This window comes from Glycine soja, chromosome 3 (genome assembly GCF_004193775.1).
Source record: "Glycine soja cultivar W05 chromosome 3, ASM419377v2, whole genome shotgun sequence".
NCBI lineage: Eukaryota > Viridiplantae > Streptophyta > Magnoliopsida > Fabales > Fabaceae > Glycine > Glycine soja.
This window is the reverse complement of record NC_041004.1, coordinates 34,847,714-34,961,333: the sequence shown is the minus strand read 5'-3', so window position 1 is coordinate 34,961,333 and position 113,620 is coordinate 34,847,714. Positions and strand designations below refer to the sequence as shown.

General features: G+C 34.4%; 6 protein-coding genes and 3 pseudogenes across 13 annotated transcripts; 6 read left to right on the top strand and 3 right to left on the bottom strand.

Annotated features, from left to right (window-relative positions):
• Positions 1-8,563: 8,563 nt before the first annotated feature.
• LOC114406570 (probable aquaporin SIP2-1) lies at positions 8,564-11,571 on the bottom strand. The gene is made up of 3 exons (XM_028369315.1): positions 11,177-11,571; positions 9,291-9,551; positions 8,564-8,969 (listed from the first exon to the last, which is right to left on the bottom strand). The coding sequence occupies exons 1-3, from the start codon at positions 11,459-11,461 to the stop codon at positions 8,823-8,825; spliced, it is 693 nt and encodes a 230-aa protein (XP_028225116.1). The 5' UTR covers positions 11,462-11,571; the 3' UTR covers positions 8,564-8,822.
• A 3,884-nt stretch (positions 11,572-15,455) lies between these two features.
• Positions 15,456-16,820, top strand: LOC114405207. The gene is made up of 3 exons (XM_028367836.1): positions 15,456-15,668; positions 15,749-15,859; positions 16,605-16,820. The coding sequence occupies exons 1-3, from the start codon at positions 15,456-15,458 to the stop codon at positions 16,818-16,820; spliced, it is 540 nt and encodes a 179-aa protein (XP_028223637.1).
• Positions 16,821-33,043: 16,223 nt separating this feature from the next.
• On the top strand, positions 33,044-36,232 carry LOC114405206 (annotated as a pseudogene).
• A 683-nt stretch (positions 36,233-36,915) lies between these two features.
• On the top strand, positions 36,916-49,120 carry LOC114406569 (probable vacuolar amino acid transporter YPQ1). 6 transcript variants are annotated; one of them, XM_028369313.1, is made up of 14 exons: positions 36,916-36,977; positions 37,705-37,954; positions 38,763-38,805; positions 39,407-39,433; positions 39,550-39,639; positions 40,527-40,684; positions 41,152-41,308; positions 41,395-41,517; positions 41,867-41,989; positions 42,377-42,397; positions 42,617-42,675; positions 42,809-42,899; positions 43,309-43,412; positions 48,782-49,120. In XM_028369313.1, exons 2-13 carry the CDS (start codon positions 37,725-37,727, stop codon positions 43,357-43,359), a joined length of 1,173 nt encoding a protein of 390 aa, XP_028225114.1. In that variant the 5' UTR covers positions 36,916-36,977; positions 37,705-37,724; the 3' UTR covers positions 43,360-43,412; positions 48,782-49,120. The 6 variants fall into 6 exon arrangements, with proteins under 6 accessions (XP_028225114.1, XP_028225110.1, XP_028225115.1 ...); XM_028369309.1 differs by having other exon boundaries at positions 48,729-49,120; XM_028369314.1 differs by having other exon boundaries at positions 41,876-41,989; positions 48,729-49,116.
• LOC114405205 lies at positions 43,748-45,117 on the top strand. The gene is made up of 2 exons (XM_028367835.1): positions 43,748-44,918; positions 45,098-45,117. Exons 1-2 carry the CDS (start codon positions 43,748-43,750, stop codon positions 45,115-45,117), a joined length of 1,191 nt encoding a protein of 396 aa, XP_028223636.1.
• Positions 49,121-50,076: 956 nt separating the features above from the next.
• On the bottom strand, positions 50,077-69,048 carry LOC114406568 (annotated as a pseudogene).
• A 5,082-nt stretch (positions 69,049-74,130) lies between these two features.
• On the top strand, positions 74,131-76,259 carry LOC114406567 (protein PHYTOCHROME KINASE SUBSTRATE 4-like). Its single transcript, XM_028369308.1, has one exon. The coding sequence runs from the start codon at positions 74,531-74,533 to the stop codon at positions 76,070-76,072; it is 1,542 nt and encodes a 513-aa protein (XP_028225109.1). The 5' UTR covers positions 74,131-74,530; the 3' UTR covers positions 76,073-76,259.
• A 23,058-nt stretch (positions 76,260-99,317) lies between these two features.
• On the bottom strand, positions 99,318-105,533 carry LOC114405204 (annotated as a pseudogene).
• Positions 105,534-106,868: 1,335 nt separating this feature from the next.
• LOC114406566 (UBP1-associated protein 2A-like) lies at positions 106,869-109,902 on the top strand. Of its 3 annotated transcripts, none has more exons than XM_028369306.1 (2): positions 106,869-108,405; positions 109,528-109,902. In XM_028369306.1, exon 1 carries the CDS (start codon positions 106,931-106,933, stop codon positions 108,398-108,400), a length of 1,470 nt encoding a protein of 489 aa, XP_028225107.1. In that variant the 5' UTR covers positions 106,869-106,930; the 3' UTR covers positions 108,401-108,405; positions 109,528-109,902. The 3 variants fall into 3 exon arrangements, with proteins under 3 accessions (XP_028225107.1, XP_028225108.1, XP_028225106.1); XM_028369307.1 differs by lacking the exon at positions 109,528-109,902 and adding an exon at positions 108,755-109,307 and having other exon boundaries at positions 106,869-108,400; XM_028369305.1 differs by having other exon boundaries at positions 106,870-108,400.
• Positions 109,903-113,620: the final 3,718 nt, after the last annotated feature.

Sequence of the window (113,620 nt, the reverse complement as noted above, 5' to 3'; positions counted from 1 at the left end):
GAAATAATCTAAGTCCCATATCGACTAAAAGTAATCCCACATTAGAATATATAAGTGAGGGACAACCCTCACCCCTTGAGCTAGCTTTTGGGCCTCTCACATTATATACACTCTAACATGGTATCAAAGTTAGACTTTGTTCCTCGGACCTTGTAGACCCATATGAAACGACCTTCCCCTAAGAGGGACTCCTGCCTGAAGTTTTTGCTTGCAACTGCATGTTAGGATATGGGACGTGGTTATGCCTTTTTTTTATGGAAGGATATTGTAGAAATGTATGATAGAAATGATGGGAGTAGGAAGAGGATGAGTTTTCAGAAAATTGACACGTTAAATTGAATTGTGCTTATTAGTTTCTTTTCTTGTATTTCATGGCTTGCTACAACTTATGCCTTTATATAGGTTACATAGGTGATTTCTACATACTTCTATACTACTTAGTCCTAGAGTCTTCTAGACTCATCTATCATCTACCACCCATCTCTATAATGTTCTAGGTGCTTCTATGACTTTAGATAATAAGTTATTTTTCTACATCCATCAAGAAGTTTCTACACACTACAACATCTCCATAGGTGTAGAACTCTCCAGATAATGGACCACCAATTATACATCTACACTTTTCTAGATTAATCTTCAACACTCCCCCTTAATCTAAAAAAGTCTTGAACTCCAAGCATGTCTCTGAATTTGATAAACTTCTCTGTTGCAATTGGCTTGGTGAAGATGTCTCCTAATTGTTCTTCAGTCTTGCAGAACTCCATTTTGATTTCTCCATATTCCATGAGCTCTCTGATGAAGTGGTATCTAATCTCAATGTGCTTTGTACAACTGTGGAATATTGGATTCTTAGTCATTGCAATAGCTGACATATGATCACAATGAATAATTGTTGGAGTCTTAGAGTCTTGTTGTACGTCTTTCAGAATTTTTCTGAGCCATGTCGCTTCACACGCAGCGCTTGTTGCAGCCATGTATTCTGCTTCTGCTGATGATAGAGCAATTTTCGTTTGCTTCTTTGACGCCCATGATATTGCTTTGTTGCCTAGAAAAAACACATATCCACTTGTGCTTTTTCTATCATCTGTGCTTCCTGCCCAGTCACTATCTGTATAACCTGCCAAGTTAAAGTCTCTATCTGCCTCGTACAAAATGCCAAAATTCTTTGTGCCTTTGACATATCTTAGGATTCTCTTGGCTGCTGCAAAGTGGGCTTTGCTTGGGTTACTCATGAATCTAGACACGATGTCAACTGCATGTACGATTTTTGGCCTTGAGTTGGTTAAGTAGATTAGCGAACCGACTAGGCTTCTATAAACTGTTGCATCAACTTTGTTTTGCCCATCATCCTTTGAAAGCTTCTCGTTCATCGCCATAGGTGTGGCAAGTGGTTTGCAATCTTGCATGTTGAACTTCTTCAGTAAGTCATCCGCATATTTTTCTTGCGAGATAAATATTTGTCCAGGTCTTTGCTTGACTTGCACGCCGAGAAAATATCTCATGAGTCCAAGATCGGTCATTTCATACTCTTGCATCATAGCCTTTTTGAATTCTTCCATCATCTGTGAATTGTTGCCGGTGTAGATTAAATCATCTACGTATAGGCACAAAATCAAGAAATGATTACCTTGCATCTTCGCATATAGTGACGGCTCACTTGGACTTTTGAGGAATCTATGCTTGACGAGGTATTTGCCTATTTTGTTGTTCCATGCTCGGGGAGCTTGTTTGAGACCATAAAGCGCCTTTTTCAAGCGATATACTTTGTCTTCTTCTCCTTGAACTTTGTATCCTTGTGGTTGCTCCATGTAGACTTCTTCTTCAATCTCTTCATTCAAGAAAGTTGATTTTACATCTAGCTGGTAGACTTGTAGCTTCAACTGTGCAGCTAAGGCTAGTACAATTCTGATTGTTTCCATGCGCACAACGGGAGCAAATGTCTCATTGAAATCAACTCCTGGCAGTTGTGAATAGCCTTTAGTGACAAGTCGTGTTTTGTGTTTCTGGATTGTTCCATCCTCATTATATTTAATTTTGTAAACCCATTTCAGGCCAATGATCTCCTTGTCTTCTGGTTTTTGCATGAGCTCCCAGTATGATTTTTCTCTATCATTTTGATTTCCTCGTCCATGGCTTTTCTCCAAACTTCTTCTTTCGATGCTTCCTCAAACTTTTGAGGTTCACAAGCAAAAAATTCAACATTTGCGTACTTTGGATTCGGTTTGTGTGGCCTTCCTGATCTTCGAAGTTGTTGTTATGAGACTTCTTCTACTTCTTCTTGCTGGTGTTGTTGGTCATGCTGTGTTGGTGATGGTGGCAGTGTGCACGAGCTTGGATTGGTTACTTCTTGCGTCTTATTGACTTCAGTACTCCATTGCCAGCTTGCTCCTTCATCAAAGATGACATCTCTTGAAATGATCAGCTGCTTTGAATCTGGTTTGAATAATCGGTAACCTTTAGATTGGTCACTATAGCCGACAAAGATGCACTTTTCTCCTTTTTCATCGAGCTTTTCTCGGTTCTCCTTTGGAATGTGCGAATAAGCAACACATCCAAAAACTTTAAAATGATCAACTGTTGGTTTTCTATTGAACCATGCTTCATATGGCATCATATTTAAGACTGCTTTAGTTGAAGAACGGTTGAGGATGTATGTTGTTGTGCTAACAGCTTCCGCCCATAGATTCTTTGGTAGGTTCTTGTGTTGTAGCATCAATCGAGCCATTTCCACAATGGTTTTGTTTTTCCTTTCAGCGACACCATTTTGTTGTGGAGTGTGACAAACAGTCAGCTCCTTCTTGATGCCATGATCATTGCAAAAATTGATGAATATGTGCCCATTGAATTCTCCCCCGCGATCTGTTCTTAAGATTTTGAGGGAATGTCCACTTTGCTTTTTTACTAGGGCCTTGAACTCCTTGAAGCAAGAGAATGCATCAGATTTTTGTTGGATGAAGTACACTCACATCATTCGAGTGTAGTCATCAACGAAGAGGAGAAAATATCTTCTTCCACCAAAGCTGGGGGTACTTGATGGTCCCCAAATATCAGCATGCACCAATTAAAGTGGAGCTTTAGCTCTCCAAGATGTTTTTGGAAATGGTAACCTATGCATCTTGCCATAAATGCAACCTTCACAAACTTTAAGGTTAGATGAAATAAAAGGAAGCCCAAGCACCATATTTTTTTGTTTTAATAATTTGAGGCCATTAAAGTTTAGATGACTATACCTCAAGTGCCACAGTATGGACTCATCCATATTCTCACATTTCAATGCATTGTTTTGCCCAAATGGCATAAATGGAGGAAATACTTTATTAGGAGCCACTTTGATAGAAATAATTTGGCCCTTTCTTTTATCAATGATATTACATTTATCATCATCAAAGATGACTTTATAATTTTTATGAATAAGTTGACCAACACTAAGAAGATTTTGAGTAAGACCTGGCACATAAAAAACATCATGGATATATTTTTTGCTACCATTTTGAGTTTTAACAGCAATGGTGCCTTTTCCTTCAACTGTTTGAACATTTCCATCACCAAGTGTAACTTTGGATTTTATTGTCTCATCAGTTTCACAAAGCAAATTTTGTTTTTTGTCATGTGGTTTGAACAACCACTATCAACATATCATACATCCCTTGATTCTTGAGAAGATAAAGTGGAATACAAAGTATGATCAAGGGATTCTTTATTTTCTAGAAAATTTGCTTCTTCTTTTTGTCCGTAAAAACAATCTTTTTTGTAGTGTAGGTGCCTTTTACACTTTTTGCATTTGTACCGACAATCATTTGTATCATGATTATTTTTCTTGCATAATTTGCAATAGGAGCTTGAAGCATTATTACCCCATTGCTTTCTGCTCCTTTTACCATGATTAGTAAATGCTCCTCCTCTTTTTTGAGGAAATTTACCATGGTTATTTTTCTTATCTCCATCATTTTTAGAGATATTAATTTTAGATTGGAATGCTTGCTCTAGTGGCTGCTCAAATCTTTTCATTCTAGCTTCATGAGCTTCTAAAGAGCCCATTAATTCTACTAGAGTGAATTTAGATAAATCTTTTGATTCTTCTATGGTAGCCACAATATGATCATATTTTACAGGAAAATTTCTTAATATTTTTAGTATTATTTTCTTGTCTTCAATCGTGTCCCCGTAACTTCTAATTTGATTGAAGATATTAGAGACACGAAAGAAGAAAGATTGTATAGATTCATCTTCCCGCATTATTAATGTATCAAAATCCTTCCACAAAGATTGAAGTTTAATAGAAATTACCTTGTTTGTGCCTTTAAATTCATTTTTCAAAGTCTCTCACGCCTCCTTTGCATTTTTTGCTTGCATGATTCTTGGAAAGATCTCTCTACTAACTCCTTGTTGGATGAATAGCAGAGCCTTAGCATCATGTTGCTTGTTTTGCTTGTACTCCTTTTGCTTTGTTGTTGTCCACGTAGCCAATTCTTCTTGGCTTTCTAGGACTGGATAGTCATTCTCTATAACATCCCACAAGTCTTGTGAGATGAATAGAGTTTGCATTTGGATGCTCCAATAATCATACGCTTCCCCATTAAATATGAAAACTAAGGTTTGGTTATAGTTGAAGGCTGGAGGGCTAGGTGATGTAGCAAAGGCCATAGGATCAACACTGCTCTGATGCCACTGTTAGGATATAGGACGTAGTTATGCCTTTTTTTATGGAAGGATATGGTAGAAATGTATGATAGAAATGATGGGAGTAAGAAGATGATGAGTTTTCAGAAAATTGACACCTTAACTTGAATTGTGCTTATTAACTTCTTTTCTTGCATTACATGGCTTGCTACAACTTATGCTTTTATATAGGTTACATATGTGATTTCTACACACTTCTATACTACTTAGTCCTAGAGTCTTCTAGACTCATCTATCATCTACCATACATCTCTATAATGTTCTAGGTGCTTCTATGACTTTAGATAATAAGTTATTTTTCTACATCCATGAAGAAGTTTTTACACACTACAACATCTCCATAAGTGTAGAACTCTCTAGATAATGGACCACCAATTATACATCTACATTTTTCTAGATTAATCTTCAACACTGCAAGCTCACGGAAAGTAAAAGTTTGGACACCATTACTTAGTAACTGTAGCTCGTCTGCTCCTGCTATCCAATGCAAATCACTATTATATTTAACCAATGGGTGAGTGTGTGTGAGTGAGAAGCTGAATAACTGAATTGAATAATAACAACTAAGGATAGGAAATAACTAACTACCAGATGTAGAAGGCAATCTGGAAATATTAAAGGGGTCAGTGGGATTAAAATCATGATCATGGATTTCCTCATCCTCCCTCGAATCCAAACATGAAAAATAACCCATTCCAATTCCTTCCTTAATCACACGCAGATGAATCAATCAAAACCTGATCTTCCACTCTTAAAACTAAATGGGTTCTAATGTTTTCTATTTTTGAAGACTTGGATATTGGACCAAAAAGTTAGTTAGAGTGGTATTGGACTTAAACAAATTCTCGTGTTTCTTAAAAATAAAGAACTCTAATTTTATGGGTAAAAAAAATATGATTAAAAGATGTGAATTTTATCGGTCAAATTTTTTGACAGAAATTAATTGTCAATAAAATTGATTTATATTTCATACCAATAACAACATTAAAAGAAAAAAAAACTTGGATATTGGTGGAATCTGATTCTCAAACTTTGACGCGGGAACATCACGCTGCCATTCTTCTAATTTTCACCGTTAGATTATGGAAGGTAATTGGATTCTCTAACTTTGACGGGGAATTTATAGTGCGGCTCTTCTAATTTGGGCCGTTGGATTATTGATGGGTGGAAACTAGGATACTCAGTGAAAATTTATGTTTCATGACCACTGTTTTGTTTTTTCCCATAAAAGAGAGTAAGGTTATTTTACTGATCAGTTCCGTTTGAATTCTTTAGCAAATCAAATCTGAAAAAAAAGCGGTTTAAATTGATTTGGATGGTTCTATTTATACCAGTACTATTCCTCACATAACTGTATTACATCCAATCCAAAGAAATGTCAATTGTTAAAACCATAATAACTCTATTAGACCTATAGAAAATTCATATTATGCAAGACAGATATAACTTTCAACTTTCAGAGTCCATATACTTCTACTGATGGAAATATTGAAGTATTAGGTTATATAAGTAGTATAACTTAAAATATTGACTACTAAAAAAAATTACACGACATGATAATTATATTCATGTATCTTTCTTCAAATAGTTATTAAAAATAATCTCTAATTAAATATATTTTCAAAAATAATTATGTGACAAAAAATATATAACATGATTGGTACAGTAAAGTTTTAAATAAAAAATATACATTTAGTTTGAATTAAACTAAATTAGTTTTCAAAATCAAATACAAAATTTGATCAATCTAATTATAATTATTTTTATTTTTATTTTTGATTTGTACGGTTTTCAGTTTATTTAGATGCACCACCAACTAACAAAGAAACAAAGAGAAAATCAAGAACTAAATACAAAATTATATAGCCTAAGTCCATGGCCATTACTAGTATTCATGATTTAGGTATTTACATAACTATCTGTAATTAGGGGTAGAAATGAGACAAGCCAAGTTTTACTAGGCTTGAACTCGGCTTGAGTTGAATACGTAAGGTTTGAGCTTAACTCATTACCTGTCATAGGCTTTTTTTTAAGGCTCGGCTCGGTTTACATAAAAGTCTGGCTTGACCCACGAGCTTATTTAAAAGCTTGCTTAAAGACGTCCTTGATTAATTAATTATTTTAAAACCTAGTGAAATATTAACTAAAAAAAGAAACTTATAAAATTTTGTATAAGTAATGTACAAATCCAAAAATAATTGATAAATAAAATCATATTGAATTCAAGTCGTTAAAGCACAAAGTATATCAAAAGAAAATAAAAAGAGCATAATATTAAAAAATGTATGGATTAGAGATGGTTTACACTAATATAACCAAACAAAAATTATTATTAGATAAATTAACAATTTTTAATCCAATTTTTGAATATATAACTATATTAAATATTTTCTTAAAAAAATATATCTACAATAATTTCATCTTAGTCTACTCAAGCCATATCTTATATACTATTGATCGAGGTCGTACCCGAATCAAATAAACATTAAAAATGCAGTATCTAGGAAGTGGTCCTAGGTCGTCTCCCAACGAACAATGGTCAACCAAACGTTCATAACAGATAGTAATAAAACAGTAACGAATTGGGGGTTGTTTGTTTTTATAAATTAAACAGCAAGTAAATTTGAATTAGAAAATAACAGAATTAAAACATGTTTCCCCTTAATTCACAAGTAAGTCTCTTATCCTAGGTTACGAGAATTTATCCTTAGTCAGTTCAACCACTTAATCCAACCCTAAATTAAATTACTAAGCAAAAATTAACATAAGGTTGTTATTATGTGATTAAACAACACATACACCAATTAATCATGAACGAAACTGATCATTAAGCATGAATGTAAATTAAGCGCAGAGACAATTAATCAAGCATTAAGCATGCATGGATTAATAGCAACAAATACAAAGTAATTGGTGAAGTGGAAAAACTGATATGTATTCAATAGTAATAACAAAACATCAAAGAGAGTTGTGCTTGATCCTAGAATTATTTTCCTCTCCGAAAAAAAACTCCCTAGACTAAAACCTTGGTGTTGTTATATAGGTCCTCAACCCCAAAGCTCACAAATCTATTTTAAGTCCAAACCCATAAACAAAATAAAATAAAATTTGGACGAGATAAGATAAAATTGGATGAAATAAAATTTAAATGGAATAAAATCTGGATAAAATAAAATCTAGATATAATAAAACCTGGATAAGAAGATTTGATAGAATAAAATTATTATTATTATTATTATTATTGTTGTTGTTGTTGTTGTTGTTGTTAGTTAAACAAGTCGGCTTGTCAAGCTTAACAAGCTTTTTTTATAGTTTGAGCTTGGCCTTTTTATCTAAAAAGATTTTTTAAAAAGCTTGAACTTGGCCTTTATAGTAAACAAGCCGAGCCGAGCCTTACATAGGCCGAGCCAAAGACCCTCGACAAGCAGTTCGACTCATTTCCACCCCTATCTGTAATCATACCTACTAAATAATTAGATTATAAGTGAATATTATAATTATAATCATAACTAATTTTTAAAAAATGGATACAATTTGATATAACTAGTTATTGTTTTTAAAATATGAATATATAATTAATTATGAATAAACTAGTTATATAACAACTATATAACAAGTTGCATCTAAAACCAATTAAATAGTTATGAATGAATACAAATAAGTTATTTGAAATACTCATTTCTATAAAATTAGTTATAGTTTTATAACTATAATTATTTTTAAATAAAAATGAGTTATTTAAAATACTCATTACCATAAAATTGGTTATAGTTGTATACCTACTTTTATATAACTAGTTATAGATATTTTTTTTAAATTATTTTTTAGCATCCCTAATGGTCATGCTGTTTCTAGCTAAGGAGTCAACCGGAGAGTACAATGCTTGAGTCATGCATGACCAATCCATGGCCGCGTGCAAGGAATGGAATTATACAATTGGTAGTGTATGATGTATTACACAAAACCCAAAAGTTGATAGCACAATACACAAACCAATGATTATATGTACAAGTTCTTGGCTTGCCAATTGCCATACATTCATCCCACCAACTAGTTTATCTGTACAAATAATATTTGAAAGCAAGATGGAAATCATACACTTAGCACAAATAAATAAAGCTCCTTCAATCCGATTTACTTTTTCAGGCTTTTTTATGTTCTTTTCCAGGCTGCACTAGAAATTTGGATGTCCACACTGCAAAAATAGTTGCTTCTATGGGAGCAAGCCAATACACAAGAAAGTGCTCCTTTGTTATGTGATCCCCTCGAGCATAAGCCCATCCCATTACCTGAACAAGTCAAACAAGGTTTCTTAGCAATAAAACAACGAAGGTTTCTTCTATAAGGAGAGATCAACTTACACCAAGAGTAACTCTAAAATAACTCTTTTAAAGTTACTTCTCATCCTCACCATTCATTTACTTGAAATCTAATGGTTCTAATAAGTCATTAATCTTATCTGTTAGATTCCAAGAAAATGAATGATGAAGATGAGGAATAATTCTAAATGAGTTACTCTTGATGTAAGTTGATTCCTCCTCTTCTTCTATTATATGGTTCACATAACCAAAGTTTCTTTGATCTATGGTTTCTTCTATAGCAATACTTACAGATGCAGGGTTCATGCAACCACCAGTCAGATCAGAGCCAAGTATGTGAAGTGTTAACTTGGAGAGGCTGGAGATCCAAGTCTTCATGAAGAAATTTTCACGAATTTTCGTGGCGAGTCCAAGTGAAATGGTTACAATTGCAAATGTTAGTAATCCTTCTGTCAGCGAACCCTGATGAATGTCAACGTTCAGGCGTGGTCCCACTCCTACTTCAGGAATGGTATCAATAAGAAGTTTAACTCCAACAATCGATCCAACCACCTGGAGAGATTGAAAACCATGCATATTTTGAATGATAATCTTTGATTCATGTTGAGTTTTGAAGCATTCACGCATACAGTTGAGATGTGTAATAAGCAAGAAGCAACTACAGGAAACAGTTATGTAATGAGGTTACTTTCTAGTTTTTTACTTTTTAGCATAGCCAACAATTATTACATAGTTGTTATAGGTAAGAGAACACTCAAGCCTCCTTATTAAACTTCATCTTCAATGTTTGCAAATGAGCATATATACAATACTGCAAACTCTATTTGCAAGTGTGTGAAAGCATGTGATGTGAGCCTTTGTGTGTGATCATGTGCAAGATAGAGGAGGAATCTACAAAGTATCTAAGCACATAGGCCTTTAAAGTTTAAACAGATATCCAGTGGATGTCTATAGCAATATTTAATTGACTTCATAAAATTAAGGATCAATTGACTGGAAGGAACTCTGAAAAGGTCATCTAGCTTACTTTACCAAATTGGAATTTACTTATATAAACAATGAATCTCGAATTTGAATTTTTACCTAAATCAAACATAAACGCATCAATCACAAAGAAGTGATTTGGTGAATAACTATAGGCTATGAAAACAATTTTATGATGTATCAAGGTCAGTAGATTGAAGAAGATAGATGTGTTAGTGTCTTCCCTTAGAGGTTAGGTACTTATCAGTAACTTTCTAGTCCTCCTAGCCCGTGCTTTGTGATATTAAGACAAGTAAAATCAAACATAAGAAAAGCACGTATAGAACCGTCAAAATGGCCCAGCCCAGCCCTGGCCCGGAGGGCCAAAAAGCCCACTGTGCTGCACGTATTTCAAATCTTCAGTGAAAATTCCGAACATCCAAAAAGGAATAACATTACTTCAAATTTTTACTATCTAAGTATCAAAGAGTTGAATGCCTATAAAAATAGTTAAGCCATCTTCTGCATATGAAGAATTTGAAGAAATAATTAAGATCTGAAATGCTCCCCACCCAAAATGAGATTATTTTAAGTTAAATAATTGTCAGTGCCAGAAAATCGGGCACAATAGCACAAAGACACAGGTAGATAATGGAATCTTGTAGGGTGGAAACAAGCTCATTCAATCCCAAAAACCAAGTCAAAGATAACAATTCTAATAAAAAAAAGAAGGACCATTTAACTCAACCCACAACACATTCGATACAGAGAATTCATCAACCAACAATTTTTAATAAAAAAAAATCTACTAGCATTTAATTCAACTAAACTTCTGAACCTTTTAATCAGTCTGATAAGAAGAAAAAGGAACACAATTAACCAGCAACAGCATGAAATTCAACCAGTCAAATATAAGTCTTCACCACACAAAGGTTCAAAAAGGGAAAAAAAAAAAAAAAAAAAAAAGCAAGACCCACAATTCTGCTTTCACAAAAAAAAAAGTTCAAATTTCAAACCCAAGCAACTAAAAGAACCATGGTAGGGAAAAAAAAGAAGAAAGGAACCTAATTGAAAGGGTATTTATCGGTAACAGAAGAAAAATCGGGGGGATATTAGGTGAATTGGATGGTTACGCGAGAAAATAAGAGAGACTCTGCTGACAAAAACTAACATTCTAACAAATTATAAAAAAAATTAAGAAAAAAAGCCAAAACCTGAGCGGGGATTCTGGCGCCAACGCAGTAGAGGAAGGTGTTAAAATCCCCGGTGATAGCATCGGCCAGAACGGTGAGGGGGTTGTAGGCGGCGCCACGTGTAACCTTGACGAGGAAGGCGAAGAAGAACATGTTGGCGACGGAGAAGGTGGTTTTGATAACCTCACCGAGGGGTCCATGAGCGAAGCCGAGGTGTTTGAAGACGAGGATCCGAAGAAGAACACCGGACCATACCCACATGAAAGACAGAACGAAGTCTGAAACCAGAAGCCTGGCTCGTCCCATCTTCTTCAACGACAATGGAGTATGTATGTATGTGTCTCTGTCTCCTGCATGCCCGTGTTTATTTCTCTTTAAGGCGAGATGCTCCTGTGGACAAAGGAACCTGATTCCCAAATAGTAAATTGAAACTTGACCACTTGTGTTTTTAGCACTTTTTAATTTTAAAAATCTGATTTTTTTTTTTAATGAGAATCTTGGATTTATCTTTCTTTTCTCTCTCTTAGGTTTAACTTTTATATTTTGTTATATGATTTGTAGTACAAGTATCATTTCTTTTTGTTAAAATATGTATATCAAAAACAAAATTAAGAAAATTAAGTGGCTAAAAATAGAAATAATTATGTTTTTGAATTGGACTTGGACCTGCTTTCTCTTTAAGAAAACTTGTGGAACCTAGTAAAATTCAAACCACAATGTGACTTAATACATGTTTGGATCATAGTTTGTAAAAATGTCTCAATGGTTGTTTTTTCCAAACTGAGTTCTTAAGTTAAATTTTAGCTTCAAGCATATTTTTGGAGAAAAATCAAACATAATATCAAATTTATTTTTCTCCCCCAAACTAAGTTTAGAGCTCTCCCACTGGTAAACCAAACATAGCCTTATTCGCAACTCAACTAAATACACATCTCGACATGACATTATGTCTAGACAAACATTAACTACCAACATCGAACTTCTTCCGAAGACGCCAAGTTTGGTCGTTGGAGCCTTGAACTAACTTAGTCACTTTCTTGGTATTGGTGTCCAAAGAATGGTTAAATTCTTAACCTGGTAGTACTCAATAGTCAATCCATTATTGACATGAATATTTTGGATCATTGTCTCATTTCAATGAAGAATACAATTGATTAGGGTATAAAATATTTTAGGACTTTGGATTGTTGGTTTATGAATAAGAAGTCTACTAATATTGGCCTTTAAGTGAAAAAGATGAAGCCCACATCTCATGATAACAGAGAACCTATTATTGCATATGTTTTTAAAAAAATTGTATAACAAACACGTCTTTGTTTTTATTGTGGGCACCCTTATCTTTACAAAAACAAATGAAAAGTGTAGGCTTTTAATCTTAATTTTCCCTTCTGCACGCTAGTCTTCACTCACACACATTACAGCTTGTGCTCCCCAATTCTCATGACATGAATCAGTGAAAATTTTTCCCATCATCCAGCAAATTTGCATGCCAAGATGTGGTAGACTTAGGAACACCAAAGAATAGAGTGAGCTTAGCTTTAAGCACAAAGCCCCTCAAAATTAATATTTTTATCTTCCCTTTAGAGTTTTCAAACTCAAGGTATATAGGCAACTTGAGTTTGTGTTTTAAATCATGCCCATGTTTTAGCCTTAGTAAGAGTAATGGGGATTGTGGTGGACGACATCACCAAATTTGTATGGGTTAGTCAAAGTTTGTCTCCATGCTTTCCTAGTGAGTGTTTCCCCTATCATTCTTAAGTTATTGTCTCATTTAGTTGTTGGTGTATGCTTTTACTCTTCCCATTTATATTTAATTTGACAAGTTATGAATATTGTGAAGAATTATGTTTTGTATTATGGGATGATAAGGAACTAAATGACTTATCTTAATTTAGGAGAATAATAAGGAAATCAAAAGATGTGAAATGAGTAATTAGGGATGTGATTTTAATGTGAAAAATGAGTTATAAATATAACCAAATTTGGCTTAGATGTCTGCATAAGAAATGTAGCCCTTGATGTTATCTAACAAATAGCTTTGTTTTCACCTAATTTGGACTTTTGTAACTCTATACATGAAACGATTAGTAAGCAAAGGTCAAACTATCAAGGTTCTGCAATTAATTCGTGTTCTTCCTAATTTTAGTCATTGTATATAAGGATGGCAAAAAAAGTATGCGTCCGTGGATATCCACATATAAAATTCGCAAACGAGTAGTGTAAATGGATATCTACTACCCATGGATACGAGTATTTCATCTACCTGTTAGTTAACAGGGTGAGAGCGAATATTGTAGCACTCGCACCCGTGGGTACCTGCTACTCGTAGAATTACCAAAATAACCTCATATATATATATATATATATATATATATATATATATATATATATATATATATATATATATATATATATTAAAGAATGGAAGTTGAAGTTGTTTTTATTATTGTTTAAACTTAAGAAATTGAATGAATGTTATGCAATGGACATGTTTTAAGAGTCTAATTCTTATGGAGTTGTTGAGCATTATATATTTTTCTTTGTTTTGCTAAAAAAAAGAACTTTTTTTTTGTTTTTATTTTATTTTTTAATATTCATGGATATCCATTAGTATTTGTAGGTTTACAAAGATTTGTGGATAATTGCACATGCGGGTACGCATAAGTTCACGTGACAAGCACATGTGAGTATTTTAGCACGTGGGGCAGGTAACAGTTAGGCACCACCTGTGCCCGCCCGTACTTGTTATGATTCCTAATTGTATATGATTGAACTAGCCTTTAAGGTAAACACTTGTAGATAGTGTCTCAACTTTAAAACAAGATAACAATCAACTTTATACGATTGATATAACTCTAAATATTGTGTCTATACCTCACATAGATCATAGACGCATAACATAAAGTGATAGAAGTAATAGTTAAATCTTAAAGGATGCTATGTCAATCATCATACAAAGTATATAGATATTGTAATTGATGTGTGACATAGGTTTAAGAGGTATTTTAGGTATGTGACGTGATTGAATGACATTGAATACATGTGTGTTGAAGCTATAATTTGAATGGTGATTTATAAGTGTTGTGGTGAAGCTATAATTCTATAACTTCATTTTAAGCATTCATTCTTTATTCTTTTGATTTTATTTTTTTTTGTCTAAAATTTTGTTTTTCCAATAAGTATATGAACTTTGCTAGCTTGTTTCTCTAGTGCTTTTATTTTTGTATACGCGGTAGAACTTCAGAAGAGGACCTTGTTCCACTTAATCTGGAGATTGAAGCCGTTTGTTGGAAAAACAATGCTTTGCGGAGAAACAAAAGCAACAAGAGATCCAAGCTAGGCAAGGAGAAAAAGGAGCCTCTTCCTCCCCACCATCTTCGACTCATTCACTTAGTTTGGAGGAACCAACAGTGTCCATTCCTCCTCCTATCTTTAAGGAGCCTCAAATGGCGGAAGAAAGACCACTTAGAGTGACACTTGAAGATTACTCGAGCTCTACAACACCACAATGCTTTACTAGTATTGTAAGGATGGAGGTACAAGTGGCCAATATTTCCTATCCATATTAACTCATCCAATTGATCCAAAACAACCTCTTTCATGGTCTGCATAATGAAGACTCTTATGCTCACTTGGCCACATACATAGAAATATGTAACACAGTCAAGATAGTCAAAGTTTCGAAGGATGCCATTTGACTCAACCTCTTCTCATTTTCCTTGTCCGATGAAGCAAAGAGATGGTTCCACTCCTTCAAGGGAAATAGTTTGAGAACATAAGATGAGGTGGTAGAAAAATTCCTCAAGAAATACTTTCCGAAATCCAAGACCACTAAGGGGAAGGCAAAGATTTCATCATTTCATTAATTTCCTTATGAATCTCTTAGTGAGGCCTTAGACCATTTCCTTGGTTTGCTTCGTAAGACTCTTACTCATGGATTAGTGAGCTAATTCAACTCAATATGTTCATTAATGGCTTACGAATTCATTCCAAGCAACTTCTTGATGCCTTTTCTATGGTAAAATCAAGTTGAAAACTCCTGATGAAGCCATGAAGCTTATTGAGAACATAGCAGCTAGTGACCATGCCATCCTCTGTGATAGAGCATATACTCCCGCAAAGAAGAGTTTTCTTGAACTCACCTCTCAAGATGCACTATTGGCTCAAAACAAGCTTCTTGCAAAGCAAATTGAATCCCTCACGGACACACTCAACAAGTTTCCATAACAATTGCATTCCCTTCAATCGGTTCAATCTTCTACTATACAAGTTGGAGGATGCACTTTGTGTGGTGGGGCTCATGAGGCAGGGTTATGCATGGTTTAAAAGGAAGCATCTAAGGAGGTCAATTAAATGGCAAACCAAAACTGTCGAGGTTATAATCAGGGAGGAAATCAAGGCTATCATCAAGGTGGAAATTTCTCTTAAAATCAAGGTCAAGGTTGGAGATTTCATTTGGGGAACAACTTTAACAAGGATCAAGGGGCCCCATCCAATCGACCTCCTAATCAAGGTCCTAATTTATATGAGAGAACTATAAAGCTTGAGGATACCTTGACACAATTTATGCAAGTCTCTATCTGAAACCACAAGATCACAGAGTCAGCAATCAAAAACCTTGAAGTGCAAGTAGGCCAACTTGAGGAGAATTCCAATGGGAATTTTGTGGCTAACACCGAGAAGAACCCCAAGGAGGAATATAAGGTTCTGCTTACATGAAGCAAAAGGAAGAAGGATCTTGTTGGTGAGGAGTTAGTGGACGGGGTAGTAAAAGATGTGAGTGATGAAGAGGGAGATATAGGAGAGAAAAAAGAGGTTGAGAATAAAGAGAAAAAAATGAGTGAGGATAATATAGAAAAAAATGGGAAAAATGGAGAAAAAGAAAAAAAAATGGTTGTAAGGAGGGAGATTATGAGGTCTTAGCTTCTAAAACCAATAGTCAAATGGTGAGAGAAGCAAGGAAGGGAGCACCATGTGTCCTTACCAAGAATGTTCCTTATCCTTTGGTGCCATCAAAGAAGGAGAAAGAGAGTCATTTTGTAAGGTTTCTCAATATCTTAAAGAAGTTAGAGATCACCATTCCTTTTGGTGAAGCTCTTCAACATATGTCAATGTACACCAAGTTCTGAAGAACCTCCTCACTAAGAAAGGCAAATACATCAACAATGATAGCATTGTGGTAGAAGGCAATTGTAGTACTGTGATTCAAAGAATTCTACCACAAAAATTCAAAGATCTTGGAAATGTGACCATTTTGTGCTCAATTAGGACAGGATCCACAGTGAAGACTTTCATTGATCTAGGGGCAAGTATCAAATTGATGTATCTTTCAATGTGTCAAAGAATTAGGAACTTGAAGGTAGTGCCAACTCAGATGACTCTTCAACTAGCAGATCGCTAAACCACTAGACCTTATGATGTTGTTGAAGATGCCCTTGTGAAAGTTCAGCAGTTCATATTCCCAGTAGATTTTGTTATCATGGGCATTGAAGAAGATTTGGATGTGCCTTTGATTTTGGGAAGACCATTTATGCTCATTGCTAAATGTGTTGTTGACATAGGAAATGGTAATCTTGAAATGAGTGTGGAGGACCAAAAGGTGACTTTCAATCTCTTTGAGGCAATGAAGCATCCTAGTGATAACAAAACTTGCTTTAGAGTGTAGGCTATTGAACATAAAGCAGACTATGTTGTGTAGCAATTAACCATGCATTCACCTCTTGAAAAAGACTTGTGAATTCCATTGAATGCCTCCCGAATGAAGAAGAGAAAGATCTCAGGGCTTGTTTGGAAGATCTAGATAAATTGAAGGAAATTCCTCCAGGGGAATATACTTTTGAGGAGCTGAAGAAGAATACTCTTGCAAAGAAACCTAAGGTAGAGTTAAAGGTTTTACCTCCTTACCTTAAGTATTTTTTTTGCAAGAGGATGATGCAAAATCAATCATCACTAGTAATGTTATATCTACAAATGAAGAAGCTCAATTGGTGGAGGCAATGAAGAAGCGGGGATTGAATGGCACATCTTCGATCTCAAAGGGATTAGTCCATCATATTGTATGCACAAGATCATGATGGAAGCTGACTATAGATCGGTGAGACAACCTCTAGGGAGACTTAACCCCACCAGGAAGGAGGAACTGCGGAAAGAAGTCCTTAAGTCGCTTGAAGTCAGACTAATTTATCATATCTCCGATAGTGTTTGGGTGAGTCTAGTCCAAGTAGTCCCAAAGAAGGGTGGCATGACGATGATCTGCAATGATAAAAATGATCTCATTCCTACAAGAATCATCACCGGCTGGAGAAAGTGCATAGATTACCGCAAAATCAATGATGCCACGAGGAAGGATCATTTTCCTTTATCATTCATGGACCATATGTTGGAGTGGCTAGTTGGACAAGACTTTTATTGTTTCTTGGATGGCTACTTGGGGTACAATCAGATAGCGGTGGATCCTAAATATCAAGAGAAGTTATGAGAATCCTGAAACTGGCCAAATACAGGCTAAAGGCCCAAGTGGAGAAGGACGAAGGCCCAAATGGAGAAGGACAAAGCCCCCGAGTGGAGAAGGATGAAGGCCCAAGTGGAGAAGGATGAAGGCCCAGAGGCAGAGACATTATCAAGACTATTAATTGTTGTTGAAGGCCCAGATTAATTTGAAGGCCCATAATAAATATGTTCTATTTTTATTAATAATTTTTATTTATTGTAATTTTGGCCCAAACTGTTTAGAAGACCTATGTCTATTTTTATCTTTTTGTTCAGATACACTATAAGTATTGGTTTTTTTTTTCAATAAAAGGACTTTTGGCATTTTCATAAAATTTGGTGAGAGCTTCTCTCTGGGTTCCTTGTTGAACCAATCTTAGACTTATCAAGGTAATCCTTGTGGCGTCTACCCTGACTTATCTTCCTTCACTAGAAATGGCGTCATCCAAATCTTCGTTGCCTGTATCAAGCGATCGACTCTTAGTCAAGATCACATAATCTGGTATCAAAGCTTCGACTTTTGATACAGGTTCTATCCTATCCTATTTTTTTTCTTTGTAATTTTTCCAGGTTCGTGTTTTGTTTTTGTTCTGTTATTTGCGTTCTTGTTTGCGTCTTGTTTCGTTTTTGTTTGGGTCTTGTTGCATTCTGGTTTTTTGTTCTTGTTCTATTATTTGCGTTTTTTTCTTGTTCTTGTTCTTGTCACGTTCTTGTTCTTGTTTCTTGTGTCTTTTAGACTTTGTGTCCAAAAAAAAAATCTGTTTGAACTTTTTTTGAGATTCTGTTACAAATTCTGTTTGGTGGCAATTTGGCTTACTGGAAGAATTTAGGGGTTGAGTGAACTATTGAATCTATGTGCCTATTTTCCTATTGAATAAATTGCCTAAATTATGCTAGAGAAATTTGAAAAGAAAGCATTATAAAAAAAAGTTGCAAAAATAAAATGGGTGTTTGATCTTTGAACACGAAATTGAGGCAGTTAGAGGCTTATTTTTTTGGCAGAGAATCGTGTACCAAATCCCCTTATATGGATTCTCCTTTGAATTCTGAGCGTTTTGATATATAGTGGGTCTCAAACGGACAACCGTAGCAAAAGTTATGAGCATTTGAAGTTTAGTGGTATTATCTTTTATCCTATCTGTTATCTTATTTGTTATCATATCTGTTATCCAAATTAAATCTAATTTGTTATCCAAATCCAATCTAATTTGTTATTTAAATCAAATCTAATATATTATCCAAATCAAATCTAATCTTTTATCCAAATCAAATCCAATCTGCTATCCAAATTAAGTCCAAGTTGTTATCCCAAATCAAATCTGTTACTCTGTGATAATTATATTGTCTTTCCTTTTATTTTATATTACCTTGTGTGTCTAATTTGGTCCATCCAGGAACTTAAGAGGGAACACGAGTGGTAAAAGGCAAGAGGGAATATATTACACAAAAGCTTATATTGAGAGCATCAAACACGAGTGAACTACCATCAAAGAGAGAAACATGTGAGTAGAGTGTGGTGAGGTCATGAATCTTTTTTTTAATTTACTGCAAAATTCTTTGTTCCTTAATCATGGCAGGAGCTGGTGACAATGGTGGTGTATATCATCAACTGGATGGATTTCAGCGCTTATTACTAGACGCGATGACTACACAAATGCAACGTTTGTTGAAACTTAACAATGAAGAGCTCTACAGGCGAATAGAAGGACTAAAGCACCAAATGAATCCAAATGCTGGGAGACCTTATGGTGGCAACAAAAGGGTCAATGATGGATCGAACCGAATAGAGGGGCAAGATAGAATTGAGGGAGTAAAACTCAATGTATCCTCTTTTAAAGGCAGGAGTGACCCAGACGCCTACCTTACCTGGGAGATGAAGATTCAGCATGCATTCTCCTACAATGATTATCCGGAAGAGCAGAAGGTGAAGCTAGCTGCAGCTACATTCTCAGACTATACCCTTGTTTGGTGGAAGAAAAATCAAAGAGAGATGAAGAGAGAAGAAGGGCGGGAGATAGATACATGGACTGAGATGAGAAGGGTTATGCGAAAGAGGTATGTTCCAACTAGCTACAGTAGAACCATGAGATAGAAACTCCAGAGTTTATCCCAGGGAAGTTTGATTGTTGAGGACAAGGAGATGGAGATGACACTAGTGAGGGCCAACATTGAAGAGGACACCAAAACAGTGCATGATGGCTTCACCAACAAGATTTCTTTCCAGCACCATGACCAGAAAATTATTCATAAACCTCTATCCCTCAGAGAAGTGTGTGATGACTAAATCAGAAGGAGAGAAAAGAGAGAATAAGAGAGAGACAATAGTGAGGCATCACAGAGGAATAGAAAAAGGAAGAGTGATACACAAGAGAGAGAGAGTGATAATTCTAATCAGTTAACTATTTATGTTTCTCCTAGTGTTCAACCCTTATTGCAGGAATTTAAAGATGTCTTTCCCAAGGTGATTCCTCATGGACTGCCACCTTCAAGAAGCATAGAACATCAAGTTGATCTCTTTCCAGAAGCTTCATTGTCTAACAGGCCAACTTACAACAGTAAGCCCCAAGAGAATCAGCATAAGGATGCACAGGCCAAAGTTGAGTATGTGAAAAGATTGTATGACCAAGTAAAGGTGAAAATTGCAAAGAAGAATGAAAGCTATACCAAGCAAGCCAACAAGAAAAGGAAGGAAGTGGTACTTGAACTCGGTGATGATCCTGGACATTTGAGGGTAAATGTTTTCCAAGAAGGAGGGAATGATGAGAATCCTGAAACTGGCCAAATACAGGCTAAAAGCCCAAGTGGAGAAGGACAAAGCCCTCAAGTGGAGAAGGATGAAGGCCCAAAGGCAGAGACATTATCAAGACTATTAATTGTTGCTGAAGGTCCAGATTAATTTGAAGGCCCATAATAAATATGTTCTATTTTTATTAATAATTTTTATTTATTGTAATTTTGGCCCAAACTATTTAGAAGGCCCATGTCTATTTTTATCTTTTTGTTCAGATACACTATAAGTATTGGTTTTTGTTTTCAATAAAAAGAATTTTGGCATTTTTATAAAATTTGGTGAGAGCTTCTCTCTAGGTTCCTTGTTGAACCAATCTCAGACTTATGAAGGTAATCCTTGTGGCGTCTACCCTAACTTATCTTCCTTCATTGGAAGTGGCGTCATCCAAATCTTCATTGCCTGTATCAAGCGATCGGCTCCTAGTCAGGATCACATCAAGAAGATTGCCTTCACATGCCCATTCAGTGTCTTTGCTTCTAGGAAGATGTCATTTGGGTTATGTAATGCCCCTACCACCTTTCAAAGATGCATGCTAGCCATTTTTGCTAATCTAGTGAAGAAGTGCATTGAGGTCTTCATGGATGATTTTTCAGTATTTGGCTCCTCCTTCAATCATGGCTTATCAAACCTTGAATTGGTGTTGACACGGTGTGTGGAAACCAATCTTGTGTTGAATTGGGAAAATGTCATATCATGGTCCAAGAAGGGATAGTCTTAAGCCATAAGATCTCCTCAAGATGGATTGAAGTGGATAAAGCCAAAGTTGATGCCATCGAGAACTTACCTCCTTCTATCAATGTGAAAGGTATCTGATGCTTTCTTGGACATGCTGGGTTCTATCGGAGTTTCGTCAAGGACTTTTCCAAGATAACCAAGCCATTGAGTAATTTGTTGAACAAGGACGTTGTGTTCAAGTTTGATGGGGAATGTTTGTTGGCTTTCTGCACTTTTAAAGAGAAGCTCATTTCTGCTCCTGTTATTGTTGCCCCAAATTGGAGTCAAGAGTTTGAACTTATGTGTGATGCTAGTGATTAAGTTGTTGGAGCAGTGCTAGGACAACAGAGAAATAAGGTATTCCTTTCCTTATATTATGCTAGCAAAGTCTTGAATGATGCACAATTAAATTATGCTACCATAGAAAAAGAATTACTAGTTATTGTCTATGCACTAGAAAAGTTTAGATCATACTTGATTGGCTCTAAGGTCACCATCTTTACAGCTCATGTTGCTATTAAATACCTCTTGACTAAGGCTGACTCTAGGCCAAGGTTGATTAGATGTGTGCTTCTACTCCAAGAGTTTGATATTGAGATCAAAGACAAGAAAAGTTGTGAAAATTTAGTAGTTGATCACCAGTCTAGATTGGTGAATGAAGAAGTCACTCTTAAAGAGAAAGAGATTCATGATGAATTTCCAGATGAATCCTTGTTGTTTATGATTGAGCGGCCTTGGTTTGTAGACATTGCTAATTTCAAAGCAGCTGGTATCATTCCCGATGACCTCAATTGGCACCAAAGGAATAAATTTCTTTGGGATGCTCATTACTATGTGTGGGATGACCCCCATCTATTTAAACTGGGAGTAGATAATTTGTTGAGAAGATGTGTCACCAAAGAGAAGTCTAGGAGTATCTTGTGGCATTACCGTAATTCACCTTGTGGAGGACATTACAATGGAGATCGGATTGCTATAGAAGTGTTGCAGTCCAGGTTCTTTTGGCCTTCTATCTTCAAGGATGCTCATGATCATGTGCAACATTGTGACCAGTGCCAAAGAATCGAAGGCATTTCCAGGAGGAATGAGATGCCCCTATAGAATATTATTGAGGTGGAGGTGTTTGATTGTTGAGGCATTGATTTTGTGGGCCATCTACCATCATCATACACTAATGAATACATTATGGTGGCTGTTGATTATGTCTTCAAATGGGTGGAGGCTGTTGCGACTCAAAAATATGACGTTAAAACAGTCATCAAGTTTCTCAAGAAGAACATCTTCTCCCGCTTTGGAGTTCCAAGAGTGCTCATCATATCACACTTTTGCAATGCACAACTGCAAAAGGTTTTTGGGCATTACATTGTCAGACACAAAGTAGCTTCTCCCTACCATCCCTAGACCAATGGCCAAGCTTACATGTTCAATAGGGAACTGAAGAAGATCTTTGAGAGGACAATTGTCTCTTCAAGAAAGGATTGAACTACAAAACTAGATGGCACCCTATGGGCTTATCAAATTTCCTTCAAGACCCCAATTGGTCTATCTCCTTTCCAAATTGTGTATGGAAAAGCTTGTCATCTTCCCATGGAAATGGAGCATAAGGCCTATTTGTGATACCCTCTACCTTGATATACATATTTATATAATAAAATGCATGGAAATGTGGAATTACATAAAATGATGTTATTCAATAAACATAAGGGAGTTCTCGTGGGTAAAAGGTTAGCATTCACGTTAATCACCAAATTAAAAACTTATCAATTAAGGGTATGAAAACATTTTCGGCTCAAAACAATGTCACTCAAGTTTACAAAAGAACTCAAGTTAAGTATCAAAATAAAATAAAATAAAATGGCATGTTTGGAACATCATGCAATTAAAACAAAAACCTATGTTCCAATGTCACATCCTATCAGAGCATTATATTTCGACGTCCTCTAGCACGGGGTTCCTTAAAGCAATCCACCTAGTCATTTGCTTCCATGAACACAAGGTTTGAGATCATCACAAGATCCAAACACAAACAACACATGGGGAATGAGTTATCACATTTCTAGACAGGTAGAGATAAACGAAGACACATATATATAGTAAAGTATAACAAGCTCAACTTAGCACAATTCATATCATTTTACCACTCATTGCGTAGCATCACTTGTCCCAAGGATTTAATCACTAAATCACATTCCACACCTTCACATTAATCATGTGTTCAAAACAACAAATCTCAAGTACAATGTAATATCTCACACTCACACAATTCATTACCCACCATCACATAGCAAGTCACAATGATCATTACACAAGCATTATGCAACAGATATACTAAGACTCAATCCTATATGCAATGTGGTACCATGTCAGTGAAAAGCCTCGTCGGTTGCCTAGGAGTACATGACAAGACAGACCACACACTAATAAGTCAAGTCACTCTCACTAGGTAAACTCATAGGGAGACCAGTCAAGATCACGCTGTTTTGCGAGAATGCTCCAACCATGTGGGATTGGCACAAGCTTAAAAGAGCACTCAAACCAGGTGTATTTACCACCAAGGCCTAGACTCTGAAGAGCCCGTCAAGGCCTCTCCCTCCTGATTCAGGTCTAACTTAGAAAACATTTTAACACGTTCAAAGTGATTAAACTCGTCAGGTTCCCACAGTGGATCCCATCATAATACTCATTATGCATTAACTCATCAGCCTTAAAGAGTCTTACAACATGTGTGATTGTACGGTTCATAGCTCACAACTCAATGTGCACAACATCTCAATACATGTGTGATCTCACAATTTAACACATACTCAACTTATGACATACACACAATCTCAATCACAAAGTTATAATCCTAAAGTAACATGTTATCACACCTCATGAATCATATACACATCACACAATATTAATATATACATGGCACAAACACAGACTTTACCTGTGAACTATGCAATACACATAACTACTCAATCGTTTTCAAAATCATTTTAATTTGTTGCGCCTCAAAGTGATTGAACTTGTCGGGTTCCCACAGTGAATCCTATTACAATACTCGTCGCGCAAAAACTCGTTGTCTTTAAAAGGTCTTATAGTTGTGTGATTGTACAGTTCATAGCTCACAACTTAATGTCATCACTTTACACTTCACAATAACATGTATAATCACATTGAGGAATGTCTCATCACACCTTCTTGCTAACACATTATCATATAGCATAAAACATGTGATCACATCATGGGAAACAAAACCCATCAATCAATTTCAAGAAAACATGCAAGAATTCCCAAATTTCTAAGTTTCTAACATTCAAAGTCAAACACTCAATTAAACCATCCAATTCGCATCAAGACATTAATTGGCTCATCAAACATAACAATTTCGTGATTATAATCATAAAGGTAGAGTTACAACACAGTAAACATCTCAAAATAAACCCCAATTTGATCTTCTAAGGATCCATACACATGTTCACTTTAATCCCAATTGCGATAAACTCATCCTTTACCTCTAAGCGGAATCACGTGTGTAGTTCGGAAGTGGTAGTGGTGTCTCTAGTGGTTCTTTAAGATTCCTCAAGTTTTTCCTCTGGTTGCTCTATTAGGGTTTTTAAGCGTTAGAAAAAAGGAGAAGAGATTGGAGCATCAATTTCACTATCTCCGTGCGAGTGGAATTTCTCTCTCTACAGACATTATTTTGCAAATCCCAACAATGTGAATGTGCAAAATTGAGTTTCAAATATGGTATCCAACGGTTAACGAGTCTAGACTCGTAATTTTACTGAGACAAGTTTGGGTGTATGTGAGAAAAAGAGAGGGTTTTAGGAGAGGAAGAAGGAGAACGAATTTGAGAGGAAGAAGTGAGAGCGAATTTGAGAGGAAGAGAAAGTGTAAAAACATATTGTAAATGTGAAAACTGACCTAATATGTCTTTATTTATAGCTAGGATACTTTGAGCATATTATTTACTCTATTTTTATTTATTTTATAAAAAGGAACTTTATTTTACTATTTCATTAAATAAATAACCAATTAAAACATCATTTTATTTTCTAAAACATCATTTTATTCTATTTATTTTCTAATACTATGAAAACCTTATTTTAATTAACAAAAACCCTTTTTTCTCATTCATTTAATTTCTAAAAACTCTATTAATTTTTAAATAAAACTCTTTTATTTATTTTACAAAAAATAAGGTGTTACACTATTGGGCTATCAAGTTCCGGAATTTTGATGAGTCCTTGTTTGGGGAGAAGAGAAAGTTGCAACTGCTAGAATTGGAAGAGATGAAGCTTAATGATTGCGAGTCATCTGTGTTTTACAAGCAGAAGATGAAAACTTATCATGATAGGAAACTTGTGAAGAAGAATTTCTAGCCAGGCCGGCAAGTCCTATTGTTCAATTCTAGACTCAAATTGTTTTTGGGAAAACTTAAGTCTAAGTGCTCTAGTCTATTCACAATCAAAGAGGTTAATGACTATGGGGCAGTTGAGCCGATGGACCCCTCTTTCAATGAACTAGAGTGGAGTTGGATTGTCAACTGTCAGAGGTTAAAGGTGTACAATGGAGGAGACACTGAGCGACTAACCACCATCATTTGCCTCCAAGACCCGTGACGTTAAAGAAGCACTTACAGGGAGACAACCCAAGATCTCTACCACTTTCTCTCCTATCTTTTAATTTGGCTTGAATGTGTGTTAGTTTTGAAATTTATGATCATTGTGTGTTGTTTTCTCTTTTTAGGTTGTGCGCTAAGCGCACAAGTGTGTGCTTAGCGCACCTACGTTGCTTCTGAGCATCAAGCCCTACTCGCTAAGCCTGTGTGGTGCACTTAGCTTAAAAATATCTATGATTTGAAATTTCCTTATTTAGTCTAAGCGTGCAACTACAGGCTAAGCGAGCCAAGCTCACTCACTAAGCCTACAGTTCTTGCTAAGTGGATGTTTCAGAACAAAAATTTTCTACAAATCTCGCTAAGCCAGACAAGCTCGCTAAGCCAAATAATATCTCTTGAGTTTCAATTTAGTTAATTGGGCTTAGCACACAAGTCTGGGCTCAACGCGCTTGAAGTCGTTAATGTCTGTAGGCTTAGCACCTAAAGTCGTTGCTTCTATCTAAAAAAATAATTTAATAGTATTGTTGCTTCTTTTTAAAACTACTCAGAACTTTTAGTTCACCTCCTCTTCTTCCATTTCGCTAAACCAAATCTCTTCTCCCACTCTACTGTGTCGTCCCATTCTTTGCACCAACCTTTTTGCTCTTCCTCTATTCTTCCTTCATCTTCTTACTCGTTGTTGTGTTTGTCGCGTTCCTCTCACTCAAGTACCCATGTTCACCTTTTAACTCTTTTATTTTCTTCATTTTTTTGTTATTATTATTCACTTCGTTTTAGTCTTGTCGGTTTTCACATTCTCTATCATATTTTCCTTGCTTCTTGATTGTAAGTGTGCATTGTGTGTGCATATTTGCCTTGCCCAGTGATTAACCTTGTATACATTTGGAAGAACTATTGGAACTAGGCTGGCACTTCTATGGCCTTTCTGGGGTCGCATCGAGCCCGTGCTTGAGCTGCTTTGGAAGCTCCTCGATCCCCCTGTCAGGACCATGCTCCTCCTCAGCCCACCTTCGTCACTTAGGAGTAGCTCATGCCTATGATGAACAGTCTTTATCAGGGGCAATACTGGATCATACAAAGCCTTCATCAACTCTCCATTCGGTAGTCGGTCATGACTTTAGAGGACTTCTTGGAGCAAAGCCAAGCTGGGAGTCATTTGTATCGAGCATGGGTGCTAAGTGTGCACTTGGAAGCTTAGCACGTGGTCACCTAAGACAGTTGTACTTTGCATGTGTGCTCAGTGCGCACATGCAAACTTAGCACACGATCATTTTCAAAAAGCATGACTACACAACATTTTGAAGATTATAAAAAGGTTGCATTATGCTTTTGGAGGGAGCTGGTCAGCAAGGGCACGAAATAGAGAAAAACACCCACTTTGGAGCTCTTCTTCTTCCATTTCCTTTGTTCCATTTTTTTTGTTCTTAAGCTTCTCATGACTATGAGAGGTTAAATTACCCATTATTAGGGGTTTGGATACCAACCACTCTTTGATGTAATGATCTTTACTATCCATTTAATGTTCTTTCAATATTATTGGTTCCTTTCTAAGTTTATTGTCTTGTTTATAGTTTGATCATCCATTCACATGTATGTTATAGGGTTTCAATCATTGGGAAATTTTTTTACCCTAAGAACTTGAAGAAGCTTCTAGGTAACCCATGTCTAGGAATAAAATGATATTATTTAGCCTTATTTATGCATCTTTATTCTTAACGCAAACTACTGGGTTTACCTCTTAAGAGATTATGAGTGAAATTATGTGGTTTAGGCTCTTTCACATGAGGAATCATGGTTAGAGTAGTTTAGTTGACGAAGATAATAGTTGGAATGACTTTAAATGGTGAAAAATCTTTAACACTGCATCAAGAGTTAGTTTGGTAGGTTAAGCATCCAACACATCTACAAAATCTGCACCAAACATCATTTTCCACCTCCAAGTGTTTGTTTTGTTGTCTCTTGCATTTTGCTATGCTTTCTTATCCCTTATTATGGTTGAAGTTTATATTTCTGCACTATTACTCTAAAAAATATTTAGTTTTAGTCATTCATTCATTTAATTCTTGGTATATACAAACTTTAAGCACAGTCAAAATCTTTGTGGATTCGACACTCGGTCTCACAATTTTAATATTACTTTAACAAATTGGTATGCTTGCCGAAGAGTTAACACACACCAGACACAACTTTTACCATTTGAATTTATTTTCATTTAATTAAAATAACTAGGAGTCATGATTCGTCTTCAAGACATAAATTCCTTTTGGTTTAACACTTTATATAATAAAGATGTATTTTAAATTTAAAATATGTTACAAATAAATTCTCAATGTATTTTGCATAAGAAATACTACTTAAATAATATTACACGTAAGAAATGTGTTATTGTGGAATATTTTAAGTAAAATAATTTTTTTGATTTTACTACATAGAAAGTAAAAAGATGATAATATAATATTAATTTTGATTAGGTAAAAATTAAAATTGATTAGTTTAAAAAGTATTTGATTATTCTTAGGCAAACATTATGTTCATTTAATTGTACATTGGGATTATATCAAATTTTGGGGTTAACTAATAAATGATAATTAAAAATACATTTATTATTTTTATTTTTATTTTATTTTATTTTAAACTTTTGTGAGTTTTAATACACTTAGAATTACTAAAATATCCCTTGTCATTTTTTGGGGGCAATTTTGGTTTGTTGTATACTACTTTATGAAATAAAGATGTATTTTAAATTTAAAATATGTTATGAATAAATTCTTAATGTATTTTGAAAAAGAAATATTGTGGAATATTTTTAGTAAAATAAATTATTTGAGATTTATTATGTAAATAGTAAAAAATAATAATATAATATAGATTTTGATAAGGTAAAAATTAAAATTGGTTATTTAAAAAAATATTTATTACTATTAGACAAAATTGGTGCATTATGTTCATTTAATTGTATATTGAGGTTACATATATTAATAATTTGGGTTACACCAATTCGGGGTTAACTAATAAATGATAATTATAAATTTATTAATCATTTTTATTTTAAATTTTGTGAGTTTTAATTACATTTAGAATTATTAAAATATCCCTTGTCTTTTTTTTGGGGGTGGGTGGGGGATTTTGACTTGTTGTATACTACTTTATATAATAAATATAAAGATAACAACAACATAATGCCAAAAACAACCAACATTGTTATATGTTTTGATTTCCTCTATCATTGTACAAAAATCTTGAAAAGCTTACATTTTTATGTGGTTAGGCTTAAAGGGTTGTAAAGAATTTACTGGCTTGCTTTGAACATAGTGGAAATGTGATATCGCATGGCCACAAAAATTGGCAAGGTTCTTTGTGGGTATCATTTGTTGGTGATTTTGTGAAGATATATGTATGTTTGAATTTCAAAGTTACCTATTTCTTTCTATAATGGTTTAATTACTTTGTGTGTTGGTGTATGTGCACATGATAGGATTTCATGTTTTTTTGGGGGTATAGTGCATCCTTATTTTCTCCTTTTTGTAAGAATCAAAGGTTTGACCTTTTTAATGATTGAGGTAGGAGTAGAACATCGTAGTATCATGTTTCTTTTTGTGATTGTTTATTTACTTAGTTGTTTATGTGACACCCTCTACCCTTACAATTATAACTAACTAATTAAATAAATCATACAAAATTTATTTAAAAGATTATAAACACATAATAACAAAAGAAGGAAAAAAACATGCAAAATTAATTAATAATTTTTCTTTTTAAACATATTTAATTTAAATCAATTCAAAAGGATAAAGGTTCACATCCACTTAGTGAAAACATAATAGAATTTTTTTTTAATAAAAGGTAAGATTATCCCGATTCAAAACAAGGTCGTCCACTCTAAATAAATAATAAAAAGAAACTAAAGTAGAAAAGTATAACGCAATTATATCATTCAGTAAATCATAACATGTGAAAATCATAATATGCGAAGTAAAATCCTATGCCCCAATGTCACACTTATCAGAGCATATCCCTATCACAGACTAAATCTCTCCATCTCTAGCATGTGACTCATCATATGAAGGCTCACCTGAAACAAAGTGGCAATCAGCCCAAACACAAACACAGACCGGGAGTGAGTTATCACATTCGTATATAATAAAACATTAGAGCATGTGAAACATATAATACTTAAAGCTGAATTTATATAAATAACATTATTACTGCACAAAATTGCACACATTATTCACACCCATTCAAGTTTACACACTCCATAAAATAACATCAACCACAATTGTTAACTCAATGAAATTCAAACACAAGTGTTATGCAACAATTATACTAAGACTCAAGCCTATATGCAATGTGGTACCATGTCAGTGAAAAACAACACTGTGGCGCTTAGGAGTACATGACAAAGCACACCACACAATGGGCTCGGTCACTCTCACTAAGTAACATCATAAGGTGACCAATCAGGGTTACTCTGTTTTGCGAGAATGCCCCAACCACATGGGATCAACATGACCTTAAAGGAGCACTCAAACCGAGTATTTTTACCCCCAAGGCCTAGACTCCGAAGAATCCGTTTGGGCCTCACCTTCCTGATTCAGGTCCAACCCCTAAAATATTTTTTTTTTGCACGCAGACACTATTTATGAGTTATATAATACCCATGACCTCACTCTTATATTTCAAACATATTTAACAAATTGCGCTATAGTTTAACCCTTCAGGATCCTAACTAGGAATCCTACAATTTCCTTTAACACTGCGCATAAAAGTTCTCTCAAGGTAAACACTGGTTCGATTACTGTATAACTCATAACTCACATGACAAGTAATATCACTACAAATATCAATCACACACTCATTCACAACCATATTTCATGTCTAGAGTTTAACATTTCACACTTTAACTAATTACAAAATATACTCAACAATTAAATAACAATGTATCATAATAATAATAACATACAATATTTAACTTCAAGGCTTATAAACAAATAACTATAAAATACACGTAAAATATATATATAAGTATATTATATTCAATATATATATATATATATATATATATGTATATATATATATATATATATATATGTATATATATATATAACATATAAAAAGTATTAAATATATATTAATATAAAATAATCACAATAATATCAAATATATCATTAAGTAAATACAAATTATATATAACAATAAAATATATACTCATATTGATTTCTATGAACAACATGTATACCTATATTCTAAATTTATTTCAACTAAGTTACCAACATCAAGAAAATGCCTAATTACAATGTGAATACAACTTTAGTTAATTTCTTTAAATGATTTTAGCCAATTCAATTATCCAACAATCCCTACAAATATGAATTTCATGACGAGAAATCACCCACGTGAAATAAAATATAAAGTTTGTAAAAAAAAAAAACAGTATCAATATATATGTACACGTATACACTGCGGTGTGAAAAAAAAAAGAACAAGATTGAAAGGCCAACATATCTGGTATAAACAAAATCACCACCACACAATTTTTATGCTAATTATAAAGAATTCTAATTCCTAAGGTACACACCTAACACAGGAACACATCAATTCTACAACAAACTCGCAACAGAACACCAATTGGTTCATCAAACACACTCAATCCGCGATTAAACATGAAAACATAATTAAATTCATAAACACCCCAAAATAACCCAAAAATTGATCCTCTAGGGATCCCTACACATGTTCATTCTAATCCCCAAGCGTGAGTAACTCATCCCTTACCTTGATGTAATCGCTTAAATGTTCTTTGTTAGCAATGGTGGCGTCTCTGGTGCTCTCCAGAGCTCCTCCTCTAGTTACTCTGTTAGGGTTCTTGTGCGTCAGAAAAGAAGAAAGGAACATAATGTGTTTTCTAAAAAGCTGTTCTAGGTTAACATTTGGCTTATATAGTGGGAATTTATGACTTAATAATTTATTTATTTTTTTACTTATTTATTTATTTATTAATTTATTAATTTCTTAATTACTTATTAAAAGTTACGAAAAGTTACGGCTGTTACAGTTTATATATCTACTTTTTATTTATAGTTCCTAGAATTCACTCCCTTTCTCTTGTGTTTTGTGATGGACAGATTTGACAAGATTGTTAGACATTGGATGATCCATCAATGGACAATCCAGACATCTCTTACGATTTTGATGAAAACAAAGATATAAATTTATGTTAACCACTTTGTTGCATATGAGTCGGCGTGTTTGATGACTAGAAGCAACACCAAGAGAAACCTATCCATTACTGGATAACTCACCTACTAAAAGCATGAAGTACTCGTCCAATCCATTCTAACAATGAATGGAATAAACACTTTATTTGAATTATCAATTTATTCCAGTTTATATGATTTTGTTTAAAAAGAACATATCTGTGAAAATTTCTTTTATTTCCATTTATTTGTATAACGATCATATTGAGTTATGAGTGACAAATATGGAAAGTCATGATCCTATCTGACATAAATGCGCAATATCTGCTTAATTCAGGAAACAAAGATCAATCAGTACAATGGTCATGACATTCAATTTTGAAGATACTCTTTGCAATTACAAGTGTCTCTTTACCTATAAATAAGACATCAAAAAGTTGAAGAAAATTGACAAATGTACATAGAAAGACAAGAATCATAAATCAAGAAACGAGAGAAAGAATAACTATTGAGAAACACACTAAATCTAAGAGAGTTCATCCTTTGTTGTATACAAAGTATTAGTGAGAGATAATAACCTTATTGTAAATCCACTCTCTGAGTGTTGTAAAGAATCTCTAATTCTATGTCAAACTTTTGTTTTCGAAAGTCAGGAATGACTTAGTGACAAAACAATATTTTGGTGTTCTTAGATTCAGGGGGAGTCTAAGGGTTGTGTCAGGAGGAGTGACCTTGAGAATACTTGTAAGCCAAAAGTGACAGGGAAGAATATTTGTTGTAATCAAGGTTGATTAGCGGAACCCTTTACTGGTTGGTAAAAGAGAACTGAACATAGTTCAGGTTGAGTGAACTAGTGTAAAACAATGTATTTTTACTGCTCTTCATTAGCTTATTAAAGTATTTCATTGTCCATTTTTGCCACACTTTGCACACAAAGTTTTTACTAAAAAAACAAGTTTTACATCTCACTAGATGGCAATCCACCTTTTGTCACTGGCCGAGGATTTTATAGACTTGTTTATTATAACATCTTCCATTTTGAAAAGGTTTTATATTTTGACTAACGCTATTCAACCCCCCCCCCCTCTAGTATGATTTGTTGTATTTCAAATATCATTAATACGAAAATTCCTTCAATTGTGGTTTATGAGGATGATAAGGTGTTGTTTAATGCTTGATGAAGTCTCCAACCTCACTTTCATGATACTTTTGTTTTTTTTTTTCATGTTTGAAGATGTGACTAAATTATAGATAAATGATATTAATATATTAAATAATGCTTCAAATGCCACACCAACAAGGGATGATAGCATAGAGAAGTTTTCTATCCAAAGCAAAAGTTTTCAATAGTTCTGTTTTGTTTTTGTAGTTTAAATGAAACTCATGGCTCTTCCTTGTTGTTTCCGAAGTCTTCTTGTTAATATTTCATTATGCTTTAGAGTATATACTTGTTGATAAGGTAAACCTATAAATGTGTAAAATAGTTCAATGGATGTTCCAAGTTGAAAGAAATTGAGCACTGTGATATGTTATTTGAATTTACTACCTTAAAAAGAAACTATTTTTAGTTTCTTATTGGGTTGCACATTCTTACACATGGCTCAAGTTCAAAGTTGAAAAAGGTTATTGATCAATTTATACCAATACTTGATTTTCTACTTATTATTGTATATATATGGATATTCCAAAATTTCATTAATCTCCCAATGTTAGTTTTCTATTGCTCTTATATTCTTGTTTTGTTTAATGCCTTGACAAAATTATTTTAAATAAGTAAAATTGAGCCTTCCAAACTAACAAAAATATTTGATTTAAAGGTGTATTATATCCTTTCATCTTTTATTTTCTGTTTGACAGGTCCTTGCCTTTAGGGACATAGCTCCAAGAGCTCCTACCCATATTCTAATCACTCCTAAAGTTAGGGATAGGTTAACTGCTCGGTCCAAGGTAGTTGTTAATGCCTTTTTTGTGTTTGTAGGCATATTATGTTGTCTCACATGTTCATTTGAAGATCATTTATATACATGTGCTCAATGTGCACAATAACACTATTTATTAATTATTACATAAAGTAAAAAATATTTTCAAAATTCATGTAAAAATAGCATATGGCATAGGAAAATTCACATTAGTGATAGATTTTCCTTCAGTATTAGCATACCGACAACAAGAAAAGCTTAATTTTTATGATGAAGAAGATTGTGCACCTTTTACCCTCATCTAGTAATACTGCTTTGAAGTTGTTATTTGAGGACTCTATGACTTGTTTTTTTGGGGGGAAATTACTTCACTGAATCCCTAAAAGTTTGTCCTTGCGTGCTAGCTAACACTGCTATTGTCTAGTATATTGTAGTTATGAAGTGGGATGTGTGATTTTGGATCCAAACTTAGCTATGTAGATATGCAGAGTTTAGGTGTGTTGCAGTTGTTTTACATTGCTTTGTAAACTATGTATATTATTGTTTTTTTAAATTATTTATGCTAATTGCTAATGCTAAATCTTTATTGAGACATAGTCTAGTGCTTTACTAACTACTATGATTTATTTTGCTAAGAAATTGGTTCTTGGTAATTATGTAAGGTTTGTATTCATAGAATCTCATTATAAAATCTGGTTTGTCTTGTATTTGAAGTTAGGTTCTTAACTTCTTATATGGATCATTGATACATATGTATTGTTTTTGAAGTCTAAATAGCTTTTAGTGGTGAATCTAGTATTCTAGTTTGACATTCTTTTCCTTGCTTTGCACAAAAGCCAAGCTGTCCTAGTCTTGCATTTATGAAATCCAAGTAATAGGCAGGTTATATACCTCTGAAATCATGATTTTTTTTGGGAAAAGGGTTATTGAGCACCTCTGTGTATGTTGTCTAGCTTGTCTTTATAATTACTTGTTTGTCATTGTTGTCCCAACATATTGTTAGCAAGATGTATTATATCATGAAAATACCATTGAGAATTATTACTTAGTAATACCTTGTTTTGTTTGTGGTAGGTATTTGATATCACTTACCTTTCTTGTACAAGGTTATCTTACTTGTTCTATATTATAATGGTATTACTATCACTATTTTTCTGAGCAATGGAAAAGTCTAATTAATTGCATTGCTTGATCCCTTCTGGTAAATCACATGTGACCTGTTGTTTGATGCAAAGTTAATATTTGTTAACAAATTGAGCTAAGTCAGACTCTATGATCAAGTGATCAAGTTCTTACTACAGTTGGTCCTTGACCAATGACCACCATTAATCATTGAAACAGATCTTGTCAGCTGATCTCCATTATTTGTTCTTGGATCTATTTGAATCATTTTATAATTTTTGTAACGTTACTATTTCCTCCTCAGTTGATATATTTGTTTGTTGATGAGTTAATAGACGCATTAGGACAACATTTAGATGTGATAAAACGGGACAAAATATAATGACACATTTTGAAAATATAATATAACAAAACATAGAGAGTTAAAAAAATGAAACATTTTAGTTATACTAAAACGGGTAGAACCAACGAGAACAAAACAGAAGCATTCCATTCTATTCTACAATCTTAATATATTTTTCTTGTGTGGTGTCTAATTTACATTTTCATGCCTATGGTTAAGCTTCTCTTGAGGAGAGCAAAAGGAAAACAAACTGTATGTGCATGTATTTGAGGATGACAGTCATTATGCACAATTATTCTTAAGAAACTTATTTTTATTTATTTTATTTAAATTGTCAAATCAAACTCAATGTTGAACCTTTCTATATGTCTTAGATCACCACCTATAAGTGTTTACCTTTTGTCTCAATCTATGAAACACCAATACCGACACAGACACCGGACACGACACAGACACAGACACGTGAACATCTGTAATGTCTAAAATATAAAACATAGTACGGGTATCGTGTCGGTGTCAGACACTGACACGGACGCGTGTCGGACACCGAACACGACAAAGAGCTGGAGTGTCTGTATTTCATAGGTCTCAATTATGTATTGTTTACACTTTCCAAGTTGAGGAGAGGCACTGTGAGATTCTAGGTTCTCTTCTATACACCGCTAAGCTGATTACAAAGCAAGAAGGTCTTGATGAAGGCTTTAGGATTGTAAAATTAATGATGGACCAGACGGGGGTAAGTATTCTTCTCCATTTCATTATAGGAACATTGATCAATCCGATTTTATTTAATTTATAGGTTATTGCATTTTTATTGAGGTGAGGATTGGTTTTGGGCAGACCAATCAGTTTACCACATTCACGTGCACCTCATTGGGGGACGACAGATGGCTTGAGCCCCCTTTTAAAAGGTCTCACAGTATGCCAGTGCCAACGTGCAGTAATGCTCTGCCTATGCAATCTATAAATAATGGTTTTAAACGACTAAGTAGTGTCTTCATGTTACAAAATTCATTATGAGTCTCCAATATTTCAAAATAAAATTCATTATCTAAATCTCATGCTGACTACTAATATTTTCTTAAAAAATGAGAATTTTAAAATACTTAAAAAAATTAGAATTATGATATTTGAATTGAAAAATAATTTTTTTACACTCAAATACTCGTTTAAATATTTGATATAAAATATAATATTAAGATAAATTTTATCTAAAAATAATTTAAAATTCAAATTTTATTTTTTATAATTTATTATATTTTTATAATCTTATATATTATATTTTATGAAATTTTAATTTTAATTTATTTTGGTATAAAATTTATATATTATATTTTGCACTTTAAATGAATACTTAGGTGTATAGTAATAATAAAAAACTATCTTTTTTTACTCTAAGAAATATGATTTTAATTGTTTTTCAAGTATTTCTTTTATATAATAAATTTTAAAATATAGGGAGACTCTAAATTAAAAAATAGGATGATGAATTTTGTAATTAAGTCTTTTATTTTTATATTTTTAGTTTTTTTTTCTTAAAAAATGATTGTGGTTAAAATGGCGAAGGTTTTCTTTCGTAAAAATGCATGAAACGTTGCGACTAGGAGAAGCAGCTCGAAATCTCGCTCCTCTCCTTTCTGGGTAATTCACTTTCCTTTGCATGTGTTGTGTTCTTCTGTTCACCACTCTATTCAACGAATCTTTCTCTCGTTCTATTTCTCTTTCTTTCGGTCACTTTCCCATACCCAAAAGTAACATGATTGGCCTTTGTTTTTTCCCATTAAAGAACGTGAATTGGATTCAGATGTAGTCACTCAGATGCTTCTTAGTACTATTATTATACAATTAAATTCCAACCTTTACATCAATAATTAGTACAATAACAATCACTGTACATTATAAAAAGTTAGTATAGTCTTTATTGTATGATGATGAAGCTTTAATTATGATTGAAGAATATAGTTTTGTCCTTATTTATATAACCCAACCCCATTTGATGTTGTTACATTGAATCCTGAGCTCTCTCTTTCGTGTGTTATTCTTCCCTTCTGAATATTCAATTTTTATTCTTTTATTTAAGGTTCGTCCTATCATAACCTAACACCAAAGCCACTCATCAAGTGAAAACATGTCCATGGAAATTGGAAAGATTTCATCTTTATGAACAAAACCCAATATTACTTTCTTATATTGTGTTTCTTCTTTTTAGTTATTATTGCTGTGGGGTAATATCTTATGTTATTACTAACAAACTAGGCTTCTTCTGCAACATTCTGAATCTCTTATATCATTTGGTAGTGGTAGAGTTTGTTTGTTGAGGTGAGAGACTCTGTGAGACTGTTACTTATTCTTTGTTACTTCATTTCAGGATTCAGTTCCTTTGATGCAATGGGAGTGTTTGAGAACTCCACACTCTCTCTGTGGTGTCATAGCAATCAGCACTGCTTGCAATTGGCCAAAGAACATATGGGAAGTGTGAGGGAGACAGCTTCGTTCTTGTTGGGTTTAATCAGTGTCATTGTTTGGGTTGTTGCTGAGATACCTCAAATACTCACAAACTATAGAACAAAGTCTGCTGAGGGTCTCTCTGTCACTTTCTTGATCACATGGATAATTGGGTAACTTGGTTTTTCATTGAAATTTCCTAAGGGCTGCTTGCATTTTTATTATCTAATTCAATCTAGTTGTGTTCTTGTTTGTTGTTTTTTTTTCTGCTGGTCTATTTGAATGTCTGGCATGCTTTGGTACTTAGTATAATTTATTCAAACTTGAGTAGAGTCTGTGATATCTGAGATCTCATTACTAAATGAGATATGTGCAACTAGCATATTCACTCAATGTTTGAACTCATTCTAGGAATATGGATGAAGGGAAGATTATGTTCTAAGAATCTGTTTGGTATCCCCTTAAAAGTGACGTGAGAATTTCAGGAAGAGTTTTTATATACAATTTTTTTATATAAAATCATATCTACTTTCATTTTTAAGGACCCTTACCTCTGACCCCAAGAAGTATCAATTAGGAAGGTGAGGTTGCAGGTTCTTGATTAGTTTGAGTGCTAGTTGATGTTCATTAGAAGAATCAAGAGGTTTAGTTGAAATGGAAAGGGAAGAAAACATCATTAAATATGGTGATTGTCATAACAACAAATTTAAATTTCTATTTATTTTGAGGAGTGATCCATAGCAGATTTTTAATAGTTCAAAGTAGAAAAATGAGTCTGCCTAGCCCGGATACACACACATGCATGTGATGAGACACGTGTATGCCCACACAAGTGAGATTCATGTGCATGTCTAACTTAGCATTAATCATTCAAGTATTCCTTTTTTTCACTGCATCCATATTTTTCTGATGGCATTATATATGATTGAAATTCTTGTTTATATATGTCAATTTTTTTATACAATTTATTTTATACTACAGAGATCTATTCAACCTCTCTGGATGCCTGCTGGAACCTGCAACTGTGAGTGTTCTCTTTTCTTGTGTCTTAAAAATTTATGTTTCTGGTCTTTTTGGAGCAATCTTTAAAGTTTGCCATTACATTCTCCCATTATCAACATTCATGACATTTTCATAAAAGAAATATATTATATAATATAAAAAGTCACACTACTGTTGAACAACAACCAAGGAAAAATGCAAGGGTTGGACAATGTATTATCCAATTAGCCCATTTTGTTTCCAAATAATTAGTTTGCAAAAGAGAACTATTTTCATTCTGCTCTCTCAAAAGGCTTTAGTTGGGAAAGTTCCTATGTTCTCTGAGAGTTATACTTTCAACAGTTCAGATTTGATATAAATTTTACTATATGATATTTTAAATTTAATCCAATGGTATGAATAGGTATGCTATTCACATGTAATGGTTTTAGAGGACAGTGCGTAGTGCTCTTAGTGTACATTAAATAATTTCTCCTTTTGTTGGGAGCATCATCAGCATTTGTTTTCTCATTTTCTAAATGATATTTGTGTTGAACTTGTTGTGAATCCAATGCCCATACATAATTGATGATCCTTAAATCAGTAAGGGTATACTAAGTGCGTTTTATTTCTTATTTATGCAGCTTCCTACTCAATTATACATGGCAATGGTGAGGACTCTAGCCGAAGATTGAGGGGTTTTAATACCTATGAAATCATTCTTTCATTTGACCTTCCCAGCCTCAGCTAGTGGATGTGACATTTTCCTTGGTGTATTAACATGCAGCTCTATACCATTATAACAATTGCACTTGGTGCACAAACCATTTACTATGGACACATATATCCTCAACTAAAATACAAGAGGCAGCTCAAGGTGTGAATCCCTAAACTTTATATCTGCTGATTATAGTTGCTTTTTCAAAATTGGAAAAAGTATATCTTCCCTCTTCATTCAATTAGAAATGAGTTCTTGAGGAATGTGAATATATGTAGAGAGCAAACTGAAGAATAATTATATAAATATTTTTTTTCGTGTGAAATAAAGCTAAACCTCAAATGATAGATGCTTGGAAAATACTGTTTCCAATGTGTTTGATGTATAGCCTAGATTCCCGTTTAAATGGGAATCAAAATGAAAGCTCAAGTTCAATATAAAACAATCTGTAGGAAGTTGGACTGAGAGAGATAGACTAACTAATAATGGACCTTAAATGAACAGAGTCAGCATTTGTATGTATATGTGGGGGTCAGAGTAGCATACTGTATGAGGAATAAGCTGTTGAGATTAATTTTATTAAATGTGTCTTGTCAGCCCCCTTACTGTATGCACTGATCATTTTACAGAAATTTTTGGTTTTACACCAACTCAACTATGTGAGCAGATTATAATCATTTGACTGTGTTTTATCCCCAAGAAGAAAGATTTAACTAGCTATTTTGTATGAAGTATCTTGGAAGTTATTTGCATACTGCTGATAATCCATTTCATTTAAATGATTAGATCATACACAAAGAAAAAAGTTTTGCCATGTTAATCTAATTCTATTAGAAAGATGGTTTATATACATGCCGAGAATTTTGCAGGCTTTTTTTCTTTGTCTTTTGGGACTATATGCAGTATGTTCATATTAGGTGGTAGAGAAAAGGATCAAAGTACTTTATATCATAATTGCAATTATTTTCTAAAAGTTAGTGAGAAACTCAGACAAGTTTAGATACTTATCATTTTGATTTGTAATCTAACCTTCCAAGCATGAACAGATTGAGACATTCACAAAAGTTGGACACGTGGAAAAAGCCAGTGATGCTGAACAGAGTATTCAAGTTGACGGTTCAAATAGAAGCACCGATCTGAGTTCTCCTATTCCTCTTCCAGCACGTCCTCAAAGAATTTCTACTGGAAGAGAATTATTCTACCAGTAATTAATCTTTCTTGTAAAAATCTGTTTAAAATGCAATCTTGTGCTCTAGTTTCTTTGTCAACCTTAATCTCCTGATGTGATCAGTTTAAAGAAATATATCTGATTCCCTTAAACTTGGGCTGTATATGATTGAAAAGCTCCAGACATTTCATCAAAGAGTTGTAAGTTTAACATTCAAATATCTGGTTCCAACATGTTATTAACTACTATGAGCTCTAAATTTCTTTTTGTTGAATGTTTTATTATTTTTCCTTTTGAAAACTTTCCTGAACAAAATGCTGAAGATTCACTAATATTTGTCTTCTTTCTCTTGGGCTTGCTGCATGTGCATGATTTCTTTCATGTTAATATTAGGAGAATAAGCACAATTTTAGTCGCAGAGAGTTCTAGTTGGCTTTTCTTTCTCAAGCAGAGAAAGTTCTAATTTGTAATCTAGTATACTCTTTCTACTTTGAATTCATTAGGTCAGCAAGATATTTGTCAAAGAGTAATACTCCAACAGCGGGATCCATCTTAGCACAGAAACCTCCTACTTTAGATTCTATACAAGAGAGCTTGCTTGGTTCAACCATTGCAACACAATCTGCACCAGCTTTAAAGATGAAGAATACTCTTTGTTTGGTAAGCATTCTTATTCTTCTAGTAGTCTTGTACATAACTTTGAGAGTGCCATCATTGAAATCTAAATGCATCTAATCTTTGTTCAGGTTTCAACATTAACTTTTCTTGGTGCTATCAATCTACTTCAACCACTAGATGAAAGAATTAATTCTATGGCCTCAAACCCAAGACAACAATTTGTGATTTATGTTGGACGAAAGCTTTTTCAGGTAATACAAGTCGCAAGTTTGTTAACTATTTGATCATCCCTGTTTGGATATCTACCTGATTGTTTATAATTTAGTTAGTGTATCCTATAGGAATAGGAATAACCTGAAAATCAAATAAAATTTAATGTGTTACTTTCATGATTTGAAACTTTTTGGTTATTGCTAGCCAATGTTAGGTGAATGCTGACATATTAGTTGCTTATGGGTGAGGGAGAGTAACAATATTTCTTAATGACTAAAGATTCAGTTTAAGTAGTGTTTAAGGTATTATTTGAAATTTTTATGTATGTTAAAAGGAAAAACAAAAGGATGAAATTTTCTTTTCCCCATTTGTCATCAACTCTTACAGCAATTGCAGGTTAGTGATGATCAGCTGCCAAAAACTGATGTTTCTGGAAGCATAGGGACCTTCTTTGGTTGGGCAATGACATTTATATATTTGGGTGGAAGACTGCCTCAAATTTGTTTAAATGTGAGTTATATAATTATATTTCTGTAGCTTAGGTTAGCATTCAACAGATAAAAATTGTGTTGCATGAGATAAGATTTTTTATGTTTTACTGGTAAGCGACAGTAGTCATTCATTCCATCACTTGTAAAGGCTGCTTATGGATGGTAAACTTTGAAAAGTAAGCCATAGAGAATAATGGATGAATACAGAATACTCCACATATGAATATAATAGACAGAGACAAGATAAAAATATTATTTTGGTATTTTCCATGAGAAAATGCTCTGTAATATATTTAGAAAATTCAAAATTATCTAATTTCTATTAGATCGTACACTTTAAGATGTTTTGTTTCATCTTGTTAAGCTGATTGTTTATATTGATACATAATTCTCATCAATTTTGCAGATCAGAAGAGGTCATGTTGAGGTTAGGGACTCTAACTATTAAATCTGTGATCCTTTATGCATTTTGTCTTGTTTATCATTTAGCAACTGTAAAATTTGGGATAGGAGTACTGAAGATAAGTCTCCTCCCTTCACCGTATAACTCTTATGAGAGCAGTAAACGAAATATGTTTCTAGTTGCATGAAGTAGTGTCAGTTATCTCACAGGATGGAGTTTATAGTTGGTTTTTACAATTTGTAGGGACTCAATCCTTTGATGTTCCTGTTTGCTGTAATTGGGAATGCCACTTATGTAGCGAGGTATCCTACCAGTTTATATTATCTTCTCTATTTTAAGTCTCAGCACCAAAGTGACTTTTGCCAACTGAAATTAGTGACGGTATGAAATTATCACAGTATATTCAATGAACGTTTAGTTTTCCTTTTGATGCAGTATACTTGTGATCAGCTTGGATTGGTCAAAAATCAGACCGAATTTGCCATGGCTAGTAGATGCTGGAGGGTGTGTCCTTCTTGATTTTTTTGTATCCTTTTTTATATATTTTTTTTCTCTACCAAATTATTCTTGTTAGAGAGAAATGGATTCTTGGTGGTGAAAGTTATATATGTAGGGTAACAAAGATAACCTTAGAATTTAGCTCATTAAAGTTATGTATATGGATTATCCAACACCTCTTATACCAGAATGTATATTTCCACCCTTTTCATTTGAATTATTAAGAATTCAGGTTATAGATACTAAGAAAACAACCTAAGCACACAAGAGTTAAGGACCAATTTAAAATAAGAAAAAAAAATTACTTATGCAATAGTATTTAATTTTAAAAGAATTTAAGGTAAAATGGAAGGCCATAAGTGTACATGAGATTCATATTGAGCCATGTACAGAGTTTGCAGGCAGAAAATTTTTGTCTACCTTAATATCTGTGATAGATTTTAATGCAGTTTATATATTTTCGCTGTTGGACCTCCCAAGCCCTGTAGAGCAATTACAAGCATCAATTGTTGCCTATTGAGGAAGAAACAAGGATATTCAGGTCTCTCTCTCACTCTCTGACTCTGTATGTGAGCAAGCATGTATGTGTTAGATATTAATTAGAAAAATAATAATAACAAGTTTTATGAGCCTTAAATTGTGGAAGATGAAAGTTGTAAGGTTGTAAGTTACAAAGTCTTGAATAAGCAATTATGTGAGCACTTAGTATTCTTGAATAAGCAAATTATGTGAGTGGTCACTCTATTTTAGTATAAATAGGGGATCATACTCTTGTATTTAGTGTGCCAAATGAAATAAAATCTTCTTTTTTCAACAAAGTGGTATCAGAGCTTGAGTTCTAGAGTGTTGAGAGAGAAACACTTTGTGAGTTGAGAGATGGCAAGCAATGGCTTGAGTATGTTTCAATTTCCTCGTCTTACCAAAGAGAATTATGATAATTGGTGTCGTCGCATGAAAGCCTTGTTAGGTTCTCAAGATGCATGGGAGATTGTAGAGAAAGGTTATACCCAACCTCAAAATGAGGCTATTTTGTCACCAAATGAGAAGGAGACTTTGTTGAAGTCGAAGAAGAAGGATCAACAAGCACTTACTTTCATTCATCAAGGTTTGGATGAAGCTATGTTCGAGTTGGTGTCAAATGCAACCACATCCAAAGAAGCATGGGAGATTTTGAAAACCTCCCTTGAAGGTGTTGATAAGGTAAAAAAGGTGCGCCTACAAACTCTACGTAGAGAGTTTGAATCATTGCATATGAAGGAATCCGAATCTATCTCAGATTTTGGCAATAAGGTGTTGGCTATTGTGAACCAAATGAAGCGTTATGGAGAAAATATGGAAGATGTTCGTGTGGTGGAAAAGATCCTTCGCTCCTTAATCACTAAATTTGATTATGTGGTTTGTGCTATTGAAGAGTCTAAGGATTTAGACTCAATGACCGTAGACCAATTGATAGGTTCTCTTCAAGCCTATGAAGAAAGGTTCAATAGAAGACATGATGAGCCATTGGAGCAAGTCCTCAAAGCCAAAGCTTCTTTGAAAGAAAATGGAGGAGAAAGTAGTCAAAAAACACGTGGACGTGGAAGAGGACGTGGTTGTGGACGTGGTCATGGCCAAGGAAGAGGAGGAAGAGGAGATCGTGATAATTTTGACAATAATGAATGGAGGAGCCATCAATCCACTAGAAGTCGTGGAAGAGGAAGAGGAAGAGGTAGAAATAATTATGAAAAAGCATATGAAAGGAGGTATGATAAATCTAATGTTGAATGTTTTAATTGTCATAAATATGGCCATTACTCTTGGGAGTGTAGAACAAATGTTGAAGAGAAGGTCAATCTTGTTGGTGATAAAGAAGATAAAGAAGTTGAAGAGTCAACACTACTACTATCACTTAATAATGGTGAGAAGGAAGACAAATGCTTATGGTATCTTGACAATGGAGCAAACAATCACATGTGTGGATGCAAAGAGAAATTTGTGGAACTTGATGAGAAGGTGAAAGGAAATGTTTCTTTTGGAGATTCTTCCAAGGTGCAAATCCAAGGAAAAGGTACCATTTTAATTTCTTTAAAAGATGGTGCTCACAAATTAATCATGGATGTTTACTATGTTCCTAAACTAAAAAGCAATATTTTGAGTTTGGGACAACTTGTTGAAAAGGGGTATGAAATCTATATGAAAGATTGTTGTTTATGGCTTCGAGATCAAAATTCTAATTTGATTGCCAAGGTGTTTATGTCAAGAAATAGAATGTTCACTTTGAACATTAAAACCAATGAAGCAAAATGTTTGAAGGCTAGCATAAAAGATGAATCATGGTGTTGGCATATGAGATTTGGGCACTTGAATTTTGGAGCACTAAAATCCTTAGGAGAGGAGAAGATGGTGAAAGGGATGCCTCAAATCAACCATCCTAATCAATTGTGTGAAGCATGTCTCCTTGGAAAGCATGCAAGAAGGAGTTTTCCAAAAGAAGCTAAGAGCAAAGGAGCCTCTCCAACTTGTTTACACCGATGTGTGTGGCCCAATCAATCCTCCTTCATGCGGTAACAATAAATATTTCTTGCTTTTTATTGATGATTATAGTAGAAAGACTTGGGTTTATTTTCTAAAGCAAAAATCTGAGGCATTTGTAGCTTTTAAAAATTTTAAAGCTCTTGTGGAAAAGGAGACTGGTTATGTAATCAAAGCTCTAAGATCCGATAGAGGTGGCGAATTCACATCAAAAGAATTTAATGAATTTTGTGAAAAATATGGGATTCGTCGCCCTCTAACGGTTCCTAGATCTCCACAACAAAATGGGGTAGCGGAGAGAAAAAATAGAACTATTCTTAATATGACTAGATGTATGTTGAAGGCTAAAAATATGTCAAAGGAATTTTGGGCCGAAGCTGTTGCATGTGCCGTTTATTTGTCCAATCGCTCCCCAACAAAGAATGTCAAAGATCAAACACCACAAGAAGCATGGAGTGGAGTGAAGCCAAGAGTTGATCACTTGAGAGTATTTGGGAGCATTGCATATGCTCATGTACCCGACCAAGGAAGATTCAAGCTTGATGATCGGAGTGAGAAACATGTGTTCATTGGCTATGATGCAAGCTCAAAAGGCTACAAATTGTACAATCCAAACAATGAAAAGACAATTGTGAGCCGAGATGTCGAGTTCTATGAAGAAGGCACATGGAATTGGGAGGAGAAAGAAGACACTTATGATTTTTTCCCGTACTTTGAAGAAATAGATGAAGAAGCCTTGACTCCAAATGATTCAACTCCAGCACTTTCACCAACTCCTTCAACCAATGAAGCCTCATCATCTTCCGAAGGGAGTTCAAGTGAAAGGCCAAGAAGAATGAGAAATATTCAAGAATTATATGATGAAACTGAAGTTATAAATGATTTGTTTTGTCTTTTTGTTGACAATGAACCCTTAAACTTTGATGAAGCAATGAAAGACAAAAGGTGGAGACAAGCCATGGAAGAAGAAATCAAAGCCATTGAGAAGAACAACACTTGGGAGTTATCAAGCCTTCCCAAAGGTCATGAAGCAATTGGAGTCAAATGGGTGTTCAAAATCAAGAAGAATGCAAAAGGAGAGGTTGAGAGACACAAAGCAAGACTTGTAGCTAAAGGTTATAAGCAACAATATGGAGTTGATTATGGTGAAGTGTTTGCACCGGTTGCCCGCATGGAAACCATTCGTCTTCTTATTTCCTTGGCAGCTCAAATGAAGTGGAGAATTTTTCAGCTTGATGTAAAATCGGCATTTCTAAATGGCTATCTTGAAGAAGATGTCTATGTTGAACAACCAATGAGTTTTGTCATCGAAGGTCAAGAAGGAAAAGTCTTGAAATTGAACAAGGCATTGTATGGTCTAAAGCAAGCACCGAGAGCATGGAATACTCGCATTGACAAGTACTTCCAAGACAATGGGTTTGTTCGTTGTCAAAATGAGTATGCTCTTTATGTTAAAACTTTTAATAATGGTGATGTCTTATTTATTTGTCTTTATGTGGATGACCTTATCTTTACCGGCAATAACCCAAATTTGTTTGAAGACTTCAAGGAGTCCATGTCTCGTGAATTTGATATGACAGATATGGGACTCATGTCATATTACTTAGGAATGGAAGTGAAGCAAACGGAGAATGGTATCTTTGTCTCACAAGAAAAGTACACAAAAGAAGTGTTGAAGAAATTTAATATGCTTGATTGCAATCCCGTGAACACACCTATGGAAGGTGGCTTGAAGTTATCAAAGTTTGATGAAGGAGAGAAGGTAGACTCCACGATCTTCAAGAGTTTTGTGGGGAGTTTAAGGTATCTAACCAATACAAGGCCCGATATTCTATATGCGGTGGGAGTTGTGTGTCGCTTTACGGAGGCTCCTACCTCTCATCTAAAAGCCGCAAAAAGAATTCTTCGTTATTTGAAAGGTACAATTGATTTTGGATTGTTTTATTCTCCCTCCAATAACTATAAGCTCGTGGGATTTTGTGATAGTGATTTTGCCGGAGATGTTGATGATAGAAAAAGTATTACCGGATTTGTATTTTTTATGGGTGATTGTGTATTTACATGGAGTTCTAAGAAGCAAGGCATTGTGACACTTTCTACTTGTGAAGCCGAGTATGTAGCTACAACTTCTTGCACATGTCATGCCATTTGGCTAAGAAGATTGTTGGAGGAACTTCAGTTGTTGCAAAAGGAAAGCACAAAGATCTATGTTGATAATAGATCTGCACAAGAGCTTGCCAAGAATCCGGTGTTCCATGAACGAAGTAAGCATATAGATACAAGGTATCATTTCATTAGAGAGTGCATTACAAAGAAAGAAGTACTCATGTGAAAACTCAAAACTCAAGATCAAGTTGCGGATATTTTTACCAAACCTCTCAAATTTGAAGATTTTCGAAGATTGCGAGCAAGACTTGGTGTGCAGAAGAATTTTCCAATTAAGGGAGGATGTTAGATATTAATTAGAAAAATAATAATAACAAGTTTTATGAGCCTTAAATTATGGAAGATGAAAGTTGTAAGGTTGTAAGTTACAAAGTCTTGAATAAGCAATTATGTGAGCATTTAGTATTCTTGAATAAGCAAATTATGTGAGTGGTCACTCTATTTTAGTATAAATAGGGGATCATACTCTTGTATTTTGTGTGCCAAATGAAATAAAATCTTCTTCTTCTTCCAACAGTATGTGTGGCATTTGGTATCTGTTTGTGCACACTGTGTATTTGTACTGGGTAGAGGCTGGCCGGCTGCCAAATAATGGTTCAAATAAACTAATGAAAAAGAGAAAGTGCTAATAGTTTTATATATTTAAGGTGGTCTTGTATTAATATTGTTAACTAGAAAAACAAGAAAGAAAAGACCCATCTAAATTGGAAAAACACGATAGAGCTTGAAACATGGAAGTTTTTTTTATGGTAGTTTACAACTGGATCAAAGTTGTATTCCTCTGGAACTTTGATTGTGAAGAAGAGTCATTGGAAATGTGCTGCATTATTTGGGAGTTAGGTATGTAAGGAAATAAGGTTATTTGTGTATTAGCAAGGAAATGACAAGTATAGGAGTTTCAGATATGAAAAAAGAAAAAGAAAAAATCAGGGATGAAGTCATAAATCAGAAAATTTTCTGTTTGTCTTCATCACATGCTGGACAGCATGAACATGCACAGTTTGGGCAAAGTGCCATCGATGGTTGATATTGATCAGAAGAGTGTATTGCTAGCTTTTCTCTTATACACACATTCAAGTCCATTTATGCCCATTGTGCAATCATGCTCACCTTAACAATGTTGTCAACCATGATTAAGTTTAATTTTAGTTGACCATAAATGTTTTGTGATTTTTTCCAGCTTCAAATCAGAGTTGGATTATTTCATGAAGAAGATATAAATGTTCATTGCAGTCTTGCAACCTCCACCAAGTTGACCTAGAAATGTGACCACGAAGCTGAATTGGTATAATCATTGGCCTGGTGACCAGAAAAGGAAAAGAAAGCGATTCTGTTTATTTGATAGGCCAACAATTTTGAATACCTTTTCTATTTGCTGTTAATTTTTATCCATGAGAATTTTGGCCAGACATTATTAGAACCATTTCATTTTTACTTGAGGTGCCCTTTATAAAGACATTTTACACACTAAGTTTCCTATCAATCTTCAATCAGAATTCAGAACTTGTGCATTTTGTTTACCTAAATCAATAGATATCCAACGGAAATGATGAAAAATGTTTTATTTATGAACTTTGCTCCTATATTCAAATGTTCTTTTACCAACATTTTGGTGAATGTGGAGCTTATCTTCATAGTTAGTATTCATGGTCATCAATTAGACATCCTCCGTATTCACCATTATGTTCTGCTCCGGTCTTCACTCAGTCTCAGGGTTAACTAAAGTTTCCGTCTAGGTGCAGTATCATAAAATGTTTTTGGTGATGTTGCCTAATTAAAATTAAAATTTTGTCCTAATAATTTGCAAAATGAAGTCAGCATTGAAGGTCAACACAGGATATTGAGGTGAAATTTGAATTTTAAATGGAAAATAACAATAAAGTTACTGATGAAAATACATCTAAATTTTTTCTTTTGCCTTAAAAACTATTAGATAGTATATTAGTGAGTCTTGAGATTTGCAGAAGGAAGATTTTTAAAAATTAGCCTATAGAAAAGTTTTTAAATATTTTCCTCTTAAAAATTTACCTTTTTAGAGATTTTGTAAAATTATTTTACCCAAATTGTCCTTTTAAAAAGAGGGAAAACTCATAATAAATTGAATAAAATATACTTAATATTTTGTTTATCGCATAAGTATTTTTAAACTAAAGTGAAAATTTGAAAATTAGCTAAGTCATGAGAGTATACTGTAATTAATATATATATACATTTTTTTTAGTTCTTACAAAGGTTGTCTAAACTGTTATAAAAAATAAAAATAAAAAAGGTTGTTTAAACCTAGCATATGAAGAGAGGTATGCTAAATTATAAGCAAAATAGGCAGAAATGATAAAAAAATGTTCTGATTATAATCAATTATAAAGATAATCCATATATACATATAATCAATTATAACATATATTTGATTATTAAAATAATTTAATTTTCGCAGTTGTTCCAGACACATCCAAACTCCTCTCCTCAGCCCGTTTCAAGATTACATAAATACACGAATACATATTTTGTGCAGTCTAGTATCTTCAGTAGTCTTGACAAAAGTCCTTTATGAAATCATTGCAAAACATTAGGTTTTGGCATATTGTGATTTGTGACTACTTTTAATTTATGAAATCATTGCAAAACATAAGGTTTTGACAAAAGTCCTTTATGAAATCATTGCAAAACATAAGGAAAGAACAAATATTGCATGTGGTTTGATCTAGACATAACATTGGTCTTGAAAAGATGTTCACTTTTATTCATAGGCTACAAGATGTTCCGTGGTAGCCTTAAGTGTTGGAAGCTTCACCCTTGGGGCTTTAGTGGCACCACCATTATTAGACCCTTGAGGGCAGAACACAATGTACACTGATGCATCACTACAAAGTTCTAGATCATACACACGCTGCCCTGAAGCATATTCTCTTAGAAGTTGGTAAGATCTCTCTGTTGGATCCATTGCAACACACATATCATCACTACCTGCTCAAATTTAAAGGAAAACAAAAATTGCATGTAATTACAAAACAAGTGATTGAATACAAATAATTAATATATTGAAGTTAAGGTTAAATTATTTTGATATTACCCAAATTTGATCCTTGATAGAAATAATTTTTTGTCGGACTTTACTTATCTTTAGGTCGAACTCTGAATTAGTCAAATCATTTTTCCCTCATGAACCGAAGTGCTAAGAAAAAAAAAACACACTAATTAATTGCATGTCATTTAAAGGTTAGAATAACTCACATGCCGCTAAATCTATCTGTGAGTTTGGTAGATAAAATCCAAAACAGCTGAGATGTCTTTCTCAAACTTTTGAAATGGCCCATTTGAGAATTCCATCTTTCTCAGTTTACATAGTCCTTCCCCCAACTGCATCATGGCTCCTCTATGGTTCTGTTCAGCCCATGAACAATTTTTTTAAGACAATAACTCATGATGAAACAAACCATATCTTAAATAAAAGGAACAATTATACTGACTTCCTTAAATGTGTGTGTAATTTATTCTAATGATAATTATAATTATATTGTACTTCATTTTTGTTATTTTTAAGGTTACTTTATGTATACAATAGTGATATTGAAGATCAAATCAAACTAAGTTATATATCATGCATACTACTCAGATTCCCTTATCATTGAACTGACTATAGTGGGTTAAGGTTATTTTATGTATATTTTTTTATTGACTAATATTAGTTGTTAATTTTTATTAGGGGAGGAATTCAAACTCTTTAAGTTTGCATCCATTGTTTGGCATTTTAGGGATCTTAATAAAATATCAGTAATCACCGGAAACACACTACGTTAGATTATCAAGAGGGGTTGTGAAAAATACATGGATCCATGATAAACAGCAGAATTGATGGGTCTGAGGAACTGATAATTTTTTGTTCTTCTTCAACCAAATCACCGTTTTTCTTTTAAGACCTTAGATTTCTCGTCAGATGGGGAGAAGAGAATACAAATTCTGATTTGGTGTATTGGGGACCACAACCTTGCTTTTGGTTTTAACCTGTTAGAGTTTCCATTATTTCCTAACGTAACGGGCCAAACTAGTTTCCGTTTATCAAACTCATATTAATTTCTGATGATAGTCCAATAGGCTCACCAAATTAGATCACTTTTATTGAGTCCATAAATGTAAATAACTAATATAAATGATAAATATAATATGTAGCCCACACTAATTAATTAATAAGGAATTATAAAATTCCTAACAATCTCTCATTTGAACTTCATATTAACCTTAATCATTTATATTGCAAAAGTCTTTAGGCGCGCAACCGTATATTATTTACTTTTAGAATTTCCTTAAACAATCTGGTTCATCTTATATAGTAACACAAAACCATTGTAGCATTTTTCCTCACAATTCAACATGATTGAGCCACAATGATCACCAATGTCACATATACTTGATGACATAGATCAAATATGGATAAGCGGCATGAAAATAACATGCAATATGATCTCATTCATGTTCATTTCCAACTAGTCCAAACTTTATTCTTTATAGAGATCAATCCAAACACAATATAAATATTACAAACAAAACAAGCTCAGAATGAAATGATAACCTTCAACTTTATTTTATAGAAAATCAATCTATACAAATATCTGAACAACATAAGGCATATATAGACTAAGGTACTATAAGGAATTACTCTCATATGAGCAGTGTGCTCATGAAAAACTTTAGGTACCAAACCTTTCGTAAATGGGTCAGCTAGCATATCATTAGTCCTTAAATGTTTTATGGAAATCTGTCTATTCTGAACTCTTTCTTTAACAACCAAAAACTTGATGTCAATAAACTTTGATTTGGTTGCACTCTTATTGTTGTTGGAGTAAAGAACTGTTGAGTTATTGTCACAATAAATCTTTAATGGTCTTTCAATGTCGTCAACCACACGCAAACCAGTGACAAAATTTCTCAGTCATATCCCATGGTTGGATGCCTCAGAACAAGCAATGAACTCCACGGCCATGGTCGAAGAAGCTATGAGAGTTTTTTTAGCAGACTTCTAAGAGATAGCTCCTCCAGCCAGCATAAATATGTATCCAGATGTGGAGTGTTTGCTATCTTGACATCCAGCAATATCAGAGTCTGAGTACCCAATGATCTCCAAATTCTCATACTTCTGATAAGTGAGCATGTATCATTTTGTTCTCTTTAGGTAACGCATCACACGTTTTGCTACTTTCTAATGTTGCATTCCAGGATTACTCAAATATCTACCCAGAACTTCTACTACAAATGCTATATCGGGACGAGTGCAAACTTGAGCGTACATTAGACTTCATACTGTTGATGCATAAGGAATCTTTTGCATCTCTATTCTTTCAAGGTCATTATTGGCGCATTGTTTGAGACTAAATTTGTCTCCTTTAGCTATCGGGGTATCTCCTGGTTTACTATCTTTCATGCTGAATCTATCTAGGACCTTATCAATATAACTCTCTTGTGACAACCTTAGGATACCTTGAGAGTGATCTCTTAGTATCTTTATTCCTAATACAAAAGAGGCTTCCCCAAGATCTTTCATCTCAAAATTTTTCGTCAGAAATTTCTTAGTCTCTTGTAAGAAGCTTATATCGTTGCTAGCAAGCAGTATATCATCGACATATAACACCAAGAATGAGTATTTACTCCCACTAAACTTGTGGTATACACAATCATCAACTGCATTTGCCTCAAAACCATATGAGGTAATGACTTGATGGAACTTGTAATACCATTGACGGGAACCTTGCTTCAAACCATAGATGGACTTATTTAGTTTGCAAACCATAGACTTTGAGTCACCTGATACAAAGTTTTCTGGTTGCATCATATAAATTGTTTCTTCAATGTCACCATTTAGAAACATAGTCTTAACATCCATTTGATGTAGCTCTAAATCATAATGAGCTACCAGTGTCATTATTGTTCTAAAAGAATCCTTTGAAGATATTGGAGAAAAGGTTTCTTTATAGTCAATGCCTTCCTTTTGGGTAAATCCTTAGGCGAGCCTTATATCTCTCAACATTGCCCTTTGAATCCCTTTTGATTTTAAATATCCATTTGTAACCAATAGGTTTCACACTTTTAGGCAATTCGACGAGATCCCAAACGTCATTGTCTTGTATAGATTTCATCTCATCTTTCATGGCATTGATCCAATTTTGAGAGTTAGAACTACGCATGACTTGTGATAACTGCTAAATAATTGTGAATTAATAGTAGAAAATTAGTCAAATTTTGGCTTTAAAATTATTATTTAGCAGTTATTTGTGATTAAAATCTAGAAAAGTAATTAAGTTGAATTTTTGGCTACACATATGAAAATTGAAGGTACAATAAGCAAAAAGACAGCAAAAAGTGAAGAAAAAGAAGAAAATCTGAAGCAGGCCCAGCTCAACATGCGCGCTTAGCGCGCGTCACGCGCTAAGTGTGCAAGGCAAGACAGGCGCTAAGCGAGGCGTTAAGCATGAAGATGTAGGATTCGTTACGCGCGCTAAGCGCGAGCCACGCACTAAGCGCGCGATCCAACAGAAACACACGCTAAGCCTGCAGCAGGCGCTAAGCGCACGATCTGAATGCACTAAGCGCGCGGTGTCGCGCTAAGCACGCCTTTGAAGGCCCAAAGTCCATTTCTGCACCTATAAATAGAGATCCAAGCCAAGGGAGAACGTACACCTCGCCTTAGAGCACTTCTCTCAGCATTCCAAGCCTGAGCTCTCCCCTTTCTCTCTATATTCTTTGCTTTTATTATTCATTCTTTCTTTCACCCCCAGTTATAAAGCCCTCAATGGTCATGAGCAGCTAATCCCCTAGCTAGAGCCTGGCAGGCCTAAAAAGCCAACGATGTATGGTGTACTTCAAGAGTTATCAATGCAAAGAGGATTCATTCCAGGTTTTATGTTCTAATTCTTTTCTTTTTATCTTGCAATTATGTCTTAAATTTCTTTTGGGTTTTATTCGCTCGGGAGAGGGTATTTCCTAATAAAGGTTTAAGAAGTAATGCATGCATCAGTTTTAGGGGTTATACGCTTGGGAAAGGGTAACACCTAATAGAACAAATTAAAAAAAAAGGATCGTCGAGCTAGCATTGCTAGGCATAGAATGATGGCCCAATGCCCCTGCATTTAGCAACATCTAGAATTTAACCTTAATGCATTTTAATTATTGAATCTTCACAAAGGCATTTGGGAGATAGGTAGTTAAAATAGGCTTGTCATCGTGAGGCATCTGGGGCAAGTAAAATTAATAGATGTGGGTAAAACTAATTCAACTGTGTTGGTAATGAACATCATAAATACATGCATCGTAGGCCAATTAGGTTTGTCCGGTCTTGGCATTTTCATTAATTGTCTTCCTAAATTATTTGATCTAGTAGTAACAATTTATTCTTGCGCCTATTCCTGTTTTTACTATTTACTTCGTACTTACAAATTGAAGAGTATTCAATAAAGTGCAATAAAATCCATGTGGAAACGATACTCGGACTTCCGAGAATTACTGCTTAGAGCGATTTGGTACACTTGCCAAACACCTCAATAAGTTTTTGGCGTCGTTGCCGGGGATTTTATTCTCGCACTTAATTGCCATACTATATCAGTTTGTAAGCCCAATTCTTCTTTTCTTGGCTCATTCTGTTAGTATTATTTACTTTACTCTTTCTTCTATCCTTTCTTTCTTCTCCCATAAATTGCACGGGTAGTGCCTTCTTGTTTTTATGCGAGGTAGAACTGCATCTGGAGACGTTGTTCCTATTAACTTAGAAATTGAAGCTACTTGCCGGCGTAACAACGCTGCAAGAAGAAGAAGGGAGCAAGACACAGAAGGAAGCAGTTACACCTCACCTCCTCTTTCTCCAAATCACACTCAGATGGACGGGGAACCGGCACGAAGAGTCACACTAGAAGACTTCTCTAATACCGCCACTCCTCAGTTCTTCACAAGTATTGCAAGACCGGAGGTCCAAGCAGCCAACATCTCCTACCCGCACTCTTTTATTTAGTTAATTCAAGGGAACCTCTTCCATGGTCTTCCAAATGAAAATCCAAATGTGCATCTAGCCTCATACATAGAGATATGCAACACCGTTAAAATCGCCGGAGTTCTAGAAGATGCGATACGTCTTAACCTCTTCTCCTTTTCCCTAGCAGGAGAGGCAAAAAGATGGTTGCACTCCTTTAAAGGCAACAACTTAAGAACATGGGAAGAAGTAGTGGAAAAATTCTTAAAGAAGTACTTCCCAGAGTCAAAGACCGTCGAAGGAAAGATGGAGATTTCTTCTTTCCATCAATTTCCGGATGAATCCCTTAGCGAAGCACTAGACCGTTTCCACAGATTGCTAAGGAAAACGCCGACACACGGATACAGCGAGCTAGTACAGCTAAATATATTCATCGATGGCTTGCGACCTCAATCGAAACAACTACTAGATGCATCCACAGGAAGGAAGATCAAGCTGAAGACTCCCGAAGAAGCAATGGAGCTCATCGAGAACATGGCGGCTAGCGATCAAGCAATCCTTTGCGATCACACTTATGTTCCCACAAAAAGAAGCCTCATGGAGCTCAGCACGCAAGACGCAACTTTGGCACAAAACAAGCTGTTGACAAGGTAGATAGAAGCCCACACCGAAACCCTCAGCAAGCTGCCTCAACAATTACAAGCGGTAAGTTCTTCTCACTCTTCTGTTTTGCAGGTAGATGGATGCCCCACATGTAGAGGGACCCATGAGCCTGGATAATTTGTAAGCCAACAAGACTCCTCTCAAGAAGTAAATTATATGGGCACACCAAATCGCCACGGATTCCAGGACTACAACCAGGGAAATTCATTCGGATTCCATCAAGGGGCAATGGGATTTAATCACGGGCCACTAGGATTCAATCAAGGAAGAAACTTCACGCAAGGCTTAGGGTGAAGGAATCAAGGAAATCAATATAAGGAGCAAAGGAACCATCCACCATACCAACACCCTAGCCAAGGTCCGAATCAGCAAGAGAAGCCAACCAACATAGAGGAATTGATGTTGCAATTCATCTAGGAGACAAGATCACATCAAAAGAGCACGGATGCAACCATTCAGAATCTGGAAGTTCAAATGGGCCAACTGGCGCATGACACAGACGAACGGCCCACTAGAACTTTCGGGGCTAACACGGAGAAAAACCCGAAAGAAGAATGCAAAGTAGTGCTGACTCAAGGGCAGAGAAGAGCGCATGAGGAGGGTAAGGTTGAAGGAGAAGACCGATCAGAAGAAGAGAAAACAGAGAAGACAAAAGAAGAAGAGAAGGTGGCATCACCACCTAAGACCAAGAGCCAGAGAGCAAGGGAAGCTAAGAAGGAAGAACCACTAGCCCTTCCACAGGATCTCCCATATCCTATGGCACCCACTAAGAAGAACAAGGAACGTTACTTCAGACGTTTCTTGGAAATATTCAAAGGGCTAGAAATCACCATGCCATTCGGGGAAGCCTTAGAGTAGATGCCCCTCTACTCCAAATTTATGAAGGACATCCTCACCAAGAAGGGGAAGTATATTGACAACGAGAATATTGTGGTAGGGGGCAACTGCAGTGCAATAATACAGAGGAAGCTACCCAAGAAGTTTAAGGACCCCGGAAGTGTCACCATCCCGTGCACCATTAGGAAGGAAGCGGTAAACAAAGCCCTCATTGATCTAGGAGCAAGTATCGATCTGATGCCCTTGTCAATGTGCAGAAGAATTGGGAATTTGAAGATAGATCCCACCAAGATGACGCTCCAGCTAGTCGACCGCTCGATCACAAGACCATACGGGGTGGTAAAAGATGTCCTGGTCAAGGTACGCCACTTCACCTTTCCAGTGGACTTTGTTATCATGGATATCGAAGAAGACACAGAGATTCCCCTTATCTTAGGTAGACCCTTCATACTGACTGCCAACTGTGTGGTGGATATGGGGAATGGGAACTTGGAGTTGAGTATTGACAATAAGAAGATCACCTTTGACCTTTTCAAGGCAATGAAGTACCCACAGGAGGGTTGGAAGTGCTTCAAAATGGAGGAAATTGATGAGGAAGATGTCAGTATTCTCGAGACACCACAGACTTCGCTGGAAAAAGAAATGGTAAATGCTTTAGACTGTCTAACCAGTGAAGAGGAAGAAGATCTGAAGGCTTACTTGGAAGACTTGGATCAACAAGACAGTATTCCTGAGGGAGAAGCCAATTTCGAGACGCTAGAGAAGGAAGTTCCGTTCAAGAAGAAGAAGAAGATAGAGTTGAAGATATTGTCCATTCATCTGAAGTATGTGTTCTTGGAGGAAGATAAGCCCGTAGTGATCAGTAATGCACTCACAATAGAAGAAGAGAACATGTTGGTAGGCGTCCTGAAGAAACACAAGGAAGCAATTGGATGGCACATATCGGATCTCAAAGGAATTAGCCCTGCCTACTACATGCACAGGATAATGATGGAAGAGGACTACGAGCCAGCCCGACAACCCCAGAGACGGTTGAATCCAACAATGAAGGAAGAGGTAAGAAAGGAGGTGCTCAAGCTTTTGGAGGCTGGGCTCATATACCTCATCTCTGACAGCGCTTGGGTAAGTCCAGTACAGGTGGTTCTTAAGAAAGGCGGAATGACAGTGGTACGAAATGAGAGGAATGACTTGATACCAACATGAATTGCCACTGGCTGGCGAATGTGTATCGACTATCGCAAGTTGAATGAAGCCACACGGAAGGACCATTTCCCCTTACCTTTCATGGATCAGATGTTGGAGAGGCTTGCATGGCAGGCATACTACTGTTTCTTGGATGGATATTCAGGATACAACCAGATCGCGGTAGACCCCAGGGATTAAGAGAAGACGGCCTTTACATGCCCATTTAGCATCTTTGCTTACAGAAGGATGCCATTCGGGTTATGTAACGCACCAGCCACATTTCAGAGGTGCATGCTGGCCATTTTTTCAGACATGGTGGAGAAGAGCATCGAGGTATTTATGGACGACTTCTCGATTTTTGGACCCTCATTTGACAGCTGCTTAAGGAACCTAGAGATGGTACTACAGAGGTGCGTAGAGACTAACTTGGTACTAAACTGGGAAAAGTGTCATTTCATGGTTCGAGAGGGCATAGTCTTGGGCCACAAGATCTCAGCTAAAGGGATTGAGGTTGATCGGGCAAAGATAGACGTCATTGAGAATTTGCCACCACCACTGAATGTTAAAGGCGTCAGAAGTTTCTTAGGGCATGCAGGTTTCTACAGGAGGTTCATCAAGGACTTTTCAAAGATTGCCAGGCCCTTAAGCAATCTGTTGAATAAGGACGTGGCTTTTAAGTTTGATGAAGAATGTTCAGCGGCATTTCAGACACTGAAGAATAAGCTCACCACTGCACCAGTAATGATTGCACCAGACTGGAGTAAAGATTTTGAACTAATGTGTGATGCCAATGATTATGCAGTAGGAGCAGTTCTAGGATAGAGGCACAACAAGGTATTCCACGCCATCTATTATGCTAGCAAGGTCCTTAATGAAGCACAACTAAACTATGAAACCACAGAAAAGGAGATGCTAGCCATTGTCTTTGCCTTGGAGAAGTTCAGGTCATACTTGATAGGGCCGAGGGTCACCATTTTCACAGATCATGCTGCCATCAAGCACCTGGTCGTTAAAACAGACTCAAAGCCGAGGTTGATTAGATGGGTCCTATTGATACAACAATTTGACATCATCATCAAGGACAAGAAAGGATCCGAGAATGTGGTAGCCGATCATATATCCCGATTAAAGAATGAAGAAGTCACCAAGGAAGAACCAAAGGTAAAAGGAGAATTTCCTGATGAGTTTCTTTTGCAGGTTACCACCAGACCTTGGTTTGCAGACATGGCTAACTACAAAGCCACGGGAGTCATTCTAGAGGAGTTTAATTGGAATCAGAGGAGGAAATTCTTGCACGATGCACACTTCTATGTGTGGGATGATCCTCATTTGTTCAGGGCAGGAGCTGATAATCTATTAAGGAGATGTGTCACAAAGGAGGAAGCACGGAGCATTCTTTGGCACTGCCACAATTCACCCTATGGTGGACACCACAGTGGGGACAGAACAGTAGCAAAAGTGCTACAATCAGGTTTTTTCTGGCCCTCTATTTTTAAAGATGCTTACAAGTTTGTGCATTGTTGTGATAAATGCCAGAGAACAGGGGGGATATCTCGAAGGAATGAGATGCCTTTGCAGAATATCATGGAAGTAGAGATTTTTTACTGTTGGGGCATAGACTTCATGGGGCCCCTTCCTTCTTCATACGGGAATGTCTGCATCTTAGTAGCTGTGGATTACGTCTCCAAATGGGTGGAAGCCATAGCCACGCCAAAAGACGACACCAAGGTAGTGATAAAATTTATGAAGAAGAACATATTTTCCCGTTTCGGAGTCCCACGAGCCTTGATTAGTGATGGGGGAATGCACTTTGCAACAATCAGTTGAAAAAAGTTCTGGAGCACTATAATGTAAGACATAAGGTGGCCACACCTTATCACCCTCAGACAAATGGCCAAGCAGAAATTTCTAACAGAGAGCTCAAGCGAATCCTGGAGAAGAAAGTTGCATCATCAAGAAAGGATTGGGCCTTGAAGCTCGATGATACTCTCTGGGCCTACAGGACAGCATTCAAGACTCTCATCGGCTTATCACCATTTCAGCTAGTGTATAGGAAGGCATGTCATTTACCAGTGGAGCTGGAGAACAAAGCATATTGGGCTCTCAAGTTGCTCAACTTTGATAACAACACATGCAGAGAAAAGAGGAAGCTACAGTTGCTAGAACTAGAAGAGATGAGACTAAACGCCTACGAGTCATCCAGAATCTACTAGAAAAAGATGAAGGTGTATCATGACAATAAGCTAAAAAGGAAAGAATTCCAGCCAGGGCAATAGTTATTACTCTTTAACTCAAGGCTAAGGCTATTCCCAGGTAAGCTAAAGTCCAAGTGGTCAGGGCCGTTCATAATCAAAGAAGTCAGACCTCAAGGAGCAGTAGAATTGGTGGACCCTAGAGAGGAGAACTTTGAGAAGAAATGGATCATCAATAGACAGCGCTTAAAGCTTTATAACGAAGGACAACTAGAGCGATTGACGACCATCATCTACTTGAATGACCCTTGAGAAGGCCTACTGTCTAGCTAAAGAAAATAAACTAAGCGCTGGGATGTAGAGCTCCGGAATAGATACCAGGACAACATTTAGCTCCGGAACATTCTTCCGGAGAGGAATGTAGAGCTCGCACCTGGGATGTTTAACGAGTTCCTCCAGGAGCTCCAGAGGCGCAGATGGGACCAGGTGTTGGCCTGATTACTAGAGAAGAGGATTGATGTTGCTCTGGTGAAGGAGTTTTACTCCAACCTATATGATCCAGAGGATCGCAGTCCGAAGTTTTGCAGGGTTCGAGGACAGGTGGTCAGATTTGATGTTGAGACGATTAATGATTTCCTTAACACCCCGGTCATCCTGGCAGATGGGGAAGAGTATCCAGCCTACTCCCAGTACCTCTGCACTCCTCCTGATCACGACGCCATCCTTTCCACCTTGTCCACACCAGGGGGGCATTTTGTGCTGAATGTTGATGGTGCCCCGTGGAAGCTGCTGCGGAAGGATCTGACAACATTCGCTCAGACATGGAGTGTCCTTTCGTATTTTAATCTTGCTCCTACTTCTCACACTTCTGACATTAATGTTGACAGGGCCCGACTCATATACGGCTTGGTGATGAAGATGGACTTGGACCTGGGCAGCCTTATTTCTCTCCAAATTGCCCAGTCCAACACTTCCAGGCTCGGGTTTCCAGCGTTGATCACGACGTTGTGTGACATTCAGGGGGTTGTCTCTGATACCCTAATTTTTGGGTCACTCAGTCTTGTGATCAACCTTGCTTATATTCGGAAGAACAGATGGAACCCCGCAGACTCCTCTATCACATTTCCAAGGGTTCGCCGTCCACGCACCAGAGCCCAGGGTCAGCATCAGAGGCTCCTTTTCCTCCCCAGCCCCCTTCTCAGCCTTCTTCCCAGGGACCGTGCCCTTCACTTGCATCCACCTTAGCACCCTTGGACATGCATGGTCAGATGTTGAGGTCCATTCACATGGGACAGCAACTCATTATGGAGAACATGCACAAGCTGTCCCTGCACCTGCAGATGGACCCACCGCTCATCACTCTAGAGGCTTATCGTCAGCAGGTCGCCTGGCCAGGAGACCAGCCCTCCACTGACAGGGGGGAAGAGCCTTCTAGAGCCGCTATTGAGGATCCTACAGTTGATGAAGATCTCATTGCTAACTTGGCTGGAGCTGATTGGGGCCCATGGGCAGACTTGGGCGGAGGCAGCACCTGATCTTATAATATGTTTTGATGTTTTTATGTTTTATGTCTTTATTTTTTCTTTTATGTTTTTATGTTTTATGTTTTTAATGTAGTTTTGTTTGGGAATTTAAAAAAGTAGTAGTAATAATATTAGTATTCAGTATGTGCATGATAACTTGAGCAGTCATAATTCTTTAGCTTGTTCTGAAAGGTCCAACACTTGAGATGTTACTGATCATTGAAGAAACACTGGTTCTGGAAGCACAAGTCAGGTCAAGAAATGGAACATGAATAGCACAAAGTGGAAAAGGTTAGCTTGATGAAACAAGGTCATAACTGGTACGCCAAATACTTACTTAGTCCCGGTGAGAGTGTGAACTTAATTGTGAGAGAAAATGCCTGTTATTAAGTTCCTAATTTTGCATCATTCTTAGAGTGTTAGATTAGTTACTTGAGGTGGATATGATCAAGGCCATGTTTGCTTTATTTACCTACTTAGCCAAAAAGCCAACCCAACATAATTTTACCCCTTGCACCCATGATTGAGCCAACAAATTATTTTGAATTAACCCTTGAGCCAATAAAATGATAATCCTGACCCTTTAGGATTTTAAGAGAGCAAAACAGGGTTATAAAGGTCTTAATTTAGGGGGATTTTAGGAATAAGTGGCCAAGACAATAGTACAGCACACAGTAAGACACCTTTTACAAACTGTAGGCCCAATTCCAAAAAAAAAAAAGAATTTTTAAATAATAAAGGGCAGAAACAAAAGAACAAAAGAGGTGTCAAAAGAAAAGTGTTGTGGAGAAATAAAAGGGCTAAGTAAAAGGCCTAGGCAGAATTGAAAATTTTGCTCTCTTATAATCCTAAGTTTGAATTTCTGAGAAAAACCATGATTTTTTTTTTATAGCCAAGCCCCGATACAAGCCAATAAAGTCCTTAGTGATCCACCAAAGGTAACTAAAGATAACTTTAACTGAGATGAAATGCAAAACTCTGAAGTCTTACTTGCAGGTTGTTATTAAATTGCAAACACTAAACCAGACACTTGTGAGCAGAAGGAAACACCGGCCTTGTAAGGAAAGTAAGGCAAGCCAAACTCGATTGAATTCCAGATGGCTAACTGATTCAACTCTTGTGTTTTTATGCTTTCATTTTGAGATGTTGACAAATGCGAAAGGGACCAGTCAAAGAATAGAGGAACTAAAGCCATTGATAGTGTTGGAACATTTAGAACTTGCTTAAGAATTTATTCGCTTTTATTTTTGGTTTGCTTGGGGATAAGCAAAGTTTAATTTGGGGAATTTTGATAACTGCTAAATAATTGCGAATTAATAGTAGAAAATTAGTCAAATTTTGGCTTAAAAATTATTATTTAGCAGTTATTTGTGATTAAAAGGTAGAAAAGTAATTAAGTTGAATTTTTGGCTGCAAATATGAAAACTAAAGGTACAATAAGCAAAAAGACAGCAAAAAGTGAAGAAAAAGAAGAAAATCTGAAGCAGGCTCAGCCCAACACGCGCTAAGCATGCAAGGCAGCACAGGCGCTAAGCGAGGCGTTAAGCACGAAGATGCGGGATCCATTACGCGCGCTAAGCGCGAGCCACGCGCTAACCGCGTGATCCAACAGAAGCACACGCTAAGCCTGCAGCAGGCGCTAAGCGCACGATCTGAATGCGCTAAGCGCGCGGTGTCGCGCTAAGCGCGCTTTTGAAGGCCCAAAGCCCATTTCTACACCTATAAATAGAGATCCAAGCCAAGGGAGAACGTACACCTCGCCTCAGAGCACTTCTCTTAGCATTCCAAGCTTGAGCTCTCCCCTTTCTCTTTATATTCTTTGCTTTTATTATTCATTCTTTCTTTTACCCCAGTTGTAAAGCCCTCAATGGCCATGAGCGACTAATCCCCTAGCTAGGGCCTGGCAGGCCTAAAAAGCCAACGATATATGGTGTACTTCAAGAGTTATCAATGCAAAGAGGATTCATTCCAGGTTTTATGTTCTAATTCTTTTCTTTTTATCTTGCAATTATGTCTTAAATTTCTTTTGGGTTTTATTCTCTCGGGAGAGGGTATTTCCTAATAAGGATTTAAGATGTAATGCATGCATCAGTTTTAAGGGTTATACGCTTAGGAAAGGGTAACACCTAATAGAACAAATTAAAAAAAAAAAGGATCTTCGGGCTAACATTGCTAGGCATAGAATGATGGCCCAATGCCCATGCATTTAGCAACATCTAGAATTTAACCTTAATTCATTTTAATTATTGAATCATCACAAAGGCATTTGGGAGATAGGTAGTTAAAATAGGCTTGTCATCGTGAGGCATCGGGGGCAAGTAAAATTAATAGATGTGGGTAGAACTAATTCAACTGTGTTGGTAATGAACATCATAAATACATGCATCGTAGGTCAATTAGGTTTGTCCGATCTTGGCATTTTCATCAATTGTCTTCCTAAATTATTTGATCTAGTAGTAACAATTTATTCTTGCGCTTATTCCTGTTTTTACTATTTACTTCATACTTACAAATTGAAGAGTATTCAATAAAGTGCAATAAAATCCTTGTGGAAACGATACTCGGACTTCCGAGAATTACTACTTAGAGCGATTTGGTACACTTGCCAAACACCTCAACAGCTTGATAGAAGTTAATCGGATCATCCTCTGTTAAACCAATGTCATCCTCATGTTCTTGGAGAAAGATAATATAATCATCAGGGATTTCACTTCTCCTCTCTCTATCAGATCTCCTTAATGACACTTCTTGAGGTTGTTGAGGTTGTTGTATAGGTATTTGAGGAAGAACCTCATCGTTGTCTTGTTCTTAAACAATGTCATCAACAATAGTTTGAACATTGTTTTCTATTACTGGAGTTGTTTCTTGAACAACAATAGGTATGAGGACTTGAGCACTGTCAATAACAAGTTCTTCCTCAAAGACAACTTTCCTTATGTTCTCTTCATTCCTAAACTCAACTTCCTATTTCAAATATTGATCTTAAAGTGGGATCATAAAACTTATATCCCTGAGAGCATTCAGCATAGCCAACAAAATAGCAGCTAATTGTTCTTGAATCCAGCTTTCTTTCATGTGGCCTATAAGGTCGTGCCTCAGCCGGACAACCCCAAATATGCAAATGCTTAATGCTTGGCTTTTTACCAGTCCAAAGTTCATAAGGGGTTTTATTAACTGCTTTACTTGGCACCCTATTAAGGATGTAAGTTGTGGTCTTTAAGGCTTCTCCCCAAAGTGACTCTGGCAAAGAAGAATGACTAATCATACTTCTCACCATATCCTTAAGAGTTCGGTTTCGTCGTTCTACAACACCATTCATGCTAGGTTTTCCTGGCATAGTGTATTGCAGAACAATTTCACACTCTTTGAGAAAAAATGCAACAGGTCCTGGACGTTGTTCTCCTGATCCATCATATCTACCATAATAGTCACCACCACGGTCAGATTTGACAGCCTTAATTTTCTTTCCAAGTTAAAGTTCAACTTTAGCCTTGAAACTCTTAAAAACGTCTAGGGATTGGGATTTCTCATGTATCAAATAAAGGTAACCGTATCTAGAGTAGTCATCTATGAACGAGATAAAGTAGTGTTGCTCATTCCAAGAAGGTGTTGGAAAAGGACCACAAATGTTCGTATGTACCAATTCTAAGATGTTTTAGCTCTTTCGGTACCTAATTTCCTTATGTTTGTTTGTTTTCCCTTTATGCATTCAACACAGACTTCAAAGTCTGATAAATCTAAAGGTTCAAGAATTTCATCCGACACAAGTCTCTGAATTCTCTGTTTAGAGATATGACCTAAACATTTGTGTCATAAAGTGACTGAATTCTCTTTTAATTTCCTTTTTGTACCGTGTAAATTAGTTTGTAGTATTTCATTATAGGAAGAATTAACATCCAACATATATAGATTATCAAATAAGGAACCGGAACCAATCAAATTCGAATTCTGGTAGATACTAACTTTATTATTTTCAAATGAACAAGAAAAACCAAATTTGTCCAAACTAGAAATAGAAATTAAATTCCGTCTAAAAGACGGTACAACAAAAGTCTCAAACAAATCCAAATAAAATCCAGTCTTTAACTGCAATCTAAAAGTTCCTATAGTCTCCACCGCAACCCTTTTGCCATCGCCAACAAATATGAATCTTTCATCATCACTTGGCAGTCGGCTCTACAGGCAACCCTTTCTTTACACGCCATGTGGCGTACTTGGGACACTCTTTCTTCATGTGTCCAGACTTCTTGTAGAAGTAGCAGGTAAATTCCTCATACTTGGGACACTCTTTCTTGTAGAAGTACTTGGGACACTCTTTCTTCATCTGTCTCTTGCAGCCTCTCTTCCTCTTGCACACAGTGAGATATAAGCTCATTAAGGGACCATTTGTCCTTCTGAGTGTTATAACTCATTTTGAATTGCCCAAAGTGTGCAGGAAGTGAGATCAAAACTAAATGCACGAGCAGGTCTTCACCAAGCTCTAACTTAAGTGCTTTCAGTTTAGATGCCAAGTTAGACATTTCCATTATGTACTCCCTTATATTACTTTTGCCCTTATACTTCATGGAGATGACTTTAGCTAAAAGGTTACTCCTCTCCGCCTTCTCATTTTTGGCAAAGTACTATTCAATTTCATCAATAAATTTCTTTGCATTTTCATTCTCAAAAATAAAGCCCTAAAATGCTTCTGGAATAAAGCGTTTTATAATCATAATGCACATTAGATTGGAACGATCTCATTTCTCAATTTTTACCTCATTGGAGGCTTTTAGAGTGGAAGTGGGTTGTTTCGTTCTCAGTGTCAAATCCAAATTCATATAACTGAGAACAATTTCTATGGCTTCCTTTTCGACCTTAAAATTTGTTCCATTCAGCATAGAAATATTGTTCACTTGAGCAGATACATTTGCAGCACTAGCAACAGAAACTGAATAATAATAAAAATAAAAAATAATCACATGCTCACAAATAAGCCAATAAGTTATAATATATATATATATATATATATATATATATATATAACAAGAAATGTGCAAAATAGTTCACATAACAAACCCATCACAACATACCTAGCACGACATTAATTCATAGTCTTTGGACAGAGAAATTGATTTGTAGTTGGTACTCTCAACGCAATGCTCAAATATTGACAATAAATTATGTCAAATCATAGTCTTTCTTTGGACCGACTATAATTCACATGAAAATACCTTATAATTGTCACACATTTATCATCACATACAAAATTATTTGGCCAAATTATGTCTTCCTTTAGGCTGAGCACAATTCGTATAAATAATTTTATACTAATATCTATGTAATTTTAATTAAATTAATTTACGCAATAGAGATTGCTTTGACAATATATTGTTTCAATCAACTCAATCAAAATTACCAGACATAAAAAAAGGAATAATTTTGAGGGTTTGTAATTTCTAAATTTACACTAAAATATAATGGGAATCACCAATTAATACACATAATTCACAAATAAAAACAAAGAAAACAAAAATAAAATGCAAAAGTCAAATTGCATTTAACGATACGCAACGGGATTTTCTTATGATGATATAATAAAGCCAAAGATTATGTATCACATGTATATCATGTCATGGCATGTATGGCATGGATTCATGGCATGCATAAGGAAACAAAACCAACAGCCATAAAAAACAAACACGTGAATGAGAAACAAAAATGGATGACTATTCTAGAGCGAGAAAAAAAAATAGTTTTTCTCATGAAATCTGAATGCAAAACATGAACGCGCATATGATAATTATTATATTGTGATCGAAAAGAAAAAAAAAATTCCAAACTTACAATCATAATTATAATTGCAAAGATAAAATCTCAAAATAAAATTAGGGTTCATGTAACAAAATAATACAGGTATAACACAAACCAAATAACTTTAATTCTTAATAATCTAACAATAATGGTGGCTCTGATACCACTTGTTTGACATTTTAGGGATCTTAAAAAAATACCAATAATCACCAGAAACATACTACATTAGATTATCAAGAGAGATTGTGAAAAATATTTGGATCCATGATAAGCAGCGGAATTGATGAGTCTAAGAAACTATTGGTTTTGTGTTCTTTCTCAACCAAATCACCGTTTTTCTTTTGGGACCTTAGATTTCTCGTCAGATGGAGAAAAAAGAATACAATTTCTGATTTAGTGTATTGGGGACCACAACCTTACTTTTGGCTTTAACCTGTTAGAATTTTTATTATTTTCTAACGTAACGGGGCAAACTGATTTCCGCTTATCAAACCCATATTAATTTCTGATGATAGTCCAATAGGTTCACCAAATTAGATTTGAGCCCATAAATATAAATAACTAATATAGATGATAAATATAATATGTAGCCCTCACTAATTAATTAATTAGAAAATATAAAATTCCTAACATCCATCTCCTTCTTCATTCAATAACTAATACAATCTTATAATGGAGGTATTTTTAATTTAGAGGTTATTTTATGTATGGTTGATATGTAAAAATAATGGAGGTATTTTTAGAAATGCCTAAATATGCAAAAATAATATATAAAATGAGAAAATTAGCAATAATCTCGATGAAATAAAATTGTAATTAAGCCTAAATGTATGAAAACCTGGTTGAAGAGGTGGTGGAAATCCAGTGCACATTGCAGTATTCCATGAATGAGTGTTCTGGTGGGCTCTTCAGCATTGAGCCAAAGTGCTTCAAGATAGTCATGGCATTTGTAGTACTCTCCTCCGTTGAAGAGAGCCACTGCTTCATCAAAGTTCTGGTTTTCACCTTTATTGTCATCGTCGTCATCTTCTTCTTCAATGAAATATCTGTAAGAAATAGCCAAGAGCTTGGAGTTGAAGCTTCTGTGGTCCCGGTGCTGCTTTGAATAATTATGAGTGGGTGGATTGAAAGATGATGGTGTGAGAGTGATGGGATTGTGAAAGGAATTATTAAGAAGATAATGTTGAGATGAGATATGGAAAAGGGTTCCGAGAGAAGAAGGAGGAAGAAGAGCCATAGATGATGATGATGAATGCATTGGAAAGGTTTTTCACTTTCTCAGGCTTAGCCATATTTGCTTTCAGTTTATTGTGTAGTGGTGGTGGAAGCTGTAGTGTCGTGGCAACTAAAAAAACTAAGAATTCTTGCACTCTTGAAGATTTATGTGTGCATATGTGGCACTCTACTTTCTATTTGCCTAGATTTTTTTTCTTTTGGACTGTTGGATAATTGTCATCATAATAGATGCTAAAATAACAATAAATATCATTCCACTATTATTTTTAGTTACACTTTTTACATATAAATCTTGGTCATTATTATTAACCCATTGTTATGTATGAAATAAAAGTCTAATGCTATGAGTGTATAAAAATAAGTGTAAACAGTGGCGGATCCAAAACAAATTCTCCGCAGGAAAAAAATTAATTTATAATATTTTCATAAAAAGAAAATATCATATATTTTTACAAAATAGATGTGATGAGAAAAAAATCAAAATATTTAATCTTTGTGTAAATGTTTATTAGAGGAGCTGGACTATTAATAATTTAAGGGATAAAATAATAAAATTAGTATCATTTTCTTTTATTTTCTTTTTCTTATATTTTTTACATTTATTTTAACAGAATAAAAATTATCTTATGTGTACAATACTTTTTTTTTTGTGAGGGCAATTTTTTATTATTGCACATACAAATAAAAAAATATATTATGGGAACAATCGTCCCAACAACCTACTAAAAGGATCCTCCAGTGAGTGTAAAGAAAAATGAATGACTCAAATAATCAAATGTACTCCATAAAATATAATACTACATTCAATCTTATATATAAGAAATAAAACACAACATTTTCTTGGTTTCAACCTTAAGAAGCTAGGACTAATTTATTGTTAAATTAATTTCCTTTTGACTCCTAATTAATTATGAGGTTTAATAATTATATACACTCAATAACCTAAAAAAAAGATATACGCTCATTATCGTATGAAAGTAGATGAATTTATTGAGCTATCAACAAAAAAAAAAATACACTCATCAATGATTAATTATTTTAAAGATCAATATTAGTTGTTAATTTCTTAGTTGGAAGGATTCAAACTTACAACATTTTCCTCCCCTCCTTCTCTCTTAATCACCATGGTCAGTGTTTTTATTTATATTTAGAAATAAAATAGATAAGAAAGAAATAAAAGAGGAAGAATACGAAGAATAAAAGTAAAAGAGTCAAGAGTCAAGCTTAATTAGTTGAACAAGTGAGTCATTATAAACATTCTAACATTATCTTCGATTCCTAAGTAAAAAAGAAATTCGAAACACGATACAGATTAAAAAAATAAAATCAAACATCATATAGTCCTGATAAAAAAAATAATCAAACTTGATTTTGGACTTAGGCTTCAAGTGAGTTTTTGGACTTTGCAGAAGGTTTGTGCGAAAATTGCTTCCTGTACCACCTCTTTTGCTTCTTACACCTCTAAAAAGATCCAAACAAATAACAATACCCCTCCACCTCCACCCAACCATGACACCCCACCTCCACTCAACCACCCAGTGGTGGTCCTGAGCACAGGCGACAACCTAGGGCCGCATTCTTAGAAGGACACCAATTTTCTGTATTTAATTTATATAAATATTAAAATTAAATAAAGTTTTATACTAATTTTAAAATTATATTAAAAATGAGATAATTACTAATGTTTTTAGGAAACAATTAATAGTAATCAATCAACTAATGAGTGATGTTCCTATTTCGCAACAAAAATATATTCACAATTTTGAAAAAACAAACCGACAATTTATGCACAATGATAAATGTGTAGAGGATAGTTTGATATGTTATTCCTTTCCACTTCTTTTAGCGTTAACTTAATTACATAAACTTTGCCTAGGACACCTAAATCCTCAAGGTCGACCCTAACACCACCACTACACACAAACACCACCATCCAACACCATTGACAACAACTCTAGTGTAAGGGAAGAAGGCATGCATGGGGTCAAGAACATGAGAGAGGTGTAAAACATGAAAGCATTTCAGATACTTGATTCCAGAATTATGTATAAAAAATTTAACCTTCCAGAAAAGTATTTTCGGAATTATGTTAGCATAATTCCATAAATGAATTTTCATAATTATGTTAACATAATTTCAAAAATACTTTTCTGAAATGTAATTTATTTTACATAATTCTAAAATCAAGTATCTAGAATGTTGTCACATTTTACACCTCTCTTGTCCTCAACTCCATGCACCCCTTTTTTCTTGTATCAGAGTGATCGACAGTGGTGCTAGCATGTAGTCGTGGTGTTAGGTGGTTGCCATGAGGTGGGGCATCATGATGTTGGGTGGTTAGATGGAGGTGTATTTTGGTCTCTTTGGGTCTTTTAGGAGTTGCATGAAGCAACAAAGGAGGTGCAGGAAGCAATTGCCTGTTTGAGCTTGTATGTGTGTAGTTTCCTACAGAAAAAGAATGAGTGTGTCGTTAGGAGTTGGCATTTTCCCATTTGGTCAAGGAATACTGCTATCAGTTCCACAACAAATGAGCTGGAGATAAAAAAAAAAAAAAAAAAAAAAAAAAAAAAAAAAAAAACTAAGAAAGGAACTTATTTTCTAATGAACCGAGCTTATTCTTGTCGGTTGAGTCAAAAAATGTCTGGCTTGACTCAACTCATCTCAGTTCCACTCCTTATATAAAATTCTAATTCATCATCTTATCACCCTTATAATGTGGAACATTGTAATATTGTATTCCACACTCACGGGTGGTTCACCATCATAAGCATCTACGATCTGTGTCAAGTTCATACAGCATGAATTTTGCATTCCACACTCACGTGTGGTTCACCATCATTATAAGCATCTACGATCTGTGTCAAACTCATACAGTATGAATTTTGTATTCCACACTCACGTGTGGTTCACCATCATAAGCATCGATCTACGACGTGTCAAAGTTCATACAGTATGACATTATTCTTACGCAAAATAGATCTCTGTTCAGAGTCTTTAGTTTTTACGCATAAAATATATAGCCCTTAACACTAATATCTTCTCACTAAACAGATATTTGTTTATAATCTTTTAGAATTTTTGTAAAAATCAAATTACTAATATCACCAGCTTGTAGGAGTTAATTGGGGAAAATAAATTATCATGTGAGACAAGAAAATGCAAATTTGAACATGGGAGAAATTATGATGTTCAGTTTCTTGTTGGGGGTTGACGAGGATCAATTAATGGAATACCATACTTATGACAACTAAAGAAATCGTTAACTGTAACATCAATGGGAAATTCTTACAGGTGTCAGGTATGTGTAGTCTGTCGAGACTAATTTTTTCCTAACCAACCATTAAGGACATGACACATTGTAGAAGAGTTCTGGCTTTTGCTCACCTAAATTTTTTGCATCCTCTTCACACCCTCCTCATCTTGTTTTATTTCTGTCTCTTTTTTTTCTATCACGTTACCTATTAATTAAAATTTATCCCTCCCCCTTTCCTGTTTCTGTATGAAATAATTATTCTCCATTATAAAAAGGCAGTTAGGGATGGAACAAAAGAGAAATCCACAAACATCGATACGATAAAATAATACTACTCCTGAGAGAGAATCTTATTCCCCCACATTATCCACCTATTATACAAAAACATATATGTAAAACGTCAGGCTTTGAAGCTTCAACATAAACAGGTTTTGAAAGGAGTCTCCTCAAGCTTCTATGTTATTTTCACACACATAATGTACATACTAAGATGTTCCTGAGAGAGAATCTTATTCCCCCAGCTAACAGGATTACCAAGAAGAAAGAAGAAACCAAAAAAGAAGATAAAAAACAGTAACATCACAAGAAATTAGTAGTGCACTGTATCATGTGCAAAAGACAGCATCCTTTTTCACTAAAGAGACAGTAACATCAATTTGTATTATTCAGCAATATCACCTGAGCTAAATTTTGTAAAAGAAAAGAGGTTGATGACAAGTTAAAGAATTTGTCGAGTAAAAAAATTATAATATATTATCTGATAGAAAGAATGTGACCAAAATCTTGTTCCTAAGGCAAAATGAGGGCCATCACCTGCTCAAGAGCCATGCATAAATTGTCTAAAGGCAGGCAACAAAGCAGTCCATGTTACCTAGAAGGTTAATGGTGACCCACCATGCACTGCTTTCAAAACCAATCCACCTCTGATAATGGATTGGGTAAACCCATAAAGACAGTTCTTTATTGTCTCCCAAGAGTGCAGACATACCTTCATCCCTAAATGTCAAATGCAATGGACCCTCACTCATTCACGTTACTACCTGGCTGATGTTTGATGTCAGATAGGACGTGCTTCTTTGCCTACTTTATTCAATCAGCACCACCAAACTTATCAGGCGGCCACATCAAGAGGAAAACTTAGAAAAAAAAAAGGAAAAGAACGGGAGAAACAGTCACAGATCTTGATTTGGGAAACAATCCATCAAGGAGAAAAGTGATTCAAGCAATTTTTATGTCTCTCAAATAGTAAACTTAATTGTCCTGGACTCTGGAGTCTTATGAGGCTCTTAAGAGCCATACAGCATGGACCTAACTATCTTCTGTCATTCCAAGATGAGTTATAGCAATAAAAGAGGTCAATAATTAATTCAAAGTGCTTAAAATGTCTGTATCATATATCACATAAAGTCCTAAAGCAACATTAATTATATTTTGACAATAGCTTACTGTATACATGTATAATAGGTCTACCTACCAACTGAATTTGAGATGTAGCATCCAGCTTGTTGCATTTGCACATATAAATAACTATCTGATATAATACAACTAAGAATCCAAGAAGCATTGTCAAGATCTAGTACATCTCTATTTTAATAAACTGTACCTGATAGAAATTTTACACGCATGGAGAATCATCAACCTATTAAATTGGAGAAATGTTAGTTATACTTCAACTCTGTACAACATTTCATACAAGAGTTTTGTATGTGATAAGATGCATGATGTAATGGAGAGAAGTAACTTAGTGAAAAATGTTTAAAAACAATGTGTTGCTTGAAACTATGATTAACATAATATAACTCCTAAAATTGTGTAGAAAAAGTAAATACGTTTCTTGTTGTACCCTTTTTTTTCATTTAACTGTGATCTGTGACAGCCCAAGCTACTGTTATCTTTAGCCTACAAATCGAAAGTCATAGAACTTTTTCTCAATGATTAACTCTGTAGACAGAGATAGCTACTAACAGATGGCCATGATGCATCCAAATGATGAAGTATCACACATAATTGGCCATTCCATCACTCTATCTACACAGATATCATAATCTAGTCAGGACATTCCGCTTTTAAAATTCAGACTTTTGTTGTTTACTCAAAATACACCGAGAAAGTGAATGAGTCAGATCATAGGTTGGGGGGAATTTGTTTCATTACAGAGGCAAGAAAAATTATAAAAAAAAAAAAAAAGGACCAGAAGGGCAAACGATGTTACTAGTTTTTACAGCCTCATAATTAATCAGTGTCAGGACAAGTGAGAACAGAGACCTTAACCTCAACACATATATATCAGCACAAGGAATTCCAAATGTAACAACAGCTCAGTTTTTTTCAGTTGCAAAAACATATATTTTAATGGAAAGAGAGATACTGACGAAGACGGTGAGAAATAGAGATGCTTCTTTCTCATCCTATCTCAGACCAGATAACAAGGCAACACCAATTACTACTGCTGCACCTATTGAAGATGCCACTACTGAGCTTAGCATATTCGATGCTCGCAAATACTTCAATGATGATGACAGCAGCAACAACAACAACAACAATGCTAACAATATTCAAAAGGTTAGCATCAGCAGAGTCTCTCCCATGGAGAGAATTCCAGAGAGGGGTGATGCCATCATCACAGAAGCAACCAGATACTCCTCTGCTTCATCCTCTGTGGACAGCTATGCCCAAATCAGAAACTACAGAGCCCAATCGTTCCACACGGCAACTCCAACGGCTTCCTCAGAAGCCAGCTGGAACAGCCAGACAGGGTTGCTATCTCACCCTCCAGGGGCAATCCCTGTCTCAATGCAAAACCCTCAAAACCCTAAAAACCTCCCAAACCCCAAATTCTCCAAATCAATTTGGCTCCTAAGGCGGAAATGTCCTTGCACGGGGAAAAAATCAGTTCGAGTCAAAGAATCAACACAAGAATCCAAATCTCAGATATCGCAACAAGAAAGAGATTACGAACATCACAACAACAACAACGTTCGTAATCACATCACACCGAATAATTGGATTCTGAATCAAACCCCAGCACCAATACCAGCATTAGCACCAGCAACCGCAACAATTGTCGCTGCAAAATCGCAACAATTTAATAATTCTAACTCTCACAGAGTTGTTAGCTCTGTGAGAGTACCGTTCACTGATGGATTCACTTTCCCTGTGCTACACCCTAACAATTCAATCTCGAAACTAAAACTCGCGAACGTTAACAGCGTCGTCGAGGAAGATCCGCCGCGTGAATCCCTGGAGGTTTTCCGTCCGCCGGACGAGCCGTCTCCGAATCCGTCGCCGAAGCAGCTCAACTTCCCGTTCCCGGCGAAGGCAAACGTCGTGGAAGACGACGCCGCGAGCGACGCGAGCTCCGATCTCTTCGAGATCGAGAGCTTCTCCACCGCGACGCAGTCGACCTACCCCGCCGCGTACCGCCGCAACAGCAGAGACTCGTTCGACGAAGCCTCCGCCACCGCCTCCGCTTCCGCCTCGACCTCCACCACCGCCACCGCCACCTCCACCGCGACAGGATTCTTCTACGGCAGAAGAAGCATGGACGAAGGTTCAACCACTCCAACGATAACCGAATGCTACGAGCCGAGCGAGGCGAGCATCGAGTGGAGCGTGACCACCGCGGAGGGACACGACGACGCCGTTTCCAACGGCGTCGTCGTCGAAGAAAAGTGGAAGCGGAAAGGTGGAAACGGTTTGTTGGTGAGCTGTCGGAGCCAGAAGGCGGTTAGCGTGGGGCCGCAACCGGTGAAATGTGGATCAGAGGGACAAAGAAATGCCACGTCATCGTTATCATCACATGTGAACGTGATTGGGAGTGTAAATAAGCCACCACTTGCTCATGCTAGGGGTCACCGCAACGCACCTCGCGTGTCGCTTGCTTTCGCGACATAGCCATTTGCGTTGCGCGCGCGCGCATTCATGCACCTTCTCTTCTTCTCTCCCAAACAAACAAGACCCCGAGAATAACGTCCGCGCGCGCTTTTTCCGTTTTGTTTGTTCCTTCCTCCGTTTTGAATTATTCTGTCGCCTTTTGTTTTCCTGTTCCATTTATATATATCCGTTGGGGTCACGTTCTTTTCTGGATAGAATGTCGTTGTTTATGAGATATGATGTTTTTTTTTTATGTTGCAAACAATTTTAATTTGAGAGTTATGCTTATAAAGTGTAAACAGCCATTCCTTGAACTACCATAGGTGATTTGTGATTGATCAGATGATTATCTAAGATCCTTGTATTATAAGTAGATAATTTTTTCTCTCTCGGCTAAAATATAATTTTCATTTCATTCCACTATTTTTTAAATCTATGATTTTTTTTCATTTTTTTAATTAATATATTTTATTTTTTATTTTCAAAATTTTATCATTTTAATCTTGTATTTTTCAATTGAGATATTTAATCTCTTATTTTTAAAATAACCATAATTTTAATTTTTATAATCAATTTCAAACGTTAATTTGTATAATTTGTAAGCTTAAAATGACACTTATTTATTTATTATTCATATGATAAATGCTTTTTTAAAATTATTTAATCAGTAACAAGTTTAATTTATTAAAAAATTGTTAAGTTAATTAATATCACATATTGCAAAAAAATTTGAAAAAGAATTTCCCTTCAAATGTTTTTTATTCTTCTCTTTGTTTTTTTAATTTCTAAGATAATTAATACCACAAATTGCTACAATGAAGGGCAATATTGGGTTAATGGTCAGGTAGTATTTGTTTTAGCATTCAAATATGTGGCATGCACCGATGAAAAAAGAAAACCTACATAGTGGAATTTGAGCTTAATTCCATAAATGTTCCGTACAATATCGTAGATTTTTTTTTTCTTCCCGTAAACGTATGCATGTATCTTGCGTATACAGTAATAATATGTAGAATTTGTGGGTCCTGTATTATTATCGGGTCTACATGCAAAATCACATGGAGTTATTGATTATTAATTGCATTTGGAAAATTCTAAACCTTCACGTGAAGATTGGGTGAGAGATGAGAAGAATTAAATATGATAAAAAAAAAAAATGAGTATGTGTGAGCATAATTATATGGTTTAATTGAAATTTTTGCCTGAAAGTTTGGTTTTGTTGCAATTTTATTTCCATTTATATTTTGCTTCAAAAAGTTGTCAATTTTGACATTCCTTCAATTGTTCGCTAAATCTTTTTACTGTTTTTCAAAATAATAATTATAACAGCCGAATCAAATTTCATTAATTCAAAGGCACATGAGGTACCAACAAACTACAACCACAACATCTCTTATAAACAAACCAGGTAACATGAGATGCAAATATGAAAAACAATCATAACATAACTATTCCCACGTAAACCCTCCGCAGCTTTGCATTAAAAGTATAAGAGAAACGTTAGCTATAAATCCTCTAACACAACAGAAAATTGCATAAAACAACAAAAGAAAAATTCTTATAAAGCCTATCCATGATGCGTGTATATGACACTAGCTAGCTAATCATCCAAAATTACCCTTGAAATTGTGTATCCAAAAAATGATGTAGCTAACATCCATGATCTAAGTGTGACTATCTCCATGACATAGTCTGAACTAATTTGTGCATTATTAAAAATGATATCATTATGATGGCACCATAAGGACCAAATAAACGTTAACCATGCCCCCACTGCAAAACCCTTGCTTTTCCCTTCCTTACAAACTCGTTGTGCTGCCAGAAGTGCATTTCCATATTATTTGGCAATAAAAATTGAAACCCAATCCATGCATATATAGCTGCGACTCCAAATGTTCCTAGCATTTCTCCTGATAGAAAATTGAATGGTAGACCCCAAGTTATTAGACATCAAACAAGAAAAAGAAGGGACAAAATTTAAAATGTAAATAAGATAAATAAATAACATGATATGATTAAAAAATTATAAATATTAATGAGATGTTTAGAGTGGAAAGAAGTGTATCAAATATCAATCATTACTATACAAGGCCACGAAGCAATGCATATATGCAAGTTTGTTTAACTATTTAAATAAAAAAAATATTTCATTTATATCGTTATTATTTGTTATTTTTCGTTCAAAAAAAGTTTGTTATTATTTTCACTTAAATTTGTGGACCACTAAATTAAATGGTACATATGTCTAGCATACGTAATAACGACATATAGAATTGAATATGTGGGTCCTATTAATATTGGATCTAATACAAAATCACATGGCATTGGTTAGTACATTTGGATTCTATATGTGTAGAATAATATCATGGAATGCAAAAAATTCAATATATATATAGAGCTGGCTAGGCAATTCATTTGCGAGTTGAAATTCAAAAGGCTATTTTATACTTGAATTCTATTTTATGTTACATTTACTTTTCATGAAAAATAAAATAAAAGAAAAAATATAATTCCTTTCTGTTTAAAAACTTACGAAAACAGATCTAAGAATAATTTTATCAATCTATATAATAAATATTTATTATTATTTTATTGACTTAATGATTGTTTGGTGTGCTTTCTGATCATAAGAATTAAGTAAAATGATTTTTCTTGATATATAGTAGGAGCCGTACGTATGGAGATAGATATTGACGTATCTCTCGTGATGAAAATTATTGGTGTTATTGACAAACTTTGAAAGTTTCATTATTAGTTATGAAAACTGAATATGAGTTATTTTGTAATATTTAAAATTATTTATTTATACAAAATTAAAAGGTGTAAGAAATCAAATTAAATCCAAGAATAAATTTTAATAATTATATGTATAGACTGACGTAAGGTATTTAATTAGAGTTTATTTATTGTCGTTAATATACTGTAGATATATACTTGCATAAGTTGCATTCTCTTAGGCCCTTAGATCATTAGTTGATTTACATAAATACAACTAACCATTCTCGATGGCATTATGAATGTAGGATACTGATGTAATCTTGTGTGGGGATAGGTATCTTCTTGTACCTTGTCCTATCACATTATTTTAATAAATATAGATTATTTGTAGATAAAAAAATATATTCAATAATTATATATATATATATATATATAATCAATGGTGGATCCACATTATAATGAGGGAGTGCAAATGCATTTCTCATTTTTTTTCAAAAGTATATATAAATATGTGGAGTGTAGATTTTTTCATCCTAATTTTGTGTATTAGACTCTCCAAGCTCCTATTTCTTTACCTCTTTCATAATATTAATTATTATTTTTTACTATTTTAAATAAATTGTCCCCTCTAATTTAGGATCCTAAATTTGCCACCGTATATAATATATCTTTATTAATATTTTTATTGATTTAGTGATTGTTTGGTATCCTTTCTGATCATAAGAATTAAGTAAAATGACTTTCCTTGATAGTAGGAGCTGTTCCTATGGAGATAAATATTGACATATCTATCGTGATGATAATTAATGGTGTAATTGATGAACTTTGAAATTTTCATTATAGGAGATGAAAAAGAATATGAATTAATTTGTAATATCTAAAATATTTATTTATATAAAATGTAAAGTATATATTATAATATAATGTGATAAATGTCAGAGTTGATAAATATATATTTTAGCTGAATTTATAATAAAAAATAATTTTAAAAAACTTTTGATACAGTGATATATTATTTATTAGAAATCATGAGACTGGTCTATTTGAGCAGTGAATATTTTATAGTTCCCTAACTTGATTCTTTCCCGAAATCAATTAATTAAAGTTGACGTGATTAGTTGGATTATATATCATAAAACTATAAAACACCATGGAAAAATGTTACGTATAACAACAAAATAATTATAGGTTCAATATATAAGAAGTTATACATTTCAGCTTTCGTTGTAGAAGAAGCTAACTAATTTTTCAGACACCATGCATCTTCGAAACAAATATAGAGAATGAATGAACGATCTTATCTGTATCTGTTTTTCGATCATTTTAGTTTCTAACAAGAATTTTATTACTTCTAAAGCAAAAATAGATGCAACACTTTATACCTTCTTTAGCACGTGTACTGTTATAGCTAAAATCAGTATCGAAATCAATCAGAACCAAATAATGTTATCATCTCACATGGCTTAACAGGGCATCCTTTAACTTTGCTATGTGCATGGGGCTCAGACTTTTTCAAACTAAAGAGCGATGCTCCTAATCACCAAGGCATACATGCATCTTACATCAAGTTAATGGATGAAACACTCTGTAAATACTTATTATTATTTTTTTCTTTTTTATCATATTATATCATTATTAAAAGTACGTGACATTGATAAATTAGTCATAAAAAGATAAAAAAAATTAAATTTAATTATTGAATACTTAAAAAATACAACAAATTAATATTAAAAATAATTTAATAACAGATTAATTATAAACTTTATTATTATGTGAAATCGACCTTAAAAAATATAATTTATTATTAAATATTATAATTTAATAATAAAATAATTTCATAAATTTTTCATACATTCAGAATTAAATTTATATTTTTATCCTTTAAAATTAATTTATCTTCGTATTACATTTTCAAGGGTTCGAGCCTTGGTGCAGCGGTAAAGTTGTGCCTTGGTGACCTGTTGGTCATGGGTTCAAGAATCAATTTTGCTACTTATCCTATAAATACAAATTAATATATGAGTAAGTGAGTGTGTGTGGAGCATGCATTATTTAAAAATTAAGGGTAGGAAACTGATTTGTGGCCACATTTACAGCTCGTGGATTTAGGACTAGACGTGAGGAGTGGATTATGTATCAGCATCATTACTTGAGCAAAATCTATCTCAGTGCACCATTTGTTGACATGTAATGGACATAATAATGCATGGGAACTATTCCACGAGTTCAAGCCACAGACAGAGAGGGACAAAGACTTTGGATTTGAAGTGAAAGGGACGTGAGAGACGTATTGACTAGTCGAACCAAATGGTGGTGGTGACAGACTCACCTCACCTGGGTCCATTCAGATCGTCACAAAAAGAAAACAGAATCATTTGAAGGGCATCCCTGAAAACTGTGACTTGTGAGGAACAGAGATACCAAGACTGCCTGCTAGAGGCTATTGGTAATTGTATTCATGTCTATCTTTTCAATTAGAACATTTCTAATAGTATGTGATTTTTTTAATACATTCTAATCATGTGGAGGCTCATAATGAGAACAAGTATTAATATCTTGATCTGAATTAATGTAACTTGATTCCTAACAACAGCTATTTAAAGAGGTGTCGGTTGACTTGAGGGCAAGTTTAACTCTTTTCTTTTCTATTCTTTTTTATGAATGTAAGGTTGAAAATCTTACATCAATTAATAATATAGTCAAAATAATATATATAAATAAGAGAAAATTTTTATCTTATTTATAAATTAATTTTATAAAATTAAATTAGATCCAAAATTGGTTATGTTGTTGAACATATTAATATTCAATAGAATAATACTAATAGTAGTATAATCAAATACTAGTATAAAAAAATTATACTTTACACTAATAATTAATATTAACCTAGTGTATTTTTCACATTCAGAAGAGTTTATTTATGTTTCTTCTTTACAAATATAATATTTTTTGAGCATTTCTAATAATATCAGATTTTATTCCTATTTTGACATTTCTAATTTTTGAAAATTTAGCCCTTATTAGTAAAGGATGAGAGAAACTTTCTACTTATAAATCGAGAATATTTTTGGGTCACTATTGAATCATCCACAAATATTCAATCTTACAAATTTTACTTTTGAAATGATTAATCCTCAACATGAGGATGTGTGTATTGAAAATATCACATCAACTAGAAATATGACCAAATTAGATGTCCAGTCATGCAAACTCATGAGGGGTGTGTGTTAGTAATACACATCAATAGTGGTGGAGCTTTTCACACAAAGTAAGAATTGAACACAAATTTTTCATTATAAAAGAACGAAAATTGACTTAGATCATGTAGTTGTTAGACTTAAAAGTGAAAGTTTTATTAACTTTTTTCATATTAATATATATATATATATATATATATATATATAATAAGTTTAATTTTTAAAAAAATAACAAAGCTTTTATTGTCTCTTATCTTAATCATATGAAATATCTTTTCTCTATTGGAATAGTTTAATATGTGCTTATATTTTTCATTAATTTCTTATTAATTTGTTTTTTAATTTTGAGTTACAAAATTTTGTTATTTATAATTTTGAGTACATTAATGTCTTATTCTTTTAGCCCCCTCAAAATATTTGGTGAAACTCCATCACCACACATCAACTAGTGATATTACCAAATTAGAGTATATATATAATTAGATAACAACTCTCACTTTATAAGTTAGTTTTATAAAGATGAGTTAGGTCCAAACCAGATACATTCCGTTATGATTCTGTTATGTGTCACCCCATACATATAATGGAATCACGATTCTATTTTGTCTCTCAACAAAATGAAATTTCTATTCTATTTGATCTAAATGTAAAATAAAAATACCTCAAACGAAAATGGAAATGAAGGCCAACTAATGACAACCACATGCAAAAATGAAAATAAGGCCTAAAGTGTGCCATGAAATGAGGTTACAAGCGATGCAAAATGAGGTTAAGTAGGTAGAGAACGAAAAAAGAAGGGGAAAAGGGTGGGGTGCACTGTAGGATTGCTTTTGATGAGAGGGGGGGAAGGATATGTAGGGAAATGATAGAAGGGTAGAATTGTTCATTTGCCTATTTTGAGAAGGATGGAGGTGGAAAGAGCAGAATTGAGGTAGAAATAGCAGCACTCGTATTTGAATAAAGGACTTGGGCCACTTTGATTCATGCCCAATAAGGATAAACGTCAGTGAATTAGCAAATGACAATTGCTAAATGCGACTCCCATTTTTACTTATACACTCCCTCTATATTTTTAAATTTTTTATAAAATATCCTCTATCGAGAAATTAAGTTTGGGAATTTATTTTTGCAATGGATAAACGTTCAAAATATTCATTTGAATAGAAGGCTTGAGCTACCTTAATCGAGGCTTAATATGTTTAAATATCATTGAATACATAGGTATATATTTGAATAAAGGGCTTGGGCCCCCTTGATTGAAACCCAATAAGGATAAATGTTATTGAATCAGCATATGGCAATTGTCACCTTTACTTATTCACCCCCTTCATATTTTATTTAAATATCCTTTTCAAGAAACTAATAAGTTTTAGAATTTATTGTTGTAATAGATAAATATTTTAGAAATTCATTTGAATAAAATATTTATTTTAAAAAAAATTATAAATTCATTTGAATAAAGGGCTGAGGTCACCTTAATCGAAGCCTAATAAGGATAAACAACATTGAATTAGCATATAATAATTGATAAATGCAGCCCCTTTTACTTATACATCCCCTCCATGTTATTTTTTTTAGAAAAAAAATCTCTAAAAATATCCCTCATTTAGCATATGATAATTGCTAAATGAAGCTAATATGCTTTATAAAGAACTATACTCTCCCTTTCCCCTTTACCAATTACTATTAGCTTTTATAAATAAAACATGTGACATAAATTGACAAAAAATTTAACCTATAGTTCTTTTATTTAAAATATAAAAAAAAAAAGTCTCAGAATCTCAGAATTTGCTTTAGGTCCCACGTTGAGCTGACTCTACTCATATTGAGACTTTCATAGATGTAAAACATAGAATCCTAAATGCAATTCGTTAATAACAACACTGCAAATCAAAGGATTTAGCTTAGAAGCATCTCTCATGCCTCATTACACAAGAAACAATTATTACAACAATAAGAACCCTTTAAGTAAGTCTAACAAGCTTAAAGTAAGAAACTCAAAAATAAGATTCTTCTCAAATTCTTGTAAGCTTAAAGTAAGCGCTAGAGTTCTACAGATACACCATCAAAGCTTGACTTGTAATGGATCATCTCAAATTCATAATTTGTCTCAAATATTCTTCTTAGCGCTATAAAAATAGTTAATTTGTTTAATTTTAAAATAAATAAGATTTTTTATTATTTTGAGATTTAAAAAAAATGCTTTTTACAAAACATCTAAAAATAAATCAATTTTTTATAAATTCTTCTAATCAATTTTTAAAAAGGTTAGACAACCAACCCATAAACATCGTATCTTCAAACCACGGAATTATCTAGGTTTCATACGTAAAGCATCAAGGGAGAAAGCAGAAATAATGTGGTAAAATTTCAATATGCTGTATGCATTATATCTCAGTTTATAAATAGAAACAAAGCACATACGAAAAACAGAACAGAAAAGAGTTGATAGTTAAAGAAAAATGACAGAAAATGATAAATTGAACAATGTTACTCGTTCATTTTGCAAGGATGACAATCATAATTTATCACAAATCGATGATTTTCATGACCAATACATATATCTCTTTTTGACTATATCAAATGGATACTAACTCTTGGCTCTTGCAGAATCTTCTATCCTATGATATCCTCCAACCCATTATCTAGATCATCATTTTCTCTTTGCTTTTCCCATCTCACATGCCAAGTTGATGTATCTTCTTTAATATCTGATGATGAAGCAGCAACAGTGGAAACTTGGTTTCTAATATTGGGACGCACAAATAGAGAGAGAGGAAGTACAAGAGAAGCCATGGCATGGAGAATCAAAACCCAAGTTTTTTTTTATACTTTAATTTAACCCAACAAACAACTAAGCACTGTGCAAGTGCAAGCATTTGTCTTCTTGTTCATTCAGCAATCAAAAATAAGAAAAAAATATTTGAATTAAAATAAAGTGATAGAGGTATACGACTTATACATATTTTTAAATTTGTATTCTTTTTTCTCTTATTTTTTTCGCAACAAAACACACTCCTAGTGTTCCACAAACAAATCAGGTGAGTTTCGATAATGGAAAATGTAATTTAATCATACATACAATTTTTTTATAGGTTTATGAGAGATAAAATATTATTTATAATAAATAATATATGGTATTGACTTAATTAATAATATAATATTATTTATATTGTACAACTTAATTAAAATATATTTATTAGTACTAAATAGATATGTATCGTTTTACAATGTTATTTATGTTAAAATATTTTTTTTTAAATTCATATTTGTTATTTTGAGTATTAATATAACTTATATATTTGTTTATATGTAGTATTGCGTTTATAGTATATATATTAGGCCAAATAATTTTCTAACTAATCAATATCTTTTTTTCTTATGAATTAAAGGGCAAGTGTTCAAAAAAAATTATTGATACAAGTGATTCGACACTTAAATTTTTTAATTAATACCTAAGATTTGATATTTGACTTGAGCATGAAATTGAAATTAAAGATATCATTTTATCCTAAAATGAACCCAACATGTGAAAGAAAACAAGTTGGTTGTCAAATAAAACAAATAGATTGCACTCAAGCTCATTATTAGAGTCGGACAAATGGGTTTGTGGGCTACTATTAGTTGTTATTCATAAGTTAGTTTGGTATTGAAAATTTGCAAGGAAATAGCAATGTGCCTCCAATTTATGGTTCTTTTTGTAGAAATTGTACATATTTTTCTTATTGAGTGATTTTATAGAGTAGAAACTCCAATTTTATGACCTAATGTTAAATCCAACTCAGTTTCAGGCCAAAGAAGAGAAGGTAAAAGTTGTTGATGACTCACTTAGCGAGGCAGATTGACTATGCGAGATGCATCCACTTAGCGAGACATCCAGCTCGCTTAGCGGATGGGAAACCCTAGAAGAGGATAAGTTAGAGATCCGCACGCCCAGCGCGCAACCAACCCGCCCAGCGAGGACCTTGTCTCTTCTTGCACTTAGCCGCCCATGCTCGCTTAGCAAATTTTCACTTACTCTCGCTTAGCGAGACATGCTCGTTAAGCGAGCCTTCGGAAGCTGAAGAGTCCAAGAGCCTTTAAAACATTGAAGTTGGTAGAATTTCAAGAAAGAACGGGTTGAGAGCAGTAAAGAGAGCTTAGCTTCATGAAAAATAGAGAGATTTAGGGTTGAAAGGCTGGAGAAGACATTCTCCACCATTTTCTTCCATTTTTCTCTCACCAAAAATAGTTTTCTTCTTGTTTTGTGAAGCTTTGCTTGTAATGGAAGGCTAAGCCTCTTTGTTGGGGAGTTACTACTAAACCTCTTGATCTAATACTATTACTATCTATTTAATGTTATTTTTCTGTGTTCTTTGCTTCTATCTATGCTTATTTTACATGCTTGTGGCTTGATCACCCATTTGTATGTGTAGTTAGGCTTTTTAGTATTGGACAAATACTTTAAAACCTTAGAACTTGATAGAGCAAGCTAGAAATCTGTATGTCTAGGAATAGAGTGCAGTGATCTAGTTTATTTTACACTGTAGGCTTAATGCAACTCTTTTAGAACAAGTTTGTTGAGGAATCAAGAACAAAGGCTAAAGAGAGTTAGGCTCATTTATGTGAGGAAACATGGTTTGAGTAATTTCTTAGTGTGAGAACACTAGGATAATGTTAAATAGAAAAAAACACATTTTATACAGCAAGAGAAATTCAGTAGGACACTCCCTAACGCTTTTAACTTGATAGTTTTCATTTTTGTTATAGCTTTAAATATTCTATTTTTGTTCAAATGGATTTTATAGTACAAAACTCAACATTTGCTTTATTTCAATCCTTATAAGTGTTTACATACTGAATATACATGGTCTAGGTGAAACAAATTCCTTGTGGATACGATACTCGGTCTTACCATTTTATATACTACTTGTGCAAATCGGTACACTTGCCGACACACAAACAAGTTTTTGGCACCATTGCCGAGGAATTTTTTTCTTTCCACTTAGATAGTATCATTTAGTTTGGAAACATTTATTCTTTATTCTTTGATTAATTCGTGTGAATAGTTAGAATTCAATTTTTTTTCTCTCGACTTGGTTAGCTGCTGCTCTGTTTAGTTGCTTCTTGTATGCGAGATAATTCTTCAACAGGGGATTTAGCTCCACTAGATTTGGAGATTGAAGTTACTTGCAGGAGAAATAACGCAGAAAGAAGGAGAAAGGCTTAGCAGGACAGAATAGTTAATTCAAGCACCGAGAGAACTCTTTCATCCGAATCATCTTCATCATTTCCAGCAAACTTGAGGGAATCCGAAGTTGTTGTATCGGAAGCTCAGATCATGGCCGACGAGCAACCACATAGGGTTACTCTTGAGGACTACTCCAGCTCCACCGTGCCGCAATTTTTCACAAGCATTGCACAGCCAGAAGTCTAAGCACATAATATTTCCTATCCACATTCCTTGATCCAGCTGATTCAAGGAAATCTATTCCATGGTCTGCCCAATGAAAACCTTTATGCATACCTTGCAACTTACATAGAAATCTGCAATACAATGAAGATCGCAGGAGTGCCAGAAGATGCAATAAGGTTGAGCTTGTTCTCATTCTCCTTGGTTGGTGAAGCTAAGAGATGGTTGCATTCTTTCAAGGGGAATAACTTGAAGACATGGGAGGAAGTAGTAGAAATTTTTTTGAAGAAGTACTTTCCTGAATCAAAGACAGTTGAGGGCAAGACAGTTATTTCCTCATTCCATTAGTTTTCAGATGAGTCTTTGAGTGAAGCACTAGAAAGATTCTGTGGTTTGCTGCGGAAGACACCTACTTATGGATTCACTAAACATATTCAATTGAATATCTTTATTGATGGTTTGAGGCCATAGTCCAAGCAATTGTTAAATGCTTCTGCTAAAGGAAAAATTAAGTTGAAGACTCCAGAGGAAGAAATGGAGCTCATTAAGAATATGGCTACTAGTGACCATGCTATTTTGCGTGATAGAACACATATACCCACCAAACGAAGCCTGTTGGAACTCTCTTCACATGACGCATTGTTGGCACAGAATAAGCTGTTAGCCAAGTAGCTGGAATCACTTATAGAAACACTTAGCAAATTGCCAACACAGTTACAAGTAGCTCAGCCCTCTCATTCAGCAGTTATACAGGTTGGAGGCTACAATATTTGTGGAGAAGCTCATGAATCCGGCTGTTGTATACCCCAAGATGATTCAGCCAAAGAGGTAAACTACATGGGGAATCAAAACAGACAAGGATTTCATTCAGGCAGCTTTTCAGGTTACTAGCAAGGAGGGGATTTCAATCAAAATCAAAGGCAAGGATGGAGGTCACATCCAGGGAACCAGTTCAACAAAGACCAAGGAGGACCTTCCAACAGACCTCCTACTCAAGGGTCTAACTCGTATGAGAGGACCACCAAGATGGAAGAAAATTTAGCTCAGTTTATGCAGGTTTCAATGTCTAATCATAAGAGCACTGAGCCAACCATCAAGAACCTGGAGATCCAAGTGGGACAGCTGGCCAAGCAAATAGCTGAGAGTTCTTCTGGAGGTTTTGGAGCTAACACTGAGAAAAATCCTAAAGAAGAATGCAAGGCTATTATGACCAGAAGTAATAGAGAGATCATTGTGGAGAATGAAAGTAGGATAAGTGAAGAAAATGAGTTAGGAGTTGAGAGATAAAAAGAAAAAGAAGAAGATCAGATGGAGGAGAGAAAAATAAAAGAAGTTGAGGAAGAAAAAAATGAAAAAATGCCAAAAAAAGAAATAGTGAGGAGGAGAAAAAGACTAAGAGTGAGTTGGCAAGAGAGAAGAAGAAGGAGGTTATCCCAAGTCCTGGAAAGGAAGCACCATATCTCTTGGTGCCGTCTAAGAAGGACAAGGAACAACACGTTGCTCATTTGCTTGATATTTTCAAGAAATTGGAAATCATTATTCCGTTTGGAAAAACCTTGCAACAAATTCCACTCTACTCCAAGTTTATCAAAGATCTATTGACCAAGAAGGGCAAATACATCCACAGCGACAACATTGTGGTGGAAGGCAATTGTAGTGCTGTCATCCAGAGGATCCTTCCACCAAAATATAAAGATCCAGGGAGTGTTACTATCCCTTGCTCAATTGGTGTTGTGTCAATTGGAAAAATGCTTATTGACTTAGGGGCTAGTATAAATTTGATTTCCTATCCATGTGTAGAAGGATAGGCAAGTTGGAGATCCTACCAACTAGAATGACACTGTAGCTAGTGGATCGCTCAATCACACGACTATATGGTGTAGTTGAGGATGTATTGGTCAAAGTGTGTCACTTCATTTTCCGTGCAGATTTTGTGATTTTAGGCTGTCCGTTCATGTTGACAGCCAATTGTGTGGTTGATATAGCAATAGGTAACCTTGAGATGAGTGTAGATGATCAAAAGATTACTTTCAATTTGTTCGATGCAATGAAGCATCCAAGTGACCACAAAGCCTATTTTAAACTAGAGAAGATTAAGCATAAGGTGGACATGGTGGCTAGAGCTATGGTATTGCAGTCCCCATTATAAAAAGCACTAACTAATACTACAAATTGTCTAACAAAAGAGGAAGAAAAAGAATTGCAGAACTGCCTGGAAGAATTAGAGGGATTGGAAGGAAGTTCTTCTGAAAAAGTTATGTTTGAAGATTTGAAGAAGGACATTCCTGCAGAGAAGGCCAAGGTGGAGTTAAAAATTCTACTAGAGCATTTGAAATATGTGTTCTTGGGGGAGAATGAAGCAAGTCCAATGATCATCAGTAACTCCTTGAGAAAGGAGGAGGAATCTCGGCTAGTGGAGGTTTTGAAGAAACACAAGGAAGCTATTGGATGGCATATTTCCAACCTCAAGGGAATTAGCCCTTCCTACTGCATGCATAAGATTAATATGGAAGCCGAGTACAAGCCTGTAAGACAGCCGCAAAGAAGATTGAATCATGTTATGAAGGAGGAAGTGCAAAAAGAAGTGCTTAAATTGCTGGAAGCATGCCTCATTTATCCCATCTCTGACAGTGCATGGGTTAGCCCTGTATAGGTAGTTCCTAAGAAAGGTGGCATGCCTGTAATTCAGAATGAGAAAAATGATTTGATCCCCACAATAACAGTCACGAAGTGGAGGATGTGTATTGATTATAGAAAATTGAATGATGCCACAAGGAAATATCACTTTCCTCTTCCCTTCATGGATCAAATGCTTGAGCGATTAGCTGGACAATCATTTTATTGTTTCTTGGATGGATACTCTGGTTACAATCAGATTGTTGTGGACCTAAATGATAAAAAAAATACATCATTGAATTGTGGGTCTTTTGAGCTCAATTTGTTTAACTCACGAGTTAACCAGACTAGTTCACACGGGTTAAACAGACTAGTTCACATGTCTTTGTGGGATTTTTATAACCTACTTTAAATAAAACACTTATACTTGTGTATTTTAGTAAAAGTTACAAAGAAAGAAGTTGGGCGTAGATGTGGGCTCACTAAAAATGAGTCCATGGATTATGTGTGAGTGGATGCTGACTCACTAAAAATGAGTTGAATGTGGGCTTCACAGGGATTTCATGGGCATGATTGCCTGCATGTCCAACTCTAGTTGTAGAACATCTGATAACACAAAAAATAGTTCAGACACGAGTGCAACCAAGGTTATTAGCATATCTGCATATGTAAATCTATTGTTCTGTTTGTTTTCGGAAAATATGAGAAGCTTAGATCAGACTTGCCAGCCTTGAGCCATCAATAATCTAATGTTATGTCATTGATAAACCCATTCCTCTAACAATGACATCATTTGAAGGTAGGCATGACAATGAAACCTATACCCGTGGGTATCCACCCAAACTCGTCCCGATTTTGATGGGGAATACCTAAGTTGACCAGGTGCGGGTTCGGGTTCAGGGATTACCTGACTTTTTTAATCAAGGTCGGGGTCGGGGATGGGGATGTCACTACCCGTCCCATACCCATTCTCGTACTTGCCCGATGATGAAATTATTAAAATTTTATTAATTACTTGTTAATTTTTTTTATAATTTTTACATAATTTAAGATTCTTTTCTTGATGATTTTTGTAAACGCTGCAAATAAAAGTAGTTAAAAATAAATGTGTAACAATAATTTTTTTTTAAATCAGATTTTCAATATAATTTTTTTACAAAAAAAACATTTTTACAAATCTGAACCGGGGACAGGGATACCCGATACCCGACGGGTACGAGGATGAGGTAATAAATTTTAACTCCTCAGGTATCGAGGACAAGTACAAGTATATATGTTGGGGATTCGGGGTCGGAGACTGGGGAGGCAATACCTGTCCCTGCCCCGTCTCGTTGCCATGTCTATTTGAAGGTCCTTTAATGCAATTAATCAATATGCTTTTACATTCTATTACCTAATAGTATTATATTTTAATTAATTAATATATATCAATCATTTTAATGAAAATAATATGTCTTACTCAAACCAATAAACATTGATTAGCATTTAACAATAATACTTTATGTTGCTATGAGGGTTGATGGATTGGCAAGTGCACCAATTCATCCAAGTACTAAAGTTAAAACGGAAGTCCGAGTGCTGAATCCACAGTAACTTTTTGTGTACATTGGCAGATAAATATTTTATTAGTAAAAGAAGTTAAAGAAAATTTGATTTGAAAAGGTTATGAGAAAAATAGTAATTTAAATTAGTAGAAAATTAAATTCAACCAAAGGAGAAATTAAACAAGAATTTAAATTGATTAATTAAAGACAGAAAAATTAGAGAATCCAATAATAATTGTAGAAGTAAACTCAGAAGATGAGAATGTTGGGAACTTAGCCAACCAAAGCTACTCTTTGATGTAATGTTAATGATTTTTCTCTATTTATAATTATTCCAATTTACACCTATGTCTACTAGTATACTCTAACTTTAGTCTCCCGCTTGAAAGAGCCTAATTTATCTATTTTCTCTCCCAAATTTCTTAATTTGCAGAGATAAAATAGTAAATTTCATTAAGAATAGAGATGTATAACAGGCTAAACAAATATCAACATATCCTTAGTGATGACTTTATTTAGATACTTTTTCCCGGTTCTATTAGAAAATAACGTCTTCCAATGCTACCCCTAAAACTTACCAAGCAAATCGATGATCAAGCCAGAAGCAATACTATTAAGCACAAGAAAAGATAATGCAAATGTAATATTCATAAATAGATAGGAAGAGAAATTACATCAAGAGTAATTGATTGCCAAGTTCCTAACAAATGAGGTTTAGTCTCTCACAGTCATATGAGGCTTTACAATTGCAAGAGGAGAATATTTAGTGAAGGGGAATAAGATAAGAAAAGGGATCAAAGGAAGGAATGACTCATAATGATTATTTCTCCTTCTTCTAATCTTTGTCTTTTATAAGGAATTGTATTTTCTTGTAATTCTATGTGTTTACTCCTTCTTCTCTTTTCTTCCTTTATAGGTGTAAATTAGCTTAGTGCTAAGCGGACTTTTTACGTTAAGCCCACCTTTACTTTCCTTAATTAGCCTTGCTTTCCTTAATTATTCTACTTTTTGGGTTTTATTTTACTAACTAAGCATCACAAATTCATCACTTTTAATATTATCTACACGAAAACTTAAATGATGTTAATTTAACAATTATTTACTAAAAAAGGAAGAATTAGAAAAGAAAAATTACAAATTCCTATATAATTTATCCCTAAAATATACTCATGTTGAATTTAAATTGTCCTAAATACAAGAATTTAAAATGAATATAAAATAAAAGAAAATGAAAACAAAAGAAAATAAATAAAGACATATAAAGAAAAATCCTGATCAAAATGAGCCTCAATCCTGTATGGCATCATCATTACGAGTACTAGAGGTATCACCCCCCTTACAGAAGGAAACTGAACTCCTGGCCAGGCAGCCTGAGATAGTAATGCCTCTAGTGTTATCACTGGCTGCTGAAGAGATAGCTGGTGAAGGTTGTGCATCAAAAGGTACTATCCATGGTGTAGGCTTTGTAGCATGGGGAGGAGCTACTCCAGTTGAGAGGAAGAGGGAAAAGGCTTGCCAGCTGTAGAAGAGGAGGTTGGAGGAGGAATTACCGATGGTGGAGCTGGTGGAGTGTCTAGAGTGGTTCGGGTCCTGACTTGCCTTGGCCCCGGGAAGACACTAGAAGGGTTTGTTGGATTCTCAACTGACTTGTCTTCATCTTCTTCTAGAAACTTAGACTTCAAGTGCTGCCTAACAAGGTCAGCTTCTTGCTTAATTGCCTTCACCTTAAAGCAAGTCTTGTTATCATCAGGATGCTTTATTGCCTCAAACAAGTTGAAGGTGGCTTTTTGATCCTCCACACTCATCTCCAAATTGCTATTTCCCATGTCCACAACATATTTTGCAATCAGCATGAATGGTCTGTCCAATATTAAGGGAATGTCATAATCCTCCTCTATATCCATAATCACAAAGTCCACCGGAAAAGTGAATTGGCGAACCTTGACAAGGATGTCTTCAACTACACCATATGGTCTGGTGATAGATCAGTCTGCTAGTTGAAGTGTCATCCTGGTGGGAGCAATCTTCAGATTCCCAATCCTCTGGCACATATATAGGGGCATCAGATTAATGTTTGCCCCTAGATCAAGGAGAGCTTTACCCACTGACACCTCCCCAATAGAACATGGGATGGCCACACTCCCTAGGTCATTAAACTTCTGTGGTAGAATCTTCTGGATCACAACACTGCAATTACCTTCCACCACGATGCTCTTATTTTTTTATGTATTTGCCCTTCTTTGTGAGCAGGTCCTTAAGAAATTTTGTATACATGGGCATTTGCTACAATGCTTATCTAAAGGGAATGATGATCTCTAGCTTATTGAAGATGTCAAGAAACCGAGCAAAATATTGCTCCTTGTCTTTCTTTGATGGCACCAAGGAATATAGGATGTCCTTCACTGAGACTAAGGGTATCTCTTTTTCTAGCTTCCCTAGCTAATTGACTTTTGGTATTAATAGGCAAGACTTTATCACCTCTCTCCTTACTCTTATTTTTCTCTTCTTCATCCTCTTCTCTCTTTTTATTCTCTCCTTCCTCATTACTCACATCCTCCAATACTTTCTTAACTCTCTTTTTTCTTTCTACATTCTTCCTCCTCTGACTCCTAGTGAAAATTACCTTGTACTCCTCCTTGGGATTGTTCTCCGAGTTGGCCGCAAAACTACTTGTGGACGTTTCAGTCAATTGCTTAGCTAATTTGCCCACTTGTACCTCCAGATTCCTGATGGCGGACTCAGTGCTCTTGTGATATGACAGAGAAACCTACATAAACTGATTCAAAATGTCTTCTAGCTTGGTGGTTCTCTCATATAAATCAGGCCCTTGATTGGGAGGCCAAATAGATGGACTGCCTTGATCTTTGTTGAAGTTATTCCCAAGATGGGATCTCCAACCTTAGCCTTGATTCTGAGAGAAATTTCCTCATTGATGGTATCTTGGAGGCCCTCAATGATGGAACCCTTGACGGTGTGGATTGGTCATATAGTTGACCTTTTTAGATGCATTATCTTGAGCCATGCACATTATGATACCCTCTACCCCGACATACATATAAATAAATAAAACATATAAAAATACATATAAACAAATTCACGTGGGAAAAAGGTTCAGATTCACTTCACTATTAATAATAAAACCTATTAAAAGCATATCCAGCTCAAAACAAGGTCGTCAAAGTTTATAAAAGAAATTTTGTTAAATCAATGAGGTAAAATAAAATAAAATAACATCATGCAATTAAAATAAAAACTCATTCCCAATGTCACATTCTATCAGAGCATTGTGTCCTAGTATCCTCTAGCACAAGGTTCTTTAAAGTCGTTCACCTAGTCATCTTCTCCCACGAACACAAGATTTGAGATCATCACAAGATCCAAACACAAATAGGATACATGGAATGAGTTATCACATTTCTAAAAAAAATACAAATAAACAAAGACTAGATCAATCCACGTCACTTCACCACTTTATCATATAAATTCATTTTTCAATCACCCATCACATTATACATGAATCACACACTCGGGTCAAGATGTAATAACACTCATCAATTTCATAATAAACAATTAGCATGCATTGTGCAACAATTATACTAAGATTCAAGCCTATATGCAATGTGGTACCATGTCAATGAAAAATCACATTGGGATGGTTAGGAGTACATAACAAGACACACCACATAATGAGTATGTCAGGTCACTTTCACTAAGTAAAATCATAAGGTGATCAGTTAGGGTCACTCTGTTTTACAAGAATGCTTCAACCATATGGGATCAACATAGGCTTAAAGGAGCACTCAAACCGAGTGTCTTTACCCCCAAGACCTAGACTTCGAAGAATTCATTAGGGTCTCACCTTCCTGATTCAGGTCCAACCCCTAAAACAATTTTTGCATGCAGACACTGCTCATAAATTATACAATACACACAACTTCACACTCATGTTTCAAACATGTTAAACACATTGTGCTATAATTTAACACTTTAGGTTCCTAACTAGGAATCCTACACATTCCCTTTAACATTACACATAAACATTTTTCTCAAGGTAAACACCAGTCAAGTTACTGTATAATTCACAACTCACAACACAAGTATTCTCACATCAAGTGTTAACCACTCACTTATTCATAACCAAATTTCATGTCCACAATTTTAACATCTCACATGTCACAATCCACAATCACATGTTTACGTGTATCTTGCAAATTAACACATGTTCAACTTTGCACTTGTACTCGATCTCAATAAAAATGTTATAATCTCAAAACAACATGTTATCCCACAATTTATCACTTGTACACAATTTCATGATCCCAATATAACTATTTATCATGCCAATCTTATCCAAAACACAAACAAATTATACAAAAATGTTTCTCACAACACGGGGAGTAAAACCCCTCAAACAATTTCACATAATCATACAGAAAGAATTACAATACAATAAACATCTCAAAATAAACCTCAATTTGATCCTCTAAGGACCCCTACACATGTTCATTCTAATCCCAATTGCGGTAAACTCATCCCTTACCTCTAAGCGGACTCATGGGTGTAGTCCGATAGTGATAACAGTATTTCTAGTGGTTTCGTGAGACTCCTTAAGTTTTTCCTCTGATTGTTCTGGTAGGATTTCCAAGCGTTACAAAGAAGGATAAGAGATTGTAGCCTCCATTTCACTGTCAATGTGCGGGACTAATTTTTCTCTGCAAAAACATTATTTCACAAATTCCAATGGTGAAAATATGTGAAAATGAGGTCCAAAAGAGGTGTCCATTTTCACGATGATCCAACGGTTAACAAGTCCAGGATCGTAGTTTTACTGGGACAAGATTGGGTGTATGCAAGAAAAGAGAAAACTCAATGCGAGGGAAATTTCTTCCACCATATACATTATCTCGAAAATCCCAAAGGTAGATTTGTGCAAAAATAAGCTTTGAACCTCGTGCTCAAACTTCATGACCATCCAACAGTTAAAGAGTTTGGGATCGTTGTTTTACTGAAACAGGTTTGAGTGTATGTGGGAAAAATAATGGATTTTGGAAAATGAAGAAGGGAAAACGGATTTGAGAGGAAGAGAGAGCGTATAGACGTGTCGTAAATGTAAAAAGTGACCTATTACGTCTCTATTTATAGCTCTGAGCCTATTAGTTACTCTATTTTTCTTTATTTTATGCTTTTATATTAAAAAAAAATCTATTTTACTCCCTCTCAAATGAATAAATAAAATATTGTTTTTCTATAAACATATATTTATTTTATTCACCTTAAACTATTATTTTAATTAATAAAACTATTTTTATTATTTATTTAATTACAAAATGCTCATTATTTTCCTAAAATTCTATTTATTTTAAATAAAATCATTTTTAATTTATTTTATGAAAAAATGAGATATTACAGGGACAATATTGTTTTCTCGCATACAAGAGAAAAAAAAAACACTACCGTGCATGCTATCGCAGAAAATAAAAATTAAAACTAAAAATTGAAATTAAGAGTGAATAAAGAAAAAATGAAAATTGATTTTTTTTAAATTAAGGAAAAATAAAAATTAAAAATAGAATATCCAAAATACTACAAAGAACAAAGTTTCTCGCAAGGACGCCAAAAGCTTGTTGATGGATTGAGAAGTGCACTAATTTGTCCAAAGTAATAAAGTTAAAATGGGAGTCCGAATATCAAACCCATAACAACTTTGTTTATACTTTGGCAGATGAATATTTTATTTGTAAAAGAAGTTAAAGAAAATTTGATTTGAAAGATTATGAGAAAAACCGTAATTTAAATTGGTAGAAAATTAAATCAAACTAGAGGAGAAATTAAATAAGAATTTAATTTGATTAATTAAAGAGAAAAATTAGAGAATTCAATAATATTATAGAAGTAAATTCAAAAGATGAGAATATTGAGAACTTAGCCTACTAGAGTTACTCTGTATGTTTTTTCTTCTTCTCTCTTATTCTTTTATAGGTGCAGATTAGCTTGGTGCTAAGTGGGCTTTTCCCGCTAAGTCAACCTTTACTTTCTTGAATTAATTTGTTTTCTTTAATTAGTCTGTTTTTTCTTAATTAGTCATTCTTTCCTTAATTAGCATGTTTTCCTTAATTAGCATGTTTTCCTTAATTATCCTACTTTTTTGGGTTTTATTTTACTCGCTAAGCATCATAAATTCATCACTTTTAATATTCTCTACACAAAAACTTAAATGATATCAATTTAACAATTATTTTCTCAAAAAGGAAGAATTAGGAAAGAAAAATTACAAATTTCTATATAATTTAACCCCAAAATATACTTATAATTAACAATTATTAGTGATCTTTAATGTAAAGAGATCTTTAGTGATAATTGAGCAGAAATTATTATAAGATTCTGCATATTATCCTACTTTCCTTATATTATTGAGAAATAACTTTTTTCCATTTTGAAGATCTTGACTTCTATGATCTTTAAGAACTACATTTTATTTAATGGGGCACAATGAGTAGAAACATATTCTAATTTTCTTTCTCACATTTGTATTTACTTTACTAGCTTAGGCATCAAAATATTTTTTAAACATGTGTTTACCCTATTGTGTAGGAGTAGAATTATCAAAACCCATATAAAAATGTAAGTAACAACATATATTTAATAAATCCAATAAATATGTAATGTTAAAATAATATATTAATTAAATCAAGGAAAAAATATATTTAACACAAAATAATATATATGTTTTTAGAATGAATACTATAAATTATTTAAAATATATAGTAACCCTAATCAAGTATCTTGTTCGAACAAAGGATGTGTAACATATAAAGGGCCTAAAAGTTTGGTGATTATGAAACTTTAAAGATTAGATGAATTTATTGATAAATTTGTTAGGAAAAAACAGATAAACTCCATAACAATCAAGGATAGACCGAAATCTCGATTGAAGGTATCATATAGGGATAATGTAAGAATAATTGGAGAAAGAGTAGGAACCAATCCTGGGTTACAGCTAAATCAAGCACTAAATGTGTGATGATAAGATTTATAATAGGAGAAAAAGTATGAACCACTCAAGTTTTATTTTGCTCAATTTTCATCAACACAATGCATGACTCTGTTGTTTGTTGGCCTACTTGAACCATATAAGAAGTAAGAATTTAAATAACTTTTTTTTATTGGGAAATGTTAGTTTGTTAATTTTGTTATAAATGTTAGTGGTAAGAACTTAATAAGTTACCAGACTCGATTAGAATGAATGGACTAAAAACTTGTTTGCATGTTCATGTACTTTCCACTAAGACCCCTATGTAATAATGATTGTTTGCATCAAGTTAATGTAGGAACCAACCCTTGATTCTAGCTAAAGCAAACACTAAATGCATGATAGAAAGCTTTATAACAATGAGAAAAAAAGTTTCAAAATAGTCAACAACTTCATCTGCATCAATATTCATCAGCACAATGTTTAATTTTGAAGATTCATTTGAATCCAATGGATTGCTTACTAGGTGGCAAATAATTAATGATTTGTGTCTTAAACATGATGTTGCCAATGTTGGTGTATGAATTATAACATAGCATAGGAAACACTTAAATGCCATCAACAACCATAATTCATAAACGACTTTGCAGTATGGTTTTAGCATAAATTTGACAAACTAGTTTAAACATAATTATTATAGGTCATCTACCACAACAATATAGTTCCTTGGTGTAACATGAAGACACAACTTAGTCATTTAAAACAATTATTTATATATTGCATAAGAAGAACATTATTGCATGTTGGCAATGACATATTGTGAGACCTTTCAGAAAAGGGGCCAACCCATTTGTCGTCCCCTATTGAGGTGCACATGAATGTGGTAAACTGATTGGCCTACCAAAAACCAATTATCACCTCAATAAAAATTCAGAACAAACACCACAAGAACCTATAAATTAAATAATATATGGTTGATCAATGTTCCTACAGTGACATGGAGAAGAATACTTACCCCCATCTGGCCTATCATTAACTACAATCCTGAAGCCAACATTAAGACCTTATTGCTTTACATCCAGCTTAGCGGTGTATAGAAGGTGACCTAGAATCTCACAGTGCCTTTCCTCAGCCTAGAAATTGGAAACAATATCATAATAGATGAATTTACAAACATAGACAAACATAACCAGGACAAAATGTAAAACAATTGTAGGTGGTGATCCAAGGCATAGAAAGGTTCAACATTTAGTTTGATTTGCCAATTTAAATAAAATAAATAAAAAAGTTTCTTAAGAATAATTGTGCATAATTTCTATCATCCCCAAATACATGTACATATAGTTTGTTTTCCTTTTTCTCTCCTCAAGAAAAGCTTAACCATGAGTATGAAAATGTAAAGTAGAAACCACAAAAGAAAAATATATTAAGATGGTAAAGTAGAATGGAACGATTTTGTTTTATTCTCCTTGTTTCTACCCGTTTTAGTATAACAAAAATGTTTAACTTTTTAACTCTTTATGATATGTTATATTATATTTTCAAAATGTGCCATATGTTATATTTCGTCTCGTTCTATCTGTAACACCCTAAAATTTTACTAATTATAAATCGATGTTTAAATGTATTTATCGTGTTATTTGATTATATGATTGACTTGGATGAGTTGAGGTGTAGTGTGAATTAGCCATGTGTGATTTGCTTGATGTGAATGTTGAGTTATGTGGAGTTTTATTGACCTAAGTTAAAATTATGAGATTTCCAATTTTACCTAAACTTGTTATGGTAAAACCGCAATCTTGGATTCGTTAATCATTGGATCATCTTCAAATTTGGATTGTATGTTCCTAACCCAGGTCCCCACAGTTTGAATGTTGGGATTTGCAAAGTAACAATTTTTTACCTCTTGCTTAGGGCGAGAAGTGCACTGAGCGCAATTCCAACCCGAGAGGAAATTGCGCTCAACGTGAATTGTCACGCTCGACATAATTCCCAACCCAAGAGGAATTGTGTTAAGCGTGAAAAGTCATGCTTAGCTTCAAAAGTAGATTCCCGCTTAGTGAGATGAGCTCGCTAAGCGAGATTTGCAGATTATAAGATTATAAATACATTCTTCAACATGAAAAACATAATTTTTCGCTCTTCTCCTCTCCAAACGCCCACTCAAACCCTAACACCTTCTTCTTCACCACCCACGACCATCGGTGGCCACCACAAGCCTTCGTTGCTTGTTGTCGAACCACCACATGGAGAGGAACATTTTAATTGGAGTGGAATCCTCAAAATTCACCTCAAGGATTCGTTGGAGAACAAGCCCTCAATCCTTTCTTTTATAGTTTCTCTAAGGTAATCTTGACTTCTAAGTTTTTCTCCTAGTTAATTTGAGTTTCTCTTAGTGTCTCTTGTGTTTTGGGTACTGTAATAAGATGTTTTTATACTTTGAAAAACTCTTGAAAATGGGACGTTGTAAAAGTTATCTTTTTATAAAACCGATGTTAGTATCGTGACCTTCGTTGAACCCCGATCACATTGGCGTGATCAAAATTTCAAAATGATGTCTCCTTATAGTAGAATCCATAACACCCTTTAGCCCTTTATGTTTTGACAAGGGTAATTGACCTTGAATGTTTTTATTAACCTTATTTTTGAAATCTATACTAAATTTCTCTCAATTTGGTATATAGAACCTTGTGTTTGGACTAACAAACGTGAACAAGAGAAGTCTTTGAGTGACGCAAAGAGGAACTGATGGAGAGCTAACAATAGGTGATGGGAGTTTATTATAATTTTATGGTTTTGATACCATAATTGGGGTTAGGGAACCCAATTATAGGAATGCATGTTTGTCCCTTTGTATGTTGGTTTTCAAGAAAAACTATGTTTTTGGCTAATGGGATGCGATGAGTCTGTTATTGATAAATGACATAATTGTTTTTATTAAACTTGTATCGTCTGAAGACTTGGGGGTGTGAATCTCAGGCATGAACTATATATGTATGTGTGTGCAGAATGTGATTTACCCATGATATTGTTATTGATGATATTAATTGGTATGAGGTGACATTGATGCTTATGATAATGTTGATAGAGAATGATGTTGTTATTGAAGATGATAGTGATAATAGTTTATACGAGACGATGTTGGCATTTATGATAATATTGATATGAGGTGATGTTGTTATTGATGATTATGTTGATATGAGATGATGTTATTGTTGTTGATAATGTCATTGAGATGAGATGATGTTGATGTTGAAAATGACATTGTGATGAAATGATATGGATGTTGATAATGACATTGAGATGAGATGTTGCCGATGTTGAAATTGTCATTGTGATGATGTATGTTGTGTATGTACATGGAGGGTGCAATGACCATGATGGATATCTCTGGTGGAGGAAATAGAGTGGTTAAAGAGTTTTAAGCATCTCTAGAGGGGGATAACTTAAAATCTTTAATCCATGGTCAATGCATTGATGGTGTTCATGTTTCATACTTCATATTGCATGGAAATAGTATAAACTTTGTCAGTAAGTACTTGTAGTTTCTCATGAGGGAGAATACTTGTACTTGAGGACATGTCACTCGGTTTGAAACTCTCTTGAGACTCAGGTTGATCACCATGAGGGGTGGAGGGGTGGGGGAGTTGCCTGTGCATGAAAGGGTGATCTTGACACTTGTTGCCTAGTTTTTCCTAAGTGAGAGTGTCGCGTGAACACGCTTAGGCTATTTCTTGATGAATGATATCACATTGCATTTGAGAGTTGAGGTCAGGTGCATGCATCATACTGAGCATGATTGATTGAAATTATGGAAGGTTGATGACTACTTGTTGAGTGTATGTTGGACCAATGGATGTTTGTGTATAATTATGGTATTTGTTACTGTTTTCTTATTAATCATGATTATTTGATTTTTGTGTTAATTTCTTTTTAATAAACTCACCCTTATAATTTTTGTACCGTGTGGTTGGTACCTGTGATGATCGTGAATCTTCATTCGTGGGAGTAGATGGACAACAGTAGAGAACATGAAATGAGATTCTTTTATGGAACCGCCAAACTGACGTGATGACTTTTTCTTCCATTATGTTAATGATGTATATTGAGTTAATACATATACATATGCATATACACACACACACACACACATATATATATATATATATATATATATATATATATATATATATATATATATATATATATATATATATATTCATTTAAGTAATTGTGTGTTGTTTGGTGAATGTATATCGCAAAAAATTTACTTTCATTTTTCATAAGTAAATTAACGAATTTTTCATTTAAAAATTGAAATTTACATGGTTTAGAGTGGTGATATCATAGAGACGAGGTGACGGGTCGTTACACTATCACATCTAGCAAAGGTTGCCCCAATGTGTCTATTAACTCATCGACAAACACACATATCAACTAAGGATGAAATGGTAACACTACAAAAATTAGGTTCTTCCACTTCTTAGAAAAATAGTGACAATAATACCATTATAATGTAGAACTTGTAACGTAACCTTCTATAGGAAAGGTAATTGGTATGAAACACATATACAAACAAAGCAAGGCAATATCAAGTAATGATTCTCAATGGTATTTTCATTATATATAACATCTTGCTAACAATATGTTGGGATAACAATGACAAAGAATCAATTATAAAGACAAGCTACACAACATACACAAAGGTGCTTTAGAACCTTTTTCCCTAAAAAAAATCATGATTTCAGAGGTATATAGCTTGCCTACAGCTTGAATTTAAAAAATGCAAGACTAAGACAACATGGCTTATGTGCAATACAAGGTAAAGAATTTCAAACTAGAATACTAGATTCAGCACAAAAAGCTATTTAGGCTTCAAAAACCATACATATGTATCAATGATCCATATAAGAAGTTAAGAACCTAACTTCAAATACAAGACAAACCAGATTTTAAAATGAGATTCTATGAATAAAAATCTTACATAATTACCAAGAACCATTTCATAGCAAAATAAATCATGGTAGTTAGTAAAGCACTAGACTATGTCCTAATAAAGATTTAGCATCCATAATCAACATAAATAATTTAATAGAAGAAAATACACATAATTTACAAAGCAATGTAAAATGACTGCAACACTCATAAACTCCATATATCTACACAACTAAGTTTGGATCCAAAATCACACATCTCACTTCATAACCACAATATAATAAACAGTAGTAGTGTTAGTTGGCACATAAGGACAAACTTTCAGGGATTCAATGAAGTAACTTCCCAAGTCATAAAGTCCCCAAATAACAACTTCAAAGCAATATTACTAGATGAGGGTGCAAGCTGCACAATCTTTTTCATCAGAAAAATTAAGTCTTTCTGCTATCACTATGTTGATACTGAAGGAAAATCTATCCTTGATGTGAATTTTCCTATATCATATGTTACTTTTACATTAATTATAAATATTTATTACTTTATATAATATATAATAAATAGTGTTATTAAGCATACTAAGCACATTTATATAAATGATCTTCAAATAAATATCGGAGACAACATAATATGTCTACAGACGCAAAAAAAAAGCATTAACAAATACCTTGGACAAACCCATTAACCTATCCCTAACTTTAGGAATGATTAGAATATGGGTAGGAGCTATGTCCCTAAAGACAAGGACTTGTTAAACAGAAAATAAAAGATGAAATGATATAATACACCTTTAAATCAAATATTTTTTCTAGTTTCGGAGGCTTGGTTTTACTTATTTAAAGGAATGTTGACTAGGCATTAAACAAAACAAGAATATAAAGGCACTAGAAAACTAACATAAGGAGATTAATGAAAATTCAAAATATCCATATACATACAATAATAAGAAAAAAAATATAAGTACTGGTATAAATTGATCAGTAACCTTTTTAAACTCTTGTGAATTTGAGCCATGTGCAACCCAACAAGAAAACTAAAAACAATTTCTTTTTAAGGCAGTTAATTCAAATATAGCATATCACAATGCTCGATTTCTTTTAACATGGAACATCTATTGAACTATTTTACACATTTACCTAATCAATAAGTATAGACTCTAAAGCATAATGAAACATTAACAAGAAGACTTTAGAAGCAACAAGAGCCATGAGTTTCATTTAAACTGGAAAAACAAAACATAACTATTGGAAAACTTTTGCTTTGGATAACAAACTTCTATATGCTACCATTTCTTGTTGGTGTGGCATTTGAAGCATTATTTAATATATTAAACATTATAAAAGGTTCAAAAGTATCATGAAAGTGAAGTTGGAGACTCCATCAAGCATTTAACAACACCTTATCATCCTCATAAACCACAATAGAAGGAATTTCCTTATTGATGATCTTGTCAAATCTGTCCATCACAGAATACAAGAGAAAAGATGTGAGTTCTAAGAACTATAAACAAATAGTAGATATATAAACAACTAAATAAATAAGCAATCACAAAAAGAAATATGGTACTATCATGTTTTGCTCCTGCCTCAATCATTAAAAAGGTCAAACCTTTGATTGTTAAAAAAAAGGAAATAAGGATGCATTATATCCCCGCAAAAAATACATGGAATCTTATCATATGCGCACACACTAACACATTAATTAAACCATTATAGAAATAAATAGGTAACTTTGAAATTCAAATGGGCATATATCTTCACAGAATCACCAGCAAATATACCAACAAAGTAACTCTCCAATTTTCATGGCCATGTGATATCGCATTTCCACTATGCCGAAAACAAGCTAGTAAAAATTTACTACCTTTTAAGCCTAACCACATAAAAATGTAATATTTTCAAGATTTTTGCACAATAACAAAGGAAATTAGAACATATAACTGACCAACCACAAAGGAATTTTGCAAGACAAACAAATACTAAACAAAGAAAGAGAAGAATGGAGGGTAAAAATGTGCAAAGGATAGAGAAGAAAGTGGAGAAATGAAAAAAACTCACATGGTGGGACTATCAAAGGGAATGGCACCAAGAGCAACTTCTATCTTTGAGGCCATGAAATGCAACAAATGATGATACCAACACAAAGACAACAATAATGATAGTTGTTTCTGACTTTATATTGTTGTTATCTTTATTATATAAAGTAGTATATAACAAACCAAAAATTTCCCCAAAAAGATAAGGGATATTTTAGTAATTCTAAATGTATTAAAAACTCACAAAAAATTAAAAGAAAAATAATAAATGTATTTTTAATTGTCATTTATTAGTTAACCCCAAATTGATGTAACACTAAATTATTAATATCTTTATTGTATAAAATAGAATACAACAAGCCAAAATTTTGACCCCAAAAGGCAAGACATATTTTAATAATTTTAAGTGTATTACAAACTTACAAAAATTTAAAATAAAATAAAAAGAAAATAATAAAATATATTTTTAATTGTCATTTATTAGTTAACCCCAAATTATTAATATATGTAACCCCGATATCTTTACAATAAGCCAAAATTCCCCCTAAAATAAAAAAGACAATGAATATTTTAGTAATTCTAAGTACATTAAAAAAACACAAAATTTTTAAAAAAAATAATAAATGCATTTTTAATTGTCGTTTATTAGTTAACCCCAAATTATTAATATTGTAACCTCATTATACAATTAAATGAACATAATGCATCAATTCTACCAAATAATAATCAATACTTTTTTTACTAACAAAATTGAATTTTTACCTAATCAAAACAATATTATATTATAATCCTTTTATGTTTCATTACAATTAGTATTTCTTATTAATTATCTCATTCCCTAAATCTGAATTAGGGTTTGCATGACTATCGTGATCTTTTCCGACATTTCTCCTCCATCCGTCAAGGTTATTCTTGTTGCCATATGCTTTGAGCAGTCCCAAGTTGTATGATCATAAAAGACACATTAACAATAAACCAAAGGTTGCCTAACAATTTGTACAAACCATTCTCTTTGAAGCATAAACTATCCTTATATCCACCTTAAAGGACTTACCCACTGGAGAATCAAGTGTGACGTACACTTTTATCATAGTATTCCATATCAAAGTTTGGGATACAAATTCAAACCAAGGTCCTGCCAATCCAAACATGAGATTAAACAAAGTCTAAAAACCATGGTCTAAACTCTAACCATAAGATAAAGATCAAATATCATCGAAGTCCTCTATTTATCAAAAACAACTAATGATTTAAAAAATGAACCATGAATAAAGTATCCAAATACTGATTTGAAGAAATATTGTGGACGAGAAAAAAAAGGCCCAAATCCAAACAGTCTCCTCAATTTCCTATCCCGGGAAAGCAAATTAAAAAGATAAAGTTGTGGAGGCTAAATAATTATATATATATATAAAGTATCACAGTGAGAATGGTCGATACCTAAAATTCCTAATCAGAAAAAAAAAACCCTAGTAATGCCGCCGATGGGGAGGAAGCGAAAGGTAGCACCCAAATCTTCTCTATCCACCGAGCCACCTCTCAAGCAGCAACAACCAAAACCCGAAAATCCCCCTCAAGAATACGAAGAAGTCGAAGAGGAAGTTGAGGAAGAAGAGGTAGAGGAAGAGGTCGAAGAGGAAGAAGAAGAAGAAGAGGAGGACGAGGAAGAAGAGGAGGAGGAAGAAGAAGAAGAAGAAGAAAACGACGTCGTCAAACAACAGCAGCAGCAACAGCAAGACGAAGACGACATCCCGATATCGAAACTTCTGGAACCGTTGGGCAAGGACCAGCTTCTGAACCTTCTTTGCGACGCGGCGGCGAAGCACCGCGATGTGGAGGAGAGGATCCGAAAGGCGGCGGATGGAGATCCGGTGCACCGGAAGATATTTGTCCACGGATTGGGCTGGGACACTACCGCCGGAACCCTAATTAGCGCGTTCCGGCAGTACGGAGAGATCGAGGACTGCAAGGCCGTCACCGACAAGGTCTCCGGCAAGTCCAAGGGCTACGGCTTCATCCTCTTCAAGACGCGCCGCGGCGCGCAAAACGCGCTCAAGGAGCCGCAGAAGAAGATCGGCAACCGCATGACAGCGTGCCAGCTGGCATCCATCGGACCGGTTAGCAACCCGCCGCCGACGCCGATGGCGCCTTCAGCGGCTCCGTCGTCGTCGGTTTCGGAGTACACACAGAAGAAGATCTACGTGAGCAACGTCGGTGCGGACCTGGATCCGCAGAAGCTTCTCGCGTTTTTTTCACGGTTCGGGGAGATTGAGGAAGGGCCGTTGGGGCTTGACAAGGCCACCGGAAAACCTAAGGGGTTCTGTTTGTTTGTTTACAGGAATCCGGAGAGTGCGAGGAGAGCGTTGGAAGAGCCTCATAAGGATTTCGAAGGGCACATTTTGCATTGCCAGAAGGCGATTGATGGGCCCAAGGCCGGGAAATTTCAACAGCAGCAGCAGCACGGGAATGTTAATGCGCACGCCCAGCGGGCCCAGTTTCAGAGGAATAGTAATGTTGGTGCTAATGCTGCTGCGGGTTATGGTGGTGGTGGTTCGGCGGTGCAGCCGGGGCACTTGATGGCGCCGGCTGGGCCGGGGATTGGGTTTAATCCGTCGGCTGCTGCAGCTGCGCAGGCTGCGTTGAATCCGGCAATGGCACAGGCGTTGACGGCCCTGCTGGCGTCACAGGGGACGTTGGGGCTGACGAATTTGTTGGGGAGTATTGGAACGAGTGCTGCGGTGAACCCTGGTGTGCCTGCTGCAGGGTCTGCGGTGCAGGGTGGTGGTTATAGTGCTCAGCCGAATATAAGTCCCGGTGTTGTTGGAGGATATGGGAATCAGGTGGGGTTACAGGCTGCGTATCCGAATCAGAATCAGCAGATAGGGCAGGGTGGATCTGGAAGAGGGCAGTATGGTGGTGGAGCTGCGCCCTACATGGGGCACTAGGTATGGTGTGTGATCATTTTTGTGTAGATAATTGATGTCTTTTCCTGTTTGGCCTTATTTTTATCTGTTTGGTACTGTGTTTAATTGTAGAAGGGAATAGGGTAGGTCTTGGAGGAAGTGAAAGCAAAGGAGTGGGTTTTCTTTGTTGGGTATATTCTTAGGGTTTTTAGTGCCAACTTTTAGGGTGTCGAATATGATGTATTTTTGAATGCTTAGCATGAACTGACATTGGTCATTCTTTTTGGTTTTTGCCATGCCTGGTAGCCTCTTCTTGTTGTGCTTTACTATAATTTATATTTGTTTGCGTGGAACATAATGGTATATGTTCATTCATATTCGTTGATATGAGTATAGGTGTTTCCATCTATGTCACTGGACATGGAGGATGAATGACAATGGAGATGGGAGGTCTTGGTAGTTTGGATGAGGAATGTGTGATATGCTTCTTTGGTGATTTTCTTGTCAATGTTTTGAAGATGGGAGGTCTTGGTAGTTTGGATGAGGAGTTTGTGATATACTCACTGAAGAACAGATTGGACTGCCAGTGTGAAACAACCAAGAACAAAAGAGATTGACAGGATGATGGATCAACTACCATGAGAGAATTCAGTTAAGAGAGGGTGATGAGCTCATTCATTTTAGGTCATAATCCTTGGTCTTGGATTGTAGTTGAGTCCCTCGGATCAATGTTATTGTCATGGGTGCCCTTTCGTGGAATATTACCAATTCCACTTTCAAGTTTTCCCAGTTATCCCACCAGAAAATCTTCTATGAGGACGGAATCTGAAGGCAGCATGGAATTCCTAGTTTTTTGTATGGACTACTTGGCTGTGTTTATGTCACAAAGACTTGTGGAAAATGATTTTTCTTGGATTTTTCTCACTGTAGTATACTTTTTACTGTTCTACATTTTGTTGGCTTATTGTTTTCTAATAATGTTGAATGTTTGCAACACAGTTTTTTTAAAAACCTTTCCAAATGTGATTTTCTAAGCATCTTGAAAAATCAAATGATTTTGAGCTAGCTGTTTGAGTTTCAATAGTTCCCCGCCAATTTTGCTAAAGCTTGGTTTTTGGGCCCGTTTTTTCCAATTAAATTGTTTTCATGCTTTTTTATTCATTTTGCAGATTCCACATAAGTGCATCAGTCTTTTATTACTGGCCTGGCGTTTCTTCTGAGTTCTGAAGTTTAAGGAGCTGATGCAATTGGCGTGTTTATAATGAAATGCTACTTACTGATCAGAATATTTTAATTACCAAATGGAGTTCTGTTTTCGCCACCTGCTTTTTCTTATTTTCTTCCCTTTCAAAATATTGTAGTATTTTGACTTTGGTTTATCTTCAAAAAAATCGTACGGAACTGTTTTTGTACCGTGAATTGAAGTTTTATCGGTACAAATTATATTTTTAAATATTTATGTTTGCGTGTACCATTGTGTTTCAACTTAGTATTCTCGACTTGTTTGATGGTTTTTATATAGTTATTTGATACCGTTTCCCCTTGTTTTTTTATTGCTCTATTTTTTTCTTACTTTTTCATTCTTATGTAATCATTGAAATGAAATTGCATAATATACCTTTTCCCCTTGAAAAGATAAAATGGAATGAAGCCAAATTATAATTTTTTTTTCATTTTTCTTCTGTTGTGCACTTAAATCTTTGCAATTATTTTGCAGGTTTAATCAGTTTATTGAAATTAAAAAGGAAGAAATACAAATGATTTTCATTTAAGTTTGATTTTGATCTGCTTGTAAAGTTCCCACATTTTGAGAAATCTTTTTATGTAGTAGAGTTCCTTAACTAGGTATTTGATGTAACCTTTTACCTCCTTCCAACAGAAAAGCACAAAGAATGCACTCTTTTTTTAGGGGCTCAATTTTCTCTTTTAACATATTTTGAATCTTTTTTTTGTCATGATGCTCATTTAAATTGTCATTTTGAAGTAAGTCAAAGTTGGGCAAATTCTTTTTTCTTTCTTTTGTTTCTCTAGTTTTTCTATTCTCAAAGGACTGATTAATCACTTGCTTTGAAAAATCTTTACCCTTATGTGGCATTTGACACATAGAATATTTTATTCTCAATTAATTCACTTTTGTGGATGATATTCCCAGGATTATAAAACATATTTATTTATTACTCAGCTTTCCTGAAAGCAGTATGTTTATTCCCAACAAAGTTTTATACCCCTCTAAAATCATAATTTTTATAGTTAATCCCTACAGTGAAATTTTATTCTCAATTCTTATCTTCCAAGGTGGAAAACTTTTATTTCTACCTATTCACAAATTAACATTCCCCAAAATTTGTTATGTTCAGAAAATAATTGTTATTTCTTCTACCAAATATGTGAAGTTTGTATGCACTGAATGCCACCTTGAATGGTTGTATGATGCTTCTGATCATCACGACTTTCAAACTTGTTCATTTTTTGTTATTGCTGAAGCAGTTTTGTTTCTGGCAATCATGACATCCTGTTGGTTTGTCTGATTTCTTTCAAACTTGCAAAATGTTGTATGTTTATATTAAAGAAGAAACTGAATTTTGTCATTGAAATTGTGTTTTATGGATGTTTAATTTTCTACATAAATCCTGCTTCCGAAGTAAGAGTCTAAGAGATGAAGTCAATTCAGTCATATTGATTATGGGTTTGTTTGTAGCTCTGCTTAATTGTCAAATGAATAGGTTGGCTTCGATGGACTGGAAGGTATGTTGCAGTGTATTATGTCTAATATGTTATCCTTGTTTTAGTTGAATGGCAAGTGTGTTGACTCTGGGTTTTTACTAGAGAAATTTGCAGCCTTAAACCTTGTGTATTAAACTTGGGATTTAAACAGGGCTGTTGCTCATTTTCTGAATCTTTGCTTCTTTGGTAGATAGTAACCAGGTTATTGCATCTTCTCTCCTCCCTCTTAATAAAAGAAAGAAAGCTAATTAATTATGTATGCTTGCTTTTTCTAAAACGAAGGCGTAGAAAGTATAATTTCTTTCTGAATATATCGATACTTAAATTGCTTGAAACAACTGTTTTACTTTTCATGTTGCATTCAATGTGTTGAATAGAACTAGGTTTGTTATAAATGACCTGTGTGGTTTTTCTTTGAGGTGTATCTTTTATTTTATTCCGTGATTTTTATTAGTAACATGAAATATTGCATTGTTGCGTTTTGTCTGTTATGGGTTTATTTTGCCGTGTTTTATTATGATGCGCCTTGTTTTAATCTCATGCATAAACTTCGTAATCGACCAATGTTATTACTTGTTACTTATAAGATTTCTTCCGCCGAAGAAAAGAAAATTATTGAAATAATGGTAAAGTATTTTTTGTTATTTATAATATATTTTATCATTTTGTACATATATCTATAAGGAGGAATAATTTACATATTTGTAACATATACTAAATGTACCATTATTTATGAAATTTTATCATTATAAAAAAATGATGTACATATGTCTACTGGAATTTATTTTATTATGTAGTATAGTAAATTTGCAGGGCAGATCTAGAGTCAATTGTTCTGAAACTAATGTTACTTGTTTTTACTAAAAATATAATCATTATAATAAGGAGATATATGCATGATTCTTGCATGGGTACATAAAATTGTAGGTCTTTTTAATTTTTTTCTGATATATATTTAAAGGATAAAATTGGTATTGCGATTTATAATGACTAAATTAAAATGTTTGCAATAATTTTTTTTCTTATAATGACTGATAATTCTATTTTTAGTTATTTTTTCATGTATAAATAATCTTTTTAAAAATCATGTGTAGTAAGTAAAATTGACTTCCCATTTCAGTAGAATCAGTATTCAGTACTATGTAAAAGCATTTAATTTAATGATGATTACTAGTCATACGCCACCTGAGCGGGAATAACAAATGGATATCTATTTTTTCTGGATTATGCATTGGCTAGTAAAGTATTTTAATAAAAATAAAAATATATTAAAAACCTTTTGAAGTTAATTCATAAATATATGTAATAATTCAATTTATAAGATTTGATTGAAAGGACTTTGTGAATTTCATATTACTGGAGTCATATTACAGGAAATTTTAAAAGATGTGAATTTAAATACATTGAAGAGGCATGTTATTGGAGTGTGGTCAATTGGAAAGATGAATCTAGTTTCGTATATGGGAGCGGGTTGAGCAAGTATAGCAGCGATTTTGACATCTGCAATGCAAGCATTAGTGATATTAGGGGGCGTGGGTTATCCTTTTACCCTACCATGTTCAGGCACTTATTGTGCTTAGAATTGTGTACAAACGGGAAATTATTAAGTAGTGGACATGATTGTGAATGTCTATATTGTCTGTACAGATAGAGAAAAAATATGGGAAAAAAGAAAGTCCAACAACCTGAAGAAAAAGAAAAAAAAAATTCTAGTAAAATCTCAAGATTTAGTTGAGATTGTTTGATGGATGTATTATTTATAAATTTTACTAAAAAGTGATATGAAATCAATTTAAAACATTTCATTGTACTTTTTAATATTATAAGATTTTTTTTAAGTTATAAACAATTTTAGTCGAATACTATTGGTTTTAAAATAAAACAATTATATTATTTTTCTTTGATTTGTTAATGATTTGATGGAAATAGATATTTTTAATCGGTTGTCAAGTAATTGATTTATAAAATATAATGTTTTACATTGTAAAAAGTACTGATTTTCGTCAAAATAAACTAACTGATATGTTGGAAAGGATTTTGTTGTTTTATTTTAAACAATGATCAAATTAAATTTTAAAATATACTTAAGAGATCATTTATATCATGTGTAAGTTTAAAAATTACACTAAATTTATATTGTTGGGATATGTTAATCTTATGGTTTATAATATCTTGATATATATGACAATTTTGATATATTTAAGGATAATCAATTGGTTATCTTTAATTAATAAATTAGATCATTTGATTTTTCATATTAATTATTTATCAAAATTATTAACAATAATATATTTTTACAACTTTTTTATGTAATAAAGTATATATTTATTTGTGTGTATTTATTATTTTCATAATAGTTATTTATTTATGACTTGTTATAAAAAAATCACTTATTATTATGCAATTATGATTAAACTTGTTTATAAATTTTATTATGATGTTAATATACATTTGGGGGGGGGGGGGGGGGGTGGGGCAATTTTATTATGACTTTTGTAATTTCTTTAAATAATATTCAAAAATGACAAAATAGTTCAT

Coding starts and splice junctions, on each gene's coding strand:
- LOC114406570 (XM_028369315.1), bottom strand. CDS start 11,461: ATGGGACGAGCCAGGCTTCTGGTTTCAGACTTCGTTCTGTCTTTCATG. Junction 9,552..11,176: donor GCGCCAGAATCCCCGCTCAG/GTTTTGGCTTTT, acceptor CAATCTCTCCAG/GTGGTTGGATCGATTGTTGG. Junction 8,970..9,290: donor GTTGCATGAACCCTGCATCT/GTAAGTATTGCT, acceptor TGACTTGTTCAG/GTAATGGGATGGGCTTATGC.
- LOC114405207 (XM_028367836.1), top strand. CDS start 15,456: ATGAGGCAGGGTTATGCATGGTTTAAAAGGAAGCATCTAAGGAGGTCA. Junction 15,669..15,748: donor CAATCGACCTCCTAATCAAG/GTCCTAATTTAT, acceptor TGAAACCACAAG/ATCACAGAGTCAGCAATCAA. Junction 15,860..16,604: donor ACCCCAAGGAGGAATATAAG/GTTCTGCTTACA, acceptor GTGAAAGTTCAG/CAGTTCATATTCCCAGTAGA.
- LOC114406569 (XM_028369313.1), top strand. CDS start 37,725: ATGGGAGTGTTTGAGAACTCCACACTCTCTCTGTGGTGTCATAGCAAT. Junction 37,955..38,762: donor TTGATCACATGGATAATTGG/GTAACTTGGTTT, acceptor TTTATACTACAG/AGATCTATTCAACCTCTCTG. Junction 39,434..39,549: donor CTCAATTATACATGGCAATG/GTGAGGACTCTA, acceptor ATTAACATGCAG/CTCTATACCATTATAACAAT.
- LOC114405205 (XM_028367835.1), top strand. CDS start 43,748: ATGGCAAGCAATGGCTTGAGTATGTTTCAATTTCCTCGTCTTACCAAA. Junction 44,919..45,097: donor GGTGCAAATCCAAGGAAAAG/GTACCATTTTAA, acceptor TTGATTGCCAAG/GTGTTTATGTCAAGAAATAG.
- LOC114406567 (XM_028369308.1), top strand. CDS start 74,531: ATGGAAAGAGAGATACTGACGAAGACGGTGAGAAATAGAGATGCTTCT.
- LOC114406566 (XM_028369306.1), top strand. CDS start 106,931: ATGCCGCCGATGGGGAGGAAGCGAAAGGTAGCACCCAAATCTTCTCTA.